Genomic DNA, 114587 nt, shown 5'->3' on the forward strand with positions numbered 1-114587 from the left:
GTAATCAAAGTCTTACCTTGACCCTGGGCATGCAGTGTCTGGCCACAGATAAGGAGGAGGAGTGGGAGGAAGGGGAGAGGCACACCTGCTGGAGGACCTATAAGTCCCACACTGCCCTGTCTTGGGGCCATCAAACCTTTGGATTCTGGGAACACAACAGACCAACTGAATTAAACCATAGAAGGACACATCATATTACATCATCAGAACATAATAGTTGATGTCTTGCACTTTCTTTAGCTGTTTAAAATAAATATCATCCTTGTGGGAGGGGCATGCAGGACTAAGACAAACCATAAGGTCACCTGGCTATAAGAAGCAATAAATCCCTCAATAGACATTATGACTAAAGAGTTGAAGATTTTTCCTATTTTGTTGCCTTACAACCTGAAATAAAAAAATGTATATTTTGTGGGGTTTGTATAATTTGATTTACACATGCCTACCACTTTGAAGATGCAAAATATTTTGTATTGTGAAACAAAAAAACAGAACTTGAGAATGCATAACTATTCACCCACCCCCCAAAATCAATACTTTGTGGAGCCACCTTCTGCAGCAATTACAGCTGCAAGTCTCTTGGGGTATGTCTCTATAAGCTTGGCACATCTAGCCACTGGGATTTTTGCCCATTCTTCAAGGCAAAACTGCTCCAGCTCCTTCAAGTTCCACTGGTGTACAGTAATCTTTAAGTCATGCCACAGATTCTCAATTGGATTGAGGTCTGGGCTTTGACTAGGCCATTCTGAGACATTTGAATGTTTCCCCATAAACCACTCGAGTGTTGCTTTAACAGTATGCTTAGGGTCATTTTCTGGCCACTCTTCTGTAAAGCCCAGTTCTGTGGAGTATACGGCTTAAAGTGGTCCTATGGACAGATGCGCCACAGCAGAGATTGTAGTTTTGCAGCTCCTTCAGGGTTATCTTTGGTCTCTTTGTTGCCTCTCCTCCTTGCCTGATCCGTGAGTTTTGGTGGGCGGCCCTCTCTTGGCAGGTTTGTTGTGGTGCCATATGCTTTCCATTTTTTAATAATGGATTTAATGGTGCTCCGTGGGATGTTCAAACCTTCGGATATTTTTCTATAACCCAACCCTGATCTGTACTTCTCCCCAACTTTGTCCCTGACCTGTTTGGAGAGCTCCTTGGTCTTCATAGTGCCGCTTGCTTGGTGGTGTCCCTTGCTTAGTGGTGTTGCGCTCTCTGGGGCCTTTCAGAACAGGTGTATACATACTGAGATCATGTGAAAGATCATGTGACACTTAAATAAAGTTCACCTGTGTGCAATCTAAGTAATTATGTGACTTCTGAAGGTAATTGGTTGCACCACATTTTATTTAAGGGCTTCATAGCAAAGGGGGTGAATACATGTGCACTCACCACTTTTCAGTTATTTATTTTTTAAAACAAGTTATTTTTTAAATTTCACTTCACCAAATGACTATTTTGTGTATGTCCATTACATGAAATCCAAATAAAAATCTATTTAAATTACAGGTTGTAATGCAAAGGGGGTGAATAATTTCACAAGGCACTGTATAGAATATACACTGCTCAAAAAATAAAGGGAACACTAAAATAACACATCTTAGATCTGAATTAATGAAATATTCTTATTAAATACATTTTTCTTTACATAGTTGAATGTGCTGACAACAAAATCACACAAAAAGTATCAATGGAAATCAAATTTATCAACCCATGGAGGTCTGGATTTGGAGTCACACTCAAAATTAAAGTGGAAAACCACACTACAGGCTGATCCAACTTTGATGTAATGTCCTTAAAGCAAGTCAAAATGAGGCTCAGTAGTGTGTGTGCCCTCCACGTGCCTGTATGACCTCCCTACAACGCCTGGGCATGCTCCTGAGGAGGTGGCGGATGGTCTCCTGAGGGATCTCCTCCCAGACCTGGACTAAAGCGTCCGCCAACTCCTGGACAGTCTGTGGTGCAACGTGGCATTGAGGGATGGAGCGAGACATGATGTCCCAGATGTGCTCAATTGGATTCAGGTCTGGGGAACGGGCGGGCCAGTCCATAGCATCAATGCCTTCCTCTTGCAGGAACTGCTGACACACTCCAGCCACATGAGGTCTAGCATGGTCTTGCATTAGGAGGAACCCAGGGCCAACCGCACCAGCATATGGTCTCACAAGGGGTCTGAGGATCTCATCTCGGTACCTAATGGAAGTCAGGCTACCTCTGGCGAGCACATGGAGGGCTGTGCGGCCCCCCAAAGAAATGCCACCCCACACCATGACTGACCCACCGCCAAACCGGTCATGCTGGAGGATGTTGCAGGCAGCAGAACGTTCTCCACGGCGTCTCCAGACTCTGTCACGTCTGTCACGTGCTCAGTGTGAACCTGCTTCATCTGTGAAGAGCACAGGGCGCCAGTGGCAAATTTGCCAATCTTGGTGTTCTCTGGCAAATGCCAAACGTCCTGCACGGTGTTGGGCTGTAAGCACAACCCCCACCTGTGGACGTCGGGCCCTCATACCACCCTCATGGAGTCTATTTCTGACCGTTTGAGCAGACACATGCACATTTTTGGCCTGCTGGAGGTCATTTTGCAGGGCTCTGGCAGTGCTCCTCCTTGCACAAATGCAGAGGTAGCGGTCCTGCTGCTGGGTTGTTGCCCTCCTCCATGTCTCCTGATGTACTGGCCTGTCTCCTGGTAGCGCCTCCATGCTCTGGACACTACGCTGACAGACACAGCAAACCTTCTAGCCACAGCTCGCATTGATGTGTCATCCTGGATGAGCTGCACTACCTGAGCCACTTGTGTGGGTTCTAGACTCTGTCTCATGCTACCACTAGAATGAAAGCACCGGCAGCATTCAAAAGTGACCAAAACATCAGGAAGGAAGCATAGGAACTGAGAAGTGGTCTGTGGTCCCCACCTGCAGAACCACTCCTTTATTGGGAGTGTCTTGCTAATTGTTCTATAATTTCCACCTGTTGTCTATTCCATTTGCACAACAGCATGTGAAATGTATTGTCAATTAGTGTTGCTTCCTGAGTGGACAGTTTGATTTCACAGAAGTGTGATCGACTTGGAGTTACATTGTGTTGTTTAAGTGTCCCCTTTATTTTTTTGAGCAGTGTATATTACAGATTTGAGTAACATCCTGCTAGCGGTCTGTTAATACTGCTAAGTAGTTCCTGAGCAGACACTGTCATGTGAGAGGATACGTTATAAGAAACATTAATGTGTTGAATATTCCAAATTGTTTGCATAGTTAACTTATACACAGCTCTGACACACACTTACCCCACCAGACATGCCACCACCACATTCAAGAAAGTGTACAGTATTATACACATCTCATATTGCTCAAATGGACATCAAACCTGTTTTTAAAAACAGATAAAGCAACACCTCACTGCACAACGCCTCTCCCCTATCTGACCTAGATAGTTTGTGTGTATGTATTGCGATGTAAGCTACGTGTGCCATTTTTAAATGTATGTAGTTCTGTCCTTGAGCTGTTCTTGTCTATTAATGTTCTGTATTATGTCATGTTTCATGTTTTGTGTGGACCCCAGGAAGAGTAGCTGCTGTGTTTACAACAGCTAATGAGGACACTAATAAAACAACAAAAAAAGATACCCAGCCAAGCCTGTTTTAATTCACTGAGTGTAATACTGCTAAATATAAGTCTTTGGCCTGAATGAACCACTCATTAAACAAAGCTTTTATGAACCAACAATTCATCAAATCTTAAGGATACATTTGTAGCCATGCATTTCTGCGGCAAAATGTATGGTGTTACCATTATACTTAAGTATTATTTCTTCATGATCTGAGTGAATAAAATTTGCCAGCAGATAGACGGTGGAACAAGTAAAAAACTTGGCAGAACGGTGTTAAGGGAATTTATCTATAATGACTAATTATGTATACATTTCAATCAGGATGAATTAAAAGACTTATGTTACTGTACATGTATGAATTTTCTCTGTTGCTCTCAGTATTGAATATAATGTAGTCAGGAGTTTAGTACAATGACGGTCTGTTCCTTTGTACAAATGAATGAACTATCTCCAGACTGTCTAGAACGCTAATCTACACTGGTTGACCTTGGCTCTAGGTGAGGAGGGAAGGCTTGAGAGCTATAGAGCCTTTCTACCAGTGTCAAGAAGAGACGTAACATTTAGAAAACGCTGACGTCATTTTCAGTTTATAACCTGTGGTAAAATGTGTATGAACTGAGTACTCTTGAATTAAACGCTGTTACCTGACTTTTAAGACCGGAGCTCTGTCCATTCTTTATGCATTGACAGAGTGTTTAATTTTGATTGGGAAATAAAACAGAAGAATTTAGAATTCCTTCAACAAACGGTCTGGCCAGAATATTTACAGTATACCAGAGATAAGTCAGAAAATAGATGAGGCTGAGCTCGTTAAGCAGATGAGCTTCCCCAGGCCTGTATAACACCTACAATGTACCAGGTCTGGATACAGTCCCCAGTTAATGAGAAATAAGATAGTCAGTCATCTACCATCTGAAGAGAAACTGTCAGAGGACCGTCCCGAAATACACAACATCCATTCTAATGTCTAACCATGGCATTATTGGAAGTTGAAGCAGAGAAATGTTGTTACGGTTTTCTTGGTGAGAAGGAGAGTCGGACCAAAATGCGGCGTGTCTATTGCAATCCATGTTTAATGAAGTAACACACTAAACACAAACACTACCAAAACAATAAACTTAACGAAAACCGAAACAGCCTATACTTGTGTAACCTAACACAGAACAATGACATCAGGACACTAAGGACAATCACCCACGACCAACTCAAAGAATATGGCTGCCTAAATATGGTTCCCAATCAGAGACAACGATAAACACCTGCCTCTGATTGAGAACCACTTCAGACAGCCATAGACTTAGCTAGAACACCCCACTAGCTACAATCCCCATACATACACACCACCTACAAAAACCCATGCCACACCCTGGCCTGACCAGATAAATAAAGATAAACACAAAATACTTCGACCAGGGTGTGACAGAACCCCCCCCCCTAAGGTGCGGACTCCCGAACGCACCTCAAAACAATAGGGAGGGTCCGGGTGGACGTCTGTCCATGGTGGCGGCTCCGGCGCGGGATGTGGACCCCACTCAATCAATGTCTTAGTCCCCTCTCCTCGCGTCCCTGGATAGTCCACCCTCGCCGCCGACCATGGCCTAGTAGTCCTCACCCAGAACCCCACTGGACTGAGGAGCAGCTCGGGACTGAGGGGCAGCTCGGGACTGAGGCAGCTCGGGACTGAGGGGAAGCTCAGGCAGGTTGATGAATCTACCAGATCCTGGTCGACCGGCAGATCTGGAAGAGTCTGGTCGACCGGCAGATCTGGAAGAGTCTGGTCGACCGGCAGATCTGGGAGAGTCTGGTCGACCGGCAGATCTGGGAGAGTCTGGTCGACCGGCAGATCTGGGAGAGTCTGGTCGACCGGCAGATCTGGGAGAGTCTGGTCGACCGGCAGATCTGGGAGAGTCTGGTCGACCGGCAGATCTGGGAGAGTCTGGTCGACCGGCAGATCTGGGAGAGTCTGGTCGACCGGCAGATCTGGGAGAGTCTGGTCGACCGGCAGATCTGGGAGAGTCTGGTCGACCGGCAGATCTGGGAGAGTCTGGTCGACCGGCAGATCTGGGAGAGTCTGGTCGACCGGCAGATCTGGGAGAGTCTGGTCGACCGGCAGATCTGGGAGAGTCTGGTCGACCGGCAGATCTGGGAGAGTCTGGTCGACCGGCAGATCTGGGAGAGTCTGGTCGACCGGCAGATCTGGGAGAGTCTGGTCGACCGGCAGATCTGGGAGAGTCTGGTCGACCGGCAGATCTGGGAGAGTCTGGTTGACTGGCAGCTCTGGCTGCTCCATGCTGACTGGCTGCTCCATGATGACTGGCAGCTCTGGCTGCTCTATGCTGACTGGCAGCTCTGGCTGCTCCATGCTGACTGGCGGCCCTGGCTGCTCCATGCTGACTGGCGGCCCTGGCTGCTCCATGCTGACTGGCGGCCCTGGCTGCTCCATGCTGACTGGCGGCCCTGGCTGCTCCATGCTGACTGGCGGCCCTGGCTGCTCCATGCTAACTGGCAGCTCTGGCGGCTCCTTGCAGACTGGCAGCTCTGGCGGCTCCTTGCAGACTGGCAGCTTTGGCGGCATCCTGCAGACAGGCAGCTCTGGCGGCTCCTTGCAGACTGGCAGCTCCTTGCAGACTGGCAGCTCTATGCAGACTGGCAGCTCCTTGCAGACTGGCAGCTCCTTGCAGACTGGCAGCTCCATGCTGACTGGCTGCTCCATGATGACTGGCGGCCCTGGCTGCTCCATGCTGACTGGCGGCCCTGGCTGCTCCATACTGACTGGCGGCCCTGGCTGCTCCATGCTAACTGGCAGCTCTGGCGGCTCCTTGCAGACTGGCAGCTCTGGCGGCTCCTTGCAGACTGGCAGCTTTAGCGGCATCCTGCAGACAGGCAGCTCTGGCGGCTCCTTGCAGACTGGCAGCTCCATGCAGACTGACAGCTCCTTGCAGGCTGGCAGCTCCTTGCAGACTGGCAGCTCCTTGCAGACTGGCCGCTCCTTGCAGACTGGCAGCTCCTTGCAGACTGGCAGCTCCTTGCAGACTGGCAGCTCTGGCTGCTTCATGTAGACTGACAGCTCTGGCTGCTCCATGCAGACTGACAGCTCAGGCTGCTCCATGCAGACTGACAGCTCCTTGCAGGCTGGCAGCTCCTTGCAGACTGGCAGCTCAGGCTGCTCCATGCAGACTGGCAGTTCTGGCTGCGCTGAACAGGCGGGAGACTCCGGCAGCGCAGGAGAGGAGAGAGGCTCCGGCTGCGCTGAACAGGCGGGATATTCCGGCAGCGCAGGAGAGCAGAAAGGCTCTGGCTGCGCTGAACAGGCGGGAGACTCCGGCAGCGCTGGAGAGGAGGAGGGCTCCGACAGCGCTGGACAGGCGAGGCGCACTGTAGGCCTGATGCGTGGTGCTGGCACAGGACGTGCAAGACTAGGGATGGTCCACAGGAGGCCTGATGTGTGAGACTGGAACCAACTTCACCAGCCGACTAAAACGGACCTCAGGACGAGTATGGAGCGCTAACCCAGGTGCCATCAAATCCCTGACACGTTCCGTCAGGCGAATTCTATGCAAAATGCACCAACACAGCAACTCCCTCATTTCTCTCTCCTCCAATTTCCCCATTAACTCCTTCACAGTCTCTGTTTCGCTCACCTCCAACACCGGCTCTGGTTCTGGTCTCCTCCTTGGCTCCTCACGATAAACAGGAAGAGTTGGCTCAGGTCTGGCTCCTGACTCTGCCACACTCTCCCTGAGCCCCTCCCCAAGAAATTTTTGGGGGTGACTATGGGGCCTCCGTCCGCGCCGCCTTGCTTGCTTCGCAAACTCCATTCTCCTATATCCTTCCGCGCACTGCTCCATCGAATCCCAGGCGGGCTCCGGCACTCTCCCTGGGTCGGCTGCCCACCTGTCGATCTCCTCCCAAGTCGTATACTCCATACTGTACTCCTCTTTGGGCTGCGCCTGTTGTTTCTTCTCTCGCTGCACCTTTGGGCGGCTACACTCCCCTGGTTTAGCCCAGGGTCCTCTCCCGTCGAGGATTTCCTCCCATGTCCAGAAATCCTTATTGCGCATCTCCTCGCGCTGCTCCTGCCTGTTGACACGCTGCTTGGTCCCTTTGTGGTGGGTGATTCTGTAACGGTTTTCTTGGTGAGAAGGAGAGTCGGACCAAAATGCGGCGTGTCTATTGCAATCCATGTTTAATGAAGTAACACACTAAACACAAACACTACCAAAACAATAAACTTAACGAAAACCGAAACAGCCTATACTTGTGTAACCTAACACAGCACAATGACATCAGGACACTAAGGACAATCACCCACGACCAACTCAAAGAATATGGCTGCCTAAATATGGTTCCCAATCAGAGACAACGATAAACACCTGCCTCTGATTGAGAACCACTTCAGACAGCCATAGACTTAGCTAGAACACCCCACTAGCTACAATCCCCATACATACACACCACCTACAAAAACCCATGCCACACCCTGGCCTGACCAGATAAATAAAGATAAACACAAAATACTTCGACCAGGGTGTGACAAATGTATCCACCTGACATTTATAAAAAAGGACGGTGCCATTTTTGTCCCGGAAGTCGCTGAGCTTTTTAAAGTGACTGTGGGAATAAAATGAGTGGGTCTGTGACTGACATCATAATGTACAGGTACTGTGTGTTCTAAAAGTCTACATAGATCTATTGAAAGACTATAGGCTTCCAGCTGATATAGATACTATTCTTTATCTCCATTGTATCCACATCAGAGGCTGGTAGGAGGAGTTATAGGAGGACAGGTTCATTGTAATGGCTGGAATGGAACCAAAGGAATGGTACCAAACACAAAGAAACAATGTGTTTGACTACATTCCATTGATTTCATTCCAGCCATTACAATGAGCCCATCCTCCTATAGCTCCTACCACCAGCCTCATCTGGTCCATATGGATGACTTTTTGCAATGCAGTGTGAAAGAGACGTTACCGTAGCCCGACTACCTCATCTGTTTGTGCTGACAGGCAGAGCTGGGGCAGGTCTCCATCTGGGTGGAGAATAAAGATATCACCCTTTAGCCTTAGCAGACAGTGAAGTAGGACGCATTCCCAAAGTAGAGAGTCCAGCCGTGTCCAGTCCTGCCCATAACCAACATTGGACTACATCACATGACACAGTCCATGAAGTGCTATCAGTCACTCTAACATTTCACAATAAGCTTCCAGAGGGAGGAAAATCAATAGGCGTACACTTACAACTCAGCCATTTATCTTCCCATCCAGACACCCCTGAGAAAGATTCATTATTGATGAAGTGTAATTATTTACATACACCTCCATGATGCCAAAGAACCACACAGCTGTTCCAAGGACAGGAAGTAGGTGATGGTAAAGCTGTTCCAAGGACAGGAAGTAGGTGATGGTAAAGCTGTTCCAAGGACAGGAAGTAGGTGATGGTAAAGCTGTTCCAAGGACAGGAAGTAGGTGATGGTAAAGCTGTTCCAAGGACAGGAAGTAGGTGATGGTAAAGTTGTTCCAAGGACAGGAAGTAGGTGATGGTAAAGCTGTTCCAAGGACAGGAAGTAGGACATGGTAAAGTAGAACAGATACACTTCACCTCAAATTGAAATTGTCACAAGTGATAATTTACAAACTAGTAATTTCCTGTGAGTGACGGTGTAATTGCTGTGTTTTATTAAATACAATAATTTGTCTCTCATGATAAGACAGAATTGGTTCAATTTCACTTCTGAAAGTGGAAAGACATTGAGAGTCTTCTCCAAGGTCATCAGCATGACACCAGCTCCAGTACTATGCAAGAGGAGGCAAGTGAAATATTATCATATTAAATAGTGGACCACTAGGATAATAACAGTTTAGTAACTCACTTAGACCTACTCAATATATAGTAATGGAATTGAACAAACAATAATCACTGAGATCCCTATTTAGCATTCCCACTTCATTGTACAGTGTATTTACCGCTATGAAACCTACTGTTATTAAATCTTCCATGAGAAGTTGGAGTCATGTCTAATTCAGAGAGGGGAGTGGGTGGTCAGAGGGCCAGGGCTGGAAAGAGAGGGGAGTGGGTGGTCAGAGGGCCAGGGCTGGAAAGAGAGGGGAGTGGGTGGTCAGAGGGCCAGGGCTGGAAAGAGAGGGGAGTGGGTGGTCAGAGGGCCAGGGCTGGAAAGAGAGGGGAGTGGGTGGTCAGAGGGTCAGGAAGGACAGAGAGGGGAGTGGGTGGTCAGAGGGTCAGGAAGGACAGAGAGGTGAGTGGGTGGTCAGAGGGTCAGGAAGGACAGAGAGGGGAGTGGGTGGTCAGAGGGCCAGGGCTGGAAAGAGAGGGGAGTGGGTGGTCAGAGGGCCAGGAAAAGACAGAGAGGGAAGTGGGTGGTATCTTCCTCAATAGTATGCAACAAGTTCTACAACATGAAAAGACAATTCTCACTCAATAGTGTGCAGCGAATTCTACTAGATGAAAAAACAAATATCTTCCTCAATAGCTTGAAGCGGAATCTACTTGAAGAAAAATTATCTTCCTCAATAGCACGCAGTAAATTCTACCAGATGAAAATGTAATTCTCTCCCTCAATAGCTTGCAACAATTTCTACAGCATGAAAAAACAATTACGTGCAGTGAATTCTCAGATGAAAAAACAATTCTCCTCAATAGAGTGCATCGAATTCTACTAGATGAAAAGACAACTCTCTTCCTCAATAGCATGCAGTGAAATCTACTAGATTTAAAAACAATTATCTTCCTCAATAGCATGCAGCTAATTCTAAAATATTAAATAATTTGTTTTATCTTCCTCATTAGTGTGTAACGAATTCTACTAAAATAAAAACACAATTCTCTTCTACTGTAGCATGCACAGAATTCTGCTAGATTAAAAAACGATTCTCTACCTCAATGGCAGCAAATTCTACGAGATAAATAGAATACAATAGAATGCAGTGAATTCTACAACATGAAAAGACAAGTCTTTCACTCAGTAGCGTGCAGTGAAATCTACTACATGAAAAAATATATATCTTCCTCAGTAGCAGGCAGCAAATTCTACTAGATTAAGAAACTATTATCTTTCTCAGTAGCAGGCAGCTAATTATCCTATTGCATGCAGCAATTTCTATTTGATGAAAAAAGTACCTTCCTCAATAGCTTGCAGCGGAATGTACTTGATTAAAAAACAATTATATTCCTCAATAGCACGCAGTACATTCTACCAGATGAAAATGTAATTAATTCTCTTCCTCAATAGCTTGCAGTGAATTCTACAGCATGAAAAAACTATTATCTTCCTGAATAGCATGCAGCGATTCCACAACATGAAATGACAACTCTCTTCCTCAATAGCGTGCAGCAAAATCTACTAGATTTAAAAACAATTATCTTACTCAGTAGCATGCAGCTAATTCTCCTAGATGAAAAGACGAGTCAATGCAAAAATACATTATCTAGCTCAACAAAGAATTCTACTAGAATAAAAAAACTATTCTCTCCCTCAATAGAGTGCAGCAAATCCTGCTGGATGAAAAATGAAAATATCTTCCTCAATAGCATGCAGCAAATTCTACTAGTGAAAAAAATGACTTTCTTCCTCAATAGCACGCAGTAAATTCTATGAGATGAAAATACAATTCTCTTTCTCAATAGCTTGCAGCGAATTCTAATAGATGAAAATACAATTATCCTCCTCAATAGCGTGCAGCCATTTCTACTAGATGATTAGGCAAATATCTTCCTCAATAGCATGCAGCGAATTCTGCTAGATGAAAATACAATTCTCTTCCTAAATAGCTTGCAGCAAATTCTACTAGATGAAAAAACTAAATGAGTATAGCATCCCAGCATGTATAACATACTCAACTTTCAAAGTGTCACGTATTAAAAAAAGTTATATTTCGCAATCCCAAAAAGCCTATCATTTAGAACGCAAGTATTGGTATTCAGACATTGCAGTGTGTTATTCCACTGCCTGCCTGCCTGCCTCCTGGAAGAGCAACATACCACAACGTGGTAATGAAGCAATCTGTTATGTATTACTCTCTCATAACCCACTCATGGAACAGCAGTGTTGAAAAAACACACGAAGGGGTTCACCATCATCTGTTTACTAGAAATGGAGTACTGCTGAAGGGGAACTGTCCAAGGTCCTGAATCCACAGAGCCAATGTGAGGGTCTTACTTTTGTCATGGGTAAGACACACCACTACTCTGGCCACGGGTAAGACACACCACTACTCTGGCAATGGGTAAGACACACCACTACTCTGGCCACGGGTAAGACACACCACTACTCTGGCCATGGGTAAGACACACCACTACTCTGGCCATGGGTAAGACACACCACTACTCTGGCCATGGGTAAGACACACCACTACTCTGGCCATGGGTAAGACACACCACTACTCTGGCCATGGGTAAGACACACCACTACTTTGGCAATGGGTAAGACACACCACTACTCTGGCCACGGGTAAGACACACCACTACTCTGGCCACGAGTAAGACACACCAGTACTCTGGCCATGGGTAAGACACACCACTACTCTGGCCACGGGTAAGACACACCACTACTCTGGCCACGGGTAAGACACACCACTACTCTGGCCACGGGTATGACACACCACTACTCTGGCCATGGGTAAGGTGTAGAATCTACTCTGGCCACGGGTAAGACACACCACTACTCTGGCCATGGGTAAGACACACCACTACTCTGGCCACGGGTAAGACACACCACTACTCTGGCCACGGGTATGACACACCACTACTCTGGCCACGGGTAAGACACACCACTACTCTGGCCATGGGTAAGGTGTAGAATCTACTCTGGCCACGGGTATGACACACCACTACTCTGGCCACGGGTATGACACACCACTACTCTGGCCACGGGTATGACACACCACTACTCTGGCCACGGGTATGACACACCACTACTCTGGCCACGGGTATGACACACCACTACTCTGGCCACGGGTATGACACACCACTACTCTGGCCATGGGTAAGGTGTAGAATCTACTCTGGCCACGGGTAAGACACACCACTACTCTGGCCACGGGTAAGACACACCACTACTCTGGCCATGGGTAAGGTGTAGAATCTACTCTGGCCACGGGTATGACACACCACTACTCTGGCCACGGGTATGACACACCACTACTCTGGCCACGGGTAAGGTGTAGAATCTACTCTGGCCACGGGTATGACACACCACTACCCTGGCCACGGGTATGACACACCACTACTCTGGCCACGGGTAAGGTGTAGAATCTACTCTGGCCACGGGTATGACACACCACTACTCTGGCCACGGGTATGACACACCACTACTCTGGCCACGGGTAAGACACACCACTACTCTGGCCACGGGTAAGGTGTAGAATCTACTCTGGCCACGGGTATGACACACCACTACTCTGGCCACGGGTATGACACACCACTACTCTGGCCACGGGTATGACACACCCCTACTCTGGCCACGGGTAAGACACACCACTACTCTGGCCATGAGTAAGGTGTAGAATCTACTCTGGCCACGGGTATGACACACCACTACTCTGGCCACGGGTAAGACACACCACTACTCTGGCCATGGGTAAGGTGTAGAATCTACTCTGGCCACGGGTATGACACACCACTACTCTGGCCACGGGTAAGACACACCACTACTCTGGCCATGGGTAAGGTGTAGAATCTACTCTGGCCACGGGTATGACACACCACTACTCTGGCCACGGGTAAGACACACCACTACTCTGGCCATGGGTAAGGTGTAGAATCTACTCTGGCCACGGGTATGACACACCACTACCCTGGCCACGGGTATGACACACCACTACTCTGGCCATGGGTAAGGTGTAGAATCTACTCTGGCCACGGGTATGACACACCACTACCCTGGCCACGGGTATGACACACCACTACTCTGGCCACGGGTATGACACACCACTACTCTGGCCACGGGTAAGACACACCACTACTCTGGCCACGGGTAAGACACACCACTACTCTGGCCACGGGTAAGACACCACCACTACTCTGGCCATGGGTAAGGTGTAGAATCTACTCTGGCCATGTGCAAGTTACAGACAGCGGTGCTGTCAGACACACTGTCAAAATGCAATTATGCAGGAGCCCTCCTGTGCCACTGAGGACAAAATAAGTCTGAAAAGCACACTGCTGTCACTCTATGCAAAATATTCAGCAAGCTGTCTCACACATCCAACATCGCTATCTTGTGCTGAAGCACAGAATGCCATTATCAAACTAAACAGCAGGGGGCCGGAGATAATAAAAAAAAGCGTTCACAGGGTAACGTTGTCACAAACCAATTATGGCTTTCTCAGTGGAGGTGAGGTGATTAAAAAGTGTTCCATGCCGTGACTAGAAATGTTCTACCTCCCATTCCCTCAATGGCCTCTCGGTATCGGCATGCCATTAAACATAGTCAGCACTAAATTCAAGTTAGCTTTCACAAAAACCATACATTGGCGTTGATTATGTAATTGACCTAATAAAAGGTAAGGTAAAGCCAACTAAATCACTGCTTACTGTAGAGATTAACATGGTGGTGGTGTGGGCATAGCTCTATTGGTAAAGTGCATTCAGAAAACATTCAGACTCCCTGACTTGTTTGACATTGTTACATTACAGCCTTATTTATTATTATTATTATTATTCGAAAATGTATTTAACAGTATTTTTTCCTCGTCAATCATTTTCGATTATACAAAAAATGAACACATTTACCAAAGTATTCAGACCCTTTACTCAGTACTTTGTTGAAGCACCAGTGATTACAGCCTCAATTCTTCTTGGGTATGACACTACAAGCTTGGCACACCTGTATTTGGGGAGTTTCTTCCATTCTTCTCTGTAGATCCTCTCTAGCTCTGTCAGGTTGGATGGGAAGCGTTGCTGCACAGCTATTTTCAGGTCTCTTCAGAAATGTTCAATCGGGTTCAAGTCCGAGCTCTGGCTGGGCCACTCATGGACATTCAGAGACCTGTCCCGAAGCCACTCCTGTGTTGTCTTGGCTGTGTGCTTAGGGTTGTTGTCCTGTTGGAAAGTAAACCTTCGCCCCAGTCTGAGGTCCTGAGCGATCTGGAGCAGGTTTTCATGAAGGATCTCTGAACTTTGCTCCGTTCATCTTTGCCTCGATCCTGACTAGTCTCCCAGTCCCTGCAGCTGAAAAACATCCTCACAGCTTGATGCTGCCATCACCGTGTTTCACTGTAGGGATGGTGCCAAGTTTCCTCCAGATGTGACGCTTGGCATTCAGGCCAAAGAGTTTAATCTTAATTTCATCAGACCAGAGAATCTTGTTTCTCATGGTCTGAGAGTCTTTAGGTGGCTTTTTGCAAACTCCAAGCAGGCTGTCATGTGCCTTTTACCGAGAAGTGGCTTCCAGCTGGCCACTCTACCATAACTGCCTGATTGGGGGAGTGCTGCAGCGATGGTTGTCCTTCTCCTATCTCCACAGAGGAACTATAGGTCTCTGTCAGAGTGACCATTGGGTTCTTGGTCACATCCCTAACCAAGGCCCTTCTCCCCAGACTGCTCAGTTTGGCTTGGCGGCCAGCTCTAGGAAGAGTCTTGGTGGTTCCAAACTTCTTCCATTTAAGAATGACGTTGGCCACTGTGTTCTTGTGGACCTCCAATGCTGCAGTCTCGGCGCTCTATGGACAATTCCTTCAACCTAATGGCTTGGTTTTTGCTCTGACCTGCACTGTCAACTGTGGGACCTTATATAGACAGGTGTGTGCCTTTCCAAATCATGTTCAATCAATGGAATTTACCACAGGTGGACTCAAATCAAGTTCTAGAAACATCTCAAGGTTGATCAATGGAAACAAGATGCACCTGAGCTAAATTTCGAGTCTCATAGCAAAGTAGATTGCTGAGGATTTGTATTCATTTAATCCATGTTAGAATATGATGCAAAAAATAGGGAGAAAAGTCAAGTGGTCTGAAGACTTTCCAAAGTCACTGTATCAGGTTGGACAATAAAGGACAGTTAACCTCTGCTTTATTTCAGTCAAGTTTATGTTTAAATTGTACAAACACAAACATATGGCAGTAACAACGACAGTCCTGACTCAAAACACTGCTGACTGATTTTGATGCCCTAAAGAGGTATTAATCAACCTAAATGTATACATCTAGCAAAATATCACAAACAAAGTACTTATCTCCAACTGAACAGTTCTTCAATAAATCAATATCTAATTTGAAAGAAAAGCAGTGGCATTTGAGGACTGAAAGTGATTCTCATTCTTTCCAATGCTTCCAACGCTCCTACTAATACAGATATACCCAGAGAGGGTAACCATGAGCCTATGCTACTGTGGTAAACAAGTTATATACAGTACATTCTTACAAACACACACACACACATTTGTCTTACCTGGATCTGTGGGCACTGTGGCACCACAGGGCTGTGTCACTGCTGTATATCCCACAAGCCTGAGAGAGAATCAGGACTTTCATTCTTCCTGACAGAGCTTGGAGTTCATTCTCTCTGCCTGAGAGAGAATCAAGACTCTTGTTCCACCTAACAGAGCTTGGAGTTCCTTCTCTCTGCCTCTCCTGCACACACACAACTGGAAAAGCGCTCTCCCGTTGCCCAAGTACAGCAAAGAGAGAGGGAGGGACGTAGGCAAAGAGAGAGGGAGGGAGGTAGGCAGAGGGGGAGAGAGAGAAGAAAGAGAGTGAGTGGGAGAGAAATTGCCTTGATAATCCACATTGCCATAGCAGGGTTGCATTCCTGGTAATCCAATCCAAGTGGAGTAAAAGCCTCTGTCATCTCACCAGACTTAATTAAACTGATTTGATTCTGGTCTCCCCCCATTAAACTGCATGGCTTCTTTGCCATTCATTTATTCACATTTTGGCTCCCCAGCTTCTGACCACAAATTAACCTGCCCTGCTGTGAAGTTAATGGGAGTTAAAGTTCAATTGTTGCTCTCCAATATCTTCAGGTACAATACTGTCGAAATATAGCATGTGGTCTGGTGCATCTACCGTGTACAGCACATATTGAACTTCAGTATGACTAGTGTGACTGAAGTGTGTCTTGACCACCAATGCTACCTCTGTCTGGTGGTCATTTGTGTCAGTTATGATAACAGAGACTGTGGGATGTTCCCAGGACAAAGGTTCACTGACTGCCAAATAGAACTGAACACTGTACGCAGTGTAGTAGTATTGCTGTACTATTGCTGAACCTGTTGCTGTTATCTGTGCAGTAAATCTACTTCCATGACATGGCAAATGTATCCTGCTTGAGCTGTAAAATAGAAGCACAGGACAAAAGCATGTTTTGTGTATTATTATATATTATGAGCAGATTTATACAATGAATGAAATGTATACCTGTCAAAGGCTGACACAGCGTCTCATTTGAATTGTGAAGGTAGTGCCTCTCAGCCCGGCCAGCGCTCCAGCTTCCTCTGGGCGCTCTGGAAAGTCCACTGGAGTCCATCAGCGTAATTAATACGCCACGCTCCGGAAGACACACGGTGTACTTCTCAAAATTAGGCTGAAAAAATGTGTCAGAAGGTCATGGTCAATTGATTAATATGGCAGCTGAAGGGAAGACAGTTGCGCCTCCTGTTTTAACAGCCAGGCTGCCTACTTTTCATTGTGTCCTAAATGGTGGCTCACTGGGCCCAGCCTCCCATGGACATTTTATCTCCAAATCTATAGGGGTTTCATTTGAGTATGCACTTTAAATTCTAACTAATAAATGTGGAAATTGCTTTTGTGACAGAGCAGTAAAATACAAGGTCCTGTTTCCTCAAATATCAATGAGGCCCGCAACATTCCTCCAATGGAATCATTTTAGCAGATCTCTCTGAAAATAATTCTGTCTCATTTTGGGTGCTGGGATGTATTTCTCCCAGCACAAACATGTCCTGCTTATTGGATTGTGTTATGGACAGTAAATTAAAGGCACAATAATAGGCTGTATCCTTTGTTCTCAGTCAAAAGGCAGTCACCCCACTTGTTGGTTTTGACGCATCTTTGGCATCATTTAAAGATGATCTGATCAAATCAATGCTCCGTAATTATTTTTCAGTGATTAAACTAATCATGTAAATTGAATTAACTATGAAGTCGGGGCACCATGGACAATTTTCAGATTGCAAAGCTTACGATATTTTAATATCTGATCAATTCAACCAAGATCTCAGCAATCACTGCCTCATTGCCTGCATCCGTAATGGGTGAGCGGTCAAATGACCTCCACTCATCACTGTCAAACGCTCCCTGAAACACTTCAGCGAGCAAGCCTTTCTAATCGATCTGGCCGGGGTATCCTGGAAGGATATTGATCTCATCTAGTCAGTAGAGGATGCCCGGTTATTTTTTTAAAAATGCCTTCCTCACCATCTTAAATTAGCATGCCCCATTCAAGAAATTTAGAACCAGGAACATATATAGCCCTTGGTTCTCTAAAGACCTGACTGCCCTTAACCAACACAAAAACATCCTATGGCGCTCTGCATTAGCGTCGAACAGCCCCAGTGATATGCAACTTTTCAGGGAAGCTAGAAACCAATATACACAGGCAGTTAGAAAAGCCAAGGCTAGCTTTTTCAAGCAGAAATTTGCTTCCTGCAACACAAACTCAAAAGTTCTGGGCCACTGTAAAGTCCATGGAGAAAAATAACACCTCCTCCCAGCTGCCCACTGCACTGAAGATAGGAAACACTGTCACCACCGATAAATCCACTATAATTGAGAATTTCAATAAGCATTTTTCTACGGCTGGCCATGCTTTCCACCTGGCTACCCCTACCCCGGTCAACAGCACTGCACCCCCCCACAGCAACTCGCCCAAGCCTTCCCCATTTCTCCTTCTCCCAAATCCAGTCAGCTGATGTTCTGAAAGAGCTGCAAAATCTGGAACCCTACAAATCAGCCGGGCTAGACAATCTGAACCCTTTCCTTCTAAAATTATCTGCAGAAATTGTTGCCACCCCTATTACTAGCCTGTTCAACCTCTTTCGTGTCGTCTGAGATTCCCAAAGATTGGAAAGCAGCTGCGGTCATCCCCCTCTTCAAAGGGGAGGACACTCCAGACCCAAACTGCTACAGACCTATATCTATCCTACCCTGCCTTTCTAAGGTCTTCGACAGCCAAGTCAACAAACAGATTACCGACCATTTCGAATCCCACCATACCTTCTCCACTATGCAATCTGGTTTCAGAGCTGGTCATGGGTGCACCTCAGCCACGCTCAAGGTCCTAAACGGTATCTTAACTGCCATCGATAAGAAACAATTGACCTGGCCAAGGCTTTCGACTGTCAATCACCACATCCTCATCAGCAGACTCGACAGCATTGGTTTCTCAAATGATTGCCTCGCCTGGTTCACCAACTACTTCTCTGATAGAGTTCAGTGTGTCAAATCGGAGGGTCTGTTGTCCGGGCCTCTGGCAGTCTCTATGGGGGTGCCACAGGGTTCAATTCTTGGAACGACTCTCTTCTCTGTATACATCAATGATGTCACTCTTGCTGCTGGTGAGTCTCTGATCCAGCTCTACGCAGACGACACCATTCTGTATACTTCTGTATACTTAACAACACTCCAGACGAGCTTCAATGCCATACAACTCTCCTTCCCATGGCCTCCAATTGCTCTTAAATACAAGTAAAATTAAATGCATGCTCTTCAACCGATCGCTGCCTGCACCTGCCCGCCTGGCCAACATCACTACTCTGGATGGCTCTGACTTAGAATATGTGTACAACTACAAATACCTAGGTGTCTGGTTAGACTGTAAACTCTCCTTCCAGACCCATATCAAACATCTCCAATCCAAAGTTAAATCTAGAATTGGCTTCCTATTTTGCAACAAAGCATCCTTCACTCATGCTGCCAAACATACCCTTGTAAAACTGACCATCATACCAATCCTCGACTTTGGCGATGTAATTTACAAAATAGCCTCCAATACCCTACTCACTAAATTAGATGCAGTCTATCACAGTGCCACCTGTTTTGTCACCAAAGCCCCATATACTACCCATCACTGCGACCTGCACGCTCTCGTTGGCTGTTCCTCGCTTCATACTCTTTGCCAAACCCACTGGCTCCAGCTCATCTACAAGACCCTGCTAGGTAAAGTCCCCCCTTATCTCAGCTCGCTGGTCACCATAGCAGCACCCACCTGTAGCCCGTGCTCCAGCAGGTATTTCATTCTGGTCACCGCCAAAACCAATTCTTCCTTTGGCCGCCTCTCCTTCCAGTTCTCTGCTGCTAATGACTGCAACGAACTACAAAAATCTCTGAAACTGGAAACACTTCTCCTCACTAGCTTTAAGCACCAGCTGTCAGAGCATCTCACAGATTGCTGCACCTGTACATAGCCCATCTATAATTTAGCCCAAACAACTACCTCTTTCCCTACTTTATTTATTTATTTTGCACCCCATTATTTTTCTCTCTACTTTGCACATTCTTCCACTGCAAAGCAATCATTCCAGTGTTTTACTTGCTATATTGTATTTACTTCGCCACCATGGCCTTTTTTTGCCTTTACCTCCCTTATCTCACCTCACTTGCTCACATTGTATATAGACTTATTTTTCTTCTGTATTATTGATTGTATGTTTGTTTTACTCCATGTGTAACTCTGTGTTGTTGTGTGTCAAACTGCTTTGCTTTATCTTGGCCAGATCGCAATTGCAAATGAGAACTTGTTCTCAACGTGCCTACCTGGTTAAATAAAACTTTTTTTTTTAAATTAGTCTTCTATTAATGAATTATTCTTTACCTTACGTTAGTCTCATTCCAAACATCGTAAATTATTGGTTATCTGCACGAACCCAGCCTAAACCATGAATCATCCATACACCAATTGGCTTAATTATTGATTTACTAACCAACTAAATAATCACAGAAATGCATAACAAACAGTAGATATGGTTATTAACAATGATAGGGAAGATTCCCTAGTGGGCTAAACCGATAGACGGCTTGGTGGACAAAGGGAAGGGGGTGTGGACTGAGAAAGGAGTGGGAAAGACAAAATGGCTTCACTACACAGTGGATCATTATATTCATTGAAATGCTAATTCTTTGCACATGAACACGCATTCATTCGGGAATAATTGCAATCAATAGACTTACACCCATATGTTGTTGTTTTCTCTGTTGGAATCGTCGGCCCGTCTGCTGGAGAGTCAGTTCATCAGTGTAACGGCAGATTTCCTCTTCGTCTGAAGAGGAGTAAGGATCGGACCAAGATGCAGCGTGGTAAGTGTTCATGACGATTTATTATAAAACAAACTGAACACTGAAATACAAAACAATAAACGATGTGCTGAAAACGAAAACTATGGAGTCTTTGGCAGCACGGGCCACGTCATTGAGGCTATCTCAAATTAAAAGTTGCATGCTCCATCATCAACCATCTGAGCCACAGAGGACCGCCAGGTGGCTAGTGGACTAGTGCACACTTCAGGAAAAAGTGTAGAGTATTGAGATGTATAGTCAGCAGGGGGGCTCCAACCCTCCAAGATCCCCAAACACTGACATCAGTTTGGCCAAAACATAGATGTCTATAATGTGCTATACTGTACTGTACTGTACTGTAATGTGCTGTGCTCTACTGTACTCTACTGTACCCTACTGTACTCTACACTCTACTGTGCTGTACTGTACCCTCTACTGTACTCTACTCTCTACTGTGCTGTACTGTACCCTATACTGTCCTCTACACTCTACTGTGCTGTACTGTACCCTCTACTGTACTCTACTCTCTACTGTGCTGTACTGTACCCTCTACTGTACCCTCTACTGTACTCTACTCTCTACTGTACCCTCTACTGTACCCTCTACTGTACTCTACTCTCTACTGTGCTGTGCTGTACCCTCTACTGTACCCTCTACTGTACTCTACTCTCTACTGTGCTGTGCTGTACCCTCTACTGTACCCTCTACTGTACTCTACTCTCTAATGTGCTGTGCTGTACCCTCTACTCTACCCTCTACTGTACTCTACTCTCTACTGTGCTGTACTTTACATTCTACTGTACTCTACTCTCTACTGTGCTGTGCTGTACCCTCTACTGTGCCCTCTACTGTACTCTACTCTCTACTGTGCTGTACTGTACCCTCTACTGTACTCTACTCTCGAATGTGCTGTACTGTACCCTCTACTCTACCCTCTACCGTACCCTCTACTGTACCCTCTACTGTACTCTACTCTCTACTGTGCTGTACTGTACCCTGTACTGTACCCTCTACTGTACTCTACTCTCGAATGTGCTGTGCTGTACCCTCTACTGTACCCTCTACTGTACTCTAGTCTCTAATATGCTGTACTGTACCCTCTACTGTACCCTCTACTGTACTCTACTCTCTACTGTGCTGTACTGTACCCTCTACTGTACTCTACTCTCTACTGTGCTGTGCTGTACCCTCTACTGTACCTTCTACTGTACTCTACTCTCTAATATGCTGTACTGTACCCTCTACTGTACCTGTGCTGTCATCCTGTTAGAAGGTAACAGATTATTTTATTACAATGGTTCAATTGGATTTGCATTGTGTTCAATGGTGTTATTTGCCCCCTAGTGGATGTTTCTGGTACTTAGAAAGACTACGCAAACAGGAAGTAGATAATTTGTTCTGCACGCATAGAAGCAGCTACAAACAACGCTACGGTGCAGGTCTTTCAATGTAGTTATTTCTTGCTTCTCGGATTATAGACCTTACAGTGAAATGCTGAATACAACAGGTATTATAGACCTTACAGTGAAATGCTGAATACAACAGGTATTATAGACCTTACAGTGAAATGCTTACTTACAGGCTCTAACCAAAAGGGCAAAAAAGGTATTATGGGAACAATAGGTAGGTAAAGAAATAAAAACAACAATAGAAAGTGAAAAACAGTAGCGAGGCTATAAAAGTAGCGAGGCTATAAAAGTAGTGAGGCTATAAAAGTAGCGAGGCTACATAAAGACACCGGTTAGTCAGCCTGATTGAGGTAGTATGTAGATGTAGATAAGTGACCATGCATATATGATGAACAGAGAGTAGCAGTAGCGTAAAGAGGGGTTGGGGGGGGGGGGCAGATAGCCCGGTTAGCCAATGTGCGGGAGCACTGGCTGGTCAGGCCAATTGAAGTAGTATGTACATATATACATGAATGTATAGATAAAGTGACTATGCATATATGATAAACAGAGAGCAGCAGCAACGTAAAAGAGGGGTTAGGGGGGGCAGACAATGCAAATACTCCGGGTAGCCATTTGATTACCTGTTCAGGTGTCTTATGGCTTGGGGGTAAAAACTGTTGAGAAGCCTTTTTGTCCAAGATTTGGCACTCTGGTGCCGCTTGCCATGCGGTAGTAGAGAAAACAGTCTATGACTGAGGTGTCTGGGGTCTTTGACAATTTTTAGGGCCTTCCTCTGACACCGCCTGGTGTAACAGTCCTGGATGGCACCCAATGATATGCTGGGCCGTACACACTACCCTCTGTAGTGCCTTGTAGTCGGAGGCAAAGCAATTGCCGTACCAGGCGGTGATGCAACCAGTGAGGCTCTCGATGTTGCAGCTGTAGAACCTTTTGAGGAGCTCAGGACCAATGCCAAGTCTTTTTAGTTTCCTGAGGGGGAATAGGCTTTGTCCTCTTCACGACTGGTGTGTTTGGACCATTCTAGTTTGTTGGTGCTGTGGACACCAAGGAACTTGAAGCTCTCAACCTGCTCCACTACAGCCCTGTCAATGAGAATGGAAAGGAAGTCAATAACATTATTGTGAGTAAAGATGTTCATTTATAGCAAAGCATTTTGGCAAATTGTATTAAATTACTGTACATTAAAAGATGTCATATTAAATCCCCTCTCAGCCGGATCAATGGCAGGTGATTGTGAACAAAAAGCTACATTTCCCCCTGGAGCTGATAGCAGCCATTCAGAAAGAACACTCAATTCTGGTGGGAAGCCTGCCGTCCACAGGGGACGGCATCATCTGCCAGCTGGATGAGTCTGAGGACCGTCTGTGGAGAAAAGCTTGAACCTGTCCATCCGCTTGGGAAACGAGGACATTTTCTCCGCTCTGATGCTGGGCATCAAGTTTGACTTCAGGCAGATCTACGAGGCGCTGCTGGTGGCTGTGGACACCAACCGGAGGCGGTGGTCAAAAGGCTCCTGGACTGCCTCGACCAGCAGAAGGGCCACAAGATGGACGTGGGCTCCTTCTCCATGGCAGTATTTGACCATTACATTGATGACTCCCAGTTTGCCCCTGGCTTGACCCCGATGATCCTGGCTTGTCAGAAGGACCTGTATGACATCGTCACCAAGTTGACTAAGAAGGGCCATGCCATCCCTCTGCCTCACTCCATCTCCTGTACCTGTCTGGAGTGCAGGAACGGCCGTCAGTATGACCTGATGAAGTTCTCTCGGTCTCGTATCAACACCTACCAGGGCATGGCCAGCCGGGCATACCTCTCCATCACCACACAAGATGCCATGCTCAGTGCCTTGAAACTCAGTCGGGAGGTATGCAAGCTGTCCAAGAAAGAGCCTGAATGTAAGGTATGAGTTGTTTGATGTTGTGTGTAAATGACAACATAGTACTATATTTATTTACTGTATTTTACCAGGTAAGTTGACTGAGAACACATTCTCATTTACAGCAATGACTGGTAATGTAATGTAGTTGTTTCAATCTCTGTATGTCTCTGTTTGTGTTCCTCAGCCCCAGTACCCGAGTCTGGAAGAGCTGTTTCAGGAGTTTGCAGTGGAGATGCTGGCTTTGTGTTGCAACCAAAGTCAGGTAACAAAGTTCCTGAACAAATGTGATGACAAGGATGAAGATGAGCTGGACAAGCAGACCTTCGAGGAGGGGAATCCAAACCTGTCACACCTTGCGGTCCGTTATAACAGTCTACTTTACCTACCCCATCCTACCTTTATAATACTCAAACTTAATTATCTTCAAACTAATAAAACATTTTAACTTTTACAACTTGTGAGCATGTGTTATTTTCACCTCTTTCTTCTCCTCTTCTAGTTTGTGAGTCATCCCATCTGCCAGCAAGTGCTGTCATCCATTTGGTGTGGAAACATCCCGAGGTGGAGGGGCAGCAAGATGGTCTGGAAACTCACGGTGTCTCTTGGGATCTTCTTCACCATGCTTCTCCTCTGTATGAACCACTGGGTTGCTCCAATATCCAAGGTGAGCTAAGAGGAGGGTCTCAATCCATATCGCAGAAGGTTTACAGAAGATACATGTTTATAGCTTGATTTAAATTTAAAAGCAATGTTCCCGTGTTCGCGGAGGCTGCATTCGCGGTAAACGCTACATATGCTGGCTCAATCGGAAATTGCCTTTACATTTTACATACTTCCCTTGATACAGATTGAATCAGCCCTAGGGGAAAAAATGCATTGCCTGTTTATTTTCAGATGTGTTGTAAGGATTGTGTTTCTATTTTAGATTGGAAATACTTTGAAAATACCTGTGATGAAATTCCTGCGGCAATCTTCCCCCTTACCTGTGGTTCATTATTGCCCTTCTAGTTTAATCTATTTTCATGGAGCTGTATATTGATGAGTTTGCATCCCGCCAGCAAACATCCTCTACAACTCTCTCCATGTGATCTGGGTGGTCTATGTTATGTTGTAATTGTTTACTATCAATTTATAAACCTTTCATACCACAAACCCTTTACAAATCGTTTGTATAGTATAGGCTACCTTTATACACTGTGTATACAAAACATTCCATAACACAGACGGCTCTTTCCATGACACAGACTGACCAGGTCATCCAGGTGAAAGCTAATGATCCCTTAATGATGTCACTTGTTAAATCCACTTCAATCAGTGTAGATGAAGGGGAGACCAGATGAATCCAGGTGAAAGCTAATGATCCCTTATTGATGTCACTTGTTAAATCCACTACAATCAGTGTAGAAGAAGGGGAGACCAGATGAATCCAGGTGAAAGCTAATGATCGCTTATTGGTGTCACTTGTTAAATCCACTTCAATCAGTGTAGAAGAAGGGGAGACCAGATGAATCCAGGTGAATCCAGGTGAAAGCTAATGATCCCTTAATGATGTCACTTGTTAAATCCACTTCAATCAGTGTAGAAGAAGGGGAGACCAGATGAATCCAGGTGAAAGCTAATGATCCCTTAATGATGTCACTTGTTAAACCCACTTCAATCAGTGTAGATGAAAGGGAAGAGACAGGTTAAAGAATGATGTTTAAGCCTTGAGACATGTATTGTGTATGTGTGCCATTCAGAGGATGAACAGGCAAGACAAAGGATTTAAGTAACTTTGAATGGGGTTTGGTAGTAGGTGCCAGGCGCATGGGTTTGAATGTGTCAAGAGCTGCAACGCTGCTGGGTTTTTCACGTTCAACAGTTTCTCGTGTGTATCAAGAACTGCTCACCACCCAAAGGACATCCAACATGACACAGCTGTGGGAAGCATTGGCGGTACCATGGGCCAGCATCCCTGTGGAATCCTTTCAACACCTTGTAGAGTCTGACAAATTTAGGCTGTTCTGATGGCAAAAGGGAGTGCAACACAATATTAGGAATGGGTTCCTAATGTTTGTTCCTCTCAGTGTATGGCCTGCTGTAAATATTTAAAACAGCAATGCTTGCTTATGTAGTGGCCAAATTCTACCACACCTGGGATAACTTTTTCTTTGTTTTTTTGGACTGATGATCCTGGCTTGTCAGAAGGACCTGTATGACATCGTCACCAAGTTGACTAAGAAGGGCCATGCCATCCCTCTGCCTCACTCCATCTCCTGTACCTGTCTGGAGTGCAGGAACGGCCGTCAGTATGACCTGATGAAGTTCTCTCAGTCTCGTATCAACACCTACCAGGGCATGGCCAGCCGGGCATACCTCTCCATCACCACACAAGATGCCATGCTCAGTGCCTTGAAACTCAGTCGGGAGGTATGCAAGCTGTCCAAGAAAGAGCCTGAATGTAAGGTATGAGTTGTTTGATGTTGTGTGTAAATGACAACATAGTACTATATTTATTTACTGTATTTTACCAGGTAAGTTGACTGAGAACACATTCTCATTTACAGCAATGACTGGTAATGTAATGTAGTTGTTTCAATCTCTGTATGTCTCTGTTTGTGTTCCTCAGCCCCAGTACCCGAGTCTGGAAGAGCTGTTTCAGGAGTTTGCAGTGGAGATGCTGGCTTTGTGTTGCAACCAAAGTCAGGTAACAAAGTTCCTGAACAAATGTGATGACAAGGATGAAGATGAGCTGGACAAGCAGACCTTCGAGGAGGGGAATCCAAACCTGTCACACCTTGCGGTCCGTTATAACAGTCTACTTTACCTACCCCATCCTACCTTTATAATACTCAAACTTAATTATCTTCAAACTAATAAAACATTTTAACTTTTACAACTTGTGAGCATGTGTTATTTTCACCTCTTTCTTCTCCTCTTCTAGTTTGTGAGTCATCCCATCTGCCAGCAAGTGCTGTCATCCATTTGGTGTGGAAACATCCCGAGGTGGAGGGGCAGCAAGATGGTCTGGAAACTCACGGTGTCTCTTGGGATCTTCTTCACCATGCTTCTCCTCTGTATGAACCACTGGGTTGCTCCAATATCCAAGGTGAGCTAAGAGGAGGGTCTCAATCCATATCGCAGAAGGTTTGCAGAAGATACACGTTTATAGCTTGATTTAAATTTAAAAGCAATGTTCCCGTGTTCGCGGAGGCTGCATTCGCGGTAAACGCTACATATGCTGGCTCAATCGGAAATTGCCTTTACATTTTACATACTTCCCTTGATACAGATTGAATCAGCCCTAGGGGAAAAAATGCATTGCCTGTTTATTTTCAGATGTGTTGTAAGGATTGTGTTTCTATTTTAGATTGGAAATACTTTGAAAATACCTGTGATGAAATTCCTGCGGCAATCTTCCCCCTTACCTGTGGTTCATTATTGCCCTTCTAGTTTAATCTATTTTCATGGAGCTGTATATTGATGAGTTTGCATCCCGCCAGCAAACATCCTCTACAACTCTCTCCATGTGATCTGGGTGGTCTATGTTATGTTGTAATTGTTTACTATCAATTTATAAACCTTTCATACCACAAACCCTTTACAAATCGTTTGTATAGTATAGGCTACCTTTATACACTGTGTATACAAAACATTCCATAACACAGACGGCTCTTTCCATGACACAGACTGACCAGGTCATCCAGGTGAAAGCTATGATCCCTTATTGATGTCACTTGTTAAATCCACTTCAATCAGTGTAGATGAAGGGGAGACCAGATGAATCCAGGTGAAAGCTAATGATCCCTTAATGATGTCACTTGTTAAATCCACTTCAATCAGTGTAGATGAAGGGGAGACCAGATGAATCCAGGTGAAAGCTAATGATCCCTTAATGATGTCACTTGTTAAATCCACTTCAATCAGTGTAGATGAAGGGGAGACCAGATGAATCCAGGTGAAAGCTAATGATCCCTTAATGATGTCACTTGTTAAATCCACTTCAATCAGTGTAGATGAAGGGGAGACCAGATGAATCCAGGTGAAAGCTAATGATCCCTTAATGATGTCACTTGTTAAATCCACTTCAATCAGTGTAGAAGAAGAGGAAGAGACAGGTTAAAGAAGGATGTTTAAGCCTTGAGACATGTATTGTGTATGTGTGCCATTCAGAGGATGAACAGGCAAGACAAAGGATTTAAGTAACTTTGAATGGGGTTTGGTAGTAGGTGCCAGGCGCATGGGTTTGAATGTGTCAAGAGCTGCAACGCTGCTGGGTTTTTCACGTTCAACAGTTTCTCGTGTGTATCAAGAACTGCTCACCACCCAAAGGACATCCAACCAACATGACACGTGGAATCCTTTCAACACCTTGTAGAGTCTGACAAATTTAGGCTGTTCTGATGGCAAAAGGGAGTGCAACACAATATTAGGAATGGGTTCCTAATGTTTGGTCCTCTCAGTGTATGGCCTGCTGTAAATATTTAAAACAGCTATGCTTGCTTATGTAGTGGCCAAATTCTACCACACCTGGGATAACTTTTTCTTTGTTTTTTTGGACTGATTATGCATATCACAAAAATGTAGCAATTAGCAAAAGCATGTTTATGTGTAAAAAAAACAATCAAATGATTGCATGAATAAACCTGATCATCAGTATCATGTAGTTTTTACATTTACTGTACCTTAACATCTCTATACAGAGAACTCTGGTATGAGAAAACATGTGGTACACAGACCAAGTAATGTACAGCCTGCTTATGAATGTATTGCGAGATCTGACTGTGACGTTACCACAGACCACACTCTAATAACTGACAACTGACCCAGCTCATGATTCAGTAATTTCATATTGTTTCAATTAGAAGGGCAACTAACTGTGTGATTTCCAGTCTCCAGTTTATCTGTGTACAGGTGACAACTTGCTGTTCACCTGCTGTTTGTGCCAGGCCTGGTGAACCCCTGGGGCATTACCAGCCATTCATTACCAGGAGCCCAGAGGCCCACAGCACGGTTCTCCATAGGCCTGAAAAATGACTCTGTTCAGGGACACCACGGTGCTAGTCAATCCCCCTGGTTGATCTGTTCTACACTGGAGCCCCAGTCAGTAGAAAATATTGATTTTCAAATCAGTTTGCTTTATTAATACTGTTCAATCAATAGACAGTTTTGTAAACCATGATCGTACAGAACATTGAAATAACTTTATACATTCTATTTAAGAAATTGTGCTATCTTCATTCAAGATAAAACAAAGATAAAAACACAAAAATATTTACCCTTAGCTATAAAAACAAAATAAAAAATGAAACAAATCTGCGAAAAAAGTTTTTGCTCTAGATACAATCAAGTCTTCTTCCTCATAGTGCTGATAGGCTGATGGGTTTCCTGGTCCTAGTGATAATAAGACATGATGCCACGCCCCCTCAGAACACGGAGGATGATGAAGAGGATTGGTGGAACTGCAACTGCCATGACCACAGTACCAGAGACCTGAGGGAGAGAAGACAGCCCAATATCAACGTTCATGGCATACTGTATCTATGTTGAATAGGACAAGTTCAATGTTCAATCATCATACATACCTTGATAGTAGCACTATAGTCCTTTTGGAAAGACTGCAGATAGGCATGGAATAGGGCAAGGCTGCAGGGTAAGTAGGACTCTGCTGTACTGTTGGAGTCTCTGCACCTATGGAAAAGTATAGGAATTGTACAGTGAGAACAGCCTAACCAGTTGACAATATTATACCAGACTGGATAAGGGGAGGACCATCCTCCTCAGTGAATTTCATAAAAATTCAAATAGTGAAACATTATAAAAGTTATCCATTTTTAAATAAAACTATACTAAATATATTATTGTCACCAAATAATTGATTAAAACACACTGTTTTGCAATGAATGTCTACAGTAGCATCAACAGTAGGGTAGCACCATGGTGTAGCTGGAGGACAGCTGGTTTCCATCCTCCTCTGGGTACATTGACTTCAATTCAAAACCAAAGTGGCTCATGGTTCTCACCCCCTTCCATAGATTTACACATTAATTATGACAACTTCCGGAGGACGTCCTCCAGCTTATCAGAGCTCTTGCAGCATGAACTGACATGTTGTCCACTCAATCAAAGGATTAGAGAATGAATCTAGTACTGAAAGCATAAGCTACAGCTAACTAGCACTGCAGTGCATAAAAGGCGGTGAGTAGTTGACTCAAAGAGAGAGAAAGACAATAGTTGAACAGTTTTGAACAAATTAATTTATTCAAAAATGAAGAAGTGCGAGAGAGATATCTATTTTTTTTTTACACTTCCTTAGCTAGCAAAGGCATTTAGCTAGTTAGTTTAGCCTATTCAAACACCCAGCTCAAACAGAGAGGGATGCTGTTACCTAGCTGGCTATGGCTAACTCCTCCAAGTCAAGGTAAGATTTTAATTTTTATTTTACTTATTGCCAGCAGTGTAACTGCTAAACTGCTTGCTTACTGTACACTGTACTGCATGATAGTAGTGGATTTACTAACGTGTTCTAGTAGCTATGTTGTTGACTTTACGTTAGCTAATATGGTGACAACGATGAAGGCTGTGTGTTGCGGTTAGCAGTTTTGATATAAAGGTTAAAGACTTTTTTCCCGGTCACAGACAGCTGATGTGTTGTGTACTGAAGTCCACAAGCGACTTGTATGCACCTACGCTGTAAACTTTCATTCATAGGCTAGGTTGTAGCAACCTCATGGTGGGTATAGGGAAAATTAGAATATCATGTAGTAGTCTAAACCTATCTATGTTACATTGAACTGGGTGAATGGAATATAAATGACAGTCATCCAATATGCTGTAACAGAAATAAGGCCATGACCCTAAAAAAATGATCGTCCTCCCAAAACTTAACGGCACTGACCGCCACTGATATTCCATCATATCCTCAGGTAGTGTACATGGCATGCTCCTGTTGTAAATGGTGTACAGTACCACAGTACATACCTGCGGTAAAGTGTAGTCGCCAGCTCAGTGTTATCTGCCATGTAATGCTGTGTCAGACCCAGTTCAGACAGGACGGACAACGGTAACCCCTGTTCCTCTTGAACAAGCACACCAAGACTGTACCAGCCCTGTGAGAAAAAGCATGCGGAGACACACACACGCACACACACACACAAGGGTTGCAGATGAGTGGGAAGGCATTTCTTTAATGAGATGGCAATGACATCACACGTATGTAACCTGACTGGCATACCTGAGGGTCACTCCTTAGTGCTGCCTGTTTGTACATCTCTGCTGCTGCTGCCACATCTCTCGGTCTCTGCCCATGTCCTTCATACAGCAGGTCACCCATCCTGATCAGGGCTGCAGAGGATGGATTGAGGTAATATTAAAACAATCTCTCTGAGAAAAGTGCAACAACGGAGTCAATGCTGACTGTTTGTGTCAAAGACAATTCACCATAGGGATCAGGATCTTGTGCCTGGCTGGTCAGGTTGTAGTATCTCCTCATACACTGCACTGCAAAAGTGGGATCCAGGAAACCTCCCTATTGGAAAGGTCAGTTATAACTACATGTGTGTCACATATTTATATATACTGAATAAAAATATAAATGCAAAATGTAAAGTGTTGGTCCCATGTTTCATGAGCTAAATAAAAGATCCCCGAAATGTTCCATATGCACAAAATGCTTATTTCTCTCAAATGTTGTGCACAAATTGTGTACATCCCTGTTAGTGAGCATTTCTCCTATCCCAAGATAATCCATCCACCTGACAGGTGTGGCATATCAAGAAGCTGATTAAACAGCATGACCTTTACCTAGGTGCACTTTGTGCTGGGGTCAACAAAAGGCCATTCTAAAATGTGCAGTTGTCACACATCACAATGCCACAAATGTCTCAAGTTTTTTGAAGGAGCGTGAAATTAGCATGCTGACTGCAGCAATTCCCACCAGAGTTGTTGACATAATTTAATGGTAATTTCTCTGCCATAAAGCCAAGTTCAACATGTTGCAGAGAATTTAGCAGTAAGTCCAACCAGCCTCACAACCGCAGCCCAGGAACTTCACATCCAGCTTCTTTGGGTTTGCACAACTGAAGAATTTCTGCACAAACTGTCAGAAACTGTCTCAGAGAAGCTCATCCGCGTGCTCATCGTCCTCGCCAGGTTCTTGATCTGACTGCAGTTCAATGTCGTAAACCAAATTCAGTGGGCAAATGCTCACCCTCGAGGGCCACTGGCACGCTGGAGAAGATGAATGCTGGTTTCAGATGGCAGACAAGGGTGTATGGCATCCTGTGGGCGAGTGGTTTGCTGATGACAACGTTGTGAACAGAGTGCCCCATGGTGGCGGTGGGGTTAAGTTATGGGCAGGTATAAGCTACAGACAACAAATACAATTGCATTTTATTGATGGCAATTTGAAAGCACAGAGGTATTGTGACGAGATCCTGAGGCCCATTGTCGTGCCATTCATCCGCCGCCCTCGCCTCATGTATCAGCATGATAATGCACAGCCCCATGTCGCAAGGATCAGTACACAATTCCAGGAACCTGAAAATGTCCCAGTTCTTCCATGGCTTGCATACTCACTAGACATGTCACCCATTGAGCATGTGTGGGATGCTCTGGTTCGACGTGTAAAACAGCGTGTTCCAGTTCCCGCCAATATCCAGCAACTTTGCACAGCCATTGAAAAGGAGTGGGACAACATTCCACAGACCACAATCAACAGCCTGATCAACTCGATGCGAAGGAGATGTGTCACACTGTATGACACCTTTTTTTAAGGTATCTGTAAACCCAATGCATATCTGTATTCCCAGTCATGTGAAATCCATAGACTAGGGCCTAATTAATGTATTTCAATTGACTGATTTCCTTATATTAAATATTTTCGCATGGTGCGTTTTATATTTTTGTTCAGTATAGTTATGCATTGATATACTGTATCTTCACTGTGGAAACAAGTTTCACCAATCAAACTCACAGGGTTTTGTTCACATAGGTACGCCACATTGAACTGGGCGGCTGCAAATCCTGACTCAGCTGCCATCATGTAATACAACAAGGCCATTAAGCTGTAAAACAGTAGAGACATTAGGTTCATACAATAACAAACATTACAAATGAGTGTCATCGTGTAATGTTCTAACAAGAGAGATGGTCACCTATCCCCTTTAAGATAGGAATCCAAGGCCTTCCTGAGGACCATTCCAAGGTGTCCATTGCGCTCAGCTGCCCACTTAACCCATCTGTGGTAAAAACAGAGTGATTGGCAAGCAATGCAAAGTAATGTTGTAATCAGATTCATTAAAAAAAACTAATGAATTTAGAGACTAACAATACAGCATCTGCTGGACGCCTCTTGACTCGGCCAGGGATCCCTGTGGTCCACACATCAGCCAGCTGAATGGAGCCATCTATGTTTCCTCTTTGGGCAGACTTCAGGTAGTAGGTATAGGCCATGAACTGGTAGAGACAAAACACTGTTGGTTCATTATCTCAGTCCAATAGATGCCGGTCAGTGTGTAAGCTACGTAGGAGACCATAGGGTATACTGACAGTCGACCTGACCTTGTCTGCAGCTTTCCCAGGATACAGGCCTTGGGAGTACATGACACCCAGATTCATAGCAGCATCTGAGCTGCCTTGTTTATCAGCCTGTTCCCACAGCTGCACTGCCCGCTGGTAGTCTTTCTCAAACCGCTCATAGTACCAGCCAAGGGCATTGATCGCTGGCGTGAAACCCTGTGGGATTGAATGTTATGATGAGCTATTTTGAAGGCGTCATTGTAGTCCTTACAGCCCATGCATAATGATAAAGTCCTGAACATAATTTTGACCAACCTGCTCTACTGCTTTCTTCAGGAAAGTGACTGCCCTTGGAATGTCTTTCTTGACTCCTTGGCCCTTAAACGTAATGATGGTATTGTCAAAATAGGCTAGACATTGCTATCATTGAACTTAGAATGACTATAGAGACTGACTGTGTCATCAAACTGAGTAATTGACCTCTGACCTGCATGAGGACTATGGCATAGTCATACATGGACACTGGGTCCCCCAGACGGACAGCTCCTCTCTCATAGTGTCTCACAGCAGTCTGGATGTCTGGAGACACGCCCTGCTGGCCCCAGAACAGCATGCGGGCCACAGCTTGCTATAGAAGGGCAGTTCAACCATTATCACAAAATATTTATTGAGATTGTTTTCAGTATTTAACTATCAGACAGATGTATAGTACCTCTGCATCTGCGGCTCCATTGCGGGCCTGGAGTTTTAACCAGTGAAAGATATCATGGTTTTCATTGGTTTGGAACCGAAGCACTTCCTCGTTGTTCAGGTAAATAGATTCTACAAACATCTACAAAACAGACATACTAGATGAGGAGCAGTTTCATTAAATGACATGTTTTAGGATTGTATAATACTTGCACAGGCTGAGATGATCTTGCTTCAGGCACAAGGCCTACCTGCTGAGGTGAGGGGTTGTGATGGTCGGAGGATGTCTGCTTGGCGATGTTAGAGTAGTAGGCATAGGCCAGGTCAGAGTCTGGGGGGATGCCATGCTCACCTAGCTGGTGCAGGTGCCCCAGGCGCAGCAGGGCCAGTCTCCAGTCCTTCTGGGCTGACAGCAGGGACAGTAACCATGCCTGGAGGATGCGGGGAATAAGAGACATGCAAAGTACAAATAGGGGGTCTGGAGTTTCTCCTGACCATGAAAAACTCCTGACCGTAGTAATGACGACATACACCTGAATACACACACTCATCCACCCACCTTATTGGGCTGCCTCTCCACTCCTACACCACTGCTGTAGAGAACTGATGACAGGTGTAGAGCTCTGTTGTTCCCCAGACAGCCAGCTTGCAGCAGAAGGGCCATTATCTTGTTAACTACTCCAGTGGATCCAGTGCTCTCTTGACGCAGCTTACGCAGAGACAAGGAGTACAGAGCCCTTCCCACTGATGCCAGATCAACCTTTCTGCCACCTGGGTATACAGTATAAACAATAACATTAGAAAGATTGCAACATCCTCATTAAATGGTGTTGATGGCGTTAACTGGTGGAACACCTTTGGAGGTTAAAATAATTGTAGAAGAGTATTATTATGACCAGCTCTTACCATGCTTGGTGGCCAGTATCTTTGCCAGATGAACTGCATAGCGTCTTTGAGGGGCATTGGGTGCCTCCCAGGGTTCACAGTGTGGTGTCACAGCTAAATGACATTTTAATGTCCACTCATGATAAGCATCCATACAGTTCTCTGGAAAACAGAGGTTGTGTCAGTTTGGATGGAGTGACACTAACTTTGTGAGCCACTGAATATTTTATACACCATCATGCCATCTAGTGGATATTACAAGTCATTACCAGACTCTTGTTTCTCTCTGGCTCTCAGTAAATACCCAGTCAATTTGACATGAAGCTCCAACTGAAATTCCTGACAGGACTGTAGCCATCCAGCCAAATTAAGAATCCTAATAGGGTCTGGAACAATGATTTCAGACTGTGGGAGACAAATTAATACAGGTGTAACATGTTTTGTTGAATTACAGATGGATTTGGACGTGTCTGACTGTGATTCTTACCGGCCTGACGTCGGGTATTCTGTTTCGATAGTACACCAACGGTCCATAATAACCTTCAATTCCTCTCATAAATTGACCTCCACTGACCACAAAGTAGCCCTCCGTGTCATCCAGGTGTATAGGATCTCTGAACCTGTAAGAAACCAGCTCCATATTCAAAATGATGCTGACATGCTATGGCAGGGGTGGGCAACTCCAGTCCTCCAGGGTCTGATTGGTGTCACACTTTTTCTCCATCCCTAGCAAACACAGCTGATTAATCAAAATGCATTCTAAACTGAATATTATGATTAGGTGATTATTGGATTCAGGTGTGTTAGCTGGGGCAAAACTGTGACACTAATCAGGCCCTCGAGGACTAGAATTGTACACCCTTGTGCTATAGGTTTCTTTATTTTGTTCTGTGTTCATCCTTACATGTGTTCTGCAGTATGAACCAAACGTTGCTGCCCATCTATGCACACCATGGTAACATCCACCTAAACATAATTCAGAAGAAGAGTGAAGACATTACTGGTTAAACTCCTGAAACATTGATTTCCTGTCTACTGTGGGTATGGGGTTAATACTGACCATTCTGCCACGCAGCTCCATGTTGATGTGGCACCACTGGGCCAGGGGCACCTGGAATGGGCAAAGGAACGCTGAGGACCTCCCAGTCTCCCCATGCATCTGAACATGCAGCTGGCCTGCAGAACACGTTATAACTAAGGAATAGGCATTATACTGGTATAATAATGCATCTGGCCATTTGAGAAGTGAGGATAGAAGAGCAATGTTACCTGATCTTTTAAGGAACAAATTGGGAGTGGCATAGTTATTTTGATAGTCTATGTGGTGAAAAACGGCACACAAGTTTTCCTGGCAGGATTGGGTCAGGAACACCCAGATGGAGAACACACACCTGGCAACAGGAGAGAATAAAAGTATCAAATATTATCCTATGTTAATATCCCCAACATGAAGCCCACATATTTTAGCATGCACATACAGACTATGTAGCTAGTGGTCTTACCATGGAAAATAAATATCTTGGAGTCGCAAGTACTCCAGGACCTCGTTGCTATAGGCATTTAAAGTCTTGGTGATGCCAAAGTTCTCTCCAGTTGAGGCATACATGGACGACAACAAATGGACTGTCTCTGAATGGGAGATTATTTTGTGATAAAATGAGAAATGCTAGGATATAAAGGTTTGTATGAAGTTTGTTATAGTTTATAGACTAAATATGTTGAAAATTAATAGATGTCTTACACTACTATACCTTGTTTGACTATGACTGCTTTTAGTGTCTCAATGCTCTATTTGAGTGGTCCACAATGTGTTTTTTAAAATCTTTACTTTGTATTGTCAACTATTGTATCATTGTGGACTGACATTTTTCTAACTAAGTCTACAGTAATTACCTTGTTCCACAGGGCATTGTGAGGTGGTGGTCCTGCGGGTTAACCACAGCATCTGTGTAGCCCAGCCAGGGCAGAGTTGGTGCTGCTTCATGGGGCGACTGAGAGGGGACGTGGGCTGCAAGCTGACTACTGCAGTGGCCTGGCCTGACCTGTAACTGTCCTCAGATCCCTGCTCACTGACTGAGGCACGCAGCATGCCACTGAGCACCCACTGAGTGTCAGGCACAACCCAGTCAGGCTGGTACACCAGCCAGTCAGGGAAGCTCAGTAGCAGAGTCCTAATCCGGTCTGGACCCGGCTCACAGCTCCAGTGTCTCTGGAATACCGTGGAGCTTACTCCAGTGTCATAAGACACCAGACACTCCACCAGCACCACAGCTGGTTTAGAACAGGAGTACAACACTTTCAGAGAGTAGCCAGGCACTGGCTCAGCTGGTGGGTTCAGGAACATCACATGATCTGAACCCCAAACCATCTGTGTGGAGGGAAAGGATGAAAGCCACCAAAATAGTATGTACATCGAAAGTTGATACATTTCTTTAAAATGAAGCACCTAAATTGAAACATTACTGTGTGTGTGTATGACAGGTATTTTGAAAATAGATATAGTACAACATAGCCTACCTGTAAACTGAGGAGAAACAGTAATAAACACTTATCCAAGTAATGCTGGTTCATGGTCCGAGTGTGGGGCTGTATAATTCCTTTAAGATGATGGCTGCTCAATAAAAATGTAGTTTAAATGTTTTCATGCTGAGAAGCACACGAAAGACAAACACTAAAATATGTAAAATTAAAAGGTTAGCAGTAAAAACGCCAATAAAGGACCATATAGTCAAATCTAGTTTCAAAAAGGTGCGTTCGCTGTCCTTTTGACTGGAAGAAACCTGAGAAAGTTTCAATGACGAGAACCCGGACTAATATCCTGCTTTGTCCACAAGTGAAACAAGTGCTTATGTAAATATTGGAATAAATGCACACACAGCTCCACCTGATAGCTGCGCAATCAGACGCGTCACGTGACCAATAGATTGACGGGTTATTTGATATTCGGAGCAAACCATCTCGACTAAATTCCCTCAATGTGTTACGGCATTCGAAAATGTTTACACATTTAATACATATTGCGCTTGTGTTTTACTCTGAACTAGAGGGATAATAATGTTTTAAAAATGCACATAAAATAAATAATACCCAAGTCTGTTCATTATTCAGTGCCAATTACTCTAGAAAACCTGTGATAAGATAAGTTTTCGCCTTGCTACTGTTTTTATGTGTTAGTATCCCCACTAAAAGCACACCAAGCAGCTCTTCGTATCTGATAAACAAAGGCCATGTCTTTCATTCAAAATAGTTTATTGCTACCATGCAGGAGTGCCATAAAAGTCTAGAGAACGTCACAGAAGATGCAACAATTTTTTTTTCTCTGTACAAATATATGTATTCATAAATAGAAGCTCAAAATGAGAAGTCGGGAGTTAAAGTAGGGGTGGAGAGTCATGATGCTCGAGCTGACCTCTGCCTCAAGCCCATTTTACACGTTAATACAGTAGCTGACATGCATCAATACAACTCAGTGCAGTATCCTGGCAACACAGACACTCACAGATAGACGGTATAATCCACATTACAGCGTCATCGTGCAGAAGAGGTACAAATGACACTTTAAAAAGTACCAACAGGAAGTTCATGTTTTCAACTGATCAATGAAAGAAAAATAATGACATTTTTCATCCATACGATCAATCGCACTGTGTGAGGCCTCCATTGGGGGGCGACGGTGTCGTTTGGAGAACTGCTGTGATTATTACGCAGAGCAGATTCAGGAGCAGTCCAGCACGTCAATTATTTAGAAAGTTAGAGTCCCTACAACCAGAATGTATCGTGACATCCTTTTCTAAACCATGTGTGCCCTCAAAACCATTAATGGCAAGTGAGTTTATAATTGTGACCAGTAGATACCATTACTGTTATTGTGTGCTTGACTTTGGATCTGTATAATGTGAAAATAGGTGATCAGGGTAGTCTACAGAACAAGCTAAAGTAGCAAACACCTCTCCAGAATGCTCTAAACGACTTGGGAGTGTTTGAAATACAAACACTGCTTGAAACGCTCTTCTTAAAATTATGTGGGTGACAATGTCAAATTGATCACCTTATTTTGGTTTGGAGTCCCCAGATAAAAAAAAATGGAAGGCAGTGCTACTCATTCTAAAACGGCGTCTAATGTACAGTACATATATAGCGTATGAGAATAAAGGCCACTGGACCAGTCTTTGTTTTGGCACCTCCAACAGCACTCCACATGATATCTCTTACAACAACTGCAATGTAGATTGATACAATTGGCAATTTGCAAATGTAGACATTTACTTCAATAAACATTTGACATTACATTCATATAGTTCAAGTAGTCATTTTAATAACTTTCCCCTCTATTAGGGAACTTAGATCGTGGACAATTACTTCTTGCACTGTGACACAGGCTACCTAGCTTTGTATGTGCTGGGGGTCTTCAAAGCAGTTTAAATCAAGCACTTCTACGTCACTTCTGAAAGGTGCACCATCCTAGGGAAATGTTTGCCTCGTGTGTTGCTGTGTCTGCAGTTGTACTGGAAGAGTTCTGCCAACATTGATTGCTAGATTTCTTGTTAGCACAATTGATTCGGGAGGTTTTCGCAAGTCTTGTTCAGCCCCCCTCTCACAATTGACCAAAATGACTACCATTAAGTACTTAAGGTCCATCTGACAGCATTTTTTGTCAAACACATAACAAGGTGGCTGGGGATGAACCAAATGAAACAACTGAGTTAAGTGTTGTCTAAGCAGAATAGGAACAAGAACCAAGCAAACACCTAGGAGCATTCAGAGAATATCAGTCAAACAAAGGTGAAGACATGCAAACTGATACAGGTTGAAGTAAACCAGAAGACATCCACCCAGGAGACTTGTTTCCCTTTGAGAGACTGGCACCCTTTCCTACTAAATAAATAGTGCTTTACATTCCACTATACAATACCACCCATTCCCAATATAATCAGGACAAAAATCATATATGCTCCCACAGTTCTTCAGGGAAAGTACCTACAAATCCATAAAGGCAAAGACCAGTGAACAACTTCTCCAAAACAGAAACAACAATAAGAGAAACACATTGGACAGCTCTTTAATAGTCTTTAGTAGCCCTCATTTCTTCTGTTTTTTGAAGATCTTGAAGGTGTGTTTCTTACGGCTGGCGACGGAGTCTGTGTCTTCTCCCGTGGAGCCGCTGTCTTCCTCTAGAGGGCTCTTCTTGGAAGAGAGCTGTGGGATGCGGCTGCCTCCCTTGGTCCCTGTGGCCCCAGGCTGGCCCCCCGTGGGGGAGGGGGTGTCAGCGTCAGTGGAGTTGGGGCTGAGGGAGCGGGAGGACTCTGACATAGACATACCAACGAGACCAACATTCATCTCTCCCAGGCTGGCTGACTTCTCGATGCTGTACACCTTCTTCATCAGGATGGGGCTCTCTGTGACTGGCTCGGCCAGGGCTCCTCCTTCATGGACACGGTTCCCTCCGTTAGGGGTGTGGGCATGCAGGGAGGGCTCGTCGGAGGCGGAGCGGACGGGTTGGCCATACAGGAAGGAGGTGGGTTTAACCAGGTGGCCCTTGGAGCTGTAGGCGGACAGACGATCACCGATTTGGGAGAGGGACAGGGAGGAGTCTGAGTCTGAGCGGTTCAACTCTCTGTGGAAGAACAGAAGAGAGTCGGTGGAGGAAGAGAGGTACAGTGAGGCTCGGTCCAGAAACATTCTTTAGCCTCTACCACCTAGGCACTTCAAGTAGACCTGAAAGAACTGGACAGACATAAGCAATGGTAGTATCTCCATTTTCCCCTCTGATAGGCTAGGTGGATTTTTACCATCAAATGGAATGCCTACACATTTCTAATCCTTTCAGAACTATGGGCTAGAAGCTGTTCTGGACTGAGCCTGACTGAAAAGTGGATCCAAGCTAGACCACTGCATGCTTGAAGTAATCTATCCAATGCCTGTAAAGCCAAGGACACAGTGGGCACTACTCGCCCACAGCAACTCCACCTCCTGTTAGTAGTGCAGGCAGAGGGAAGGGTTGTTTGGGCTATCGAGAAAGACAAGAGTTGGGAGTGGATGGCAAAAACGAAAATAGAAAACAATGAATTAGGCAGAAAAAAAATGTATTTAACGAAAAAGTAATAATGCATAAGAATGTACGCAAAATGTCACAGGTTGCAAAATGGGTGAGTTATAGTTAGATGAAACAACCGTTTATGAAAATGAGAACACTGCAAACTAGATAAGAAAAAAATACATATGAAACTATGGGGGGTGAAAACGTAGGCAGAGAGAAAATCTCACGCGCATGCGGTGAGTGTGGAGGGAAGAGAGCAGAGGGGTACCCGAAGCTGCTGCTGCGCTGGAAGTCTGGGATGGTGTCCATGGGCTGAAAATAAGACGAGTGATAGACATGGGAGGAATGAGGAGTGGTGGAGTGTAAGGAGGAGGAGGAGTGGAAGGAGTGGGGCTGACGGTAGGAAAGAGGTGGGGAGGAGCAGATGATCGCGGGGTGCGAGACAGCCGAGGACAGGGGAGGCAGGGGGAGAGCCTCAAACTGTTGGAAGGACTGGCTGTGTGACTTTTGGAGGGTGGCCCTAGACCTGGTTGGGTTGGAGGTACCGTCTCCCTGCTGCCCCGCCAACAGGCAGGTCTCTACCAACCTCTGAGAGCCCATGGCCAGCTGGGAGTCCATGTGGCGCTGACGCAGGGACATCATACTGGGAGCTATAGAGACAACACAGAACACCACCATTATCAACAACCACTCTCTGATTATATACACACACACACACACACACAACAACACAGGGTGAGGGACAAGAGTAGGCTGGAATTCGACTGGGAGGGCACTAGCAGAAGACATGGGTGTTTGAGACATTCCAGTAATGAATTAGTGTTGTTGACCTTTGTGTTGAGCAATTCAGTAATGTTCGGTTGGGAGAAATGCAAGTGATGGATGCAAAATATCAGATGTTCAAACCCCTGGCCTGAGCGATGCCAGTATTGACAAGAGAACAGGAGGGATGACACTGTATGCTGAGGACTTTGTCTGGTGCCTGGTGAGGATTCTTGCAGGGAGGACGGAGGTTAAATGTTTAATCATAACCAACCCTCACACCTTCATTGTAGATCATTATTTGTCAAATCAGTCAGTGGCAGTATGTTGTGAGGGGGTCTAAGAACATGAGTTACTGGTGAGTGGAAGAGTGCTCTGGGTGATGAGGAAGAATATTGAGGATCAGGCTAAGGAAGAAGAGCAGGTCATTGGACAGCTGGAGACAGTACGGCCAGGGGTAGATGGACGCAGCATGGAGAGTTTGGCTTATACATCTACAGGCCCTGTCCCAGGACAGAGTGTTACAGCTATATCCATCTACAGGCCCTGTCCCAGGACAGAGTGTTACAGCTATATCCATCTACATGCCCTGTCCCAGGACAGAGTGTTACAGCTATATCCATCTACAGGCCCTGTCCCAGGACAGAGTGTTACAGCTACAGGCCCTGTCCCAGGACAGAGTGTTACAGCTATATCCATCTACAGGCCCTGTCCCAGGATAGAGTGTTACAGCTATATCCATCTACAGGCCCTGTCCCAGGACAGAGTGTTACAGCTATATCCATCTACAGGCCCTGTCCCAGGTCAGAGTGTTACAGCTATATCCATCTACAGGCCCTGTCCCAGGACAGTGTTACAGCTATATCCATCTACAGGCCCTGTCCCAAGCCACAGTATTACAGCTATATCCTTCTACAGGCCCTGTCCCAGGCCAGAGTATTACAGCTACAGGCCCTGTCCCAGGACAGTGTTACAGCTATATCCATCTACAGGCCCTGTCCCAGGCCAGAGTGTTACAGCTATATCCATCTACAGGCCCTGTCCCAGGATAGAGTGTTACAGCTATATCCATCTACAGGCCCTGTCCCAGGACAGTGTTACAGCTATATCCATCTACAGGCCCTGTCCCAAGCCACAGTATTACAGCTATATCCATCTACAGGCCCTGTCCCAGGCCAGAGTGTTACAGCTATATCCATCTACAGGCCCTGTCCCAGGACAGAGTGTTACAGCTATATCCATCTACAGGCCCTGTCCCAGGACAGAGTGTTACAGCTATAGCCATCTACAGGCCCTGTCCCAAGCCACAGTATCACAGCTATATCCATCTACAGGCCCTGTCCCAAGCCACAGTATTACAGCTATATCCATCTACAGGCCCTGTCCCAGGCCAGAGTGTTACAGCTACAGGCCCTGTCCCAGGCCAGAGTGTTACAGCTATATCCATCTACAGGCCCTGTCCCAGGCCACAGTATTACAGCTATATCCATCTACAGGCCCTGTCCCAGGACAGTGTTACAGCTATATCCATCTACAGGCCCTGTCCCAGGCCAGAGTATTACAGCTACAGGCCCTGTCCCAGGACAGTGTTACAGCTATATCCATCTACAGGCCCTGTCCCAGGCCAGAGTGTTACAGCTATATCCATCTACAGGCCCTGTCCCAGGATAGAGTGTTACAGCTATATCCATCTACAGGCCCTGTCCCAGGACAGTGTTACAGCTATATCCATCTACAGGCCCTGTCCCAAGCCACAGTATTACAGCTATATCCATCTACAGGCCCTGTCCCAGGCCAGAGTGTTACAGCTATATCCATCTACAGGCCCTGTCCCAGGACAGAGTGTTACAGCTATATCCATCTACAGGCCCTGTCCCAGGACAGTGTTACAGCTATAGCCATCTACAGGCCCTGTCCCAAGCCACAGTATCACAGCTATATCCATCTACAGGCCCTGTCCCAAGCCACAGTATTACAGCTATATCCATCTACAGGCCCTGTCCCAGGCCAGAGTGTTACAGCTACAGGCCCTGTCCCAGGCCAGAGTGTTACAGCTATATCCATCTACAGGCCCTGTCCCAGGCCACAGTATTACAGCTATATCCATCTACAGGCCCTGTCCCAGGACAGTGTTACAGCTATATCCATCTACAGGCCCTGTCCCAGGCCAGAGTGTTACAGCTACAGGCCCTGTCCCAGGCCAGAGTGTTACAGCTATATCCATCTACAGGCCCTGTCCCAGGCCACAGTATTACAGCTATATCCATCTACAGGCCCTGTCCCAGGACAGAGTATTACAGCTATATCCATCTACAGGCCCTGTCCCAGGCCAGAGTATTACAGCTATATCCATCTACAGGCCCTGTCCCAGGCCACAGTGTTACAGCTATATCCATCTACAGGCCCTGTCCCAGGACAGAGTGTTACAACTATATCCATCTACAGGCCCTGTCCCAGGATAGAGTGTTACAGCTATATCCATCTACAGGCCCTGTCCCAGGACAGAGTGTTACAGCTACAGGCCCTGTCCCAGGACAGAGTGTTACAGCTATATCCATCTACAGGCCCTGTCCCAGGATAGAGTGTTACAGCTATATCCATCTACAGGCCCTGTCCCAGGACAGAGTGTTACAGCTATATCCATCTACAGGCCCTGTCCCAGGACAGAGTGTTACAGCTATATCCATCTACAGGCCCTGTCCCAGGACAGTGTTACAGCTATATCCATCTACAGGCACTGTCCCAAGCCACAGTATTACAGCTATATCCTTCTACAGGCCCTGTCCCAGGCCAGAGTATTACAGCTACAGGCCCTGTCCCAGGACAGTGTTACAGCTATATCCATCTACAGGCCCTGTCCCAGGCCAGAGTGTTACAGCTATATCCATCTACAGGCCCTGTCCCAGGATAGAGTGTTACAGCTATATCCATCTACAGGCCCTGTCCCAGGACAGTGTTACAGCTATATCCATCTACAGGCCCTGTCCCAAGCCACAGTATTACAGCTATATCCATCTACAGGCCCTGTCCCAGGCCAGAGTGTTACAGCTATATCCATCTACAGGCCCTGTCCCAGGACAGAGTGTTACAGCTATATCCATCTACAGGCCCTGTCCCAGGACAGAGTATTACAGCTATAGCCATCTACAGGCCCTGTCCCAAGCCACAGTATCACAGCTATATCCATCTACAGGCCCTGTCCCAAGCCACAGTATTACAGCTATATCCATCTACAGGCCCTGTCCCAGGCCAGAGTGTTACAGCTACAGGCCCTGTCCCAGGCCAGAGTGTTACAGCTATATCCATCTACAGGCCCTGTCCCAGGCCACAGTATTACAGCTATATCCATCTACAGGCCCTGTCCCAGGACAGTGTTACAGCTATATCCATCTACAGGCCCTGTCCCAGGCCAGAGTGTTACAGCTACAGGCCCTGTCCCAGGATAGAGTGTTACAGCTATATCCATCTACAGGCCCTGTCCCAGGACAGAGTGTTACAGCTATATCCATCTACAGGCCCTGTCCCAGGACAGAGTGTTATAGCTATATCCATCTACAGGCCCTGTCCCAGGACAGTGTTACAGCTATATCCATCTACAGGCCCTGTCCCAAGCCACAGTATTACAGCTATATCCTTCTACAGGCCCTGTCCCAGGCCAGAGTATTACAGCTACAGGCCCTGTCCCAGGACAGTGTTACAGCTATATCCATCTACAGGCCCTGTCCCAGGCCAGAGTGTTACAGCTATATCCATCTACAGGCCCTGTCCCAGGATAGAGTGTTACAGCTATATCCATCTACAGGCCCTGTCCCAGGACAGTGTTACAGCTATATCCATCTACAGGCCCTGTCCCAAGCCACAGTATTACAGCTATATCCATCTACAGGCCCTGTCCCAGGCCAGAGTGTTACAGCTATATCCATCTACAGGCCCTGTCCCAGGACAGAGTGTTACAGCTATATCCATCTACAGGCCCTGTCCCAGGACAGAGTGTTACAGCTATAGCCATCTACAGGCCCTGTCCCAAGCCACAGTATCACAGCTATATCCATCTACAGGCCCTGTCCCAAGCCACAGTATTACAGCTATATCCATCTACAGGCCCTGTCCCAGGCCAGAGTGTTACAGCTACAGGCCCTGTCCCAGGCCAGAGTGTTACAGCTATATCCATCTGCAGGCCCTGTCCCAGGCCACAGTATTACAGCTATATCCATCTACAGGCCCTGTCCCAGGACAGTGTTACAGCTATATCCATCTACAGGCCCTGTCCCAGGCCAGAGTGTTACAGCTACAGGCCCTGTCCCAGGCCAGAGTGTTACAGCTATATCCATCTACAGGCCCTGTCCCAGGCCACAGTATTACAGCTATATCCATCTACAGGCCCTGTCCCAGGACAGTGTTACAGCTATATCCATCTACAGGCCCTGTCCCAGGCCAGAGTGTTACAGCTACAGGCCCTGTCCCAGGCCAGAGTGTTACAGCTATATCCATCTACAGGCCCTGTCCCAGGCCACAGTATTACAGCTATATCCATCTACAGGCCCTGTCCCAGGACAGAGTATTACAGCTATATCCATCTACAGGCCCTGTCCCAGGCCAGAGTATTACAGCTATATCCATCTACAGGCCCTGTCCCAGGCCACAGTGTTACAGCTATATCCATCTACAGGCCCTGTCCCAGGACAGAGTGTTACAGCTATATCCATCTACAGGCCCTGTCCCAGGATAGAGTGTTACAGCTATATCCATCTACAGGCCCTGTCCCAGGACAGAGTGTTACAGCTATATCCATCTACAGGCCCTGTCCCAGGACAGAGTGTTACAGCTATATCCATCTACAGGCCCTGTCCCAAGCCACAGTATTACAGCTATATCCTTCTACAGGCCCTGTCCCAGGCCAGAGTATTACAGCTACAGGCCCTGTCCCAGGACAGTGTTACAGCTATATCCATCTACAGGCCCTGTCCCAGGACAGTGTTACAGCTATATCCATCTACAGGCCCTGTCCCAGGACAGTGTTACAGCTATATCCATCTACAGGCCCTGTCCCAGGACAGTGTTACAGCTATATCCATCTACAGGCCCTGTCCCAGGATAGAGTGTTACAGCTATATCCATCTACAGGCCCTGTCCCAGGACAGAGTGTTACAGCTATATCCATCTACAGGCCCTGTCCCAGGACAGAGTGTTACAGCTATATCCATCTACAGGCCCTGTCCCAGGACAGTGTTACAGCTATATCCATCTACAGGCCCTGTCCCAAGCCACAGTATTACAGCTATATCCTTCTACAGGCCCTGTCCCAGGCCAGAGTATTACAGCTACAGGCCCTGTCCCAGGACAGTGTTACAGCTATATCCATCTACAGGCCCTGTCCCAGGCCAGAGTGTTACAGCTATATCCATCTACAGGCCCTGTCCCAGGATAGAGTGTTACAGCTATATCCATCTACAGGCCCTGTCCCAGGACAGTGTTACAGCTATATCCATCTACAGGCCCTGTCCCAAGCCACAGTATTACAGCTATATCCATCTACAGGCCCTGTCCCAAGCCACAGTATTACAGCTATATCCTTCTACAGGCCCTGTCCCAGGCCAGAGTGTTACAGCTACAGGCCCTGTCCCAGGACAGAGTGTTACAGCTATATCCATCTACAGGCCCTGTCCCAGGATAGAGTGTTACAGCTATATTCATCTACAGGCCCTATCCCAGGACAGAGTGTTACAGCTATATCCATCTACAGGCCCTGTCCCAGGACAGAGTGTTACAGCTATATCCATCTACAGGCCCTGTCCCAGGACAGTGTTACAGCTATATCCATCTACAGGCCCTGTCCCAAGCCACAGTATTACAGCTATATCCTTCTACAGGCCCTGTCCCAGGCCAGAGTATTACAGCTACAGGCCCTGTCCCAGGACAGTGTTACAGCTATATCCATCTACAGGCCCTGTCCCAGGCCAGAGTGTTACAGCTATATCCATCTATAGGCCCTGTCCCAGGATAGAGTGTTACAGCTATATCCATCTACAGGCCCTGTCCCAGGACAGTGTTACAGCTATATCCATCTACAGGCCCTGTCCCAAGCCACAGTATTACAGCTATATCCATCTACAGGCCCTGTCCCAGGCCAGAGTGTTACAGCTATATCCATCTACAGGCCCTGTCCCAGGACAGAGTGTTACAGCTATATCCATCTACAGGCCCTGTCCCAGGACAGAGTGTTACAGCTATAGCCATCTACAGGCCCTGTCCCAAGCCACAGTATCACAGCTATATCCATCTACAGGCCCTGTCCCAAGCCACAGTATTACAGCTATATCCATCTACAGGCCCTGTCCCAGGCCAGAGTGTTACAGCTACAGGCCCTGTCCCAGGCCAGAGTGTTACAGCTATATCCATCTACAGGCCCTGTCCCAGGCCACAGTATTACAGCTATATCCATCTACAGGCCCTGTCCCAGGACAGTGTTACAGCTATATCCATCTACAGGCCCTGTCCCAGGCCAGAGTATTACAGCTACAGGCCCTGTCCCAGGACAGTGTTACAGCTATATCCATCTACAGGCCCTGTCCCAGGCCAGAGTGTTACAGCTATATCCATCTACAGGCCCTGTCCCAGGATAGAGTGTTACAGCTATATCCATCTACAGGCCCTGTCCCAGGACAGTGTTACAGCTATATCCATCTACAGGCCCTGTCCCAAGCCACAGTATTACAGCTATATCCATCTACAGGCCCTGTCCCAGGCCAGAGTGTTACAGCTATATCCATCTACAGGCCCTGTCCCAGGACAGAGTGTTACAGCTATATCCATCTACAGGCCCTGTCCCAGGACAGAGTGTTACAGCTATAGCCATCTACAGGCCCTGTCCCAAGCCACAGTATCACAGCTATATCCATCTACAGGCCCTGTCCCAAGCCACAGTATTACAGCTATATCCATCTACAGGCCCTGTCCCAGGCCAGAGTGTTACAGCTACAGGCCCTGTCCCAGGCCAGAGTGTTACAGCTATATCCATCTACAGGCCCTGTCCCAAGCCACAGTATTACAGCTATATCCATCTACAGGCCCTGTCCCAGGCCAGAGTGTTACAGCTATATCCATCTACAGGCCCTGTCCCAGGCCACAGTATTACAGCTATATCCATCTACAGGCCCTGTCCCAGGACAGTGTTACAGCTATATCCATCTACAGGCCCTGTCCCAGGCCAGAGTGTTACAGCTACAGGCCCTGTCCCAGGCCAGAGTGTTACAGCTATATCCATCTACAGGCCCTGTCCCAGGCCACAGTATTACAGCTATATCCATCTACAGGCCCTGTCCCAGGACAGTGTTACAGCTATATCCATCTACAGGCCCTGTCCCAGGCCAGAGTGTTACAGCTACAGGCCCTGTCCCAGGCCAGAGTGTTACACCTATATCCATCTACAGGCCCTGTCCCAGGCCACAGTATTACAGCTATATCCATCTACAGGCCCTGTCCCAGGACAGAGTATTACAGCTATATCCATCTACAGGCCCTGTCCCAGGCCAGAGTATTACAGCTATATCCATCTACAGGCCCTGTCCCAGGCCACAGTGTTACAGCTATATCCATCTACAGGCCCTGTCCCAGGACAGAGTGTTACAACTATATCCATCTACAGGCCCTGTCCCAGGATAGAGTGTTACAGCTATATCCATCTACAGGCCCTGTCCCAGGACAGAGTGTTACAGCTACAGGCCCTGTCCCAGGACAGAGTGTTACAGCTATATCCATCTACAGGCCCTGTCCCAGGATAGAGTGTTACAGCTATATCCATCTACAGGCCCTGTCCCAGGACAGAGTGTTACAGCTATATCCATCTACAGGCCCTGTCCCAGGACAGAGTGTTACAGCTATATCCATCTACAGGCCCTGTCCCAGGACAGTGTTACAGCTATATCCATCTACAGGCCCTGTCCCAAGCCACAGTATTACAGCTATATCCTTCTACAGGCCCTGTCCCAGGCCAGAGTATTGCAGCTACAGGCCCTGTCCCAGGACAGTGTTACAGCTATATCCATCTACAGGCCCTGTCCCAGGCCAGAGTGTTACAGCTATATCCATCTACAGGCCCTGTCCCAGGATAGAGTGTTACAGCTATATCCATCTACAGGCCCTGTCCCAGGACAGTGTTACAGCTATATCCATCTACAGGCCCTGTCCCAAGCCACAGTATTACAGCTATATCCATCTACAGGCCCTGTCCCAGGCCAGAGTGTTACAGCTATATCCATCTACAGGCCCTGTCCCAGGACAGAGTGTTACAGCTATATCCATCTACAGGCCCTGTCCCAGGACAGAGTGTTACAGCTATAGCCATCTACAGGCCCTGTCCCAAGCCACAGTATCACAGCTATATCCATCTACAGGCCCTGTCCCAAGCCACAGTATTACAGCTATATCCATCTACAGGCCCTGTCCCAGGCCAGAGTGTTACAGCTACAGGCCCTGTCCCAGGCCAGAGTGTTACAGCTATATCCATCTACAGGCCCTGTCCCAGGCCACAGTATTACAGCTATATCCATCTACAGGCCCTGTCCCAGGCCAGAGTATTACAGCTATATCCATCTACAGGCCCTGTCCCAGGACAGAGTGTTACAGCTATATCCATCTACAGGCCCTGTCCCAGGCCACAGTATTACAGCTATATCCATCTACAGGCCCTGTCCCAGGACAGTGTTACAGCTATATCCATCTACAGGCCCTGTCCCAGGCCAGAGTGTTACAGCTACAGGCCCTGTCCCAGGATAGAGTGTTACAGCTATATCCATCTACAGGCCCTGTCCCAGGACAGAGTGTTACAGCTATATCCATCTACAGGCCCTGTCCCAGGACAGAGTGTTATAGCTATATCCATCTACAGGCCCTGTCCCAGGACAGTGTTACAGCTATATCCATCTACAGGCCCTGTCCCAAGCCACAGTATTACAGCTATATCCTCCTACAGGCCCTGTCCCAGGCCAGAGTATTACAGCTACAGGCCCTGTCCCAGGACAGTGTTACAGCTATATCCATCTACAGGCCCTGTCCCAGGCCAGAGTGTTACAGCTATATCCATCTACAGGCCCTGTCCCAGGATAGAGTGTTACAGCTATATCCATCTACAGGCCCTGTCCCAGGACAGTGTTACAGCTATATCCATCTACAGGCCCTGTCCCAAGCCACAGTATTACAGCTATATCCATCTACAGGCCCTGTCCCAGGCCAGAGTGTTACAGCTATATCCATCTACAGGCCCTGTCCCAGGACAGAGTGTTACAGCTATATCCATCTACAGGCCCTGTCCCAGGACATAGTGTTACAGCTATAGCCATCTACAGGCCCTGTCCCAAGCCACAGTATCACAGCTATATCCATCTACAGGCCCTGTCCCAAGCCACAGTATTACAGCTATATCCATCTACAGGCCCTGTCCCAGGCCAGAGTGTTACAGCTACAGGCCCTGTCCCAGGCCAGAGTGTTACAGCTATATCCATCTACAGGCCCTGTCCCAGGCCACAGTATTACAGCTATATCCATCTACAGGCCCTGTCCCAGGACAGTGTTACAGCTATATCCATCTACAGGCCCTGTCCCAGGCCAGAGTGTTACAGCTAAAGGCCCTGTCCCAGGCCAGAGTGTTACAGCTATATCCATCTACAGGCCCTGTCCCAGGCCACAGTATTACAGCTATATCCATCTACAGGCCCTGTCCCAGGACAGTGTTACAGCTATATCCATCTACAGGCCCTGTCCCAGGCCAGAGTGTTACAGCTACAGGCCCTGTCCCAGGATAGAGTGTTACAGCTATATCCATCTACAGGCCCTGTCCCAGGCCACAGTGTTACAGCTATATCCATCTACAGGCCCTGTCCCAGGCCAGAGTATTACAGCTATATCCATCTACAGGCCCTGTCCCAGGCCACAGTGTTACAGCTATATCCATCTACAGGCCCTGTCCCAGGACAGAGTGTTACAGCTATATCCATCTACAGGCCCTGTCCCAGGATAGAGTGTTACAGCTATATCCATCTACAGGCCCTGTCCCAGGACAGAGTGTTACAGCTATATCCATCTACAGGCCCTGTCCCAGGACAGAGTGTTACAGCTATATCCATCTACAGGCCCTGTCCCAAGCCACAGTATTACAGCTATATCCTTCTACAGGCCCTGTCCCAGGCCAGAGTATTACAGCTACAGGCCCTGTCCCAGGACAGTGTTACAGCTATATCCATCTACAGGCCCTGTCCCAGGCCAGAGTGTTACAGCTATATCCATCTACAGGCCCTGTCCCAGGATAGAGTGTTACAGCTATATCCATCTACAGGCCCTGTCCCAGGACAGAGTGTTACAGCTATATCCATCTACAGGCCCTGTCCCAGGACAGAGTGTTACAGCTACAGGCCCTGTCCCAGGCCAGAGTGTTACAGCTATATCCATCTACAGGCCCTGTCCCAGGACAGAGTGTTACAGCTATATACATCTACAGGCCCTGTCCCAGGACAGAGTGTTACAGCTATATCCATCTACAGGCCCTGTCCCAAGACAGAGTGTTACAGCTATATCCATCTACAGGCCCTGTCCCAGGACAGTGTTACAGCTATATCCATCTACAGGCCCTGTCCCAAGCCACAGTATTACAGCTATATCCATCTACAGGCCCTGTCCCAGGCCAGAGTGTTACAGCTATATCCATCTACAGGCCCTGTCCCAGGACAGAGTATTACAGCTATATCCATCTACAGGCCCTGTCCCAGGATAGAGTGTTACAGCTATATCCATCTACAGGCCCTGTCCCAGGACAGAGTGTTACAGCTATATCCATCTACAGGCCCTGTCCCAGGACAGAGTGTTACAGCTATATACATCTACAGGCCCTGTCCCAGGACAGAGTGTTACAGCTATATCCATCTACAGGCCCTGTCCCAGGACAGAGTGTTATAGCTATATCCATCTACAGGCCCTGTCCCAGGATAGAGTGTTACAGCTATATCCATCTACAGGCCCTGTCCCAGGACAGTGTTACAGCTATATCCATCTACAGGCCCTGTCCCAAGCCACAGTATTACAGCTATATCCATCTACAGGCCCTGTCCCAGGACAGAGTATTACAGCTATATCCATCTACAGGCCCTGTCCCAGGACAGAGTGTTACAGCTATATCCATCTACAGGCCCTGTCCCAGGACAGAGTGTTACAGCTATATCCATCTACAGGCCCTGTCCCAGGACAGAGTGTTACAGCTATATCCATCTACAGGCCCTGTCCCAGGATAGAGTGTTACAGCTATATCCATCTACAGGCCCTGTCCCAGGACAGAGTGTTACAGCTATATCCATCTACAGGCCCTGTCCCAGGACAGAGTGTTACAGCTATATCCATCTACAGGCCCTGTCCCAGGACAGAGTGTTACAGCTATAGCCATCTACAGGCCCTGTCCCAAGCCACAGTATCACAGCTATATCCATCTACAGGCCCTGTCCCAAGCCACAGTATTACAGCTATATCCATCTACAGGCCCTGTCCCAGGCCAGAGTGTTACAGCTACAGGCCCTGTCCCAGGCCAGAGTGTTACAGCTATATCCATCTACAGGCCCTGTCCCAGGCCACAGTATTACAGCTATATCCATCTACAGGCCCTGTCCCAGGACAGTGTTACAGCTATATCCATCTACAGGCCCTGTCCCAGGCCAGAGTGTTACAGCTACAGGCCCTGTCCCAGGCCAGAGTGTTACAGCTATATCCATCTACAGGCCCTGTCCCAGGCCACAGTATTACAGCTATATCCATCTACAGGCCCTGTCCCAGGACAGAGTATTACAGCTATATCCATCTACAGGCCCTGTCCCAGGACAGAGTATTACAGCTATATCCATCTACAGGCCCTGTCCCAGGACAGAGTGTTATAGCTATATCCATCTACAGGCCCTGTCCCAGGACAGAGTATTACAGCTATATACATCTACAGGCCCTGTCCCAGGACAGAGTATTACAGCTATATCCATCTACAGGCCCTGTCCCAGGACAGAGTATTACAGCTATATCCATCTACAGGCCCTGTCCCAGGACAGAGTGTTACAGCTATATCCATCTACAGGCCCTGTCCCAGGCCACAGTGTTACAGCTATATCCATCTACAGGCCCTGTCCCAGGACAGAGTGTTACAGCTATATCCATCTACAGGCCCTGTCCCAGGATAGAGTGTTACAGCTATATCCATCTACAGGCCCTGTCCCAGGACAGAGTGTTACAGCTATATCCATCTACAGGCCCTGTCCCAGGACAGAGTGTTACAGCTATATCCATCTACAGGCCCTGTCCCAAGCCACAGTATTACAGCTATATCCTTCTACAGGCCCTGTCCCAGGCCAGAGTATTACAGCTACAGGCCCTGTCCCAGGACAGTGTTACAGCTATATCCATCTACAGGCCCTGTCCCAGGCCAGAGTGTTACAGCTATATCCATCTACAGGCCCTGTCCCAGGATAGAGTGTTACAGCTATATCCATCTACAGGCCCTGTCCCAGGACAGAGTGTTACAGCTATATCCATCTACAGGCCCTGTCCCAGGACAGAGTGTTACAGCTACAGGCCCTGTCCCAGGCCAGAGTGTTACAGCTATATCCATCTACAGCTATATCCATCTACAGGCCCTGTCCCAGGACAGAGTGTTACAGCTATATCCATCTACAGGCCCTGTCCCAGGATAGAGTGTTACAGCTATATCCATCTACAGGCCCTGTCCCAGGACAGAGTGTTACAGCTATATCCATCTACAGGCCCTGTCCCAGGACAGAGTGTTACAGCTATATCCATCTACAGGCCCTGTCCCAAGCCACAGTATTACAGCTATATCCTTCTACAGGCCCTGTCCCAGGCCAGAGTATTACAGCTACAGGCCCTGTCCCAGGACAGTGTTACAGCTATATCCATCTACAGGCCCTGTCCCAGGACAGAGTGTTACAGCTATATCCATCTACAGGCCCTGTCCCAGGACAGAGTGTTATAGCTATATCCATCTACAGGCCCTGTCCCAGGATAGAGTGTTACAGCTATATCCATCTACAGGCCCTGTCCCAGGACAGTGTTACAGCTATATCCATCTACAGGCCCTGTCCCAAGCCACAGTATTACAGCTATATCCATCTACAGGCCCTGTCCCAGGCCAGAGTGTTACAGCTATATCCATCTACAGGCCCTGTCGCAGGACAGAGTATTACAGCTATATCCATCTACAGGCCCTGTCCCAGGACAGAGTGTTACAGCTATATCCATCTACAGGCCCTGTCCCAGGACAGAGTGTTACAGCTATAGCCATCTACAGGCCCTGTCCCAAGCCACAGTATCACAGCTATATCCATCTACAGGCCCTGTCCCAAGCCACAGTATTACAGCTATATCCATCTACAGGCCCTGTCCCAGGCCAGAGTGTTACAGCTACAGGCCCTGTCCCAGGCCAGAGTGTTACAGCTATATCCATCTACAGGCCCTGTCCCAGGCCACAGTATTACAGCTATATCCATCTACAGGCCCTGTCCCAGGACAGTGTTACAGCTATATCCATCTACAGGCCCTGTCCCAGGCCAGAGTGTTACAGCTACAGGCCCTGTCCCAGGCCAGAGTGTTACAGCTATATCCATCTACAGGCCCTGTCCCAGGCCACAGTATTACAGCTATATCCATCTACAGGCCCTGTCCCAGGACAGAGTATTACAGCTATATCCATCTACAGGCCCTGTCCCAGGACAGAGTATTACAGCTATATCCATCTACAGGCCCTGTCCCAGGACAGAGTGTTATAGCTATATCCATCTACAGGCCCTGTCCCAGGACAGAGTATTACAGCTATATCCATCTACAGGCCCTGTCCCAGGACAGAGTATTACAGCTATATACATCTACAGGCCCTGTCCCAGGACAGAGTATTACAGCTATATCCATCTACAGGCCCTGTCCCAGGCCAGAGTATTACAGCTATATCCATCTACAGGCCCTGTCCCAGGCCAGAGTATTACAGCTATATCCATCTACAGGCCCTGTCCCAGGACAGAGTGTTACAGCTATATCCATCTACAGGCCCTGTCCCAGGCCACAGTATTACAGCTATATCCATCTACAGACCTTGCCCATAGAGTTATAGTATGTGCTCTGCGGTTTTGACAGGGGTGGGTGACTTTAGAAGAAAGAGGGAGGGTGGGTTGAGGTCATGATGAGGGGTAGCCAACAGGCCAACCAGAGTATTTCCTGAGAGACTGGCTGTCCAAACCCACAGACCACTTGCTCGCTGGTCCTTGAGCCAATTGGTGTCTGGGGGGGGTCGACCAGAGACACGAACGTCCGCGGCAGCCAAAGAGAAGTGTTGGTGGAGGGAGAGGGGTAGTGAGGGAGGAGAGGACGTTATTAATGTGGATTAGAAGACTTACTAGAGGACTGCAGTGACAGAGGTCTAGAAGGAGACTGCAGAACTAGAGCTCAGCTTACCGCTGCAGTTAGTATCAGCCCTTCTCTCTAGGTCTGCTATAATCAAAACCCAGTTACTGCCCAGTAGAGCTGGTTACCAGGATACCATAGAACACAATGTTGACCTATTAAGTCAATAAACATGTTCCATTAAATATAGTACATTTGTTACCAAGACAAGGACTAGAAATAAGAACTAAAGTACGTTGTTCGCATCATAACTCCCTTTGAGATCGTAACTGGTTAATAAAAGCTGTAATACTGCATTTCAAAATCAGAAACCCTGAGTATGTAATTTCTTAGTGGCTGAAACGAGGTGATAAATGTGTACCCCCAGGGGAATGACTTGACAACAATAGAAAGCAAAGCTCTATGTAACGAGAGAAAAGTAAATGGTATTGCAGGCAGCACAACAATAGACTTTTAATTGAGTGCATGTACCACTGCCTTCCTCTTACCCAAATAGGTCTAGATCAAAGCTAAACCTTATGAAGCTTATAGGAGGACAATGGCCTTTCATATTGCTTACTATGACTCCATGTTCAGTCCTTCATTTCAGCCGTGTCCAAACAGCACATTCCATTGGTCAGACTAGGAGACAACTGCTAAAAATAGATCAGCACAAAGATTTGGTGTCATGAAGTATGTTTTTCTTCAGAGGTTACATTTCCACAGCAATGGATATCAACATTGGCCACCTTGTTCTCGTCTTACACGCCATCTCAGAAGTCAAATTCCCATAAATCGAGGCACTCATTTCCAAAATGAGAGAATATAAAAAACACCCCAACCAACTGAAAATATGTCTAAAAAAATATTAAAAATTGAAATTACAATTCATACATTACAGATTTGCAAACACAGAACACGTTTTGGGGTATTTTATTAGGATCCCCATTAGCTGTTGCGAAAGCAGCAGCTACGCTTCCTGGGGTCCACTGTGGGACTCTCACTGTGGGACACTCAATCACAGACAAAACAACCCAGACAAACACTCCGAATCCCTTCACAAACCGGGCTGCTCATTTGAATAAATTGAGATAATGACAATATTATTTATAATGATAACGTTTATAATGATAATATTTTGTGTCTGTATGCTAATTTTCATATGAGGGTTGACTTTTGGATTTCCCCAGAAGGCCCTTGGTGTATTTAGGAGGTCTTTTGCTACAGAGTCCCACAGTGGGGCCGAGGGAGTCGGACCAGCCCTTACATTGCAGAGTACCGGGCGATATGATGTCCTCGTCCATGTCGTCCATGTCATCAGACATAATGAAGTGCTGGGGCGTGGCCCGGCCACCTATGATGCTGGGGTCAAGGTTCAGGGTGGAGGCCAGGGAGGAGAGCCCAGGGTTATTGACGATGGTGAACCCAGTCAGAATCTCAATCTGCTGCCAACGGTGCAGCCTCTCCCTCAGAGCAGCAGTCACCTCACCCAGGGCTTGTCTGGATCCGGAGGAGAGGAGGGGGCAGAGGAATACAAGCACAGATCACAATGTGAACATAGATATAGGAGATATTGGCTTTAGACCAATCCCAAAATACTCTCTGTAATTAAACTCACTTGGCTGTCAGAATTTGGTGATCCACATTGTCCAGACAGGAGCTGTGTGCCACATGGAAGGTCCCAAAGATGGTGTTTCTCTTCTTCTTGATCTTCTCTGCCTGCAGTCACAAACACGATGAAACATTACTCCCAGGTTCTGTCAACTCTGTCAAACTAAGGGTCCAGAGTTTCTCCTGCTCACATTGTCAGAGAAATCTCCTGGCCCTACTCATACGGTATATCTAGTCCCCATACTGTATACAGTGCATTCGGAAAGTCTTCAAGCCCCTTCCGCTTTTCCACATTGTTACAACCGTATTCTAAATGGATTAAATATTTTTTTCACCTCAAGCTACACACAATACCCCATAATGAGAAAGAGAAGAGGTTTTTAGAAAATGTTGGAAAATTATTAAATATATAAAACAAAAATACCTTATTTTTTACATAAGTATTTAGACCCTTTGCTATGAGACTTGAAATTGAGCTCAGGTGAATCCTGTTTCCATTGATCATCCTTGAGATGTTTCTACAACTTGATTGGGGTCCACCTGTGGTAAATTGAAATGATTGGACATGATTTGGAAAAGCACACACACCTGTCTCTAAAAAGGTCCCGCATGTCAGAGCAAAAACCAAGCCATGAGGTTGAACGAAATGTCCGCAGAGCTCAGAGACAGGATTGTGTCGAAGCACAGATCTGCGGAAGGGTACCAAAACATTTCTGCAGCATTGAAGGTCCCCAAGATCACAGTGGCCTTGATCATTCTTAAATGGAAAAAGTTTGGAACCACCAAGACTGTTCCTAGAGCTGGCCACCCGGACAAACTGAGCAATCGGGGGAGAAGGGCCTTGGTCAGGGAGGTGACCAAGAACCCGATGGTCACTGACAGAGCTCTAGAGTTCCTCTGTGGAGATGGGAGAAACTTCCAGAAGGACAACAATCTCTGCAGCACACTCCACCAATCAGGCCTTTATGGTAGAGTGGCCAGACAGAAGCCACTCCTCAGTAAAAAAAGGCACATGACAGCCCGTTTCACAAAAAGCACCTAAAGGACTCAGACCATGAGAAACAAGATTCTCTTTTTCTGATGAACCCCAGGATTGAACTCTTTGGCCTGAATGCCAAGCGTCACATCTGGAGGAAACTTGGCACCATCCTTATGGTGAAGCATTGTGGCAGCATCATGCTGTGGAGATGTTTTTCAGCGGCAGGGAGTGGGAGACTCGTTAGGATCAAGGGAAAGATGAACGGAGCAAAGTACAGAAAGATCCTTGATGAAAACCTGCTCCAGAGCACTCAGGACCTCAGACTGGGGAGAAGGTTCACCTTCCAATAGGACAACGACACTAAGCACACAGCCAAGACAAAACATGAGTGGCTTCGGGACAAGATTCTGAATTGTCCTTGAGTGGCCCAGCTAGAGCCCAAACTTGAACATCTCTGGAGATACCTGAAAATAGCTGTGCAGCGATGCTCCTCATCCAACCTGATAGAGCTTGAGAGGATCTGCAGAGAAGAAATGGTAGAAATCCCCAAATACAGCTGTGCCAAGCTTGTAGCGTCATACCCAAGAAGACTCAAGGCTGTAAATCCCTACCAAAGATGCTTTTAAAGTAAAGGGTCTGAATATTTATGGAAATGTGATATTTAATTTATTTTAATTTAATACACTTGCAAAAATGTATAAAAACCTGTTCCTGCTTTGTCATTATGGGGTATTGTGTTTAGATTGATTGATTGAAAAAACATCAAGTGGTCTGAATACTTTTCGAATGCACTGCATCTAGCCCTCATGCGGTACATACAGCCCTCATGCGGTACATACAGCCCTCATGCGGTACATACAGCCCTCATGTGGTACATACAGCCCTCATGCGGTACATACAGCCCTCATGCGGTACATACAGCCCTCATGCGGTACATACAGCCCTCATGCGGTACATACAGCCCTCATGCGGTACATACAGCCCTCATGCGGTACATACAGCCCTCATGCGGTACATACAGCCCTCATGCGGTACATACAGCCCTCATGCGGTACATACAGCCCTCATGCGGTACATACAGTCCTGTGGCATCTCACCCCTTCTTTCGCCACCAGTAGCTGCTTCTCAGCGTTCTGCTTCTTGATGTTGTAGTACTGCACCTCCACCTCATGGGTGAGCTGGAGCCACTTCTGGAGGGACTCTGGTGGGGACCAGCTGCAGCGAGACTCCAGCTCCTTCTCTGCCTTCTTGAGGGCCATGCGCACCTGCACACACACACAAAGTCAACATACAGCACATAACTTCTTATTGACTCAATACAGCAGAGAAAGGAACACACCAAAGTCCACACTTTAAGGTCCAACACACAGGTTGAGTATTCAGGACAAATGTGTCATTCCAACACTGTGACAAGTCTCTCTGCTGTGGAGATGGGAGAGGGAAACGTGATCTCATTGGCTCCTGAAAGCTGTGTCTCCTGACAGCCTCATTAAGAGCTGTGCAAATGAGCCCAGAGCCACCCAGCCACCCCTAGACTCAATCACTGTCAAGCCTTAATGTAGCAGCACTGGGCCAGCCAGGGGAGCAGAGGGCCTGCAAGGCCTGATCAGGGCCTGTCTGATCATGCAGGCACAAGGGCTGACCTGGTTTGACCTTCACTGGGACAAGACCTCCAGAGAAACTCTCCAGATGAAATGAGCATTCCAAATCCTCTGAAGAACTAGGCCATGGTTTAGAGTATGGTGCAATGGGACCTGCAGTCAGGAGCTGTGAATCTAATTGTTATGTCATATGAAAGCATTCAGAGTTGGATTCAAAATATTCTCCGGCTGATTGTGTGTGAAAACGGAATAAGAATATTAACACATTTTTTGATGTTCCTGAAAGCACAGTGGTTCCTTTGCAGGAAGTAGGCTAAATAAAATAAATCCTTTCCTAGGCATGCATGCTAAAAAAAGACTAACAAGAGGGAGCTATCTCAGGCCCTTTCTCTAGTCATATATTGAGAACTGAAATCAGATAAAGGAGTGACTATTGCTTCCTCCAGCAGACTACAGTGTTCTCAGGAGACCATAGTGATAGTAGCAGATTGATGAGAGTACACAACATGAGCCCTCTGCTCACCTGCCTTGTGTGGGCCGACTGCTGCTTCCTTTCCTGAGCTGAGTGGGAGTTATGCCTACTGATCGCATTCGGCATCTAATCCATCTAAATATCTAGCTGGTTCCCTAGAATATAGACTGGTTAACAGGGTTCAGTCAGTTGGAGTGTCACTCCTCTCAGGCTTTACTCTACAGGTTTCTGTTACTGGCCTCAACCACACCTTGTCTCTCAAAAAGTATCCCACTAGACTAATTCCCCCTCATCCACCTGCATTGGTTCTCCACCCGTCCCTCTCCAAAGTGGCACAGTCCAGTACCTGGTCCAGCTCCTCCTCTGCATATTTCTGCCGACTCAGCTCGTTCTCTGTGCCCTCGCGGAGCTCCTTGAGCCGCTGGGCCTCCTGCTTGGCACAGTTAATCTCATCCCTCAGCTTCTGTTCCAGGTTCACCTTCTCCACCTCCACCGTACGGTGCTCCTCCTGGGCTATCTGCAGCCTGGGGGAGGGGGAGGGAGAGAGTGTGAGTGAGTGAGCAAGAGAGGGAAATAATCAGACAAGGAAAAGTATGAGATGTAATCTGTTCTTTTCCTGATCACATTGCCAGACCAGGAAGAATTCTAGGGCCTTGTTACAGGTGCTAATAATCAGTGACTCAGCAATGACAGGGGCAAACAATAGAAGTGCCTGTATCTTTTTACTACTAGATGCCAGGGAGACTGGCATGTCCACATAGCATCCTCCAACCAGCTGTCCTCGGACCTCGATGCTCCTGGCTATAAAGACTGACCACTATAGAGCCCAAGCAAGCCAGGGATCCATCACTGGAGCGCTAGGAGTCTCTGTCGTCCTCTGATTTATATGCTAAATGTAGTTGAGATTCCCCAGGCAGACAAAGACACGGTTTGTTTTCCAGGCAGGGTCCAGTTCCAAGAGCTAGCTACAGTAGTGGAAGTACACTGTCACCTCCAGCAGCCTGTTGCCTTGTAACTACATCAAACAGCACTAGTTTGTAGTTCACGGATTGTAAGCCTATCACAGGAATATCCACGCTTCCTTGACATTTCACACACACACACGACTGAACAGTCATTCATGAAAAACTACAAAATAACTTAAATGCATTATTCAGTGGAACTAAAGCAACGGAGATCACAGATCACACAGTCAAGAGAGAGAGTCTACTCACTCTGTAGACAATGCCATGTGGCTGCACCAGCCCAGCAGTTAAGTATGCTGCTGCACCAGCCCAGCAGTTAAGTATGAGGCTGCACCAGCCCAGCAGTTAAGTATGAGACTGCACCAGCCCAGCAGTTAAGTATGCTGCTGCACCAGCCCAGCAGTTAAGTATGAGGCTGCACCAGCCCAGCAGTTAAGTATGAGACTGCACCAGCCCAGCAGTTAAGTATGCTGCTGCACCAGCCCAGCAGTTAAGTATGAGGCTGCACCAGCCCAGCAGTTAAGTATGAGGCTGCACCAGCCCAGCAGTTAAGTATGAGGCTGCACCAGCCCAGCAGTTAAGTATGAGGCTGCACCAGCCCAGCAGTTAAGTATGAGGCTGCACCAGCCCAGCAGTTAAGTATGAGGCTGCACCAGCCCAGCAGTTAAGTATGAGGCTGCACCAGCCCAGCAGTTAAGTATGAGGCTGCACCAGCCCAGCAGTTAAGTATGAGGCTGCACCAGCCCAGCAGTTAAGTATGAGGCTGCACCAGCCCAGCAGTTAAGTATGCGGCTGCACCAGCCCAGCAGTTAAGTATGCGGCTGCACCAGCCCAGCAGTTAAGTATGCTGCTGCACCAGCCCAGCAGTTAAGTATGCTGCTGCACCAGCCCAGCAGTTAAGAATGCTGCTGCACCAGCCCAGCAGTTAAGTATGAGGCTGCACCAGCCCAGCACTTCAGTATGAGGCTGCACCAGCCCAGCAGTTAAGTATGCTGCTGCACCAGCCCAGCAGTTAAGTATGAGGCTGCACCAGCCCAGCAGTTAAGTATGAGGCTGCACCAGCCCAGCAGTTAAGTATGAGGCTGCACCAGCCCAGCAGTTAAGTATGCTGCTGCACCAGCCCAGCAGTTAAGTATGCTGCTGCACCAGCCCAGCAGTTAAGTATGCTGCTGCACCAGCCCAGCAGTTAAGTATGAGGCTGCACCAGCCCAGCAGTTAAGTATGAGGCTGCACCAGCCCAGCAGTTAAGTATGTAAGTGACTGTGTGTAACGATAAAATGAGGGGCTTGCATCTTACAGTATGTGGCTGAAAACAATAGCTAACGTGTAGAGGGCAGAGGGCAGCTGTCAGTGTGCTGAATGACATCAAGGCTTGGACAGGCCAGGAATGAGAGACCCAGTTGTGACAGAGCCCAGTACTCCATAGCCTTTCTGTGTTGGGATTATGGTGCTCTTCTTCTGCCACAGTAGAATGGGAATGTACTGTATAACCATCATAAACACGTGGTCCCCAGCGCCTCAACCATTACTATATTAAGACCAACATGGAGTCCATTTGTGGGATGGCTGGCTTTGTCATGCTGGGCTAGTACAGTGTCACGTCACACTATCTTGTGAGGTCTGTCACAAGACCACAGTTCAAACACACAGAGGGCCCACAGGGAGATCTAGAACTGTAGATATTCACGTGATCCACAGGGAGACTGCTTCAGCTTGTATACAACCTAGCCTGCTGTGTTTTAAAGAGACCACATCATATATTTGAGATGATCAATATCTGATTAGAATTGGTGTACTGAAATTAACAGAATTTCAATTTATATAACCTAACCAGAATCCATGGAGTATCCGCACATGTTACAAAAACAATCAGTAAGAGTGATAACAGGTTTTACTGGGTGTGGGTTGAGAGAATGCTGTTTTACACCACCAGAGAGCAGCCTCCTCCCACCAGAGGTAGAGGTGGCAGAGCTGCAGTCAATAGTAGCCTGACGAATCACCCCGAATGTAATTATGCTGCTGTATTTTATACATTTTCTGAATCTGAATCTGCCATCCTACATTTCAAAATGAGGGGAGTGTTATGCAAAAATTCATCAGCGTAGCCTAACAAATCTAACAAGAGTATCGAAGTTGACAACATGATCATGTAGATTGGCTCTGGCCCAACCCATTCGTTTCTGGGACCAATCAGAATGGTCAGAATGTGTTGCACATTCTAGAAATTGTCAGGGAGGGAGGGAGGGAGGCAAATCCAGACTGATCATGGAGAAGAAACATCTGTTGGCCGGAATGATGGGTAGCTAGGCAACAGTGAAAGGTGATCCTGGGGTCTGAGGATGGAAAATGTGGGCAGTGGGCCCTTCCACTAATGTTCTCCACCCTGACCTCTACCATTCACTAGCCACAGCTCCAGCAGCAACAACGGCAGAGCAGGCAGGCACTCCACTGAGAGAAGACCAATGCAGACACTCAGCCCCACTGCACTGCAGGGTCCAACAAAGGACTTACGTACTGTACAAGAGATCATCAAAGCCTATATGCAGGACCGGCTCAGTACCTCCAGGCTATAACTGGGCTGATATAGATTTGCATGAATAGCATTCCTACGAGTGAGACTAGTTTTAAATCAATGTCATTTATGAGCAACTGGAAAATGAGCAGCAGCAGCAGAATGTGGCGATATATATATATATATCTGTTTTAAAAACAGGTGGGTCTAATCCTGAATGCTGATTGGTTAAAACCACATTCCATCCAGTGTCTATTCCACAAGTTACCGCAAGCTAAATCTATGATGTTAAAATGCATTTTTACTCTGTTCCATCTGACTGCGGAATCCACCGTCTCATCAGCCCAGCAAGGCAATTTATACACTTGATCTCCACTATAAAAAGCATCTAGACATTATCTCACATTTCTTTTAGACTAACATTTATTTTTCAACAGCAGAGATTTGTATAAACCTTTGTCTGTCTCTCCGGCATTTGCAACATTGTTGTAATATTCAAATTTGATCTCCAGCTGTCCCATAGTAATGAACGTTTCGGGAGTGGGGACGAGACAGCCTGGCTAGGAAATGCTGCCTGTAAATTATGGATCAGCTGGCATCATTATTATGGATACACGGCATTCGGAGAGTATTCAGACCACATGACAGCCTGTATTTGAGGAGTTTCTTCCATTCTTCTCTGCAGATACTCTCAAGCTCATGTTAGATGGGGAGAGTCGCTGCACAGCTATTTTCAGGTCTCTCCAGAGATGTTTGATCGGGATCAAGTCTAGACGCTGGCTGGGCCACTCAAGGACATTGAGACTTGTCCCGAAGCCATTCCTGCGCTGTCCTGTTGGAAGATGAACCTTCACCCCAGTCTGAGGTCCTGAGCAGGTTTTCATCAAGCATCTCTGTACTTTGCTCTGTTAAACTTTCTTACGTTCCTGACTGGTCTCCCAGTCCCTGAAAAACATCCCCCACAGCATGATGCCGCCACCACCATGCTTCACCGTAGGGGTGGTTTTGGCCAGGTGATGGTTGTGTCTGGTTTCCTCCAGACGTGACGCTTGGCATTCAGGCCAAAAAGTTCAATCTTGGTTTCATCAGAACAGAGAATCTTGTTTATCATAGTCTGAGAATCTTTTAGGTGCCTTTTAGAAAACTCCAAGCAGGCTGTCATGTGCCTTTTACCGAGGAGTGGATTCTGTCAGGAAACTCTACCATAAAGGCCTGATTATTAGAGTGCTGCAGGGATGGATGTCCTACTGGAAGGTTCTCCCATCTCCACAGCAACAACAAACCTGTTACGCTTTGGCATTATGGGGTATTGTGTGTAGATTCATGAGGGAATACATGTATTTAATACATTTTAGAATAAGGCTGTAACATAAAATGTAGAAAAGTTGAAGGGGTCTGAATACTTTCTGAATGCGCACTAGATAAACCGTATGCACTGTATACAACGAAATGTCAATTGAAAAAAGGTAAAACAAAACGAAGTGCAGCTAGTTTGCGGTCTTTCCAGCTTCAGTGTGAAGTGATTGTGTTAGCTGTGTTGGCTAGCTCCTCTGAACAACAGTGTCCTGACAAGTGAGCACACACTTCAGCACAGACACACCCACACACTTCAGCGCAGACGCGCAGACACACACACTTCAGCGCAGACGCGCGCACACACACACACACACACACTTCAGCGCAGACACACACACACACACTTCAGCGCAGACGCGCGCACACACACACACACACACACTTCAGCGCAGACACACACACACACACTTCAGCGCAGACGCACACACACACACTTCAGCGCAGACGCACACACACTCTTCAGCGCAGACGCACACACACACACACTTCAGCGCAGACGCACACACACACACACTTCAGCGCAGACGCACACACACACACACTTCAGCGCAGACGCACACACACACACTTCAGCGCACACACACACACTTCAGCGCAGACGCACACACACACACTTCGGCGCAGACGCACACACACACACTTCGGCGCAGACGCACACACACACACTTCGGCGCAGACGCACACACACACACTTCAGCGCAGACGCACACACACACACTTCAGCGCAGACGCACACACACACACTTCAGCGCAGACGCACACACACACACTTCAGCGCAGACGCACACACACACACTTCAGCGCAGACGCACACACACACTTCAGCGCAGACGCACACACACACACACTTCAGCGCAGACGCACACACACACACACACTTCAGCGCAGACGCACACACACACACACACACTTCAGCGCAGACGCACACACTTCAGCGCAGACACACACACACACACTTCAGCGCAGACGCACACACACACACACACTTCAGCGCAGACGCACACACACACACACACACTTCAGCGCAGACGCACACACTTCAGCGCAGACACACACACACACACTTCAGCGCAGACGCGCACACACACACTTCAGCGCAGACGCACACACACACTTCAGCGCAGACGCACACACACACACTTCAGCGCAGACGCAGACACACACACACTTCAGCGCAGACGCAGACACACACACACTTCAGCGCAGACGCAGACACACACACACTTCAGCGCAGACGCAGACACACACACACTTCAGCGCAGACGCAGACACACACACACTTCAGCGCAGACGCAGACACACACACACTTCAGCGCAGACGCAGACACACACACACTTCAGCGCAGACGCAGACACACACACACTTCAGCGCAGACACACACACACTTCAGCGCAGACACACACACACTTCAGCGCAGACACACACACACTTCAGCGCAGACACACACACACTTCAGCGCAGACACACACACACTTCAGCGCAGACACACACACACTTCAGCGCAGACACACACACACTTCAGCGCAGACACACACACACACACACACTTCAGCGCAGACACACACACACACACACTTCAGCGCAGACACACACACACACACACTTCAGCGCAGACACACACACACACTTCAGCGCAGACACACACACACACTTCAGCGCAGACACACACACACACTTCAGCGCAGACACACACACACACACACACACTTCAGCTCAGACACACACACACACACTTCAGCGCAGACACACACACACACTTCAGCGCAGACACACACACACACTTCAGCGCAGACGCACACACTTCAGCGCAGACGCACACACTTCAGCGCAGACGCACACACTTCAGCGCAGACGCACACACTTCAGCGCAGACGCACACACACACACACTTCAGCGCAGACGCACACACACACACACACACTTCAGCGCAGACGCACACACACACACTTCAGCGCAGACGCACACACACACTTCAGCGCAGACGCACACACACACACACTTCAGCGCAGACGCACACACACACACACACTTCAGCGCAGACGCACACACACACACTTCAGCGCAGACGCACACACACACACACACACACTTCAGCGCAGACGCAGACACACACACACACTTCAGCGCAGACACACACACACTTCAGCGCAGACACACACACACACTTCAGCGCAGACACACACACACACACTTCAGCTCAGACACACACACACACACACACTTCAGCGCAGACGCACACACACACTTCAGCGCAGACGCACACACACACTTCAGCGCAGACGCACACACACACTTCAGCGCAGACGCACACACACACACACACTTCAGCGCAGACGCACACACACACACACACTTCAGCGCAGACGCACACACACACTTCAGCGCAGACACACACACACACTTCAGCGCAGACGCACACACACACACACTTCAGCGCAGACGCACACACACACACACTTCAGCTCAGACACACACACACACACTTCAGCGCAGACACACACACACACTTCAGCGCAGACACACACACACACTTCAGCGCAGACACACACACACACACTTCAGCGCAGACACACACACACACACTTCAGCGCAGACACACACACTTCAGCAGACATCTGTCCACATAGGAGTGAGTAAGTGGGTGTGACATGGAAAGCGTGTGAAGAGGTAACACCTGGCACCAGCTGGTGTTGTTAAAAGGCACCCAGAGTAAAAACGAGGTGAGATAGGCCTACCGCTCCACGGAGAGCCCCCTCCCTCCCAACCTACATCCGTCCCACAGCAGTTAAAGCGGAAGGCTGAGGCTCGTGGCCAGGCGACTTGATCCGGCCACGGGATCTCTTGAAGGTCTGGCCAGACAGCAGCTGGCAGCAGGAAGCAGGAACGGCTAAAGACTGAGGAGATGACCCCTCTCCCCAGCTCCCCGGGAGAGCACAGGAGACATTGCCAGCCTGTCGACCCAGTCACACTGAGTCACCCAGTCTTGCATGTTCTCTTCCTTCCACTGCTTCCATTACAGGGCTCACATAGGAGACATGTTGGCCTGTCCACCCACTCAGTCAGTCTGTATGCTCCCATTCACTGTTACAGTAACAAGTGTTTAACAGGAGGGTACCAGGCATCTCAATGTCAATGCTTTGGTTTGCTGTGGTATAACTGTAGACGAAAGTCCATAACCCCAAGTTAACAAACTACAAAACAGCAACAATACAAAAACTGCATGCACTAGTACGCATGAGATATTGCAATGCCTCTACACACGCATACATTAGAGGTCGACCGATTAATTAGGGCCGAATTCAAGTTTTCAAAACAATCAGAAATCGGTATTTTTGGGCAACCGATTTTTTTAAACATATTTTTTAATACCTTTAACTAAGCAAGTCAGTTAAGAACACATTCTTATTTTCAATGACGGCCTAGGAACGGTGGGTTAACTGCCTCTTTCAGGGGCAGAACCATAGATTTTCACCTTGTCAGCTCGGGAGATCCAATCTGGCTACCTTACAGTTAACTAGTCCAACGCAATAACGACCTGCCTCTCTTGTTGCACTCCACAAGGGGACTGCCTGTCAAGGTGCAGTAAGCCAAGGTAAGTTGCTAGCTAGCATTAAACTTAACTAAACACACTAAACATTCGTTCAAACAGCACTTTCGTGCGTTTTGCCAGCAGCTCTTCGTTGTGCGGCAAGCATTGCGCGGTTTATGACTTCAAGCCTATCAACTCCGGTGATGTGTAACTGAAGTGAAATGGCTGGCAAGTTAGCGCGCGCTAATTGTCTGTGTTGCTGGTTCAAGCCCAGGGAGGAGCGAGAAGAGGGACGGAAGCTATACTGTTACACTGGCAATACTAAAGTGCCTATAAGAACATCCAATAGTCAAAGGTTAATGAAATACAAATGGTATAGAGGGAAATAGTCCTATAATAACTACAACCTAAAACGTCTTACCTGGGAATATTGAAGACTCATGTTAAAAGGAACCACCAGCTTTCATATGTTCTCATGTTCTGAGCAAGGAATTGAAACGTTAGCTTTCTTACATAGCACATATTGCACTTTTACTTTCTTCAACAACACTTTGTTTTTGCATTATTTAAACCAAATTGAACATGTTTCATGATTTACTTGAGGCTAAATTGATTTTATTGATGTATTATATTAAAGTTAAAATAAGTGTTCATTCAGTATGGTTGTAAATGTCATTATTACAAATACATAAATACATCGGAATCAGCTTTTTTGGTCCTCCAATAATCGGTATCAGTATTGAAAAATCATAATCGGTCGACCTCTGACATACATACATCCATCTAATTGGCACATCAAATTATTGTGCTTTATAAGACAGTCAGTCACTAGGTGTTTCAGAGAGTTGCAGCCTCATCTGAATGTGCCACAGCAGGGGGTGAGATAGATTTAAACACAGACAAAATGCCAGAGATGTTTTACTATCACAGTAAATGAACAGGGAGGGCATTACTAACCCCTGTTCCCAAATGACAGGATGTGATATACAACGTTTCTGTCTAGGGAGAGAGGGACGTTATGCCTCTTGACGTGACTCTGTTCCAGGGCTGCTCTCAGCTCTCGCTAGCAAGGCTATGGAACACACACAGCACGCCCATGCAGAATCAATGACCTGGTAGCAAGTACATCAGATGGCTAGGTTGGTGGATCAGTAGACCTACATCACAGGAGGTTGGCTGGTGGACAAGCTTGTGGCAATGGCTGGAGTGGAATAAGTAGAATGGTATCACACATGGTTTCCAGGTGTTTGGTGCCATTCCATTAGCTCAGTTCTGGACATTATAATCAGCTGTTCTCCAGTCAGCAGCCTCCTGTGGCCTACGTCAAGTACGAGTCAGCATGATTGAGCCATAGATGAACAGGAGGATGTGAAAATAAGCCATCTCCATCCTGTCATCAGAAAGCATGTATATAGTCAGTGCTAATGGCAGAAATGTCAAGGCAAGAAACTAGTGTTCTACAAATGTTCATAGTGTTTCTGTACCATACCGGGATACGGCGTTACCAGAAGTGCATACAAGAGGCACTACTTCAAATGTATATTACAAATAAGAAACAGTGACACACAAAATTATTTAGGCAACAGAGATCTTGATCCTGGAGGGGATTGAATCTCTCTGCTGTAAACAAGAAGCTTGATCTTGACAGCTAGAAAGTTAGCAAACCAAATGCATAGCTGAAGCTGGATATAATTTGACATATCTTAGATTTCTTATAGTTATACTTAACTTCTTGTTATAACCAGTGGCGTAGAACTTCTTTTTTTTTTTAAAGGTATTGAAAATCATGCCATCTGGATTTCTAAAATATCGTGGTTTACGGTTTATCACCCCAGCCTAGACTGCAGCATAAAGAAGGGGAGGACAGCCAGGCAGTCTGTCTGCCAGGGGAAAGAGTTTCACCTTCCTGGCTTGTCCCCATGCCCTGGAATGGAGAATGAGCCTGTTGGTCTGTATTCAACAGCCACACTACACCATGCTGCAAGACATACTTTCCGCTCCCCTGTCACGATACAGAAACACCCCACCAAAGCAGCTGTGCGGGGTACTATAATACTAGTGACCAGGACAGAAGCCAGAGAGAGAGGGCCACGGAAGAGGAAGGGGAGTTGAGCTATAATACTAGTGACCAGGACAGAAGCCAGAGAGAGAGGGCCACGGAAGAGGAAGGGGAGTTGAGCTATAATACTAGTGACCAGGACAGAAGACAGAGAGAGAGGGCCACGGAAGAGGAAGGGGAGTTGAGCTATAATACTAGTGACCAGGACAGAAGCCAGAGAGAGAGGGCCACGGAAGAGGAAGGGGAGTTGAGCTATAATACTAGTGACCAGGACAGAAGCCAGAGAGAGAGGGCCACGGAAGAGGAAGGGGAGTTGAGCTATAATACTAGTGACCAGGACAGAAGCCAGAGAGAGAGGGCCACGGAAGAGGAAGGGGAGTTGAGCTATAATACTAGTGACCAGGACAGAAGCCAGAGAGAGAGGGCAACGGAAGAGGAAGGGGAGTTGAGCTATAATACTAGTGACCAGGACAGAAGCCAGAGAGAGAGGGCCACGGAAGAGGAAGGGGAGTTGAGCTATAATACTAGTGACCAGGACAGAAGCCAGAGAGAGAGGGCCACGGAAGAGGAAGGGGAGTTGAGCTATAATACTAGTGACCAGGACAGAAGACAGAGAGAGAGGGCCACGGAAGAGGAAGGGGAGTTGAGCTATAATACTAGTGACCAGGACAGAAGACAGAGAGAGAGGGCCACGGAAGAGGAAGGGGAGTTGAGCTATAATACTAGTGACCAGGACAGAAGACAGAGAGAGAGGGCCACGGAAGAGGAAGGGGAGTTGAGCTATAATACTAGTGACCAGGACAGAAGACAGAGAGAGAGGGCCACGGAAGAGGAAGGGGAGTTGAGCTATAATACTAGTGACCAGGACAGAAGCCAGAGAGAGAGGGCCACGGAAGAGGAAGGGGAGTTGAGCTATAATACTAGTGACCAGGACAGAAGCCAGAGAGAGAGGGCCACGGAAGAGGAAGGGGAGTTGAGCTATAATACTAGTGACCAGGACAGAAGACAGAGAGAGAGGGCCACGGAAGAGGAAGGGGAGTTTAAGTAAACTTCCACTAGATCCCAAATGGGAGAAAACAAAGACTTCAGTTTCTCTCTCCGAGTCAAAGCACAAGCATACGCTAGCTCAGATTTCAAAAGGTGTTTCTCTCTCCGAGTCAAAGCACAAGCATACGCTAGCTCAGATTTCAAAAGGTGTTTCTCTCTCCGAGTCAAAGCACAAGCATACGCTAGCTCAGATTTCAAAAGGTGTTTCTCTCTCCGAGTCAAAGCACAAGCATATGCTAGCTCAGATTACAAAAGGTGTTTCTCTCTCCGAGTCAAAGCACAAGCATATGCTAGCTCAGATTTCAAAAGGTGTTTCTCTCTCCGAGTCAAAGCACAAGCATATGCTAGCTCAGATTTGTTTGCGGAATAATCATTAAGAAAAATCATTTCCATGGACAGGTGACAACAAGTTCCCCTTGTTATCAGCTGTGAGGCTTAGTTCAGAGGATGTTCATTGCTGTTCCACAGAGATCACTTCCACATCTTTTTGTCCTCGCGTAATGACTGCACTAAAAGTTTGGACCCAAGGAAGAGTAGCTGCTAAATTGGGGATCCTAATAAATACTACATCTATAGAATGAGGAACTCAACTGATGGTCTCAGAACAGTTAAACCTACACCTTTGTTTCCGTTCGATTATGGATTGGCCTTTCAACATGACAAACTTGAAAAAGTTGCTAATTCTTGACTAAATGGACACTGACTGTCCCCAAATTCCCACCACAACGTCAAGCCACCACGACATCAAGTAGGAGACGTTTTATTATGAGAACAGCAAACCAATGATTAATCTGCTAATGAAGCAGGCCTAATAGAGAGAGCCTAGATTAGTACCAAAAACAACATAGCATGGAACTGGCTGATACTATGAAACACCAGCAGATAAATGAGGCTCCATTAGAATTCTAGAATGACATAATTCAGTCACTACTTCTATGGGCTTACATTGACCTACTTCCTTCTGCTACAGTGGCTGAAGTGAAAGACAAACTCACTTCTTCTGTAGATCATGCAGGCTCTGCTCAGCCCTCTGTAGTCCATCCAGGTCTGTCATCATCTTCTTCATGTGGTCCTTGGAGTAACGGTTCTGGATGTAGGCGAACCAGCAGCCTCCAATGCCGATCACTATGGACACCACCAGCATGAAGTCCTTCAGGTGGTTATGTCTATTCACTGGGGAGAGAGAAAAGTGTTCGGTTAAATGGATACTTCAGGATTTTGGCAAAGAAGCCCTTTATTTACTTCCCCTAGCATTAGCGCAATGACTGGAAGTCTATGGTAACTGTTAGCATTGGCTCGCGAAACTACCTCCAACTTCCTTCATACTGGATGCAAACAAACTCATGTAGACCATCTGATCTGACTCTGGTTAAGTAGATAAAGGGCTTCATTGCCTAAAAGTATCCCTTTAAAGAATAGCACACATTGTATGGCGGTAACGGTTTCGGACTGTCCCTTCATCCAGAGAACTCAATGGTGGTGAACTGATGTGAAAATGTGAAACTGAATGAATTCAAGTCATGATACTGTACTGTGGCGAGGTCTGTCCAATAGAAGTGTGTGAAAGTAGTGTGTGTGTGTGGGGGGGGGCACCAGGCCAAAAGAACCAGATAAAAGGCAGATTAACACACTATTTCAGTCTGCTAAAATATGCTGAGGAACACGTTGAGAACACAAGGACATGGGAGTTTACATTTACACAAGGCAACGAATCAAACCCCCAGCCCTGACAGCCACCGTCTCACCCTTCCTGTCCTCTGAGGGATTGACTCGGTCCGGGGTAGAGAGGTGTGAATGTCCTAATGTTGCCATCCTAAGGGATCCAGAACAGTCCCATTCCTCAGTCACCGACAGCACGCCAGCCAGGCAGCAACTAACCCTCATGTAAAATTAGCCACAACGCCTTAGACACGATCCACCATCCTTAAAGCACAGAGAGACAAAGGATTACAATGCCCATTCTCTTAAAGCTGTGAGCCACCGTAGGGCCTGGAAAGGGATAAGATCTACGCAAACACATAGCATAAACTATTAGCAAACACAGCGCTTATTTCCTGGAGTGAAACAAAAGAGGACGTGGAGTGTCAGCTAAAGTCTGGGCCTGGCATCCCTCTCTATACAGGCTCAGAGGGCATGCCAACTTACAAACAAGCCTTACACACTAAGCTCTCTCTGCTGGCTGTTACTGACATGGAACAAAGACCTCCCTCCGTCTCATAGAAAAACAACATCCCCCTGACACAAGGCTCCCTTTAAATGTCACCGACATAGGGTAATGTGCTCATCATTAGGCAAGCAATATTTGCTTGCCCTCAGTCATGAATCACGAGCTCTGTGTGGGCTCTTGTAGCCTTGCCTACACAATTCAGTACAAACACAGTTGGTCCTTGACAGTGGAACTTGGCCAGATAGTGGTGAATGACTAGACTGGTGTTGGGCCAAAGATACAGCAACCAGGAAAACCATACGAGGGGGAACTAGCTGGGCTATACAGTTCTAGGGCAGACGTCCCCAATTACAGTCAGCTGTGGAAATTGTTTCAGCGGATTATCGGGGGGCGGAACATAGTTATAAATCATTTGTACACTGCAAATGGACCACAACAAACCCAAACAGATATGGTATTTGACAAAAACAGAATCATTTTAACGTCGACTACATTGGGATATCATGACATAAGCATCAAGGATCCCTTTGTACTTTGCTCTGTTCATCTTTCCCTCAATCCTGACTAGTGTCCCAGTCCCTGCCACTGAAAAGCATCCCCACAGCAATATGCTACCATCACCATGCTTCACCGTAGGGGTGGTGCCAGGTTTCCTCCAGACGTGACGCTTGGAATTAAGGTCAAAGAGTCCAATCCTGGTTTCATCAGACCAGATAATCTTGTTTCTCATGGTCTGAGAGACTTTAGGTGCTTTACGACAAACTCCAAGCGGGCTGTCATGAGACTTTTACCGAGGAGTGGCTTCCATCTGGCCACTCTACCACAAAGGCCTGATTGGTAGAGTGCTGCAGAGATGGGAGAACCTTCCAGAAGGACTACCATCTCCACAGATGAACTCCGGAGCTCTGTCAGAGTTACCATCGGGTTCTTGGTCAACTCCCTGACCAACACCCTTCTCCCCTGATTGCTCAGTTTGACCAGGCAGCCAACTCTAGGAAGAGTCTTAGAAGTTCCAAACTTATTCCATTTTAGAATGATGGAGGCCACTGTGTTCTTAGGGACCTTCAATGCTGCAGACATTTTTTGGTACCCTTCCCCAGATCTGTGCTTCAACACAATCCTGTCTCGGAGCTCTATGGGCAATTCCTTCAACCTCATGGCTTGGTTTTTGCTCTGAGGTGCACTGTCAACTTTGGGACCTTATATAGGACAGGTGTGCGCCTTTCAAAATCATGTCCAATAAATTTAATTTACCACATGTGGACTCCAATCAAGTTGTAGAAACATTTCAATGATGATCAATGGAAACAAGATGCACCTGAGCTCAATTTCAAGTACCACAGCAAAGGGTTTGAATACTTATTACAATGAGATTTTACATTTTAATACATTTGCTAAAAATGTATAAAAACCCGTTTCCACTTTGTCATTATAGGGTATTGTATGTAGATTGTATTTATTTAATACATTTTAGAATAAGGCTGTACCGTAACAATATGTGGAAAAAGTCAAGGGGACTGAATACTTTCCAAAAGACACTGTGCATGTCGGTCTTTTCCTCCAACACATTCCATTAGCCTCTTATTTCTCTGAAAACAGGTCGCTGATTAGCAGGAATGTTGCCCGGAAAGTCCAAAGTGACATGTTTAACTGACCATTAGACTGGGAATGACTTGGCTCAAACCGGTCTTTTTCTTGTATTCTTCAGGTGAACACTCCAGTTGCATGTAATAAGTCATAAACAGGGCTGGGGAATGGGTCCCCTTTGGTAAATGTGTCAGCCATTAAGACAAGACAAGGAGTAATGTCCATTTCTGACGGGCCCATTGTGAAAGATGTCTTAAAATGCTGCTGCTGTGCAGACAGTCTGTCATGTCCAGACGACCCCCTCTCTTCCTCCAGCTGAGACTCTTCCCTAAACAAACACAATGACACATTCCAGACAGACTTCTAACTCACCCTTATCCTGATGCTGCTGCAACCTTCTTATAAAACAAGCCCAATTCTCCTTTATTTCTCCCCCCGTTCTCTAGTATGGAGAGCAGAGCAGACAGAACTTCAAGGCCAGAGGAAGCCCAAGGCGACATTAATATTCTGGTTTCCTTACATAACCTGATCACGGATTCTTGTTCTACAGTCAAAAATGAACATTTCTTAGATTTTTCACAGACCTGAAAAGTGCCTGATGTGGTTTAAACATTGTTGTGCACTTAAAAGAACACAATTGTATGTTCCATTTATAAAAAGTGTGATTTTGAGAGTGAGAACCACAAACGGAATTAGAATATTATAAGATTTTATAGAGCCACCACTCCACACAATCTGTCTGTGGTGCTGCCCCAGAATGTGAGCCTCCCTCCCTGGTACGATTCCCAGGAACCCCCTTGTCTGATGGTGACATTACATCAGCAGTTTCTCTCAAGCCCCAGCCCCACTGACAGGGTATGACCAACAGAATGCCATACATTTACAGAAGGAAAACCATGGGGAAAACAGGTGCATCTACAGGACCAACCACTGATACAGCAGGAGCCTCTGGGGCCTAAAGACTCATGCTGCAACAGGCTGAAATATGTAACTGAGATCGCTGTCAGGAACCTAGTCCTGTGTTTTTCCTGTTTAACCAGGCCCAGGGTTGCTGTGGGAATGACTGATCATGCTCCACATGCTCTCCACATGATCAGTCCACACATGCTCCACAACTGACATGTTCTGTTTCCTATCAGATCCTTTAACTCCATAACTAGTAGGACTTAGTGCCAGGTTGGGACATGCACCTTGTTAACGCAAGTGTGCACCAGCAAGAGACCGTTGTTTGGTTAGCCATGTTCCTATAGCGCTCATGTGATTGCAGAATTTGCTAAACAAATGGCCACTGGATTGATGAAAATAATCATTCTGCCAGGTAGGCATTGGCTACTTTGTAGTTAACATTTTATTGAGAAGGCTTCTGGGAAAGCCTTTCCATCTCTACTAGAAGGTTATCATTAGCATTATCACTAACTCCTACACTGTGTAGGCATACACGCGCATGTCATGGACAAACGGGCATACCTGTGCTGTTTCAAAATGTTGCAGGAAAATACAAATCACCGATTCATTTTGTTAATATCTGATGAGGAACTTGGGAAAATGTAGGACTTTTCTAATAAGTTCCATACATTTAGTTGATTCCTTCTACGTTCAGTACATTTAAATCTCTGTATTCCATGATTCCATTCGCAACACAGATTTTAGAGAGTTTTGGTGTGTTTGTCTCAGTGTGCCTGAGAGGTGTGATTTTATAGGGCCCTAGAGGTGTGGTGTGTTTGTCTCAGTGCGCCTGAGAGGTTTGATTTTATAGGTCCCTAGAGGTGTGGTGTGTTTGTCTCAGTGGGCCAGAGAGGTGTGATTTTATAGGGCCCTAGAGGTGTGGTGTGTTTGTCTCAGTGGGCCAGAGAGGTGTGATTTTATAGGGCCCTAGAGGTGTGGTGCATTTGTCTCAGTGGGCCAGAGAGGTGTGATTTTATAGGGCCCTAGAGGTGTGGTGCGTTTGTCTCAGTGGGCCAGAGAGGTGTGATTTTATAGGGCCCTAGAGGTGTGGTGTGTTTGTCTCAGTGGGCCAGAGAGGTGTGGTGTGTTTGTCTCAGTGGGCCAGAGAGGTGTGATTTTATAGGGCCCTAGAGGTGTGGTGTGTTTGTCTCAGTGCGCCAGAGAGGTGTGATTTTATAGGGCCCTAGAGGTGTGGTGTGTTTGTCTCAGTGGGCCAGAGAGGTGTGATTTTATAGGGCCCTAGAGGTGTGGTGTGTTTGTCTCAGTGCGCCAGAGAGGTGTGTCTAGAATACAGAGTAGCTCAGCCTGAGCATCAACTCACCTCTTTTATAGTACTGCTCTCTCTGCTGAGGCTGGAACAGGCTGGCTTTTGGTATGGCACACAGAGCACCACAAATTATAGCCTTCCTAAAGAGGGCTTCACTTCCTTTACGGGAAAGCATGGTGGTTTCTGGCCTTAAAGTAGCCCCGGTGATACTCAGTTTGTTATTTATCAAAGGACATTGTAGCAGAATTGAAATGAGTCATACTGATTCACTGTATTCTGTGCTGCAGCAACAAGGCTGCCTGCAGGAAGTCCTAGACGATTACTAGCTAAACATATAGGGGGACAAGCTTTTTTTAGTTTTTTAATTGTGTTTTTTTGCTCTACCTTGTTATTTTGAGTATTACATTGTTATTGATTACCACATTGTTGGGTTTAGAGTTTGCAAGAAAGGCCTTTCACTGTATTTGAATGTGCATGTGACATTAAAACTGGAAACTTAATAAGAACTAGTGTTTTCCAGCACTGCTGCTGCTTGAGACTAATGAACACAGTTTGGAGTTGTGTTTTTTTAACCAACTGTCTCCAGCTGGAGAGAAACAGAGCAGACACTATTCTTCTTCTTATAATTACATTCACAAACAGTTGCTTCAGAATGCAATAGAAATTCTCCTTTATCGGTCTGGTTGAAAGAAACACACTAACAGGTCACGTAATTGTAAAAAATAATAATCCACTTACTGAGTGGTGCGCCGAACAGCACAGTGTCCAAGGCCTTGAGCTGCAGCTTCTGAACATGGCTTCGATCCAGCATTTTCAGAATGGACACCGTCAGAGTGGCGTTCTTCACAGCCAGCCTGAGGGAACAGACAGATTGAGATTATCCAGTCCAGTCACATTGAGGAAGAGAGCGAGAATAGGAGGATCAGTATGAAGGACGCTATGGATTAATTTACCTGGGCATGACAGTCCCGTTGAAGTGCATCTTGCGGAAGGCGCCCACATACTGCGGCAGCTCCACGTAGATGAGCCAATTCTCCACATCGTCCACTGTCCAGTTGCACACTGCAATACAAAAACATGATATTACCTCTCTGACTGTTTCAGATGAGCCTCAGTAATCTCCATCACTGGTTGTACGCCAACTTTGAGCAAACGCCGACCCACACACAGAGAACATCTGCGATTCTGCTTTATATCTTAGGAGTGTCGCCGTGAGACGAGTGTAGCCAAAATCCCTTAGAGGAATCCTCTATCATAACACACTGTTAAATGTAGCTACACACGTTAGCCATCTCTTAATAAAAGACAGGGTAGGGGAAACAGGACTGGCAGGGAGTCAGCAGCAGTGTGGTGTGGGCACAGGCTGCCTAGTCGACTGGGTGGGTTAATGTGCTGCTGGGTGGATTAATGTGCTGCTGCCTAGCTAGCTAGCTGGGCTAATGTGTTGCTGCCTAGCTAGCTAGCTGGTTTAATGTGTTGCTGCCTAGCTAGCTAGCTGGGTGGGTTAATGTGCTGCTGCCTAGCTAGCTAGGCTAATGTGTTGCTGTCTAGTTAGCTAGCTGGTTGGGTTAACTTATGGATGAGGGCAGTATTGAGTAGCTTGGATGAATAAGGTGCCCAGAGTAAACTGTCTGCTACTCAGGCCCAGTTGCTAATATATGCATAGTATTTTTTGGATAGAAAACACTCTGAAGTTTCTAAAACTGTTTGAATGATGTCTGTGAGTATAACAGACCTCATATGGTAGGCACAAACCTGAGAAAAAAATCCAACCAGGAAGTGGTAAATCTGAAGTTGGTAGTTTTTCCAACTCATTCAAATTGTACTTCCTAAGGCTTCCACTAGATGTCAACAGTCTTTAGAACCTTGTTTGAGGCTTCTACTGTGAAGTGGGGGCGAATGAGAGGGGAATCTGCCCTCTGGCAGACCTCTGAGTCAAAGGTCTGCCAGAGAGCCACGAGCTGGCCACACGCATTCACGTGAGAGTTAGCTTTAGTTCCATTGCATTTCTGAAGACAAAGGAATTCTCTGGTTGGAACAATATTGCAGATTTGTTAAAAACATCCTAAAGATTTATTCTATACATCGTTTGACATGTTTCTACGGACTGTAACGGAACTTTTTGACTTTGTCTGGATCTAGTGATCGCACGTCATGAATTTGGATTACCGGGCTAAACGCGCGTACAAAAAGGAGATATTTGGACATAAATGGACTTAATCTAACAAAACAAACATTTATTGTGGAACTGGGATTCCTGGGAGTGCATTTTGATGATCATCAAAGGTAAGTGAATATTTATAATGCCATTTCTGACTTCTGTTGACCACACAACATGGCGGGTATCTGTATGGCTTGTTTTGGTGTCTGAGCGCTGTACTCAGATTATTGCATGGTGTGCTTTTTCGGTAAAGTTTTTTTGAAATCTGACACAGCGGTTGCAATAAGGAGAAGTGTATCTATAATTCCATGCATAATAGTTGTATATTTTAGCAATGTTTATTATGAGTATTTCTGTTAATTGATGTGGCTCTCTGCAAAATCACTGGATGTTTTGGAACTACTGAACATAACGCGCCAATGTATACTGAGATTTTTTTATATAAATATGAACTTTATCGAACAAAACATACATGTATTGTGTAACATGAAGTCCTATGAGTGTCATTTGATGATCTTCATCAAAGGTTAGTGATACATTTTCTCTCTATTTCTGCTTTTTGTGACTTCTCTTTGGCTGGAAAAATGGCTGTATTTTTCTGTGACTAGGTGCAGACCTAACAATTGTTGTGCTTTCATCGTAAAGCCTTCTTGAAAATTGGACACTGTGGTGGGATTAACAAGAAGTAGATCATTAAAATGGTGTAAAATACTTGTATGTTTGGGGAATTTTAATTGTGGGTTTTCTGTTTTGAATTTGGCGCCCTGCACTTTCACTGGCTGTCATATCGATCCCGTTAGCAGGATCTCAGCCCAAAGAGGTTTTAATGTGTTTCTGCCTAGCTAGCTGGCTGGGTTAAGGTGCTGCTGCCTAGCTAGCTAGCTGGCTGGGTTAATGTGCTGCAGCCTAGCTAGCAAGGTGGGTTAAAGTGGTGCTGCCTAGCTAGCTATCTGGGTGGGTTAATGTGTTGCTGCCTAGCTAGCTGGGTGGATTAATGTGCTCCTGCCTAGCTAGCTAGCTGGGTTAATGTGCTACTGCATGCTGCTGGCCTGAGCACAGAGTTTCCTGGCTCCCAACCTCCGCTCTGAGCCACAACAGGAAGCTGCAATGCAGAGAGACTGAGACACAACCAAAAAGGTGATTGGGGGGGGTGAAAGAGATTTGGAGAAACAGGGGAAAGAGCAATGAGGTAGGGAGAGGGAAGGGTTGAAGGCGATTAAGAGAGCGGGAGGAAGGAGAGGTGAGGGACAAAGAGAAGAGAGAAGAGGAGAACGTAGATGTGAAAAGCCATGAACGGTATATGATAAACGTGACAGAATACTGCCAGCAGGACAAGGAGGCGTAGGTGGTACGTCAGTGTGGATGGTTGCTATCTGTGTGTGTATGTTATGATGACAGGGCCACTGATCACCCTCTGCCAGGATGCTTGAGCTGCTAAGTGGTCTGCACTTTACTTGACAATGCTGACATACCAGCTAATACGTTTGACTGTTGTAGCTGGGATGGTTGGGCAGCAAGAACTCTCCCTTACCTACAGTCACCACACAAAACATCAAGCATTCAATCTAATTACTGAAGATAAAAATTTAAATACAGTGCAGTACTCTAAAACAGACAAAGCACAGGGAGTCTAGCTAACACGGTGTCAGTCAGCAGTGAGACATCAAACAAGGAGGGCTGGACCGACAGAGCTCTGAGAAGAGAACACAGTGTACGGAATGAGATTCATCGTCTGAGACTCTCATATGCAAACGGATGCACTGAGTGGGGCAGCATGCCTGGAGGGGAGGCTTGTTTGTGCTGCTAGCCTGAAAAGAGCAGAGACAGAGTGGGGGGCTGAGGCAACACTACGATGTTAGTTCCAGCACCTTCAGAACCCTTCCAAGTATTCCACAGGTCTTCCACACTGATGAACTGGTCGTCTCCGTGGAAACTGTTGTGCTTGGCTTTGGGATCGTGGTAGTTCAGGTCCTCCCTTAGGAACTGGAGGTCCCCGAGGTCACATAGGGGGGAGAGAAGGGAAGAGAGGTGTCAATCAAATCAGCCAGAAGGATTATGTGGCCTGTCACTTATAGGATGATGTCAGAGCAGAGGGATCAAACCGTTTCATCCAGCCTGAGGTAGACTTAGGAGACTGCAAATTGTTAGATTGCTCAGAGAATAACCAACGGAGAAGCTTGCCTTGTGCGTCCCTGTGCCTGCAGTGTGCATCCGACCTTGTAACATTATCACAGAATTCATGACAAGCAGTAGAGGAGGCTGTGTGGAACAGCCAGGAACCCCATGATTTACTCACACTGTGAGAAGGTGCTAGAAAACACATGGTATTTTATGACAATGTCAATTAAGATTGAGACATTGTCTTAATAGGTGAATGTCAATGAAGATCTATAGGTTTGAGCATGCACATGTCATTTTCCACTGAAGCTTAACTGGCCTGAAAACCTGTGATTAAAGTACAAACCTATAACTCCATTGCTAACAGATGTGGACACATCATTTGATGAGGAGGAACACAAAACAGGAAATCAGGTGTTCCTCTTTCTACTCTAAACACTCGACCAATATTCCAATGTAATGAGCCTACTGTAAGTAATACCGGACACATCGAGTGTCTCCAGTTCTCTTGAGCAACAGCATAGCAGTGCAGCGACAGGGCTTAGCTGACATTATGTTTCATCCATCTCTAGCCAGCCCCCGTGCTGTTATCATACCGTTTCTTTGACAATGTAGCCAAATAGTTGATGTTTTAAAAATCCTAGTATGGTGTGTCCAACATGTGTTTTTTAGTTGTGTCATGATGTTACAATTATCTTATCTTGTTTTGTTTTTAATGTAGTTCTGTCCTTGAGCTGTTCTTGTCTATTAATGTTCTGTATTATGTCATGTTTTGTGTGGACCCTGCTTTCGCAACAACTAATAGAGATCCTAATAAAATTCTAAAACATGATCATAAAAACCTATTATTTCTTTAAGAAGTGCCCAGGCATCAGAGCTGCTTTGGTCCGAACGCTCCACGTGTTTTGTTCAGGCTTCCACAGTGTCGGCTCTGAGCCAGTACTGGTACCAGAGATATGTGCTTAATTCACAGGCTGGCTGCTTCAGGGATCATCAACCAGAGCCAGTGTCTCCTTCTCTAAAACTGCTCAGCCCCTGCAGAAGAAGCTGCAGAGGGAGAGACCTCCGGCTGCCGTACCGGTAGTATTACTCACCCTGTCAGTCTGACACGTCACATTGAGTAGGGAACCTGGTAGTATTACTCACCCTGTCAGTCTGACATCACATTGAGTAGGGAACCTGGTAGTATTACTCACCCTGTCAGTCTGACACGTCACATTGAGTAGGGAACCTGGTAGTATTACTCACCCTGTCAGTCTGACACGTCACATTGAGTAGGGAACCTGGTAGTATTACTCACCCTGTCAGTCTGACACGTCACATTGAGTAGGGAACCTGGTAGTATTACTCACCCTGTCAGTCTGACACGTCACATTGAGTAGGGAACCTGGTAGTATTACTCACCCTGTCAGTCTGACACATCACATTGAGTAGGGAACCTGGTAGTATTACTCACCCTGTCAGTCTGACACGTCACATTGAGTAGGGAACCTGGTAGTATTACTCACCCTGTCAGTCTGACACGTCACATTGAGTAGGGAACCTGGTAGTATTACTCACCCTGTCAGTCTGACACGTCACATTGAGTAGGGCACCTGGTAGTATTACTCACCCTGTCAGTCTGACACGTCACATTGAGTAGGGAACCTGGTAGTATTACTCACCCTGTCAGTCTGACACGTCACATTGAGTAGGGAACCTGGTAGTATTACTCACCCTGTCAGTCTGACACATCACATTGAGTAGGGAACCTGGTAGTATTACTCACCCTGTCAGTCTGACACGTCACATTGAGTAGGGAACCTGGTAGTATTACTCACCCTGTCAGTCTGACACGTCACATTGAGTAGGGAACCTGGTAGTATTACTCACCCTGTCAGTCTGACACATCACATTGAGTAGGGAACCTGGTAGTATTACTCACCCTGTCAGTCTGACACGTCACATTGAGTAGGGAACCTGGTAGTATTACTCACCCTGTCAGTCTGACACGTCACATTGAGTAGGGAACCTGGTAGTATTACTCACCCTGTCAGTCTGACACGTCACATTGAGTAGGGAACCTGGTAGTATTACTCACCCTGTCAGTCTGACACGTCACATTGAGTAGGGAACCTGGTAGTATTACTCACCCTGTCAGTCTGACACGTCACATTGAGTAGGGAACCTGGTAGTATTACTCACCCTGTCAGTCTGACACGTCACATTGAGTAGGGAACCTGGTAGTATTACTCACCCTGTCAGTCTGACACGTCACATTGAGTAGGGCACCTGGTAGTATTACTCACCCTGTCAGTCTGACACGTCACATTGAGTAGGGAACCTGGTAGTATTACTCACCCTGTCAGTCTGACACGTCACATTGAGTAGGGAACCTGGTAGTATTACTCACCCTGTCAGTCTGACACGTCACATTGAGTAGGGAACCTGGTAGTATTACTCACCCTGTCAGTCTGACACGTCACATTGAGTAGGGAACCTGGTAGTATTACTCACCCTGTCAGTCTGACACGTCACATTGAGTAGGGAACCTGGTAGTATTACTCACCCTGTCAGTCTGACACGTCACATTGAGTAGGGCACCTGGTAGTATTACTCACCCTGTCAGTCTGACACGTCACATTGAGTAGGGAACCTGGTAGTATTACTCACCCTGTCAGTCTGACACGTCACATTGAGTAGGGAACCTGGTAGTATTACTCACCCTGTCAGTCTGACACATCACATTGAGTAGGGAACCTGGTAGTATTACTCACCCTGTCAGTCTGACACGTCACATTGAGTAGGGAACCTGGTAGTATTACTCACCCTGTCAGTCTGACACGTCACATTGAGTAGGGAACCTGGTAGTATTACTCACCCTGTCAGTCTGACACGTCACATTGAGTAGGGAACCTGGTAGTATTACTCACCCTGTCAGTCTGACACGTCACATTGAGTAGGGAACCTGGTAGTATTACTCACCCTGTCAGTCTGACACGTCACATTGAGTAGGGAACCTGGTAGTATTACTCACCCTGTCAGTCTGACACGTCACATTGAGTAGGGAACCTGGTAGTATTACTCACCCTGTCAGTCTGACACGTCACATTGAGTAGGGAACCTGGTAGTATTACTCACCCTGTCAGTCTGACACGTCACATTGAGTAGGGAACCTGGTAGTATTACTCACCCTGTCAGTCTGACACGTCACATTGAGTAGGGAACCTGGTAGTATTACTCACCCTGTCAGTCTGACACGTCACATTGAGTAGGGAACCTGGTAGTATTACTCACCCTGTCAGTCTGACACGTCACATTGAGTAGGGAACCTGGTAGTATTACTCACCCTGTCAGTCTGACACGTCACATTGAGTAGGGAACCTGGTAGTATTACTCACCCTGTCAGTCTGACACGTCACATTGAGTAGGGAACCTGGTAGTATTACTCACCCTGTCAGTCTGACACGTCACATTGAGTAGGGAACCTGGTAGTATTACTCACCCTGTCAGTCTGACACATCACATTGAGTAGGGAACCTGGTAGTATTACTCACCCTGTCAGTCTGACACGTCACATTGAGTAGGGAACCTGGTAGTATTACTCACCCTGTCAGTCTGACACATCACATTGAGTAGGGAACCTGGTAGTATTACTCACCCTGTCAGTCTGACACGTCACATTGAGTAGGGAACCTGGTAGTATTACTCACCCTGTCAGTCTGACACGTCACATTGAGTAGGGAACCTGGTAGTATTACTCACCCTGTCAGTCTGACACGTCACATTGAGTAGGGAACCTGGTAGTATTACTCACCCTGTCAGTCTGACACATCACATTGAGTAGGGAACCTGGTAGTATTACTCACCCCGTCCGTCTCTGACACGTCCACATTGCCATTAGCATCATCATCCATCTGCTTGTGGATACTGCGGATTGCCTCGAAACTGAGGATGCTATTCTCATCGTGGCACCGAGGCTCGTCGATGCGACAGAGTTCTGAGGGAGAAAAGACAAGTTCAACCTGAGTCAGAGCTCGGACTGACGTTTGACAGCAGTTGTACAGGGCTCCCAACAACACTTGATATTTTCTCAATCATAGTAGGCTTGGGCGGTAAACAGTTTGGGGTGCCCTAAAGCTACGCCACTGCTTATAAAAACTGGAAGTTTACTATCCAAGATGTGCCAAATAAATCATCTCCAACTCAGGGCTCCAGCTATGCATTTGGTTTGGTAACTTGCTAGCTAAGCCCTAGCGTTCAAATCAAGCTTCTTGGTTACAGCAGAGACAATCAACCCTCCTGGATCAAGATCCCTGCTGCCTAAATTAGTTGTGTGCGTCAAAACAAAAATACATAGTTATTTTGGGGGGGGGGGAATAAGCAGTGCCCCATGTGTACTGCCGGTAATACCGTTTCCCCAGGATGGTACGGGAAACGGTTTGAAGATATGAACATCTGCATAGAGCCCAACCCTACATCATACAGAAGGACTAGGGGCTATCGACCTGTAACACACCACAGCTTATGGGTAGGCCAACAGACAACTCTGTCCACCTTGAAACCATCCCGAGCCATTTGTTCAAATCCACATAGTAACCCGGGAGCTTTGCTGCTCACAGCACAAAAGCATAGGGATGCTAAATTTAGCTGAGCGTTAACTAAACCTAGCAAGAGGCTATTTATAACCAGGCTGTGTCCAGCTGTATGGTTACATTGGAGAATGGTGGGGAGGGTAGGAGTTTGCTTTCTTTTCAACAGTGTAAGCAGAGTGTTGCCTACACTCAATGTGACCAGGGTGCTGATATTATGTCATCAATCCCAGTGCAACACGTGTGTAGGGAAGTAGAGTTCTAGTGAGGGAAAAGGCAATGACCAGGGGGAACTATGAGGGCAAAACATACAAATCATGATTATTTACTAGTCATTTTCCTTTCCATAGCCTACTAGAAGGCCTATTAAACTAAGTGTCCTTTAATATAGAGCACATGGAAAAATTCTATACAAATTTGATTCTATACATGACTTGTGAAAGTGTAAAAGATGTCCCTCGTCATGTTTTTCCGACTACTAGAAAGATTTTTACACACTTAACCCCAACATTTCTTCAAGTTTTAACCCTCATTGTAAAGGACAAGTTATGTTTTTGCTTTGAGAAATAATAATCTTCAGAAATAACTTTCATGTAAATAGTGATTTAGTCCGTCCCTCATTAAAGGTCAACCCTGTAACTTGAACTGAACTCTTGTTTTAATAATAAAATAATTTTTCAAAAGAAACAATGAACATCTAATGGACAAATAACAGTGTTATTTGAGCTGGTTCTACTCTTTCTCCATTTTCTGGTGGAAAACAACTAGAGCATGACACGTAAACCTTGTTACCAAAAACAACTCAGTTGTTTGAAAGTTGTATACAATGGTGTGAGATGCTGGGAGTATCTCTGGGTGTAGTCATGGTTATGAAATTGTTGTGTTGCATCTAAGCCTGCCTGGCCTGCAGTTTCCCCCCCTCTCCTGGGGGATTAAAACCCCTCAGCAGATCACAGATAAGGCCTTGCTTCAAGTCACAGGAAAGCCTCGTTTGGCCTGAGCTGCTGTCTGCAGACATTCTGGGCTGTGTGCAGGAGCATGGCCAAGGCTGCCTCTAAGCCACAGAGATTTTCAGTGTAGCCAAGTGTCATTTCAGAAAGCTTCAATGTTCTAAGTTTCAAGTTCACAATCTCAGGTCAAAAGAATGTACCTTCTAGCTCTCCAATCTGTCGTTCTGCCCCTGAACAGGCAGTTAACCCACTGTTCCTAGGCCATCATTGAAAATAAGAATTTGTTCTTAACTGACTTGCCTGGTTAAATAAAGGTAAAATAAAAATAAAATGTAGTCTACATGATGAAACAGCAGGATAAAACATTTTTTAAAAGCAGACAAAATGGCTGAAAGAAGTCACAGCATTGTCCCTAAATGGGGAAAAGCTTACCAGATAGATCAAAGCTAAGAGTCTGCTAAATATTCCTGCTTGTATGACTGTGGGTTATCCTGCCCAGAAACCAGCCCAAAACAGAAATGAAATAGAGCATGGCCTAGATTAGTACAATGTCTTCAGTTCTCACTAAGAAACGTGATATCAGATTGATTCCTGTGTGGTGCAATCCATCATGAGGAAGCACACAACAAGTGTGTATGTGTGTGTTTATTTCCAGCTTGCTCTCCCATTTGCTGCACAAGGCAACTCGTAGTATTACAATACTAGGCATTAGGCAAGACCTACCCCGATTGGCCCATGCAGAGTGCAACTTATAGGCATGAATCAGCACAGCACAAGGCAGGCAGGGGCTTCTCTGGCATGGAATACTGCTGCAGATTTATTTATGACAAAGACTTACGGCAGAAAGGGCTGAACAGAAAATGGCAACAAAGCCAGAAAAGTGAAGCTGTGGAATTGCACTCTATCAAGCAGCCAAGCTATAGGCAACTACAGAAAAGGTGTCAATTGTTAAACTTGTTTGGAACCACAAAAGTCACCATACCCGACCGGTCAAGATCTAGAGCCAGTCAGCCACAGAGGCCAAGACAGTTGGCCATTGTGGAATCAATTCTATAATACTCAGGCATATCAACAACCACCACCACAGCTGACACATCCTCACCTAAAGACTCATACATTCCCCATTGTGTGTGTGCCTGTTCATGTTTATTTGTTAAAGTGTCCAGTTTTGCAGTCATTTTTCACATCCTGCCAGTCAAACGTATATTCTGCTACAGTTGTGTGTAATTGTGTGAGGAATGTGTCGAGTCAGGATTGGCTAATAAGATAATTGTAGCCACTCCCACCTATTTAAGTTGATTGAATACAGGTATGTGTGGTTATGAGAGGCAGTGAGAGTAGTTGAACGCAAGAATAGAGAACATGTTATGTATGCTCTTACCTGTTCTTCCTGATTTTAACCATAGATGTATACAACAATCTATTTTTCAAATAAATGCTAAATTTTGGAGTAAAACTGTTCCTGACTTCAAGAATCCTTTCTGTGCAGGAGGGAACGGCCAACTTGGTTACACACCCTCCCACTCTACTGGGAACTCCACCAACAAAATACATCTATGAATAAAAGTGTATGTAGGCTACAACAAGCTGCTAATCCATCAACTGACGTTCTGTCAGGTTGTCCATAGCTGCTTGTTAAGACATGTTAACATTCTGACTGTAAAGCCTTCTCTTCAACACATACAGGCAGCAGCATATGCCACAGAAATGTGCCACTGCACTGCAGCAGAAAGTGGGGTGGAGCATTTCTGATCAAAAACAGTATTTCCTCTGCCATAACGAGGCTCTACAGCTGCAATGGAAGGCAGCGAATCTCAAACATCTATAGTGGCAGCTTGACTCTAAAGTCACACCCCTATTGGTCCCCATTTCAGGTGCAATGAGTAGCCTATCTGAGCAATCTTGTGCCAGCGTACAGCCTTTAGCAAACCGAGTAACCGAAGCTAATAGACCTACTACTTAGACAATAACAATGCAGCTCTAAATGAAAGCCTCCTGGCTAATATGGCTCCAGATAACCAAATAACAAACCCTTTTCGGGTCAACCTGTTCTTTAATTCAACAATCTAACAGCATAAATCCTGCTGGGGACTCCAAATCAACCCACGCAAGTCAATGTGCTGAACACAGCCTACTAGATAAAAGGTTACGTCTAAAACCCAAGGGTGTGGTGGTGCTGGTTGAAAAGTAACTTTTTGGGCTGTTTTCTGTGCATTTGAAAATACCAGAGTGTCTACATTCCAGAACTGCAGCCCAGGACTTCAGCAAACACTTCTATATTGAAAAAAGAATGACGTTTATCATCACCTGCAGCTCTCACACACACTCTTCCTCATTTGGTTAGCAAACAATATGGATATTACATATTTACATACGAGACTACCTTTTCAAAGAGGTTTAAGTTATCTAACCCTCTGTGTATTCACTTGTAGAAGACTAAACACACACTTGCCCTCTGCACCACTTCACTGGTGTAATGACTGCTTCCATCCTGACTCCAGGATGCCCAACCAGGCTTACTGTAGCTGGCAGTAGTCTGTAGTAGTCAACCCTCTCCAGGCCCCGAGTCTCTTCATCACACAAATGCCACAAGCTAGTTAAACTGTTTCTGAGCACAGACAATAGCCTATACATTATATATGTGGGTAGCTAGGCCACATTCACTCAATGTCTCACCACCAACCGGTCCAGCACACCACTACAACAGTCTTCAATGTTTTACCACAAATACAATCCTTATTGGAGATGGGTGACTGTGACAGCCAACATGTATCACTTCATGACTGGGCCTGTCCAATTCTGCTGAAGCTTTACACAGTCTGGCCTCATTGCATGACGTCAAATCAAAAAGCCTCAAGTAGAGGCACAATTACTGTAAGTGGTATAGAATAGGCTAACTTTCATGGCAGAGAGTAGTCTTTTAAGCTATTGTTATTCATTTCTAAATGTCTCCATTTTTTAAGAATAGGCCTACAATAGTTAGGGGCCCCTTGGACAGGAAGCATAGCACTACATGATAAATTACAAATGCCACAAGTTCAACATCAACACTGTTCATGTGCAATCATAGGAGCCCTGTATAAACAGTGCTGATAAAATTATGGGCAGGCACCCAGTTCACCCACAGCTGTATAAATATGATATGACTTATTATACATACCCACCCAAAATGGAACAAGAGGAGACTGGTTTGGTCTCAAACTAACAATGAATAGGCTAGGTCTAGCGTACTACTGTAGCCGACGTGAGGCTTAGACACCTATATGATGTTCCTTACATTTTGTTCCTTACAAGTCCCAAACATCTTCAGTGTCACATTGTTTAGTTTACATAACTTATGACAATAGTGTCACACATTCCGTTTTGGAATTATATTGAATGCTGTGGCAAAACTAGTGACGATAAGTAAAAATACATTTTGACTGACTTGTCAAATCGACAAGCAAAAAAAAAAACAATACCAAGATGCCAGACTCCCTGACTTGACTGTGTGCCATGATCACCCGAGGACAGAGCTTAATGGAGAATGCATACCCTAACTATTCTCAGCATGGCTGCATTTAGAGCTGGCACAATTTCTAAATTAAAAAAAAAACTGGCACTGGAGATTCTAGTGCACTGATAATGCAACAAAAGTTTACAAGTGACCAATTTTGATCACTTTGTGTATGGAGTATTGTATGAACACACACTTGCAGGCGTGTCATAATGTTTGGACATTTCTCAATTATATTTACATACCTGACACACCATTATCAATATGATGGTGGTCTGAGCTGGCTTGGACCCTCCAACTTTCGCTCAGGAGGCATAAGCATACAATCCACAAGGTCAACGATTTGCTGAAATCCATAATGGAGGTTTGCTAGGAAGAGGGTGGAGAAGAAATGTTTTAGTGACATCTCATATGAATGTATAACGTTAGATACTGTACTAGCCTAGTGATTTAACTATGACTGAACTTCAGATTTCAAACCAATGACTTAAATTATTATTACAATCTAAAATAACTAACTAAAAATTGTAAAATGAGATCACATCGGAAACTTTACAAGCAAACTATCATCGGACAAGGAGGATTGGTAGCCCATATCTGGGACATTAACTTGGCTAGTTACTCAGTATAGAAGTCAGATAGGCAGGTAGAGCCTGTACTACAGCCCCTAACAAAAATCAGTGGTTGACTCATGCTAGACATTATCATGAACATAATACTACTAGCAAACATTTAACATGTTTAGCTACTTCAATAAAATCATTACAAGACAATATTAGCTGGATATGGTTCACAAGCAATTATAGCTAACGCGTTAACAGCTAATTAACAATAACAAACGGCTGGCTAACCAACCTTATCAAAACATAAGTAATCGGGTCAGTTGTTCCATGATTTTCTAGGTACGCATGAAATTGTAGTTTTTTACCTTTCAATACTTCTGCATTTGATGCTCTTATCACAACTCTCGTGGTTACAGTAGAATCAAAGGCACGTCATCAATCGTAGGTCCAAACTGCAAAGAGTACCCTCTGTACTCCATGAATAAAGAACTAAATTAGCTGGCTAGCTGCATATGACAAATGATTTTCCGCTCTGTTTAGCCCGCTAATGGCAATCCAAGGCAAGGGCCGAGGTGGTCGAATAACACAGACACTAGGATAAAGATAACTAAGTAACGTAATGGTTCCGGTCCCGTCTTCAGCTAGCTCACCAACCCACTAGCACAGCAGACTTCAGATCATTGTCAGCAGCTAATCATAGCACACGAGCTATACACAATGACAGAACGCGAGCCAAGCCGTCCTCTTACGTCAATTTACTGGATAAAATACACTCGAGTAAAGAAAAAAGTACTTATGATTGATTCAAACACAGAGCGATTGTCATCCACGAACTACATGTCTGCTACAGCTGGTTTCCCCCCCCCCCGCCCCACACTCAAAAAAGCTTAAACTCTTGGCTTTGGAGCTGACTCGTTCAATTCTCTGGACTTGGTTGCTTCACCTGTGAATCAAGTAATTTTAGTGAATCACTTCCTGTCACGTGTTTTTAGTAATCCTTCAAAATAAGAGTTCCGCCCTGTAAATGGTGTAATCGAATTGTGAAGGTAAAAAAAAATATATGTATATATATATATATATATATATATATATATACACAATATACAATTTACATTGACACCCCTTTTTACCTAAGTAATGCATATATATATATATATATATATATATATATATATATATATATATATATATATATATATATATTGTTGTGGAAAAGTACCTAATTGTTATACTTGAGTAAAAAAATATATATATATATTATTATAGAAAATTACTTAAGTAAAAAGGGGTGTCAATGTAAATTGTCCGTTAGCGATTTTTATTAATAAAGCAGTCTAATGGCTTGGGGGTAGAAGCTGTTGAGGAGTCTTCTGGTCCTACACATGGCTTCAGTACCACTTGCCATGCGGTAGCAGAGAAAACGTTTAACTTTGTTTTAGCATGTGCAGCACCAGGACTTTTAATATTTTGAAGTAGTCAACTGGGTGGGACTTTCGAATTATTTAAGGAAGGATCACATTATTCCATCCAGGTCACCAGGAGGGATCAACTAATGAATTATACTTGTGAAGAAACCATAACTGCAGGTGGCAGTATATCGCCAACCTTGGCCTTATACTTGTTCAAATAAAACACTATAGATGGCAGTGTGCACCCTTTCAGTTTGTTTGCCAACTCATAGAAGTTGTAAAATAAGAAAATGTACTACTTCAAAATGGATATGGCCTCAATGGCGGTGCCTGTGCTCCCAAAGACGCCATATAAGAACAGATACAATGATGCAATGTCTATCTAAGTCTATGGTTAGAGCAGTCATGATGAGCAGCGTATTGGATCCAACGTCACGACTACCGGAAGATCGTTTTAACGATAGTTGGAAGACTGCTGCCTATGCTGTCCACTTCTTCAATCTGATTGTGACATTATACTTCCACCTAAAGGTGTGTGGATGTAGGCTATTACAACATACGAACGGTGTGGCTCATCGACTCACCAGTTCCACACAACTAAGCTCAAGCATGCCACCTTGAGGCTGTGGGCTACACAACGCTAACAGTAAAACAGTAGGGAGACATACCATCAGGTGGGGGTGGTACATCTTCTGATGATCTTAATACCCCCATCAGAACAAATCTGAGCCTAACTGGGGTAGCCAGTAGGCCTTATCATGCTAAATCCAAACTGTTTATAATACAGCTGCATGATACACCTTGATCTGATAATATATCATAAGCTGATGAATGATACTTCCTCAAATTCTCAGTTTGAAATGCCCAATGCAACCACATGTATATCAATATAAAATCATTTCTGGGTAACAATTAAGCACCTTACTGTAATAGTTCACCATATTTTTTTTTTTAAATAGCCTTTTAGCAACAAAAAAATTCTCAAGCAATAATTTTGCTAGGACCGTCTGGGAGTGGTCTGAAAACTAGCTGTTATTGGCAGAGAGGTTCGGAACTCTCTGTTACTTGTCTATTAACCAATTTACAGACCGGAGATATCACCAGGCAAGTAGAAATCCCCACCCATGCAAACCTACTGATTAGAAGGTCCTGTGTAGATTGTATTTTCAACCAGGAACTATTATCAGGAATAACACTGATAAGAAAAAATCACACGTTTGCAGTGCTAGTTTCATCAGCTGTTGTACAAGATGATAAAACACACAGGAAAAACTCATTTAGACTGCAATGGGCCTCTAACGACGATGTGGTTATTCTTATTCTGTACATTTGAATGTCAAATAAGGTAATTCATTGGGTAACAATTCTATGTAAAAATGCTGTTTAATATTCTACCAGCAACATTTATTTAAAACAATAGCTCAGGCTGTCATGGTGAGAAGACAAACTTCCTCACAGTGCTATTATTGCTCGAGCAGCTTCCTGTTCAGCGAACACTCACACTTCCTCCACTACAGCAACACTTTGCTTGACTACTTTGACGCTCTCAGACAGATTGTAGGCTATATGTTCATACAAACCCTGCCACTGAAGATAGTATGTTTGGTGAGTCTGACTTGTTTTTAACCTTTGCATGTTTTTTATGTGCTACTTCTGTATAATAGATATGTAGACTGAGAACACAATCTTACGGAAGCACTTGAGTGACGCAACATAAAGTGAGGTAGCCTACTGCTGTTATAATTTCCAAAGGCGCTATTCTATATCAAAACACTGCAGGCCTACCATAGGCAAGCAATGTTAAAATCCACTATTGTAATACTTATTTGTGACAGTTATTTTGTGTTTAATTTAGCCTGCTCAAAGTTATAACTGTCTCTAGTGATTATATTTGGCTCTTTTTCTATGAAATGATGATGATGATGGTGGTGAAGAACATTCACTGTAATTCATGTTGAAATATTTTCTAATTTCAGGGGTACTATTATTTCCTATTTACACATAGCGCTTTTCTTAATTGTAGCTTAATAATCTAGGTGAATTATATTAGAAAAATATGTGATCAGAACGTTATGGCCTTGTTGATGGTCTACACTGTGAAATGCACCTATCATAGATATTCAGTGTATAGGCCAATGGTATGTGGTAGTGGTGATATGAATACAAAGGTTTATTGGATTTGAAATAATATCCCCAGTCAGTGTGCAGAGCAGTACATTTCAGTGCTCCCAGTCTCAGGTCCCTGTAGGCTGGGTTGAGCTATATTCACATTTTCTCCAACATTCTCATGAAGTAGTGGGAAGAGTCCAGCTCTCCTCTCTCACAATGAATTACAATTACTGCATGTATTTCATACTATCCAGTCTCCACCCATATTTTGTAGTTTCGGTTTTCTCACTTGAATTCTTGGGGAACATAGGCCTTCTGTACTGTAACTATAAATTAAGTAGGCCCACAGATAAACATTGTTTTCAAGTTGAAATGAAAGAAAATAGATCAATAAAGACGGAAATGAATAGAAAGTGTCAAACTGTACTGTGATATCTAGGGTGTGAAAGTGATGTTCATATCTGATAAAGTGTCAGAGCAATTTAAACCACAAACCTTACTTTTCAACAGTTTACATTTGTTGGGCCCTAGCCAGTGTCTCTTTTGGTGTAAAGTGCATCTGAACATTGTAGCATAAAGTGCATTTCTCATGTCCAGGTGTCTGAGACAGTGAAGGGGCCAGAATGCAGAGCATCAAGTGTGTGGTGGTAGGAGACGGTGCAGTGGGGAAGACCTGCCTCCTTATCTCCTACACCACCAACGCCTTCCCCAAGGAGTACATCCCCACTGTGTTTGACAACTACAGCGCCCAGGTGACTGTGGACAGCAGGACTATTAGTCTCAACCTGTGGGACACAGCAGGCCAGGAGGAGTACGACCGCCTGCGCACCCTCTCCTACCCCCAGACCAACGTGTTTGTCATCTGCTTCTCCATTGCCAGCCCCCCCTCCTTTGAGAACATCAAGCACAAGTGGCACCCAGAGGTCACCCACCACTGTCCCAATACGCCCATTCTGCTGGTGGGCACCAAGAAGGACCTGCGTAATGACCCGGAGGTGTTGAAGAAGCTAAAGGATCAGAACCAGATGACCATCACCCAACAGCAGGGCACCGCCCTGGCCAGGCAGATCCAAGCCATCAAGTACCTCGAATGCTCTGCCCTCAACCAAGATGGAATCAAAGAAGTGTTCGCTGAGGGTGTGCGAGCCTTTCTCAACCCACAACCTGTCGCCACCAAGAAACCCTGTGTGCTATTATAAAGGCAGTAGGAAACCCTGTGTGCTATTATAAAGGCAGTAGGAAACCCTGTGTGCTATTATAAAGGCAGTAGGAAACCCTGTGTGCTATTATAAAGGCAGTAGGAAACCCTGTGTGCTATTATAAAGTCAGTAGGAAACCCTGTGTGCTATTTTAAAGGCAGTAGGAAACCCTGTGTGCTATTATAAAGGCAGTAGGAAACCCTGTGTGCTATTATAAAGGCAGTAGGAAACCCTGTGTGCTATTGTAAAGGCATTATGAAACCCTGTGTGCTATTATAAAGGCAGTAGGAAACCCTGTGTGCTATTGTAAAGGCAGTAGGAAACCCTGTGTGCTATTATAAATGCAGTAGGAAACCCTGTGTGCTATTATAAAGGCAGTAGGAAACCCTGTGTGCTATTATAAAGGCAGTAGAAAACCCTGTTTGCTATTGTAAAGGCAGTAGAAAACCCTGTGTGCTATTGTAAAGGCAGTAGGAAACCCTGTGTGCTATTGTAAAGGCAGTAGAAACCCCTGTGTGCTACTGTAAAGGCAGTAGGAAACACTGTGTGCTATTGTAAAGGCAGTAGAAAACCCTGTGTGCTATTGTAAAGGCAGTAGGAAACCCTGTGTGCTATTGTAAAGGCAGTAGGAAACCCGGTGTGCTATTATAAAAGCAGTAGAAACCCTGTGTACTATTGTAAAGGCAGTAGGAAATCCTGTGTGCTATTGTAAAGGCAGTAGTAACCCTGTGTACTATTGTAAAGGCAGTAGAAACCCTGTGTACTATTGTAAAGGCAGTAGAAACCCCTGTGTGCTATTGTAAAGGCAGTAGGAAACCCTGTGTACTATTGTAAAGGCAGTAGGAAACCCTGTGTGCTATTATAAAGGCAGTAGAAACCCAGTGTACTATTGTAAAGGCAGTAGGAAACCCTGTGTGCTATTGTAAAGGCAGTAGGAAACCCTGTGTGCTATTGTAAAGGCAGTAGGAAATTCTGTGTTCTATTATAAAGGCAGTAGGAAACCCTGTGTGCTATTGTAAAGGCAGTAGGAAACCCTGTGTTCTATTATAAAGGCAGTAGAAATCCTGTGTGCTATTGTAAAGGCAGTAGGAAACCCTGTGTGTGTCACGTTCGTCGTAATAATGGTCAGACCAAGCTGCAGCGCGATATGGTTTCCACATAATTTATTAAAGTGAAAAACCTAAAACAAAACAAATAAAGACACAAACAACGAAACGTGACCAACGACATGCTACGTGCACCAACTTAAAACACAGAAACATAAACAATATCCCATAACCCACAGGTGGAAAAATGCCACTTAAGTATGATCCCCAATTAGAGACAACGATTAACAGCTGCCTCTAATTGGGAATCATACACAAACACCAACATAGAAAATTAAACCTAGAACCCCACATATAAATAATAAACTAGACTAAAACCCCTAGTCACGCCCTGACCTACTCTACCATGCAGGCTTTGTGTGCTATAAAGAGTGTGCTATTATTAAGGCAGTATGAAACCCTGTGTGCTATTGTAAAGGCAGTAGAGATACTATCACAGATGCATATCCAATAGAACAATATTAATTAATTTAATGTCTGTTAAACATTTGAGTTGATTTTATTGTTAAATATGTTTTTGTTGTACTGCCATTAACAAACACTTTGATATCAAGACTTCATTAAGAAAAAAGGGGATCTTTGAGGCATTGGCTCAAGATGCATGCTTCAAAACTGACCCAATGTTAGGTAGGCGAGAAGGGCCTTGCTCAAACTTTGTCTGTCAGAATCCTTGCTTTTGTATATCCATTATTTTGCCCTCTTCCTTTAAAGCAATTGACAAACAAAGCCTGAGACTTGATGGGAGATACATTCTCTCATGTATCTGTGTTTGAATAATTGTCAAATTTGGACATGTATGGCCTTTACAAAAGTAATTAAATAATGCACGTGTAAAAATATAATATCAGAAATTTAATTTACTGCAGTGGGCGAAAACAGGATCACACAATGTTTCTTAGTAGTCTTAAACAAATCTACTTTGAAACAAAAGTATAGACCTACGGGCTTAAAAAAAGAAGACGCCTGTACCATGTCCGATATATGTCCGAGTTGAAATGTATTCAATTTTGAGTTTGCATCCTATTTTAAACGTTATAACGTTATATCACAGAAGACTGAAATATAACAAAACCGTTTGACATAGAAACACTGGATTTCCGGCTGCTTTTTTAAAATAATGGCAACTTAAAAAAAAAAAGAATGTTTATTAATTATGAAAAATATTAATATCATTCCACGCATGAAGCCACTATGTCCTTTGACTGCAGGAAAGGGCTACATACCAACTCTCCCATTATATTTGTTTTACAATGTACTGTCTAGTGGGTTTAAAACATATATTTTTTTAAGCTAACATAGAAGAAGGTTTTTCTACACCATCAGTTTTTTGTGTGCTGTGTGTGACTATCACGCCACCAAGTTAGTGCTGTCTGATTGTGTTGAATACTGGACACAAAAGAGGAAATGCAGAGAGGTCTTTGATAAGAAATGCATAGGCTGATTTTCCTATTGCGGTCATTAGTCAGTGTGTGTTTGAGAGAGAGAGAGAGATCAAAAAAGGGAACCTGGTTGTAACTTCCCTCTGAAAGTCCATAGCTTGCCGTCTATTTTGTTATGTTGGGTTGTTTTAAGGTTGTGTAACTATGTTGAGAAGGCCTGGCCGTGACCCCACTCTCCGAGGGTTTCTCCGGGAGAGTTCGGATATGCAAAAAACACATTTCCAATTCACACATGCTTATTAATACATACTCGTACATGTGTGGAATAGGACAAATATAAGCACCGACCAAATGATTATTATTACATCTACTGTTATAAATGAGAGATGGAAATTGTGTACAAACTGTAGTGTAGATTAATGTGACATATCTTTATTCTTATCTTAAGCAACATCAAATAAATGTGTCTCAAACTGAAAGAAACAAACCCATTGATCAATGCATCAAATTAAATTGATACTTCAAGAATACCGATACCTTTCCAAGGGAGGCATGGGATGTCATAGAACCAGCTGCTGAACAACGATAAAGTCCTTGATTTGCCTGAGAATGGAAGTGAAATTATCCAACTGGCTGTTACAGAGTTGTGAAAGATGTGTTTTCATGTGATGCCCAAACATCAGTGTCCTCTCCCATACTTCAGGCCACTGGACTCATTTGACAGTGAAATAAGGCCTCTGCTCTGGGTGCTGGATACACAGACAACTCTTTGTGTGAGAACAGTAGAGGGACATACAGATAGATCTCCTTACTGTTTTAGTACAGTATATATTGTTACTGTATACAACACCCCAATCTACTAGTCTCTCTCTCTCTCTCTCTCTCTCTCTCTCTCTCTCTCTCTCTCTCTCTCTCTCTCTCTCTCTCTCTCTCTCTCTCTCTCACTCTCTCTCTACAAATGAGGAAGAACATTTATTTGTAACTTCCTTAATTTAGGTTGTGGACCTCACTGACTGACTGACTGACTCACTAAGCATGTAATGGTGGAACTCAACATTTCCGAAATAATTGTTTAATAAAGCTAAATGTTTTCGCAAAAAATATCACTATTAGGCTATTATTACCTTTATAACCTGTTGGTACTAGGGGGCAGTATTTTCATTTTTGGAAAAATAATGTTCCCAAATTAAACGGGATATTTTGTCAGGACAAGATGCTAGAATATGCATATAATTGACAGCTTAGGATAGAAAACACTCTAAAGTTTCCAAAACTGTAAAAATATTGTCTGTGAGTATAACAGAACTGATGTTACAGGCGAAAGCCTGAGAAAAATCCAATCCGGAAGTGACTCATCTTTTGAAAGCCCTGCGTTCCGATGCGTCCCTATTGAGCTGTGAATGCCCTATCAACCAGATTACACTTTCTACGTATTCCCCAAGGTGTCTACAGCATTGTGAGGTAGTTTTACCATTTATGTTGAAGAATACCCGTAGGCGGCTTCATTGCGCAAGTGGTCACCTGATGCTCCCAGAGAAATTCCTGCGTAAAATACAGAGGTAGCCATTATTCCAATCGCTTCTACTGAGAAACCAATTGTCCCGGTTGATATATTATCGAATATAGATATTTGAAAAACACCTTGAGGATTGATTATAAACAACGTTTGCCATGTTTCTGTCGATATTATGGAGCTAATTTGGAATATTTTTCGGCATTTTCGGTCGATTTCTCAGCCAAACGTGAAGAACAAACGGAGCTATTTCGCCTACAAAAATAATATTTTGGGAAAAAAATTACTTTGGCTATCTACCTGGGAGTCTCGTGAGTGAAAACATCCGAAGTTCATTAAAGGTAAACGATTCAATTTGATTGCTTTTCTGATTTTCGTGACAAGGTTGCCTGCTGCTAGCAAGGCATAATGCTATGCTAGGCTATCCATAAACTTACACAAATGCTTGTCTAGCTTTGGCTGTAAAGCATATTTTGAAAATCTGAGATGACAGGGTGATTAACAAAAGGCTAAGCTGTGTTCCAATATATTTCACTTGTGATTTTCATGAATATTAATATTTTCTAGGAAGATTTATGTCCGTTGCGTTATGCTAATTAGTGTCAGATGATGACAACGGTCCCCTTCACGGGATGGGGTGTCACTAGAGGTTAAGATGTCTCTCTCTGCCTGAGAATATATACTGAACAAAAATATAAATGCAACATGAGCTGAAATAAAAGATCCCAGAAAGGTTCCATATGCACAAAAAGCTTATTTCTCTCAAATGTTGTGAACAAATTTGAATCTATCCCTGTTAGTGAGAATTTCTCCTTTGCCAAGATAATCTATCCACTTGACAGGTGTGGTATATCAAGAAGCTGATTAAACAGAATGACCATTACACAGGTGCACCTTGTGCTGGGGACAGTAAAAGGCCACTCCAAAATGTGCAGTTTTGTCATACGACACAATGCCACAGATGTCTGAAGTTGAGGGAGCTTGCAATTGCCATGCTGACAGCAGAAATATCCACCAGAGCTGTTGCCAGATAATTTAATATTAATTACCCTACCATAAGCCGCCTCCAATGTCATTTTAGAGAATTTGGCAGTACTTCCAACTGGCCTCACAACAGTAGACCACGTGTAACCACGCCAACCCAGGACCTCCACATCCGGCTTCTTCACCTGCGGGATCGTCTTAGACCAGCCACCTGGACAGCTGAAGAAACTGAGGATTATTTCTGTCTGTAATAAAGCCCTTCTGTGGGGAAAAATGTATTCTCATTGGCTGGGCCTCTGAAATTTCACAAGTAACAAGTAATAGACATGTGAGCATGACTACATATGGACATACTCATAAGTCAAGGTGGCCCCACTGTCCCAGATCATAGATCACTCTAAGTGTGTCATTTATCATATAGTATGTTAAATATCAACATTATCAACATGTTGGTACAGTGGGATTGAATTATAGGTTGCAGTCCAGATAAATACAATTATTATTTACAGTTATGACATCCACCATCATGTAAATACATGGGAGAAGGTGCTCTCTTCCTGCTCCTCCTCCTCAGTGACAGTGTCATCTCTGCTAGGTGTGTCCTGAGTGGTTGAACCCCTTTTCCCCTGACCCTCTGTTGCCCGTCCCAAGTATTTGCACTCCTCTGGGAGACGACCACCATCTCTCTGCTCTTAAAGTCCCAGAAGGCTGTTAGGTGGAAGGACATGTTGGAGAACACCACACAATACTCGAAGAGGGTGAAAAAAGTGTAGCCTGTAGAGGTTAAGAAAGACAGGAGACTAACACTTTAACAAAAAATGTAAAAGCAAAATAGGATTTTGTATCTAATGCTTATTAAATAATCTTTGTCAAGAAATTGGATGATGTTTGAAGGAAACCAGTTCAAAGTATGATCACCAAAGTATGATCATAAAGTTACTGGCCCCCTCCCCCATGTCAAACACCTTACCTCTCATTGTAATGCACCAATGGTAACATGATATTCTGTTACCTAATTTAAAAAGTGACCCCCTTGTAACCAGCATCGGAGAAGGTGTGAGGGGCGTGGGGGGCGTGGTTTATATAGCTAGATAACTAGTCTACTGGTGCCAAAATGTGACTGTAGAATGTCAGCAAATATAATTAAAAGTTTGCCCTATTCCTCTATGGCAAAGATACTTATATGTTTCCCATTTCATCTGTGTTTGATGTTAGCTATAGTGGCTAGCCAGGTCGTCATCTGTGTCTGATGTTAGCTAGTTACTGGCTAGCCAGGTCTTCATCTGTGTCTGGTGTTAGCTATAGTGGCTAGCCAGGTCTTCATCTGTGTCTGATGTTAGCTATAGTGGCTAGCCAGGTCGTCATCTGTGTCTGATGTTAGCTAGTTACTGGCTAGCTAGGTCTTCCGCCAGCCAAAAGGGGGGAAGGGTTGTTCAAAACCCTGACGCAGTTGTCAAGTCAACACATCCGTCAGTGCTGCTGTGAACCGCATCACAAGATACATTCCAAGCTGTAGGCTCAAATTTAAAAAAGGATGTTTGAGTTGCTTTGTGTATCACCAAATTTGCTTGAGAGGATTTTATTGCAACACTGTCCGCTGGATCCAAGTTGCTTGACATGGGCGTTTCATAGAGCTGTCAGTTAAGGTGAGCTAATAAATATATAGTGCTTTTGGAAAGTATTCAGACCCCTTCATTTTTCCCACTGTTCACACCGCTACCATCCAGAAGGCCAGGTCAGTACAGGTGCATCAAAGCTGGGACCGAGAGACTGAAAAACAGCTTCTATCTCAAGGCCATCAGACTGTTAAACAGCAATCACTAACTCAGAAGGCTGCTGCCTACATTGAGACCCAATCCCTGGGCACTTTAAGAAATGGATCACTAGTCACTTTAAACAATGCCACTTTAAATAATACCACTTGAATAATGTTTACATATCTTACATTACTTATATACTGTATTTTATACCATCTATTGCACCTTGCCTATGCCACTCGGCCATCGCTAATCCATATATTTAAATGTACATATTCTCATTCACTCCTTCAGGTTTGTTTGTATTAGGTAGATGTTGGGGAATTGTTAGATTACTTGTTAGATATTACTGCACTGTCGGAACTAGAAACACAAGCATTTCACTACACTCGCATTAACATCTGCTATGTAACCAATACAATTTGATTTGATATGACATGTTTTGGTACCCTTCCCCAGATCTGTGCCGCGACAAAATCCTGTCTTGGAGCTCTACAGACAATTCCTTTGACCTCATGGCTTGGTTTTTGCTAGACTCAACTACAGTGTAATTGTACTATGCGATTGTAATTTCCTACTTTATAACTTGAAGAAATAAAACATTTAATTTAGCTAGTATTACTTGATGAGGAACACAATGAACCTGCTTAATTAAGCCCTCTGAGAAACTGTCGAGATGAGACATCAAGTAACACATTGCAGCTGCTGTAAAAACAGTTTCTGCCACATCCTTCCACAAATACTATTTATATTGCAGATCACTGTGTCTCAAGCAACATGATTTACTGGTCCTACCCTAAAATGGCCACAGTAGGTTATCATGAAAAACGATTACAAGCTCTATATCAAACTATTATCCAATGGCAATTGTCCATAAAACATGTATGACATACAGTAGTGGCAGCCTAATACTTCTGTATGAGGAGTGTCATCTCCAAACGATATCCAGCAGCCCTTATGGGTACCAGTCTTTTTAGCTAACATTCCACTCCTTGCCACGACATGTAATTGCCATAGTCCACTAGTTAACACAGCCACAAAGTCAACTTTGGCTATAGCGTAAAAATATAGCGTAAAAATGAATTCAAAGAAAAATATGCTTTGAGTCTTAAATTAAGGTTAGGGTTAAACATACGGTTATCAGTGTGGCTAATTTCAGGGTTAGGTTTAAAATCATATTTTAAGCAGAGAATAGTATAATAGTATATTTTGTGGCTGTGGTAACTAGGGACGACCAAGAGTGCTCAATGAAACTGGATTTCAGCAGAGTTGCTTATTGTTTGTTGGAATTAACATTCATATTTTCCATGACACATGTGGATCCTAGAAAAATATATAATTAGAATCAAAAACAAACATTTAGCTGTTAGCTAGGCAAGTTTTTATATTTTGATGCTTAAAATCAAAGCAAATAGGTTTTGTGTTTGGAATTGCAGTATGTATTTCGTTTGAAAATTAAGTTAGTTATGAGGTGTACTATTTGCATTGGGGGATAGCTGTGAGGGTTATCAAACAGGATCACCTCATCTGTTCACCTCGAGCTCATTAATGATAGAATGTTCATATCTGAAGATGGCACCGAGAGACTGAAAAACAGCTTCTATCTCAAGGCCATCAGACTGCTAAACAGCCATCACTAACTCAGAAGGCTGCTGCCTACATTGACAATCTCTTTGGCAATATCAACAAGTGGCAAGGAGTGGAATGTTAGCTAAAGATACTGGTCCTCACGCTCAGCAATAATATTCTATATGCCATAAATATCAGTGTAAGAGTGCAAGCCAAGTGCGAGCAAGGTTAATGTCTTTGTGCTTGCCAAAATGTGTGTGTGTGCACGTTTGGTGAACATGACACTCTACACTCCCAGTGAATTGTGTGTGGTGTGGAGGGGTGTGTTGGTCACAGCCCCAGACTGAGTCAGGAAACAGCTGTTCCTCCAGGACAGAGGCCCAGGTCCTGACAGGGTGAACACAGCCAGGGGCTTCTTCCAAGTCTGACTCAACAGGCCCTCAGTAACGCCCTGTACCACTGATCTAGTTGGGATAAAAATGCTGCTCTTTCTCCTAGAGTCCTAACACAGAATAACAGTGGTCCAAGTCCATCAACAATATAGTAAGAAACTGAAAATGAGAGATTCTATAAATAAGATTGTAATTTTTTTTTAGCTAAAACAATTGACATTGCTAAATCCAATAGATTGGCAGTAGTTTGCATCAGTGTGAGTGTAAGGAAAGGAAACAGGGAGCTTCTCAATTAGGTAAAGTCTGTCGTCTCTCTTCGACTCCTCCGTCCTCCTCTCCTCCATGACCCGCAAATTGATAGGTAGTCACCATGTTTAAGAGAGTGTCAATTCGTTAATAGGTGAACGGGAAGAGTTTGCTCCTCTCCTCTCCTCAATTGCCTCCTACAGTCGAGGATACTCATGTGTAGTGCAAAGTGTTTCGAAATCTGCCACACCCCCCTTGAATCAGCTGTTGTTTTCTCAAATAAGAAACAAACATTTAAAAATGATGCACTTCTTACCGTTTTACCTGTAAAATGTCACACACAACTAGCTAAATAATTTTTGGATTCCACCCCTGTAAATGTAATTTGCAAATGATGTGCTAGTGGAGAAGGAGAGTTTCATTTCATTCAAGTGCATTTGTTTCCATATTTCCTCCTCTCCTCGTTTACCTTTGACTTTTTTCAAAAGGAGATGAGGCGTGGATGGAAGAGAAGACGCGAGGAGTCGAGAAAAAACATTTGAGAATCTACCACATCTTTGAACTGCACTTGACAATGCAGTTTCATTAGGCTGCAGCAATTGGTTTTTACTCTAGAGGGCTCTAGTGTCAACTATGTCGATATTGGAGACAATTAAGTCACCAAAAGCCCCTCTACTAACACAGGACCTTCACTATACTGTCTGATTCACCAGGAAACTGCATCATACCACCAAATGAGCACAACCTGCAATTTTAGAGCTAGTTCACTTCGTCATTCAGTTGAATGAATAACTATCTTCACTTTACAATTCTGTCTTTCATTCACTTTCTACATTTCCTGGTCAAGTACAGGGCTGAAGGGAAGGAACGATGCCTTACCTCAGGAATCAGTGAGCACTTATTTATAACCAGACACAGCCGAGAAGTTAACACCATGTGGATAACTGGCAATGAACAGGACAAACCTTCCTTATGAACAACTATGGGACAAAGAAGGGCATAAAAGCTAAAAGCATACTGTACAACTGTATTAGTCATAACAGTCACTGATACAGGTTTTATGGTTTATAACTAGGGTCCATAGTTTTTCCTGGTCGGGCCATGTATCCGGAAAAACTCAGGGCCCTATTTATAACAGCAAGAAACAGGAATTCTTTCAAAATCCTAATTGTATATCATGCAGCAAATTAATCCTTGTAAATGTATGTTGCAGGGCAGTGGTTCCTAACCCTTTTGTTTACTGTTCCACCAACTAAATGTTGCTCTCTCCAGAGTACCCCTGATGTGTAGGCCTATGGTCTCATTAGTTTTCTCAAGTACCTCCTGGAGAAGAGGCCCTTATATATAGAAGTTAAAATATGCCACTGCCACCAGGAACCTGAGAGCAGAGTGCAGGCCAATGCAGAAAAGCCAGATATGGCACTCTGGGCTCAGGCTTATGGAGGCACTAGTGGAACGTAGATCATTGGGAAACTAAAACAAAAACAAGAAGAGAGTCAGACTATGTATTTGCATGCTATGTTTTTAATAACAGGGACATGATTGATTCTCTTGCTAAAGAGTTGTAAGTGGAGTCTTGGAAATGGAACACGGAGGAGATGAAGATGCAGGTAATTATGCCAAGCAGTGGCAGACTGACGGTGCCCACAACACAGGAGGTGAATGATAAGTCATAACCTCCCTAAACGTAAAAATACCATATCTTCAGTTGGCCCGGGAGAGCCTGCCTCTTTTGGCAGGAGAGTAGGGCCATTCGTGACTGGGTTGGGGTGTGGCTGGATGAGTTGCTGCCCTCTCCTGATGCACACCGGATGTTTGTGGGGGACCTGGTGCTAAATCACTCGTAGACGACCTGATTCTGGGTCAGGGTTTCGTATGTCGCAGAGCAGCTCACTCGCTGCGATCTATTGAAAGTTAGCCCTCGATCCAAGCACAGAGCCTGTTTTGAATTACCACATGTAGAGAGCCTGTTACGGGTTACCAGGTGCAAGTGGATCCTGACAGCAGGACTATAGACATCTTAGTAATTTCAGGGAGTAAGCTATACTCTAAGGCCAAGGGAGAGGGGTGTTGACCAGGTAGGGAGAGTAGGTGTGGAGGCCTGGAGGTACAGTATGTAGCTCCAGGGAGTGAGCTATATACTCTCAGGCCCAGGGAAAGGGCAGGCAGGCGGGCAGGGATTTTAGGTCTAGGAGTCAGAGGTCACCAGGTCAATGGGGGCCTGCCTGGAGGTCAGGAAGGCCCCAGGGAGAAGGCCCTAGTGAATAGGTGTGTGAGTGACAATTTACTTCAGGGGGGAAGAGCAAGCAAATTCATGTAAAAACGTGTGAGATGAAAATGCGCAAACTAAGGGTGTGCAATGTGTAGGCCTACTGAGTGTACATTCTGAGCATTGTTTGAAGTCAGTAGGTCACATGACCAAGGAGCTATTGAAATTTGAATGTTCGAAAAATTAATGTAAAAATGTGTGAGATGAACAACCAGTTTTGAAAGTTTTAGGATTAATGGTTAAAGAGCTATTGACATTTACATTTTTTGATTTGTCACCATGTTGACGGTCCCAATCTGCTGTTGGTAGATGTAAGGAAAACTACAGGCATTTAAATATCTGTCGAATTTCCAACCTGAATCTGTCTTTACCTCGGTATTCATGGCACTCCAACTATCATCTTGGTCATAGCACAAGAGCAGTCTACCGCTATCCATGCTTGCAACTTTGTCATTCAAATGATCATTTGGCATATTTTTGGATCGAGATAAATGTAATCTGTAACCTGCAATTCGATCTTCACTGGGTTGAATTCTCTGCTTGAATATTATTTCAGGTAGGCTATAGTTTCTCTCTTTTGCTGAACAATGCACAGTTGAAAATGGTAAATCCACAAAGTACATATTTAGGAATGTATATGCCATGGTTCCCCAACTTGCGGCCCGTGGGCGGAATTTGGCACGGGGATAGTTTTATTTGGCCTCCCGAGTTTTCTGTGCAAAAAAATAAAATAAAGTGTTCTTATTTTCGTTGTTGGCCATAAAAGACTGTTAAAACACCAGGAAATGTAAGAAATCTAGTCCCAACTCTTCCCACGCATAATAAAGAGATACATGATCATATACAAATGTAAGCAAGGTTTGAAATGATTATGTTTTTGTTAAACAATATATCTGTCTGGGCTTCTTGCTGTCAGTTTGCAATTTATTTGTAAGTACAGTATGTTCCGGCCACCTGACCATCCGTTCAAGAAGAAATCGACCCACGGTTGAATTTAGTTAATGATCCTGAGTGGCGCAGCTGTCTAAGGCACTGCAGCTCAGTGCTACTACAGACACCCTGGTTCTAATCCAGGCTGTATCACAACCGGCTGTGATTGGGAGTCCCATAGGGTGGCGCACAATTGGCCCAGCGTTTGGCTGGTGTAGGCTGCCATTGTAAATAAGAATTTGTTCTTAACTGACTTGCTTCGTTAAATAAAGGTTAAATAAATAAATAAATATGCTATGTTAAGTGTTTTGTTATATCAACACACACTTACAGTCCAATTGCAATGAGTGTTTTTTTTAAATTCAACATCATGCAAATGGTGAGTTGAATGGTTTCATGACTGGTTTAGAGTAGCATCTTGACAGATGGCTCTTCAGATCATTATTACATATTAAAGACCTGCTCTACGTATTTTACTGGTTTGTGCCTCACTGACAAAGCTCCCGGTTAGAGGGGAATTGATCAGCCTGAGTGTTAACACACACAGGAACTTTAATCACACACAGGAGAAGATGAACATAGGTATGTATCACAGGAGGTTGGTGGCACCTTCATTGGGCAGGACAGGATCGTGGTAATGACTGGAGCGGAATAGGTGGAATGGTATCAAATACATCACACACATGGTTTCCAGGTGTTTGATGCCATTCCTATTGCTCCATTCCAGCCATTATTATGTATGGTTCTGTAAAGACACAGAAACTGAGAGATAATGAATATAGAGATGGAACGCAATGGGTAGAGCAGGATTAATGTAGGCATATCAAAGGAGCTACAACAGAGAATAAGAATGGAACAGAACTGCAACAGCACAATAGGTAAGAACAGTATCTAATAACCAGGAATGACATAATAGTACAATAATACCAAGAGCAGAGTTACCAAATACCATACAGGGAGTCTGTACAAATGGGGAACATAAATAGCAAGCATTACACTAAAGGTAATAGTAGCCTATACTAATAACAACGCCAGCATATAACATTGTAATAGCTAAGCTGTGATATACAAAGCCAAGCTAAACAACAATAACAACTCACTCTGTGTTCACGCATCCCATGCACATATGTCCAGTCACACTCACAGACTGGAATAACACCGTTCAGGTAAGACCTAGTGAACCTGAAGAAGCAGAGTAAGGAGAGAGGAGGTGTGTAAGACCCAGTGAACCTGAAGCAGCAGAGTAGAGGGAGAGAGGAGGTGTGTAAGACCCAGTGAACGTGAAGCAGCAGAGTAGAGGGAGAGAGGAGGTGTGTAAGACCCAGTGAACCTGAAGCAGCAGAGTAGAGGGAGAGAGGAGGTGTGTAAGACCCAGTGAACGTGAAGCAGCAGAGTAGAGGGAGAGAGGAGGTGTGTAAGACCCAGTGAACCTGAAGCAGCAGAGTAAGGAGAGAGGAGGTGTGTAAGACCCAGTGAACCTGAAGCAGCAGAGTAAGGAGAGAGGGGGTGTGTAAGACCCAGTGAACCCGAAGCAGCAGAGTAGAGGAAGAGAGGAGGTGTGTAAGACCCAATTAACCTGATGCCGCAGAGTAAGGAGAAAGGAGGTGTATAAGACCCAGTGAACCTGAAGCAGCAGAGTAGAGGGAGAGAGGAGGTGTGTAAGACCCAATTAACCTGATGCCGCAGAGTAAGGAGAGAGGAGGTGTATAAGACCCAGTGAACCTGAAGCAGCAGAGTAGAGGGAGAGAGGAGGTGTGTAAGACCCAGTGAACCTGAAGCAGCAGAGTAAGGAGAGAGGAGGTGTATAAGACCCAGTGAACCTGAAGCAGCAGAGTAGAGGGAGAGAGGAGGTGTGTAAGACCCAGTGAACCTGAAGCAGCAGAGTAAGGAGAGAGGAGGTGTGTAAGACCCAGTGAACCTGAAGCAGCAGAGTAAGGAGAGAGGAGGTGTGTAAGACCCAGTGAACCTGAAGCAGCAGCAGCTCCTCCGAAGTATTGAGGACACTGTCAACTGTTACAGAGATACGAGGGCAACAGCGACAAGGACTTGGGAGTGGAAGAAGGTGGCGAAAGTGTTGGACCGATTCTTCATGTGGATCTTTTTCTTCATGGTGTTTTCCATGAGCCTGATGATCATGGGGAAAGCCATCTAACTTCAGACCTGGGCTGTGTTTATTAGGTACGGAACAGGAGAAAATATGTTGAAATTATGGAAGTATTGCATGAAATTGTGTATCAAATTTTTTTCTCTATTACACCTATTGCGCATAACCAAAATGAGAAAACAGGTGTGTGCAATAAGTTTGTAATGACAAGTATCCACCTCCCATGTTTTTATACATGAGGGCCTAATCTGAACACAGGTATTTAATAAAGATTTCACCAGTTTTATTGAATTATTTGATATTCCAAACCCTTTTCATGTGTGTATGTTACCTAAAAATGTCGTTATTGTTTACTTTTACAATTTAGTTGTCATACAGATGTCGGATCTTAATTTGAGCAAGTTCGCTACAGCAGAAAAATAATGCTGCTGCAGCAGCAGGAAATGTGAATTATTATGTGGATTACATTTCATTTACATTTTTGTAGGGATTGATACATTTTTCGTTAGGGTAAATCAAGTTTGAAATGACAAACTTCAGAAGCCTTTTTAAACCTCAAATATACAGTTTTAAATGTCCTGCAATTCTCCTGCAAAAGGTTGATCAAATTTAGATCCTACATCTCTACAGGTCGTGTGTGTTAGAACATGGGAATTGCAATACCTTTAAATTACCATTCAGGAATGATTAAACAGAAATAAATAGTTTATTTAAGCTCTGAGTTAATTTATTAACATTTAATAATGTTAACATTTAAATAATAAATTACAGCATCACAATATCCCACAGTACATGATCCAGTGTATGTCTGCCGTACTAAAAGGGACAATTTAACTTTAACATCCATGTGATATTGTTAAGAGAAACAAAGATTATCCCTTTAATTATTAGCTGTTTCGTAAACCAGGCTTTATTCTCTTTTTAAAGTGTATTGAACTGTATGTCCTGATCCTGAACTGCATTTCCTGATCCTGAACTGTATGTCCTGATCCTGAACTGTATGTTCTGATCTTGAACTGTATGTCCTGATCCTGAACTGTATGTCCTGATCCTGAACTGTATGTTCTGATCCTGAACTGTATGTTCCGATCCTAAATGGTATGTTCTGATCCTGAACTGTATGTTCTGATCCTAAATGGTATGTTCTGATCCTGAACTGTATGTTCTGATCCTGAACTGTATGTTCTGATCCTGAACTGTATGTCCTGATCCTGAACTGTATGTCCTGATCCTGAACTGTATGTTCTGATCCTGAACTGTATGTTCTGATCCTGAACTGTATGTCCTGATCCTGAACTGTATGTCCTGATCCTGAACTGTATGTTCTGATCCTGAACTGTATGTTCTGATCCTGAACTGTATGTCCTGATCCTGAACTGTATGTCCTGATCCTGAACTGTATGTTCTGATCCTGAACTGTATGTTCTGATCCTGAACTGTATGTTCTGATCCTGAACTGTATGTCCTGATCCTGAACTGTATGTTCTGATCCTGAACTGTATGTTCTGATCCTGAACTGTATGTCCTGATCCTGAACTGTATGTTCTGATCCTGAACTGTATGTTCTGATCCTGAACTGTATGTTCTGATCCTGAACTGTATGTCCTGATCCTGAACTATATGTCCTGATCCTGAACTGTATTTCCTGATCCTGAACTGTATGTCCTGATCCTGAACTGTATATCCTGATCCTGAACTGTATGTTCTGATCCTGAACTGTATGTTCTGTTCCTGAACTGTATTTCCTGATCCTGAACTGTATGTCCTGATCCTGAACTGTATGTTCTGATCCTAAACTGTATGTCATGTGTGTTGCTTTGTTGTGCCAACTTGTATTCCCTAATGATCTCACCTCTCTCCACAGAGACATATTTGATTATTTCTGCTCAGACACTCTGCTAGTCTCCTGACAAATTACTGCATTTTGAATATCTGCATATTCTAATTGAGTGTTTATCCTCAAAACGGTTCAACAGTTTCCCCGTTAGTCACCAAAAGAGCCAACTTTACCAGAACAGAGCTTTCTCAGCGCAGCCTTTCTCTCATTGTTTCTGAAACGTTAGATGATAGGATTCATATCAGGGACACTGTCAGAAAGGAGTTAACAATAGATATCAAGATTAGAACATTACAGTGAATGTTTTCAGACTTGGCACTGATGTGATATGAAAATTATACAGAAATAGAGCCCAGATGCCCATGCTGCTGTAGCCGATAGATCACATTATCTTAGTGATAATGCTGCTGTAGCCGATAGACCACATTCTCTTAGTGATAATGCTACTGTAGCCGATAGACCACATTCTCTTAGTGATACTGCAGCTGTATCAGATAGACCCCATTCTCTTAGTGATAATGCTGCTGTAGCCGATAGACCCCATTCTTTTAGTGATAATGCAGCTGGCAACGTAGTGCTTATAGGCTATGACAAACAGCAGCTCCCTCTCAATGGTTTCAAAAGACACATTCAACTGGATGAAACACACTGAGAGATGGCTATGTCATTCCACAGACACACTGCTATCATCTTAGCGAAAGCACTGGTTGATATCACAGTGTCTGTGAGGGCCAGGTTAATTATGAAAATGTACATGGCTGACTGCAGATTGGGGTCTGTCGCCACCAGGGTAAGTATGATGAGCTTTCCAATCAGGATCATCAGGTAGACCACCAATGGGAAGATGGCCAGCTCTGGGTAGAAGACGTTCAGCCCTCTCTCACCCCCAACAAAGAGGAAGTCAGTCACATTGGCTTGAAGGCAAGAGTCACCTGGCGGTCAAGGAAGCTCATTTTACAAAGGTGCACAATATCAGCATTTGCTTGAGAAAGACATAAATAGTTATCTTATTTGGTATGAGACATTTGGTATGAGACAATCTTATTTGTTATGAGACACTTACTTTCTACATTGTGAAAGATGTGTTCAGGGCATCTATGCTGTCAACACTCCAGATTTTGATATTATTTGGACTGTTTCTGTGAAAAGACACACAACAAAGTCAAACAAACATGAATCATTCATCTCTATTGTAAACACTACATTTAATATCAACAAGTTTGATCTGCCATTGATGCAAATGATGAATTGATGAATCTGGTTTTGAATTAGCCCAAGAACACCAATGATTGGACATGCCTGCCCACCATACAGTAACACTTACCGTCTGTGTAGTGTGCACAAAACAATGATGCTTAATACAGTTTACAAAAATAATTACATTAACAAGACTGCATTCACAGAATAA

The 114587-nt window shown here is 45.1% G+C and overlaps 4 protein-coding genes and 1 pseudogene across 6 annotated transcripts; 3 read left to right on the top strand and 2 right to left on the bottom strand.

Annotated features, from left to right (window-relative positions):
• Positions 1 to 23063: 23063 nt before the first annotated feature.
• On the top strand, positions 23064 to 25287 carry LOC110507198 (short transient receptor potential channel 2-like; annotated as a pseudogene). The gene is made up of 4 exons (XR_016492501.1): positions 23064 to 23078; positions 23466 to 24156; positions 24320 to 24799; positions 25061 to 25287. The product of XR_016492501.1 is annotated as a short transient receptor potential channel 2-like (transcript).
• Positions 25288 to 26230: 943 nt separating this feature from the next.
• LOC149971299 (short transient receptor potential channel 2-like) lies at positions 26231 to 27711 on the top strand. Its single transcript, XM_090223921.1, has 3 exons — positions 26231 to 26580; positions 26744 to 27223; positions 27485 to 27711. The coding sequence occupies exons 1-2, from the start codon at positions 26302 to 26304 to the stop codon at positions 27002 to 27004; spliced, it is 540 nt and encodes a 179-aa protein (XP_090080047.1). The 5' UTR covers positions 26231 to 26301; the 3' UTR covers positions 27005 to 27223; positions 27485 to 27711.
• A 1520-nt stretch (positions 27712 to 29231) lies between these two features.
• si:dkey-24p1.6 (protein sel-1 homolog 3) lies at positions 29232 to 38115 on the bottom strand. Its single transcript, XM_021588395.3, has 23 exons — positions 37726 to 38115; positions 37102 to 37576; positions 36711 to 36837; positions 36478 to 36599; positions 36269 to 36384; positions 36113 to 36174; positions 35696 to 35828; positions 35478 to 35613; positions 35230 to 35370; positions 34883 to 35094; positions 34575 to 34754; positions 34346 to 34465; positions 34121 to 34261; positions 33949 to 34011; positions 33676 to 33849; positions 33443 to 33570; positions 33270 to 33353; positions 33089 to 33179; positions 31555 to 31642; positions 31349 to 31458; positions 31096 to 31223; positions 29700 to 29805; positions 29232 to 29607 (listed from the first exon to the last, which is right to left on the bottom strand). Exons 1-23 carry the CDS (start codon positions 37777 to 37779, stop codon positions 29509 to 29511), a joined length of 3090 nt encoding a protein of 1029 aa, XP_021444070.2. The 5' UTR covers positions 37780 to 38115; the 3' UTR covers positions 29232 to 29508.
• Positions 38116 to 38440: 325 nt separating this feature from the next.
• Positions 38441 to 93356, bottom strand: stim1a (stromal interaction molecule 1a). Of its 2 annotated transcripts, none has more exons than XM_021588396.3 (13): positions 92742 to 93356; positions 92059 to 92182; positions 86645 to 86775; positions 82547 to 82661; positions 79471 to 79579; positions 79256 to 79371; positions 73547 to 73724; positions 61429 to 61606; positions 60107 to 60274; positions 58038 to 58138; positions 57687 to 57919; positions 41514 to 41895; positions 38441 to 40822 (listed from the first exon to the last, which is right to left on the bottom strand). In XM_021588396.3, the coding sequence occupies exons 2-13, from the start codon at positions 92168 to 92170 to the stop codon at positions 40288 to 40290; spliced, it is 2358 nt and encodes a 785-aa protein (XP_021444071.2). In that variant the 5' UTR covers positions 92171 to 92182; positions 92742 to 93356; the 3' UTR covers positions 38441 to 40287. The 2 variants fall into 2 exon arrangements, with proteins under 2 accessions (XP_021444071.2, XP_021444072.1); XM_021588397.3 differs by having other exon boundaries at positions 41832 to 41895; positions 92742 to 93346.
• Positions 93357 to 94018: 662 nt separating this feature from the next.
• On the top strand, positions 94019 to 99036 carry LOC110507199 (rho-related GTP-binding protein RhoG). The gene is made up of 2 exons (XM_021587092.3): positions 94019 to 95390; positions 96492 to 99036. Exon 2 carries the CDS (start codon positions 96518 to 96520, stop codon positions 97091 to 97093), a length of 576 nt encoding a protein of 191 aa, XP_021442767.2. The 5' UTR covers positions 94019 to 95390; positions 96492 to 96517; the 3' UTR covers positions 97094 to 99036.
• The last annotated feature ends 15551 nt before the right edge of the window (positions 99037 to 114587 follow it).

This window comes from Oncorhynchus mykiss, chromosome 27 (genome assembly GCF_057628025.1).
Source record: "Oncorhynchus mykiss isolate SJ-2025 chromosome 27, ASM5762802v1, whole genome shotgun sequence".
NCBI classification, from domain to species: Eukaryota; Metazoa; Chordata; class Actinopteri; order Salmoniformes; family Salmonidae; genus Oncorhynchus; species Oncorhynchus mykiss.

Excerpts from the sequence above, each read along its gene's own strand:
- LOC149971299 (XM_090223921.1), top strand. The coding sequence starts at position 26,302 with ATGATCCTGGCTTGTCAGAAGGACCTGTATGACATCGTCACCAAGTTG. Across the intron at positions 26,581-26,743 it reads AGAAAGAGCCTGAATGTAAG|CCCCAGTACCCGAGTCTGGA; the intron begins GTATGAGTTGTT and ends TGTGTTCCTCAG.
- si:dkey-24p1.6 (XM_021588395.3), bottom strand. The coding sequence starts at position 37,779 with ATGAACCAGCATTACTTGGATAAGTGTTTATTACTGTTTCTCCTCAGT. Across the intron at positions 36,600-36,710 it reads CAAGATATTTATTTTCCATG|GTGTGTGTTCTCCATCTGGG; the intron begins GTAAGACCACTA and ends TCCTGTTGCCAG. Across the intron at positions 36,385-36,477 it reads TTTGTTCCTTAAAAGATCAG|GCCAGCTGCATGTTCAGATG; the intron begins GTAACATTGCTC and ends CGTGTTCTGCAG.
- stim1a (XM_021588396.3), bottom strand. The coding sequence starts at position 92,170 with ATGGATTTCAGCAAATCGTTGACCTTGTGGATTGTATGCTTATGCCTC. Across the intron at positions 79,580-82,546 it reads TACTTGGAAGGGTTCTGAAG|TGTGCAACTGGACAGTGGAC; the intron begins GTGCTGGAACTA and ends TTTGTATTGCAG. Across the intron at positions 41,896-57,686 it reads ATCGCCCGGTACTCTGCAAT|CTCCCAGTATGATGTCCCTG; the intron begins GTAAGGGCTGGT and ends TTGTCTCTATAG.
- LOC110507199 (XM_021587092.3), top strand. The coding sequence starts at position 96,518 with ATGCAGAGCATCAAGTGTGTGGTGGTAGGAGACGGTGCAGTGGGGAAG.